The 144,179-nt window shown below is 25.2% G+C and overlaps 3 protein-coding genes and 1 long non-coding RNA gene across 8 annotated transcripts; 2 read left to right on the forward strand and 2 right to left on the reverse strand.

Annotated features, from left to right (window-relative positions):
* Positions 1 to 13,144: 13,144 nt before the first annotated feature.
* LOC145828679 (dedicator of cytokinesis protein 9-like) lies at positions 13,145 to 87,226 on the reverse strand. Of its 4 annotated transcripts, none has more exons than XM_082936445.1 (46): positions 87,060 to 87,226; positions 84,790 to 84,903; positions 84,082 to 84,171; positions 83,463 to 83,585; positions 79,015 to 79,161; positions 77,620 to 77,760; positions 77,319 to 77,472; positions 76,911 to 77,104; positions 76,281 to 76,409; positions 75,483 to 75,575; positions 71,569 to 71,697; positions 69,955 to 70,095; positions 69,583 to 69,767; positions 67,832 to 67,911; positions 67,167 to 67,387; positions 66,740 to 66,910; positions 62,242 to 62,356; positions 61,048 to 61,187; positions 46,823 to 46,993; positions 45,177 to 45,368; positions 38,934 to 39,124; positions 35,976 to 36,075; positions 30,987 to 31,124; positions 30,674 to 30,770; positions 30,265 to 30,424; positions 29,829 to 29,949; positions 28,679 to 28,820; positions 27,797 to 27,906; positions 27,363 to 27,538; positions 27,240 to 27,296; positions 26,531 to 26,655; positions 25,989 to 26,176; positions 24,137 to 24,280; positions 23,549 to 23,737; positions 23,142 to 23,255; positions 22,164 to 22,379; positions 20,626 to 20,683; positions 19,967 to 20,082; positions 19,684 to 19,806; positions 18,894 to 19,046; positions 18,643 to 18,747; positions 17,238 to 17,448; positions 15,002 to 15,192; positions 14,776 to 14,876; positions 13,878 to 14,016; positions 13,145 to 13,773 (listed from the first exon to the last, which is right to left on the reverse strand). In XM_082936445.1, exons 1-46 carry the CDS (start codon positions 87,165 to 87,167, stop codon positions 13,651 to 13,653), a joined length of 6,426 nt encoding a protein of 2,141 aa, XP_082792571.1. In that variant the 5' UTR covers positions 87,168 to 87,226; the 3' UTR covers positions 13,145 to 13,650. The 4 variants fall into 4 exon arrangements, with proteins under 4 accessions (XP_082792571.1, XP_082792584.1, XP_082792577.1 ...); XM_082936458.1 differs by having other exon boundaries at positions 24,137 to 24,277; positions 26,061 to 26,176; positions 79,015 to 79,164; XM_082936451.1 differs by having other exon boundaries at positions 26,061 to 26,176; positions 79,015 to 79,164.
* Positions 53,756 to 56,104, forward strand: LOC145828710 (uncharacterized). The gene has a single exon (XM_082936469.1). It carries the CDS (start codon positions 53,800 to 53,802, stop codon positions 55,675 to 55,677), a length of 1,878 nt encoding a protein of 625 aa, XP_082792595.1. The 5' UTR covers positions 53,756 to 53,799; the 3' UTR covers positions 55,678 to 56,104.
* A 14,240-nt stretch (positions 87,227 to 101,466) lies between the features above and the next one.
* On the forward strand, positions 101,467 to 116,893 carry LOC145829702 (uncharacterized). 2 transcript variants are annotated; one of them, XM_082937562.1, is made up of 6 exons: positions 101,467 to 101,684; positions 107,605 to 107,729; positions 108,903 to 109,038; positions 109,614 to 110,002; positions 113,260 to 113,402; positions 115,428 to 116,893. In XM_082937562.1, exons 1-6 carry the CDS (start codon positions 101,580 to 101,582, stop codon positions 115,562 to 115,564), a joined length of 1,035 nt encoding a protein of 344 aa, XP_082793688.1. In that variant the 5' UTR covers positions 101,467 to 101,579; the 3' UTR covers positions 115,565 to 116,893. The 2 variants fall into 2 exon arrangements, with proteins under 2 accessions (XP_082793688.1, XP_082793695.1); XM_082937569.1 differs by having other exon boundaries at positions 115,431 to 116,893.
* A 12,404-nt stretch (positions 116,894 to 129,297) lies between these two features.
* Positions 129,298 to 139,813, reverse strand: LOC145849242 (uncharacterized). Its single transcript, XR_014372334.1, has 3 exons — positions 139,676 to 139,813; positions 132,765 to 132,855; positions 129,298 to 129,357 (listed from the first exon to the last, which is right to left on the reverse strand). It is a non-coding gene; the product is annotated as an uncharacterized LOC145849242 (long non-coding RNA).
* Between the last annotated feature and the right edge of the window lie 4,366 nt (positions 139,814 to 144,179).

Consider the following 144,179-nt stretch of genomic DNA (forward strand, 5'->3'; position numbering starts at 1 on the left):
TAAATTTATAAGATTATATCTTTACAAAACTACTTTTGTTCTTTCAAGAGATACTTAGCCAGTTTTAAAATGGTTAAATCTCAGTAACTTATGTCCATTGTCAAAAAACTTGTACAACAAAGTAAAAATATTTGTTGTAATTTATGAAAACCAATCATGAAAGCTACAAATTTTTATACATAAATTTATTGTTTTTTGTAAGATTCTAATTTTTTAGTTCAATATCATGTTTTAATTCAGGCTTTTACAAGTTTAAAAGTACTAATAAAAATAGTTAAATCACGATAGATGTTTTTAGATGTACTACCAATATATTTTGTATTTATTAAAAGCAGTTTATTTTAACTTAGTATTTTAATAAAACTAGTTTTTGATATATTACTTTTTCTAAATGTATAATTTACGAGTTACGATAAACCTTAAAAAATTTTTTGACTTCAAATCTTTATAAATATTAACGTTTTTGTTTAAAAAAACAAAGTATTAAGTGTTTTAATTTGTTTGATCAACATTCTAGACCCAGCCGGATTCAGTTCTATTATTCAGACAAGGATCTGCGATCCGGTAGAATACTAGAAAATAAACAGTATATTAAGTCGGTAGTTAATTTGTTTTTAGTAGATAACAAAAGGAGAAGTCCTGTGCACACCGTATTGATAAGTATACACAATTGTTATGAAAATATAGTTCTATTGACAAGCAGGCTTGCCAGAAATGATTTTTTCTTTAATCTAGCTGTTCATAATACTTTTTTATACTCGTCTTAAAATTTAAATACTTCTTTTAACTGAAGGTTTATTAAATAAAGAAAATGGTTAAAAAGTACTAAAGCTTTTGAAAAAAAAAAGTTTTAAGCTTTCTAAAAAAAATGCATTACGGTGCTAGGTAAAGAGAAAATTTGAGAATGATTAAAATACATATTCTTGCAAGTTTGGCGGTATTTATACTAAGTTTAATAAATTTTATTAACTACCTTGTAAAATTGATGAATAGGTCAGATTTAAAATATGTGTTTTAATAAAAAGCTTGAGTATAAAATGTAAAAATTTAATGATTTTTCAAGCCTTGCACGTAAATAAAATAATTAAGATTCGTTTCATTATTAGCTATTGTTTTTTATAAGTACGAAAAATCGTCAAAAGTAAGCGTTGTAAACCAACCATTATAGTAAGCTGTTCTTAGACCTAGAAGAACTTTTAAACCATTTTATTTATTAATTATTCTAAACATAGAAAAGGAAGTTGTAAAGATTTTGCTGTAGACACATTAGTTTTTATAAAATTCTAAATTAAGACTGACTATATTGATTATCAAACGGTCGCTTCAGTGCATTTGCACTTAAGCCCGCTTGTTTAAGATCACAACAGCGGTTTCTCGCAACTAAGCCTGCCTGATGAGTCCTAAAAAGACGAAACCGGTCGTAGGTTGTCTCGCATGCTGTTGTTGTTGGTCGTGCGGTGAAGTTCATTGTTTATTATATATTGATTAACACAAAATTTTCTCTAACCTTTGTTGGTCGGTGCCTAGATGACTCTCGACCAAATGATGTAGTTTTTGGAGTTTAGTTATGATAGCGTAGCATATAAGAAATAACTTATTAGTACTTTTTTTAATTAGACATGGCCCAAAGAAGAAATCATAAAAGTTTATCATGTATGAACTTCACCTTTGTATAAGTGCTACAGTCATGTTAAAAGTTTTAGTTTTCTAGTTTTAGCCTACTCAATCTTAATCTTCTTAAATAACTTGAATAATTACAGTAAAACTAATACACTCACTTTTTGATACTCTCCTCTTAATAATAAAAACTGTCAACTCTTTGAAAACACTCCTTGAATGAGTCTTTTAAAAGTTCGATATTGACAAGTCCCTAATTTCTTCATAAAAGATTAAATGTTTTTTTAAAGATCATTTTTAACCCTATCATTACCAACCTGGTCATTTCGAACCTTATCATTTCAAACCTTATCATTTCAAACCCAATCTCTTCTAACCCAATCTCTGACCTAATCATATCTAACCCGATCATTTTAACCTGATCCTTTCTAACCTGATGAGTAAAAGTTTGTTTATGTTAGATTTCTTTCTTTCAGTATTTATTTAAAAAAAACTAATCTTAACATATTTTTGTTTAACTAAACTCTTGTTTTATTTAGCGGAAAACTATTATTTAAATATATAACCACTTAAACAGGCTTGTTTTTTTAATATATCAAGTCCCGAGGGTTATCAATTCTCGTCTAGTTAATCTTCTTAAAGATTTTCATTTAAGTGTATTAAATATCAAAAATTGTTTAATTACCACTTAAGCTAGAGCTTTAGTTAATATATTATTTTTGTTACAGTTATATTTAATTTACAAAAAAGGTTTACAAGCTTTTGCTCGTAATTATATTTAATTTGAATATAAGTATTTTGTTTTATTTTTAAAAAGATCTTTTTTTTCTGTGTAACTTTTTAATGCTTTCGTTGTTTTAATTAATTTTAATAAAGTAAAGACAAAAATAAGTATATAAACAAAAGTCTTAATTTAGTCGTACTTAAAACAAAAAAAGTGAATTAAATACTTTTCATATATTGTATAAACTATACTGAAAATTTAAAATAAGATGAACTAGACGAAGTTTAATTATCCTCAGACTTATCGTATTAATAAACAAGTCTGTTTAAGTGTCATTAATATTGTTTTTGCTCGAGGTTTAGTTAAAAAGTTATTAATGTAATAAAAGCTAGACGGTCAGTCGACGTTACATGCTTTTGCGGTTTGTCAAATAAATCACAGTTTTATACGTTTTAATTAGAATTTATGATTAATTTATAAATAAAACAAAATTATTCAAGTTCGCCAAATTTTGTTTTAATTCCATTTTCTAAATAGGTGTATGTAATTTGTAATCAATTGTGCAAGCTTTTTAGCTAAAAATTGAAACTAATAGACTATAAACTATTAACAGATTAGTCAACAACTAAATGTATAGTATACAACGTTTGCGCTAGACTTACAGCATAGCTTATAGACTGTATTATGAGGATTTTTGTATTCGAACATTACATTTGTAAAGGTTTAACTTAATAAAACTTCTTATTTCAACGTTAAAAATATTCTAAGTACGTGAATGACAAGAAGATCTAATTGAAATGTAGTTATAACAGCTTACTTTAAGAATCCTACAAAGCAGATTTTTTAAACGTTTTCAAAAGTTGTCAAACATGTATTTAGTAAATACGACAACCATTCTAAAATAATGGAAATTATAAAAAAGTTTTCTTGAGTTAAAAAATTCAACACACAGTATTTCAATTTTTCTCAAAGTATATTTTTTACAGAACTTAATAGTTAAATGATAAAAGTTCGAGTTTACTGGGTCGGTGCTATAGCCAATAGAAAATGGGACATTTTTTTTTAAGTCTGCGTTGCATACCTCAAAATTACATATCACACTTAAAAAATTTTGTTATTATTCTTTAGTGAATTAACTTTAATAGTCAGTGTTTTTTGATTTTATATAAACTTAATAATTTTAATGACATATTTGCCACTTTTAGCTTTTTTAGTTTTGGTCTTTAATATTTTCTTTCTAAATCAAAAAAATAGTAAAAAAGTTTAAATTCACAGAATTAATAATAAGCGGGCTAGAAATGAACTGGTTAGGTATGATAGGGCTGGAAATGATCGGGTTAGAAGTGATCGGGTTAGATTGGGTTTAAAATGATTTGGGAATATATAATCGGGTTAGAAACAATCGAGTTAAAAGTGATCGAATTAAAAATGTTTCGGGTTAGAAACTATCGGGTCACAAATGGTCGGGTTAGAAATGATTGGCTCCCAGAAAAAGCTATGATACTCAAATTTCTTCAAAAATTCAAAAATTTTAAAGCATTTGCACTAGCAAACTCTGTCATTTTCTTATTATGTATTGCGCTCATTTTAGTAAGTATTTTTTTCAACGATAAAAAAGCACTAAAAATTTTTGTCTAAGGACCTGGTTTATGAAAAAACCTTTCGTTTATCGAGTCATACACCACGGATATGGTTTAATATATTGTCTAGGGTAGGGGTGGGCAACGTACGGCCCGCGGGCCGGATCCGGCCCGCAGAGTGAAAATAACCGGCCCCCGACCGTTTTTTAAACTTTAATGGTATCCGGCCCACAAGCAAATTTATAGGCCTGCAAAGGGTCAATATTACAAAGTTTTTACAAAACAAAACTGTAAGAATTTGACTTCAACAACATGTTAAAAAATTACTTTTTAAATTAATGTCTACTAATAAATACAGCATTTAGTCCTAATATTTTGTGTTTTTCTAACTTAGTTGGAATATCTTTTTGTAAAATTACCCCAAGCAAAGTGTTTTGTTAAGTACGATATTTTACATACGTACCTTTGTTAATGATAATGTCACTTCTATTTATAGACATTATTTAAACATCTGACATGTCTCAATCTACATCTTAAGTTGTCAGACTTGAGAAAGTTTTTTGAATTTGAATGATTTAAAAAAGTGATCATCTGTATCCATAAATTTATATTCCTGTCGGATCCAAAATTTTTATTTACATTAGAATCCGACCGGATCTGTATCTCAACTTAAAATTAGTTTCCAGTCGGATTCGGATCTAAAAAGTCATTATTCGGCTTGATCCGGATACTGGATCCGGTAAATCACTAATTCGAAATACTCCGGCCCGCAAAAGACTTAATTTTTCCGGATCCGGCCTGTTGATTGAAAAATGTTGCCCACCCCTAGTCTAGGGCATGATAAAAATTGATAGTAAATAAAATAAATACTAATTTAGAATAAAACTCAAAATTCAACAGTTTTTGTAAGAAAGTTAATTCCAAAGCTTTTGTAAAGAGTTAAAGAAAAATCTAGTACTTAAACTAAAAAGATATTGTGCTTGAAATTGTATTTTTTGTTTATAACCTATTTATTTTGTAATAAAAAAACATCCTTTAAAAGCCCTCAAAAAGCTTAGTTTAAAGAATTAGTGTACAAAAAAATTCTAGGTTATCGAGTCATACACCACAGATACACTTTAATGTCTTGTCTAGAACCTGTAATAGGAGTTGGAAACTTTTCTAGTCGATGCCCATACTTACTAGAAAAAACTTTTATTGCCGTACATAAAAAAATAAATCTTGGCGGAACGCGTAAACTTGAAAAATTATTATATATAACTTTTAGGTCTTCAAACGTAAAAATATATTTAAATAATATGTACTAATGTGTATGGAAAACTATATGAATAATACCATGACCCGCTAAGCAAAAACCTCTGAATAACGACTAACATTTTAGTTTCAAAACAACTGAAACTGATTTTTTTAAATATTACCAAATGTGCATTTAATAGTGCACAAGAGTGTTAATTAAATGATCATCTTCCTTTAAGTTGAAAAAACTTTATTTTATGACTTTTAAAATAAAATTTGGCTCGCCAAGACATATTTTTTAGGATGTTCTACCCTTAAAAAGTTTTTTTTTTGGTAAACGTGGCCCTTCGACTAAGAATGTTGCTGCTCACTATTAAAGATAATAAACGAGTAAAATCACTATATCCTAATTTGATTTTAGCATTAAAGAAAATAAAATCATTACCTAATCTAGTTAAATCTCGACTTTGAAAATATTCGGATACGATTATGAAACCATCTTTTTTTAAAAAAGATTCGAATCCGGATGCAGTAAAATAATATTTTTTTTGTTCATTTTGAACTTTAAGTTACTATGCAATAAATGTTGAAAGTATCATGACTTTTAAATTCAGGCGTTAGGATATTAAAACTTTTATTTTGTATATAATTTGCCAGAAAGTTTTAATTTTACTAACGTTTGAAGTTTTATTACTGTTTTTCTAACATCTCAACTTTGTTGATGATAGCCAAAATAAACGCTAGATAAATCTGATCAAACAAGTATAGACTATATTCTCACAATAAGCTGACAATGTTTTAGACGTTGACCTGTAAACGATCTAGCTGCGTCAATTTTTGGACTTTACCCACAAGCGGTTACTTTAGTGCATATATACTTAGGTCTGCTTTGTTAAATCTCAAGAGCGGTTTCTCTCAACCATGTCTACCTGATGAGTTCTAATAAGGACGAAACCCGTAGGTTTAATCGGATGATGATATTAATGGTCGTGTGGTGAGGTTCATTTTTTACTACTTTAGGTCATTTTTTTTAACTAGTTTTATTTTTAATCCAATAATTTTAAATAAAATCATGCCGTACTTACTTGAAAAATAAATCCTTAAATTTATCAGTTATTAGAGTTTTTAAGATATTCAAAGTACATTTAATCCTTTAAGGGTTATATTGCTAATAAATTTGTAAGCTAATAAGCTTAAGCTTTCAGATGTTTAATTAACGTATTATTCTATTTTGTGTTTAAATAATGTTTTTTGCTAGCTTTTGAATATAATTTAAATATATAAGGTTGATAAACATAACAAATCTGAATAAGATGTTTTTTGGTAAGGACTATACTTAGATTTACAATAAATTGAATACTGCATCTACAATAGTACGTAGTAAGAAGTGATCTACCGGATCGGGATCTTGACTAGAAATAAAAAAAACTAAGGATCTAGTTTATTGGAAAGACTGTTTTTTCGCGATCAGCTTCTTTCAGTTTTATATTTAAATTATTGTGTTTTGACTTAAAAAACTTCTACTACAAAAATTTCTATTGCTCTTTAGCGCCTTTTTAATTTTTAACAAATCAATTAAGATTATTGTTTACGATAGTTTCAGAATAAGTTATTTATAAGCTTCTACTTGAAAAAAGAATACCTATCTGAAATATAAAAAATTTAAATGGTTTGTGTAACTAAAAAAAGAACTCATTATACTGAAAAGACTAGAAAAACTAATAGAAATTGGCTAATCACAAACTTGATTCCAAATTTAATTTTACAGATGAAGGATTGCAACTTGTTAGCTACAGCAATGAACTGCCTGAACCTTTTTACATAGTAACACAGCAGCGTAGTGTATAAATAACGCGTTGATGTCAAGTGTATTTCTGCATACAGAAGGGGTGGGTGTCAGAATGACACAGCGACAAAATGACACGGTGTGTCACTTTGGCACGGTGCGTCACTTCGACACAGAGGGTCACTTTGGCACAGCGACAAAATGACACGGTGGGTCATTCTGCCACGATGCGTCACTTTGGCACAGAGGGTCACTTTGGCACGGCGACAAAATGACACGGTGCGTCACTTTTGCACAGCGACAAAATGACACGGTGCGTCACTTTGGCACGGAGGGTCACTTTGGCACGGCGACAAAATTACACGGTGCGTCACTTTGGCACAGCGACAAAAAGACACGGTGCGTCACTTTGGCACAGAGGGTCACTTTGGCACAGCGACAAAACGACACGGTGCGTCACTTTAGCACGGAGGGTCACTTTGGCACAGCGACAAAATGACACGGTGCGTCACTATAGCATGAATTAACAAACTTATAAGCAAAACTGAACTTCTTCAATATTATAACTTTTAAATGTAAAGTTTTGATAGTAATTAGTCAAACAAAAGATTTATTATACTTTTTCCAAACTATAGTAGCTTGATAAATTTGAAACTATACATGATACATTGCTTTAAAATTTAAGTCATAATATAAAAACAAAAATATTCTTAAGTTTTATTTTTTACGTTTCACGACTTTTCATATTTATGTAATGAATAAAAATTAGTATTTTTTGTTAAACGTTTAATTAAATATTATCAGGAATTGTTATAAAAAATAACTAAGATTTATTTTTATACAGAGTTATTTCGTAGTAAAAAATAAGTCATGCGTGTTTTAACTCTAGTTTTTAACAATACAGATGCTTATGTAGTAACTAGCCATTTATATTAAATATGTATATATATTTATATTCAACAAAAGTTAATAAGTTAGGATGTCTACTTAAAACTCTGTATTGAAAATGCATAATAAACTTGTCTAAAAGCAAACATTTAAATAAACAGTCCTGCAGCCTAAATTTGTGAAAAATTTAAAAATAGTATTATGAACAGTTGAGAAAAAATTAAGAGTCTGATGCAACCATAAATGCGCATTTATATATTTATCACTTCAAAAAAATTAATCACTAGAGGCTATACATACAACATTGCTGCTGCAGCCTTTTAATTAATGCTGCAGCCTTTCTATTGAACTTAATACTATAAGTCTTTTTTATTTTTACAAAATTTTTTAGTCTAAAATATAAAAAATTAAACTTAGAGTAGGACAGATATTATAGTATTTTATTTCATATAAGGAATTAAATAGCATTTATATTTAAAACAAAATCAGTAAATAAATTTCATAAAAATACAGTAAAAGCAGGTTGTAATTTGCTTGTAAAACATTTCTGCTACTTTATATTCTTGAGTTTTAGTACAAAGTTTTAAAAAACTCGGTTTTGTCTTAACTCTGTTATGAAAATGATATTTAATTTTCTATTTTTAATCTTGCGAATAAAAAAAGGAGTTTTTTGTAAAAATAAATACATTTTATAGGATTTCTAAAAACTTTTTTCTAAAATTTTAAAACAATATTGTTTTTTAATTAGCAGTCAATTTATTTCTGATGAAAAAGTAAAAAAAAGAAAAATTATTTACTTTTGATATAAAACAGACAACATTTTGAAAGTATGGGGCAATTGGGAGTAATTGGTGAAAGCGATGTTTTATTTACCTAATTACCATGGGCAACCCGTGGTCTCCAATATCTGTATTGAGACATTGGAGACCACGAGTTGCCTGAGCTTTAGGAATATTCTAACAGAAATCAGACGCCTAATCCATTAAAAAATGGAGCGAGAAAATAATTTAGATAATTACTAATCAATTTTTTAACGAGTTTAAAATCTTGACAATATTAATTGCGATAATGTTTTATTTTGCGAAGTTTCACTATTATAATAGTAAAAAAAATTGTATTTTGTTAAAGCAACTCTACAATTGTATTACAAGTGTGTGTATTAGTGGTTTATTGAGTTTTATTTAAAGAGATGGTTGATGTAGGGAATGTTTTGCTAAAAAAACTAGTTTATTTGCGGTTATTTGTACTTATACTTTTATCTATGCATTTTTAGTGCTTAGGTGCACAATTTTATTTGCAAAAGAGCATTATGTTTCTATTTATAAGTGCACGATATATGTTGCAACTAACATAAGTCGCATAGAGGCGCAAAATTTCGATCTTTTAAGTCAAGTGCACAATGATTTTTTGAAGATGTTGCTACTAACGTAGATCGTCAGGGAACGCAGTATTTTAGTTTAAAATTGCAACCTATTAAGTCGCCAAAAGAGCGTAAGTATTAATTTCTTTAAGCATAAAAACGTAAAATAAGAACCTCTTTAGAATTTAGAATTACAACAGCAGAAAAATAGTTTTCGATAACGTCTGAGTTTTAGTTTATAAAACAAATTTTCCTCTGCATTAACATCTACTAGTTTATTGTTTTGATGTGCTGAATGATTGATCTAAAATGTAGATTGTATTTTTTAAATCAGAATGTTGCTGAAGTTTAAAAAATGTGTTCATATGAGTTTTAATCTTTCTAGTCGCAAAATGGCAAGTCATTTTCTTTTTTTTTTACTCGTTTCAAGTTCTTGTACTAAACTGTGTTTAAGTTTTTCCATTCGAAAGAAATCAAAAATAAATTCCCTTTAATTTTGGCAGTCGTATTTTGTTAAAAAAGTTGCTGCTTTTGCATCTTTGTGAACGTTGTTTGATACAAACAACTATTTGTCGTTTATTAAGCACAGCTTTTAAGCACACCTAACACCTTGCTACTGCTTAAAAATGAGTATGTTGTTTATAAGTACGACGATTGACAAGAGAAGGTATAAACATTACGTATTTCACCTTATTTTATGAAGTCACAATCAAAAATTCCTGCGGTCTTTTTTTTTTTAAAGTTAATCAATGTGATTGTTGCTTATTCTACAAAACCGGTTAGAAGACAGGAAACCGAAAAGTTTCCTAGAACAATAATATCGTTGTCCATACCAATGAAGATTGAAGTTTCACAACAAATCTTTCCCTCGCTTATTAACCACCGTGTCAGTTTGTCGCTGTGCTAAAGTGACCCTCCGTGTCATTTTGTCGCTGCGCCAAAGTGACCCTCCGTGCCAAAGTGACGCACCGTGTCGTTTTTTCGCTGTGCCAAAGTGACCCTCCGTGCCAAAGTGACGGACCGTGTCATTTTGTCGCTGTGCCAAAGTGACGCACCGTGTCGTTTTGTCGCTGTGCCAAAGTGACCCTCCGTGCCAAAGTGACGTACCGTGTCGTTTTGTCGCCGTGCTAAAGTGACCCTCCGTGCCAAAGTGACGCACCGTGTAATTTTGTCGCCGTGCCAAAGTGACCCTCCGTGCCAAGGTGACGCACCGTGTCATTTTGTCGCTATGCCAAAGTGACGCATCGTGTCATTTTGTCGCCGTGCCAAAGTGACCCTCTGTGTTAAAGTGACGCACCGTGCCAGAGTGACCTACCGTGTCATTTTGTCGCTGTGCCAAACTGACGCACCGTGCCAAGGTGACGTACCGTGTCATATTTTCGCTGTGCCAAAGTGACGCACCGTGTTTATTTGACGACCGTGTCATTTTGTCGCTGTGTCATTCTGACCCGCTCCCTACAGAAGTACTAAAAAATTTTCAATTTTAAAGCGAATAGTCCTACAGGTCGAAGTTGTTCTACGGCCTTAGCAATAATGTAGAAGAGGCTTTCAGAAGAAATTAAAAAAGCTTAGTTATTAAAGCAATAGCCTATTAATTTTGAAACAAAACTATCTTAAGATGACTATTCTAATGAATGTTTGTCGTTCTGCTCCATGTTTGAAAAAGAAACAAGGATTGCTAAATGTTTTTGGCAAATTTTCTCTAGGTTTTTAAAACTTCCTCCAGGTTTTTATAAGTACACAATTTTGGGTCTATTTTTAGTCTAAAGTAAAAAACTGTGTAAAGTAGTATAAAACATTAAAAAGATACTGTGATGCTACTTCAAATTTAAAAAAAAAATTACCAGTATGATATGTTTTTTGTGTCCAATCGAATTTTTTTTACCTAACATTTAAAAATTGTTTAAAACTCCAGGTTTTTTAGTGATTTTTGTTCAAAATTACAGGTTTTTTTCCAAATTTCACAAATTCCAGGTATTATAGCCTAAATTGTCAATTTTCAGGTTTTTTGGCAACCCTGAAGAAACAAGTACAGTTACTCACGAAAGCGAGCAACAAAATTTAGATGATTAAGAGATTGAGACAGAAATTAAGGTGTTTTTTTTTTGCTAAAAAGTTTACCTAAACAAATTTAAAAATCTAAGGTTTTATCTTAATGGAAGTAAAGCAAAAAAGATACCTACATCTCACCAGGTTTGCAAGGAAGTATCTTCGACAAAACTGTTTTTCTTAGCTTATTTATGAAGCTGGTATCGTGTACGAGCAAAATCGATTGCTTCCTAAGATAAGCATAAAAATTTAATTCTCTTACACAACTTCAAAACACTAGATTATACTTCTTTGTAGCTTAATAGCGTGGTTTTGAGTAAATGCTGTTTACTAAGTTACTTTTATATATCTAAACTGTTGTTAAAAAAATTAATGTTCATCTTTTCAATTCAAACTTCTGTATAAAAAAGTTTAATTTTAAATTTATGTTATAAAAATAAAGTTCGTTTTCTTTTACATCATAAAAGGTAGAATATTCAAACGTATCGTATTGTAACCGTCATCAATAACAATATTGATTTGTTAGGTTTTGTTATTGATAAACCTGCTCTTAAGCAAGATTTCTTAAAACGGTTATTTTAAGCTTTACAGACCTTCAGATGGAACGCCGGATTAATTTAATATACTAGTTCTTACTACAATAATGATGTTGTCAAACTGGTTATTAGTGTACATACTTTATATACAAGAGTAATAAAAACATTGTGAAATGAAAGAAATTACAATATAAGTCTTACCAATGACTTCTAAAAAGAGCCAAGTAGGCACATTTTGTTTACATGGACAGAAAATAGACTCGACGATAAAGTCTTCTATTCACATCTAAAAACAACAAAGCCCTTCTTGATTGTTCTTTATACCCTTCGCAATATCCTATCGTCAACTTGTTGTTGTGTGCGTTCTCTCCGCGTCTCCCCAAACTCGCGTCTGCAAGCTAAGTTTTAAACTTTTTCTCTTAAATTTAATTCACGCTTCTTTTTCTCATTTTCTTTTCTCAATACGAATTGTGACATCACATAAAACATTTAAATTCTTCAACTTTAACTCTTTTGAAATTATTTATTAAAACGAAACAGTAAGTGTAATGAGTGGTTCGTTACAGTATAAGTAGCCTCAAATCATATATTTAAATTTAGACGAATGTTTTGTATAGAATTTTTTTTTGTTCGCGATTAATTTTTTCTTAGTCTTCCAAATAAAAAAGTTGACAGTGACATTGTGTTTCCTTTCTAACAAAATATATTTACTAGTTATTTCTACTTAGCTAGTGGTATTATAACATCTAATTTTCATAAGTTTGTTCTCTATTGACACTACATAAAACTAAAAATATATAGGACCCTAATTTGAAAATAAAATCTTGATTCGACTGGATACTTATAAATGGATCCGGTAGATTAGTAGTAGTAATACTAAATACATAATTTTGGTTTTATATACTATTGTAACGTTCAAACATCGTGTTTAGTTCAGTGCAGTGGCCGATAAACTACAGTCAACGGGATATTCGTAAAGAAATCTCGAACCCGCGATTTTTAACAAAAAAGTTTAAATATAATAACGTATAACTTTCTTGTTCTATTTTAAAAATTACAAACATGTTTTGATTAAAATTTTAGTTAGCAAGGATTTTAGTTCAAATTCTTATTCATATAAATTACTATGCGTGTGTTTATAATGAAACAAAAGATAGCAGATAATATATACAGTATTAACCTTATGAACATATCTTATTAAAATCTTTACTGCCACAACATGTTTAATAAATAACAAAAACATAATTAAACATCTTTTGTTCAAACTTTAGGAAACAACAAAAAAAAAAGAGTAATAAAATTAAGTTTAATAAAATAAGAAGACAAGGGATTAAGATTTATTAGTAAAGGTGTTTAAAACTGCAGCATTTAGAAAAATACATATAGTCACAACAAAAAAATTAATAATAATATAATTGTTATTAAAACTTTTGAAATACTTTAGGGTTTTTCAAAATTTAAATTCTATAGAAAATAAACAATTTGTTTTCAACTTGTTATACTATTAAAGAGAAAAAAGAGTATAAACTAAAAAATATGTACAGCGTCAGGTGATAACAAAATGTACCAGATATAAATTTTTTACACAGGTATATTGAAAAATCTTATCACTGCAAAAAAGTAATTAACAAACATTCTTCATAATTTTAGTAAAGTATGATTGTAGGGTTAGAAAAGTTAAAACAGTTTAAAGAAGCGATACATATAAAGCATCTCTTTTCATTTTGCTAAAAAGTTTATTGTACTTAATTAGAAGCAGATGAAAAATACAAAATAAAAAACATTAGTTAAGTGAAAACTAAGAGAAATTAAAACAAACAGCGTTAACAAAATCTAGTCATTTTTTATGCTTGTAAAAATAATACGAAATATTCTTACGCCATTGACGAATCATCAACAGTTCCACCTAGTTGTTGCTTGTTTTTTATTGATGAAGTGATTGAAACGCAGGAAAATACTGATGTACAGTCAAGAGTTTCATCATCTTCCAATATTAACTAAAAAAATTATAACAATTTTAACAAAAATACTGTACAACTTTAAACTTTAGCAACTTAAGTGTGTTTAAAAAATAGATAACAAATGTGATAAAACTAAGCACTTGTTCGTTCATGATGGTGGAAAGCTGTTCGACAAGCATTTTGAAACTGGTATCCAAACTTTTATGGTACTCAATTTGATTAGACAAAATATTATCTTCATTTATTTGCAAGGCTTGAGCGCAAATATCGCAAAACTTTCTGCGGTTAGAGATTTGTTAGAAGTTTAGATTTCCGAATTTAAAATACAGTCAACAAAAAAAACGTTATTTCAGAATGCAACATTTTTTTTGATTTAGTCTAAAATCTAACGGTAAGTGATATAAAAAAAAAAGAGAAACACTTTAATTATATGTATATAATGAGTTTAGTCGATAAATTCTAAGCTGGGTAAGTTGTCCTAAAGTTCCTTATATAAGTCATGTCCTTAGAGTATGTTTTTAGCGTCAATTTATTTACCGTTTTCAAAAAACTATTTTTAAGAGCAAAGATAATGAGGTTATGGAAATATTTTATTTTTATCAAAACTTTAAGGAAACTGGCCCTAAAAAAACTTTAATGACTTTAGTAATAAAAACTTTTATAAAAAATTTACATCATGACACTAGTAATTTTTTTTTAAAGCACTATGAAAATTAAACAATTAAACATTTCAAATAAGAGCCAAATTCAAAAATAAACTTAGTTGTTATTTAAACATTCTGTAAACTAATTCAAATTTTTGAGATACAACACATACTACAATTTTGTCTACAAACACAATGTATTGTAATACTTAACATACTTATATTATTTTAATGTATTAAACTTAAGACCAGGACTTATTGAGAACGCACTTTTAGATTATTTCAAAGCGTGACTCAATCGGAAATGACCAAAACTTATTATTTTATAACTTTAACTATACAACTTTTTTGAATTTTTTTTTTAAGAAAAAACATAAATACTAAAAGAAATAACCTAAAGCAATTTCTGAGTTCATTTACGCTTTTCTCAGACAAATTTTCAGCTTTACTCTCATCAAGAAAAGCACGCGCATAAGCAAGAGGTCCTGCATTCACCTTTAATTATGTTTTAAAATTAAATGTAACTCTTTAACTTATTTTATATCAGTTTACGCCTTTTATAAATTTTATTAAGTTAGAAAAAATAAATAAATATATTGTATAAAAAAAGACTACAAAACCTGGCAGTTAACAGATCCTTGCAACCTGAGTTGTAGTTTTTTAATGTCAATATTATCATTGTTGACAATTTCTTCTAACTCCGCACATTTTTTACTCATTTCCTCTACAGCAACTTCTATGGGCTTTAAATCAAAACTTCTCATTTTTTTGATTTCTATCCTCTTTTTAATGTACGGAAAAGACTTTTCAGCTTAATGTGAAACATTAAATTTTTTTAATTGTTATAACATTTTTAGATTTAAAAAAATGAAAAATTCTCAACAGTTATGTTTGCTATTAAATCGACATTTATTTTTATTACATAGTTCATATGATTTCAAGCATAAGTCGGCAAACTGCGGCCCGCAAAAATGCAAATTTGGCCCGAGAAAGAATATTTCATAAAATTACACTAAATATTCAGGGGTTTGAAATAAAGAGTTTTAATGTCTTAGGTACATTTAAAAAAAAAATTATTGCAAACTATTGAATTCAAAAAAAAACAATTTTATATTTTATGAAGTTATTTGCTTTTATCATAAGATGTTAAAGTTCGAATTGAATTGTTGTGTACTTTACATTAATACAAACGTTACAAAAAAAAACTACAATATAACGTAATTATTAAAATTTGTAGAGGAAAAATTGTAGTCTAAAATTTTACTTTCTTTCTAAACAAACATAAAAAGTCACAAAACTACAAATAGGTGACCATAACATTATATATTTTAAAATTTATTGAAACTTAAGAGCTTTTTCATATGTCGACACAACTATATGAATTCGCTCCTTTTGTTAAAGCAATCGTTTTTTTTAATGTATACATAATGGCAGTTGATTCTTTTAATCATAGCCTACACACAGGGTTTTTACCATCTGCTATAGGCTGTGCTCTTTTTATCACCTCCCTAGTTATTTAAAAATAAATGTTGTTGCGCTCTAGGTCACAAACATACTAAAAAAGCTCAGTCTCATATACACCACCTTTAAAAGATTTTTTATGATTAGCATATCGTAATCTGAGTTGAGCATAAGCCCGATGTAGAGCTTCTTTTTAAGGTCAGAGTTAACTATTGCCTTGTAAACAGTTTTCTCCAAACGACAATTACCCCCTTTTTAATCATATTTGCAGCCACCAGCGCAATTACATTGATTCTAAGTTTAAATACTTTTATTTAATATTTTATGGTTATGAGGCATAAATAACCTCTTCAAATTAGCAGTACATGAATAAATAATTCGCATATTATGTCTGTTGAAGATTTTTGATAGTGGATTATTTTTGTTGAAATTTTTTCTTACTTACTAGATTTATAAATTTACTAGATTTAGAGTTACTATACTTTGTTTCAAAAATGAAAAAATTCTTGATTTGAGTAGTTTGATTTAAGTACATATGACAACTTGAAAATATTCTAAATTTAAAATTGGCTGGGAAATTTTATCTAATAGGAATAATTAATATAGTTTCAACTAGATTTATCCCATAAACTTTTACCTAAGCTACTTTTTGAATGTATGTATTTTCAGTAAAATACTCGCTGATGTTGTTTATAACATAGATACAGCTCAAAGTTTAAATGTTTTAAAGCTATAGAAATATTTTCAAAAAACTAATGCACACTAGAGTTTTAATTCAATTTTTTTGGTATTCTTGATTACTGTCATTAAACTAAAATTAAGTAACTAATTTATTGTTATTTAAGTTGACAAATATTTGAAACTTTAAGCTTATTGTTTGTTAATAAAGATCTAGTGAAGCAGGTTCGTTAAAATATAAACACTGATATAAGCATATACCAGTTCAATAAAGAAAAAAGTACTGCAAAAGTTGTTTTTAAATTTTTAATACAATTTTTGTTTAATTAATCATAAGACAGCACATGTAATTTGACTCATCCTGTTTTCTGTGCACATATAAGTAATATTAAAAAACTGACTAAATATGCAGCATTTAAGTATTTAGTTAATAATTTTTTTTAACCATTTTAAAGTATAAACTTTTATAAAATATGAAATTGAAAATCAAAAGTAGCAAGTATGGTGTGTATAAGCTTGCATTTAGTTTAATTAACAAACAGGAAATTAGACCTAGCCAATGAATGGTAAAATTTATATAAAAATTTAAATTACTTCAAAAAAGTGTTTTAGTCACTTAAGTTATATCTATATAAAATAATAAAACTCAATGCCAAAGTTATAAGAATACTAGCTATGAAATACTCAGAAAAAATATTGATTATATGATTGTTTTACTTGTGCAAATAGTCTTTTTTTTCCACTGCTCGTCTATATTGCCTCTTGTTTTACCACTGGTAGTAAATGGAGTTTCGAAGCAAAAATTAAAAATATCATGATTTTGTTCAAAGTTGTTCACTCTAAAAGCTTGTTCCTTTTCATCAAAATAAGGAGTGACAAACGTAACTTGCGCATACCCAATGTTTTCATTTAACTTTTCCCTTTCAACCTGTTTTAAATAATTTCTCAAAGAAAAAGATAGCTAGAAGTAAATTTGAAAAGATTAGTGCACAGTCCGATATTTAAAAACAAAATCTTAAAACTACGACAACTTAGGTTTACTTCTGATATACAAAGGAAAAAAACAATAACCAACTAGTAAAATGTTACTAATGAAATAGCATACTTAAACAAACTTTTTTTTAAGTTTTTAAGCTTTATTTTTAATTCTGTTTAGTAAAAATCAAAAAAGTGAAACCTTTGTATCTCTAATTTAATTTGTAGAATTTTATATACTTTTTTTATTGGAGCCTTGTTTGCATGGCTTTAATAAAAATTTATACAAATTTTGTATATAAACTTTAATAACTAAATAGGTATTTAGTTATTAAACTTTAATAACTAAATAGGTATATGTTAAATAATTTAAACACAATTTTACAATTATATTAATATTTGTTCAAGTATTTAGTTTTAAGTGTAACCTTAAAGTTCAAAGAAAACGTTAATATATTTTTGATTTATTTAAATTCAAGTTAATTTTTATCAGATTAAACAAACCTAATTGTATATAAAAAAATTGTTTGATCACATGACTAAAATATTTAGTAAAATTATATATATTTTTTTAATCACAAATAAAACTGTTTATTGAAGAACCAAATAGAACTGGTTGTTTGCTTCAATGAAACTATTGTAATATCATAATATACGTACTTGCAAACATTCTACTATTTCTTGTTTTTTGTTTGTCGTTGAGCTATAAACGATTCTAAAAGTGAAGCTTCTTGTACAAGAAGAATCTCTAAGTGCACGCAAGTACAAATAGTCTTACTTAAAAAAAAAGAAAAATGTCCCTACTTTAAGCCACACTCGGCTTTGAATACTGTTTTGCCACAGAATAATTATTTTTTAATGTCTATTTAACAAAAAAAAGTAGCAATGCTTACAATGTTATATTTTTAAAAGTTTGTAACAAAAAAAAACATTTAGCTTACATCTAACCTTTACTATTTTTTATGGAATTCGAAACATGATGGTAAAATTCAGTTAAAAAAAAACATAACTAATAAACAATTAAAGCAGCTTTATTTATGTCTAAGTTTCCTGTACTTCTTTCAAAATCATTAAATTTAAAAAACTACGATATAGTCTTTAGTAAAAGTACTATGATAAGTTGTTAAAAGTGTTATCTATATAAAACCTTTCCAGATTCTTGAATAATTTTAAAGTTTTCCGTACCGAACTCTCCTCCGTACATTTTCTGAAGTCGTTGAGAAATTTCAGATAACTGAGTTAATTTAGGTTCCTAAAAAATAAAAATTTACAAAAGATTTGATAAACTTACTAATTTTTTAAAACTTAATAGTATTATAAATATAACTTAACATTCTGAAAAATAATCTTAAAAAATAAAACAAAACAAAATTAGAGTTTTATGGTAAAATAACCAGCCTTGTATATGTACGCTTTTCCATCTTCATCGTTAAAACAGCTACCGAAAAACCCAACTCTGAAATAGGTACCCAGCATTCGTTTGTGGTTTCTGTTTACTTGAACTATTTTTCTGTAACCAGCCGACAGCCGATCATGAACTTCAGATAACTCCTAAACAATAGTGAAAATAAAGAAATATATAAGAAAGTTATACAAATCTCGTGAAAAACCAACCGAGTGTTATATAGTTGAAATAAATTTTAATTTTACTAACTGACTTTTAAATTAAGAAAAAAAGTTTCATCCGACTTCAGTCTCTACTGAGCTAGAGATAATAGAGGATGAAATAACTACTTCTACTGTGAGTTAAGGCATAAACATATTTACTGATTAGAATTATTCACACTAGTAATCTGACATTCAGAAATATTTTCTTTTTGATTAATTATAATTTATTTAAATTTTAGAACTACTGCTTTAGAATGTTTAGAGGGTTTCCCAAAGTGAGCCATGAGCTGCCAAGGGGATCCATGACTATAAAGGGGCCATAAGACCATAGTTTAAAAGTTTTACTAGATATTTTGTGAGTTCTCGAAGAACAACACAAAAAAAAGCCTTAGGTGTATCTAAGGGTAGTTTTGAAACTTACACTAGATATTAGAAAAAATACACTTCTCACAGTACATTTTTGAAGAATGTTTTTCGAGGGGGGCCATTGCGTTTTAAATTTTTTCAAAGGGCGCGTTATGAAAAAAAAATAGGAAACCCTGGTCTGGGCTTAAACTTATTTATAAATATTTTGACAAACGTGATATTTTCTGTGTTGTATGTAGTAGGGAATTATCATTTCAAATACATGCTGCAAAATTTCGTATCTTTCTGCTTTCTCAATAAGCTCAGCACATTCGTACAAAACTTCGTTGAATGAATCCTAATTTAAAAAAATATTAAAAGTTAATTTTACTGACCTAGGTGTAACAAAACAGATTAGTTTTTAAGTGGTCATAAATACACAAAAGATATTTAGTTTTGAAATAGCTGTGTTATATGAATTAGTCACATATTATTTAAAAGTACTTTAAACTACAAACCATATTATATGTATGATCATCTAAAGAAGTAACTTCAGTATTATTAGTCAGTAATTCATCTTTTTCTATGTTACTTGATATGTTTTTAAAATATGATGCACCGTAAGTTATCACTTCTGTTAAAAATTCTATTTTAATTTTGTATAACGTCTGTCTATATTCAGTTAGAAAAAATAAAATACAGGCTAGTAAAGATATATAATACAAAATCAGTTATACGTGATGCATGCTTTGTATTTAAAATGAATATTTTTTTTTATAACTCACTTAATGAACTTCTTGAACTCACTTAATTATTTATACAATTGAATCTTAAAGGTTATAATTTAATGCCAGAGAACTCAAAAACATCTTAATGTATTAAAAAACATGTACCTACAAGCTATTTTAACAAAAAATTATTTTTATAGACTAAAAAAATGACAGAAAGATCTGTTACAAAAACATATGATAAATATGTTATATAAATTGTTAATTATAAGTTTTATTATAAAAAGTTCAAAAACAAGTTATATACATATGCTGAATATCTTATTTAATTTGTTAGATAGAGTTTTATTCTAAAAAATTACCAAATAAATTATATATGTAGGTATTTCTAGAACTATTGAAAACTTAGAGAACGCTAAGGAGTATCAAATAAAAAAAAAGCAACTAACTTTTCTTTTTAAGGTGCTCAGCGATTAGAGCAGCTATATGAAGATAGCACATTGCAGCCTAAAAATATAATTATAAAGTCATAAATTTAAGGCAAAAAATGAATTTAACTCTAATTGTTTCAAAATATTTCAATAGTAAATCATTCGAATTTTTGTTAAAGTTTTTCTTATTTGATCAGTACTTAATTCATATTTAGGCATTCATATATTTTTTTTTTCAAATTTTGGAATAGTTAATCATTTCCTTTCTCTCCTTAAAAAGAGTAAAACTATAAACTAATGATTATTCAGTGACTAAAAAAAATTGCTTTAATATTGCTATAATTGTAAAATCAGATACAACAATGTATCATTAAAAACCATTAAAAAGTTTAAAAATCTTAAGTTTTAAACTTTTTAAAACTTAGTAATCTGTTAAGTTGGGAAAAGTTTTAGACAAATAATTAAAACTGTTTAAACTGTTACAATTATACATAAGTAAGTATCCTTATAAAAACTATTTTACTATATATAGATTAAGAATTTTTTTAGTTAGTTTCAGTTGACTGTTTAATGTATAAGTATATATTGTTAAAAGTATTTGATCCTATAATTTTTTCTTGTGTGTTAATGTTTTGTGAGCAAAAAAATTTGTTCTGGCTAATTTTTAAACATCTTAAAAACAATGCTTTATTTCAGTATTTAGAGAAAATCAATAATTTTTTTTGCCACAACAACAATCAACGACCCAAATGATATTCTGGGATGTCCTTGTGACGGCCGGAAAACATTACATTACTATTAAGTTAATAGTTGATTAAGTAAAAACGAGCGCCGACTATAATTTCAAATTCAAACTATCAATGTCAAAGTAGACGTTGAGTTGTGATGATCTAGCTTCATCTTATTTTCCAGACTGAAACACACAAACTAAAATCGATTCTTTGTGACAATGCGTGCCTAATTAGGACAAAACCAGGTCACAAAAGGTCGAATAGATTATTAGTGATAGTCGTTTGGTCCAGATTACTGCTTTTAGAGAGGAAAGACTTATATCATAAAAAAGTAATTTATTTTTAAAGTTCTATAATCTTTCAAGTAAAATGTATAATTTTTTGTATGCATAAAGTTTATCAAAAAAAAAGGTCACTTTTATAGTTCAAATCAAAGTTCAATATTGGTACCGAATTATAGAATATCAACGGCTTGTTTTCAACTGCAGTTGCCATAAACAAAGAGTTCTTTAAATTTAACGCTTCTAAAACTTAGTAATCATTTATTTTATGTATTTTGAACGAATCTATCATGTGTATAGAATTAGGATAAGGAGTTTGTTTAAGTTATCATGCTAAATTAAATAACACTTTGTGGTTGTAAATTCTGTTTTGAGGAATTGTCTTTGTTTGCAATACCTTACTAAAAAAGTTTGTAAACTAATTTTTAAATTAATATAAGCAAATTTAGTGTACCATACTTTAAAATATAGCTTTTATCTAAATAAATAGGTAAATTCCACTATTTATTGTTATTTTTAAATGGTTAAAGTTATAATAACTCACTTCAGAGTAGTTTTTGTGCTTAATGTGAAAGTTTGCCATTGACTGTAGCCAGGTTTTTCTCAGCTCTGGTGTATCCTGGTATGAATCTGCAAGCTTATGCTGTAGTTGGATCATTTTTTCCGCATCATGCTGGTGCTTCATCATTAAAGATGTAGATTGCAGCACAGTTCGAATTTTTCTCGTTAGTCTCAACACGTCGTTCGGAAATGAAGTATGCTAAATAAGGAGTAATGGTATTTTGCATAAAATAATATCATAGTTGCAACTGTTGAAATCATAATAGCTGATTTAAGCTAGTTGACAATAACTTTACACTCTTCTGAAAAGATGGTCGTTAAGCAAAATTCCTGATTATTTCTTTCAATATTTCAGAAATTCAAAATTTCCTGACTTTTTCGGACCATTTGCACCAAAAACAATTTTACTCGCTATGTGGGAAAAACGATATTTACATTAAGTTTTCCTGATATTTATAGATATCTATAAAATAAGTAGTCGCTAAAGCAAAATAAGCGAAGTAGAAGCTTAGAGTAATTAAAAAGTACATCAATTTCAGAAATTATTTTCTAAAGTTAGATATGCACTAATAATAAAAGGTGACTCAATTTTATGATACTAAACTGATTTTAAAGAAAGATACATTTAATGAATAAGTTGCTAATAGTAGCTTTTGAAAATAGAAAAAATAAATTATTATTTTGAAAAGTATTTTTATTGAAAAGTACAACTTAAGTAGTGAAAAATTTTTTTACTAGTTATGTAGAAATACAATTTTACAAAAATAAATGGTAATAACAATTTATTTATTTATAACAAACTTTATTTTTAATAATCAAAAATTATTGTTTAAAATTGAAACACAAAAATTTAATAGCCATAACGCACTTAAAATGTCAACCTTTATCTGTTGGTTTTCATGGCCAAAAAAAAGTTTAATGTTTTTTTACTGGTAGACTTTACAATAAATTAAACTATTACCTTCATACCCTTGTCACTATTAGCAAAAGTATTGATTATTGACAAGCTAGACTGAAATCTAGTACTTCCAATACCTACGTGTTCGCTAATAAGCTGAGAAACTGCTTTGATCATCTTTTAAAATTGATGTTATTTAGATTTTTTATTTCTTTATTAAGTATGATAGACTAAAACTTTCATATTTTTTGTAATAATAATGGTAAATTAAGTTTTATATTTTAAAAATGAAAGCATAACCATAATAAAATTAATTACTATTCAAGCAGTTGAATATAAACACTTCAGAAAAAAAATTACAGATGAAACTTTATTAAACTAAGTTTAAAAACTTAATCTTGAAGTTTTCAAAATCTATTTTGACTTAAAAATAACCATAGATGCAAAATAAAGGTTTAAACGTTATTTACCTGCAAGTAACTTCTGTTAAAGTCTCTACAGAAGCTAGATGACTGTTCGTAGTTCTTCCGCATGATTAAATAAAGCAAGGAACAAGCCTCACTCCTAGTGCTATGTAGTAACGAATCACAACATCTCATTGTGTAATACACAAATTTAAAACAAGCATCATGCGATCCTTTGAATAGAATATGGGGAAACTGTTTTGATGATTTTTATTAAGTTAAAACCAATAAAAACAAGTTATTAGACCACTTATTACCAACTAACTTATTAAATAAGTTTATATAAACATGTACAAACCTGTATTTTATTTTTTAGTTGTACTAAATATTCTTATTCAATTAAATAATGAAATTACTAGATTACAACTTTAATAAATAACATTTAGTGAGATAAAATAAAAAATAAATAAATTAGATCTATCTAAAGAAAATAAAGTTTTTGCAAAAATCTTGTTAATAAGAGTAAAAAATCGGAAACGTATGAAAATGCAATTTTTGATATACAAACTGAATTTTAAGGCAAAGATTAAAAATAGATATCATAACAAAAGGTTTCTTACAAATTGATGAATTATTATAACATTTAAAACATACTTTCCCAAGCACGAGTCTTAATGATGCAAACACGTGTTTTAGAGTATTCTCTGATTGGTTTACTTGTAAAAAAATTAAAAGAACTTCAATAATTTTTTCCATCACTTTGTTTTCATTTGTCGAATTGGAATGAGCAAGCTGCTTCTATTTGAAAACAAGCTATATAAACTTGTAACACACAGTTTGTTAGAAAAATAAACCGAATTCACTAATTAAAAAAAACTTAAGTAAAATAAATTATTTTATTTTGGTTAAGCTTGTTTTTAACTGTGTGTTTATTATAAAAGTTTTCATATAGCGTAGTCTTAGATTTATTTTAAAATGCTATAACATAACTTTAATACTTATACAAAAAGCAAAACAATATTTTAAGCTTTGTTTAAACACATTTTAGTCAAAATTACAATTTGAAAAGTAGCAGCTTATTAAAAAGTAAATAAATGATCTCACATAGTAAAAATTTCTCATAAACAACTAATTTAGAACTCAATCACGTAAAATTTAAGCAGTGAATTATCTACAATAAAATAGTGAACTTTAAGTATTTATTTAAAATAAAAAAATATAAACGTATTTAATCATCATAAATATATAAAACTCAATCTTAGTTTCTTTAGATTAGACTTTAAAATATTTTTAATAACAGCTAAAGCTAAAACACTTTTTCGATTATACCACAGATCAAATACTGTATTTTTTTAATCGATTTGTTTTCTACTTGTATACTTAAATTTTATAACAGTTTTTTTCAAAACTATTTTTGCTCTAAAAAAAGCTAATTTTACCTTTTATTAATATAGTTTTTCCTCCGTCTAGATTTTTAATAGTTCACTCAAAGTTAAAATAAAATTATAGAAGTGCAAACAAAAATAAATTGTGTGGTTAGTACTATTTCTTGAAGATTTATTTATAAATATTCGAAATCTTATTTCTAAGTTTTTCATGCAAATGTCTACTAAGAACGCTTACAACACAAAGTTAAAAAACACTTCAAATAAATTTTTTTTTATTAATTTTTGTTTTGAAATAAAATATATATACTTATATCATTCCCCGTCCAAACAAACAAAAATAAGTTAATAATCTGAACAAGTGCCAATATTAGGGTGCATCTGTTGCCCCGACCTTAGAGTTTCGCTGAGTAAATTTTTTTAACGTTGGGAAACCACATGAATAGAAAGCACATAAAAAAATTAGCTTCCTAGCTTTAAATCTGTTGGAGCTAATTACTAATTTTTGCTTTATATCGGTATAGTTAAAAAGGGGAAAAAGACTATTTCACTTAAAATTCATTTTCTCCTACGTTTTTTTAGATAATTACCTGAAACGGTTAGGAAATGTTCCTTGCCATATTTAGAAAATTCTGCATTAAAAAAGTTTAAAAGAAAAAAAATAATAATAAAAAAGTAAAAAAAAATAATCAAATTTTTTTCGTTATTTTTGCATAATTTTTTTTAAATTTTGTTTATACAGAATTTTATAAATATGACAAGGAACTTTTCCTAACCGTTTCAGGTAATTATCTAAAAAAACGTAGGAGAAAATAAACTTTTATTGAAATAGTCTTTTTTCCTTTTATCAAATATACCGGTATAAAGCAAAATTTTCAAAAGTATTTTGCTCCAACAGGCTTAAAGCTAGGAAGCAAATTTTTTTGTGCTGCCTACTTATTTGATTTCCCAACGTTAAAAAATCTTACTCAGCGAAATTCCAAAATTTTCATTTTTGAGAGGCAACAGATGCACCCTAGCCAATATATGTGAATAGTTTGTTTAATGACATAGATTTAAACTTAATACAAAACACATAAGCATAGAATAAAATTTCTTTAATTTAAGAAGCTCAGGAAAACCTTGTTAGTAGCACCATTTTTATACTTGCTATCATAGTGATGATATTTCACATCTTTGCTCATATATTTAACCTTAAAATATCGAGTGTAATCAGCAATCACATCCAGTGCGATCATTGCAATTTGATTGGAAAGTTTTCTTTGTAATTGAGAGTATTTTTGAACCTCTTCATCATTCAAAGTTGCACCTGAATATAAATTTACCAATGTGCTTTCTTGAACTTCAAAACTTTATACAAGTATATATGAAAATGAATTTTATTTATTGTTATCCTAAAAACTCTAAGCAAAATCATAACTAAACAAACTAATTTTTTAGGAGAGGATTAAAAAAATAAAATATAATAAATAACAAGTAGTGTTGTAAAATATATTAGAAAAATTACTATGTCTCATACTAAATGTAATAAAAAAAACAGTTTGCAATTTAATTTCGAAACAACAATGTATAAAAAAAAACCTTTTTTAATTAGAAGTAGTATAATAATAAAAGTATTTACAAATCTACGAAATATAATAGTAATTTAACATGAATAACAAACTAGGTAAGTATTCGCTTCCAAGGAGATTTATGTTTTTATTAATATGACCAAGGCTAATCATTGAGTTTCTCATCATTAGACTTTTTGATTTACCGAGTGTCCCATTTTCTACTGGGTTTTTTGATCTGTTAATGTTCTTAATTTAGATAATTTTAATAGAACTAACTCATGCTAGTAAGTTTTAATATACAAATCATTGAACTAATTGAAACACTGAATTGTATGAACTTTTTTAACAGATGTAAACATGTATAACACCAACAACAATTAGTGAAAGTTGACACAGTGGACTAACTGGAAATAGGAAAAGTATCAAAGTGTTTAAATCCTTTATAAATTATATTGTTAAATATCCCTCTACTTCTTTAAAAAAGCACTTCAAAATATTGTTTTAAAATATATAATACTGTATCAAACATGATTTTATAGCTTATCATATTATTAGTTTTGCATAAAATATACAATTTCCAAAACTGAAGAAAGAGCTAAAGATAAGACCGCTGTTTTAAAAACACAAGTTCTCTTGTGTGCCCTAAGAAACTTAAATTTTCTTTAACAAGTTTTAATTTTATAATAAAATAAATATTACAATAAACAGTTTCTTTTAGATAACTCTAGCTCAAAGACTAAAAAAATCTTTTGAGTTGTCATAAATAATAAAAATATATAATTTTTTTAATGTAAAAGAAAATATACTTGTTAAACTTACTTAAGATTTTGACTTATGTGCTTCTTTCCTACATATCTAAAATGATGTATCGAAAGCCTGAAAAATAAAAGTTAAAAAAGCACTATTAATAAAAAATTAAAAGTAGAAAATGCGTAAACTTACTGGAGTACATCAAAGAACTCTAGAATTTCATTAGATGTAGAATCTTTCCAGAATCCGACCAATGCGTCGCTATGTAAATGCTCAATTATTTGCAGGTAGCAAAGTAACAAAGATCTTGTTTCTAATATGTCACACTTTTCAGAAGTTTCGATCATGGTTAGAGAGCTTTCAAAACTCTAAAATTACAGCAAAAAGTTCGAAAAAGTTTAGCATTTTTTAAAACTTTTTTATTCTTATCTAATTATAAATACTTCTAAATTAGAAAACTGTTAACGGTATACAATTTTAAAAATTACATATAAATATACCGAAAAAAGTACTAAGCAAAATTTTAAAATCAGTCGGTATACTTAAATAAAAAACTAAGTTAACTATTTTTAAATTAAACAATTATCTTCAATAAGTTAGTTTACAAGAGAAAGTTGATGACTTACTTTATTGTCAGCAATGTTTAATTTTTCAAGTGAGTTAGAGTTTTCAATGTTAGCTACCATGGCTACAGAACTTCTTAATCCTCCTCTTTGAAGTGAAGATTGTGGATTAGCTTTAAAATTTAGTTGTAAAAAACAATTAAATTCAAGCTATATTTATACAAAAAGAGCTTAAAAAAATAAAAAATATAAATATAATACAGTATTTATAATAAAAGCAAGATACCTGGTAACTAAACTACATTTAAATTTTTATTTATGTTAAGCTTTGTAAGTATGTATTTTAAGAATATTTAGTTTAATAAATGAACGTCCTTTAAAGTTATAGGGGGATTAAAGAGTTGAACAGGCATCTTATAAGTAAATTAAAACCGAAAATAATCAAATATATAATTCATTTAAAAAATTTGGTTATACTACAACTTTCAAGCAAAAATTTTCAAAAAATACTATTTATTTAAAGATTTGAATTAAATTTTCCCTTTTCATTACTAAATGAAATTTTTTTTTTATACACTTAACTTATTTAATATAATAAGTTTCAGAGAAAGTAAACAATAAAATAATCTGCTCTAGATAAGTTTGTACAAAAAATGTAAACCAACTTAACACTAAATACTTGATAAATGCTTGTTTGTTCTAATCTAAAATGTCGTGCTCGAGTAATTTTTGTCAATTATCGTAAACTAAAATGGTAAGGCTGTCACCTAGTGTAGCAGTAAAATATAACTCTTCACATACCCAAAAAATTGGACGAATTTAAATCAATTAATTATAATTCAAGCCAGGTTGTGGAGTTATTTAAACAACGGTAAAACAGTAAAATAAATTTCTTCGTTAATATATATATAGTATTTAGGTTATAAAGATTGTAAAACTGCTAACCAATAGCGTTCATGACGGCGTTGTCAGGTTTTTTAATTCTTAAACTTCCACCAGATGAACTAAGATGTGTAAGATTCGGAGAAATTCCTTTGTTATCAACAGTTTTTAACGAGAGCTGATCTACTTCGCGAGAAACATTTGACTGAAAAATTTATAAAATCCTTATATGCTTAAAAATCAATTAATATTGATATTATAAATGAGGAATCATTTAAACCTGATTTTTTTAAAGTATGCAGCTCTGCGCAGTTTTTTAAAGTTGAAGTATGACTATTTTAAACCGTCATACGTTTAATAAATAATATTAAATATTGAGTTTACTTTAATAAGAAAACTAAAACGAATGAAATAATTTAAATGCAGCTATTTGTCTAGCTGATGGAAGTATCAATTAACTTGTTTACATGTATAAAAATAATTAATATATGTTTTTCTTTAAACAGAAAAAGTTGTAACTGAAAAAGCTGAAAAATTTAATTGACATTTCTTGTATTTGTTTGAAATAAAACTTAAAATATTTCTGTAAACGTTGAAAGTATTCTTGTTTTTCAAAAAAAAACAATCAGTAATAGTTCAAACATACTTAATAATTTTTTGAATAAAAAAACTATTAAGGATTATACTACATTATTATACAAGGTTGCCAAAGGTATGCTGAAATAATTATTCGAAATTCCAGGTTACCTAAAGTTTTTACCTAAATTGTCAAATTTCAGAGTTTTTAAGGATTGCAGGTTTTTTGGCAAGCGCTGTTTTTTAGTCTATTTCAAGAGAAACAAAGAGTTTTATTATAACTTATTAAAAAGTAAACAATAGCTGCTAAAACTGAAAAAATAAAAACTTAGTAAAGAAGTTTAATCAATTTAGTTTATTAATTAACGAAATATAGTGGTAAAACAAAATTATAAAACAGGCTATTTTTCTGCTCGTTACTAGTAGGTTGACAGAAATGTTTAAATACGGTTTTATTTTTTAATCAAAAGGATACATCCAACTTATTTTTAGTATATTTCTGCTAGTATTGAAAAAGGTCTCTTAATTTAACTATTGAAAATATCAACAAAACATCTTAGCCTTGGTTAAAAACATAAGCATTAATTTTTTAAAGTAGTAAAAATCAGCTTGTAAATAATCTTAAGCTAAGACAAACTTTATTATAAGTTTTTCCAGTGACCGCTGTAGACTTCAATAAAAAGGAGTTGTCAAGAATGATACGCAAAAACGGTAAATACAAAGATGCTATTCTCTCCTTTGATTTCTTTGTTTGATACCTATTATTAAATATTTTAAGTTAGTTAGAAAATTACTAGTTATTTAATATTTTCTGAGCAACTGCTTATTAATATTTCAAGTCAAAAAGTCTAAGTAAACTATAAAATGCAACTTCGTAAAATTTAATTTTCAAGTATTTTATTTAACTGTTTAAAACGGATTGGCATACAAGTGCTATAGCCAAAGAAAATATATCATTCTATAAAATCCTTACTTAAATCAAGTTGAAGAATACATCTTCAACACAACTTTTTAGTACTAATTTTAAATCGCACTAAATATACTTTTGTTAATGTTAATAATGATAAACTGACCTATCATCAAATACTTGTTTAGCAATGATATCTCTAAAAGTTTTTATGGCAATCCATCTAATATCAGAGCAGCAATGAAGAGCTGCAGATAAATGTTTTAGTAACAATCCAACTAGAAAATGCGTTTTACAAAACTGTTCGTCTAATGAGTAGCTGTAGTCTGCAATTTACATAAAGTTTTATAATGCTTCATCATACACTACTTAAATTTAATTTGAACTTCCCTTTATAGTTGCAGAAAAATTAAACTACATATTCATCTTAATAATTTTTTATATAAGTGCAACTTACATTGTATTTAAGTTTTGGCTTTTTGCAAAACATTGTAAAATTTTCAAAGTTTGTATTTAAGTTAACAAACAGTAAAAATTTTAACTACAACCGCTAAATATCATTAATTAAAACTCACCGCTTTTGTATTTGCAAGGCAAGGGAAGATTTAATTGAATAAAGTGCTCATGAGAACAAACTGATTTAATAAATGCAAACTTTAGCTCGAACAAAACCTGTTATTTAGCTCATATAAAAATATAACATAACTAATATTTTTATTTTCAAATGTTATTTTAGTTTTATTTTATTTTTTCTATAAAATAAATTCTATCTAAATATTTTAATTTAGTTTACGGCGTGACAAAACCTTTATAGTAATTAAGTAAATAATTTCCAAACTATGCTTATTTATTACTAATAAAGTAAAAACTAAACAACAATAATCTTACCCTGCCATCGTCATGTTTGAAAAACTGAAGATAAATGTTGATTAGTTTAAAAACAAATCCTCTGTCGTGGTAAGTGAATAACTGCTTAATAAAGTTTGCTAAACTCGTATTAGCTTGACTTGTTTCTGATATTTTGCTCTGTTTATAAAAAACGTTCAAGCACTTTTTTTTTACAAGGTTGTCACTCTTTAAAAAATAAATACTAGCCGAAGTAACTGAAGATATCTTAGACTAGTTTTGCTTAAAAACAGAGCGCATCCTCTGTAAAATAATGCGCAAATTTAGTAAAATTAAAAACGTCAATGCAAAACTTCCATAAAAATTTTAGCTTAAATTTAGAATGCGCCATATTAATACCCTTTAACAGAACAATATTAAGTAACTACAAACACTTAAAGCTATTTTATGTTAATAGTTAATGAAAACAACACAATTGTTAACATTGTAAACAAAATTCACTCGGTGAAATTTCCTATTAAAATTGGTGGAAATAAAAAATTCTAAAGAAAATCATGAAAAAATCTATATTTACAAAATGCAAAAAACATTAAAAATATTTATGTAAAAGCAAAACAGTACAAACACTTTAAATAAAAAAAAACATTTCAAACTGTAACTTTGTTTAAGAAATTTAAAATTAAAAACAGAACTGTGATGAGACACAATCTGGCTAGTTAAACATTTATGGAAAAGCTAGGCTAGTTTTTGAAACATTTATATCTTTTTACTTCTTTTCGTTTATTTTCAAATCATTGTGTTTTTTGATTTTACTATGATAATGTAAATTATTCAAACATATTATCGGAGTATAAAAACTTCTTATCGGAGTATAAAAGACTTAGAGTGTAGTTCTAAATTACTACACATGACATTTTGTTAATCTTTTTTAGCTAAAAACGATTTTGCAGTGAGGTAATAAATACCGAACAAACTATCATAAAATTTTGATAACGTGAAAAAGAGGTTTTGAAAACTACATTAATACTTTTTTTATAACTATATGGGCAATAACTTTTGATTAAATCTATATTTAGATTACGTGACATATAAGTCTTCATTAGCACGTATTTGATTTTTCATAGTTTTAAATGCAGTAGTTTTGTTAATCAAAAAAGATTTTTACTTTGACTAGAACTCTATTCCCATAAATTTTCCGCACCCCAAAACAAAAATACCACGCGTCACCACTGATTAAAACTAACTATTTTTTTAAACGTTAAAGTTTAGATCAAAAAAAAAAACATTGTGTATAAAATTTTATTAAATTTTTTCCTGCATAAAACTAGTATATAGAAATGTATGATCTAAAATCTTTTTAGTCGCAATGCTATCAATTTCAAAATGAAAACTAAAAGTATAAGGTTTTTCAAATGATCATTATGAGAAGTTTGAGTGTCATGGTCATTTTAAATATCAATAAGTATTATTTACCCTAAAAAATTACAAACTACTTTAAGTTAGTATAACAAATTATTCTTGAAGCTATTAATTGTATTTGTACCTAAATTTTTTAAGTAGTTTATAAAATATAAAAAAAACTGAATAATAAAACAAAAAATTTATTTTTAGACAATAAAATTTTATACAAAAAAGATACAAAGTGATAGTGACTAAAACTTAAATAGTGGCTGGAAGTATACTTTATTGAGTTAAAATGCCCATAAAATTATGACGCACGTGTATAGTTACAGTAAGTCTAAATTAAAAGAAAACTTTATACTGTATTTTTCTGTGTACCTTTAAATACACTTTATTTAAATTCAACACTTTAAAAATTCCAATGAACTTTTTTAGCTTTTTTTTTAGTATATTGGACTAAAAAGATACTAGGAATTATAAAATAGTTTGTAAAGTGAGTCAAACTGATAACCAAAAATATAACAAATATATTTCAGCTATGCATACAAAAACAGCTGTGAAAAGTTTGCTTTAAGAAAAAAGCCTACTAGCGGCATACTAAAACATTTTTTTGAATTCGTGAAATTTTATTTTAGTCATCATAAGATGCACTTTGGATAAAGGCTTTAGTGAGAAGTTTTATATTTGTTTTTTTTTAAACTTGAACATTGTAAACATCATCAATAAATTTTAATCAAAGCAGATAAATATATTTGAAAATCTACCACCAAAAAGCACAAAAACAAAAACTTTGTACACCTTAAGTGAAGTTAACCCAAATTACACTTTTTTACAAATTTATTTTATCTCTGAAAGTTCGAAAAAGATCTAATTTTTGTGTAACACTTATTACACAAACTTATGTAGTAAAGTAAATGTGGATTTAGTTTGGTCAGTAAAAATGTTATTACAAACTTATTTCGATATTTATAACAAAGCCTATTTTTAATTACTTTGTTTTGAAGTATTTATACGTCAATTAATAAATATAACTATAGGTTGAAGTTAAAACAATATAGGTTGATAAGGTAGTTTTACCTGCACATATTTTTTCTTTAAAAAAATTAATAATGTACAAAAGAGTTGTAATTTTTCAATACCAACATTTTTAACACAAACTTAAATCAGGGTTGCCAAAGATTTTTGTAAATTTCTTCCAGACTTTTAAAAAACAAGATTTTGGTCGATTTTTAGTATAAAATTAATCTTAAGGTAAACAAACTGTCTTACATAATAATAAAAAATTAAAAGATACTGCAAAACTGCTTTAAATGTTTTTAAAAAATGATAACTATATAAACTTTTATTATGTATATGATATATTTTTCGCATCTAATCTAAATTTTCTTAATTTAAATGTAACAATAGTTTAGAATTCCAAGCTTTTTAGTGATATTTGTTCAAAGTTCTAAATTCTAAAAAAAAATTGTCCAAAATTTTAGAAATTTATTAAGTTCCAGGTTTTTCAAGAATTCCAGGTTTTTGGCAACCCTGTTAAACGTAAAAAACTTAAGCATTTATAAGTTTTCATTTATCTTGAAAAAAAACATTGTATAACTAGTTAATACAATTAAATTTTTTAACATATATTACAACTTAATCATCTAAAAAAAAGCTTTACTTTTTTTTTCTTATATTTATTGATTGAAAACAGAAAATTAAGCGAAATACTCTAGAAAATAAGCGTATTTCTTATTATCTTCAAATCAAACACAACATACAAACATAAATATTTTTCGTTACTTTATCAATGAAGTTAATACATTGGCTATGAATAAAATAAAAATTGTATTTTTTTTTTGAATAAGTCCATTGTTTGCTATACAGCTGCTTTACATATCATCTATAAAACTTTTTCATAAATAAAAGATGTTGTTTGTTTTGTTAGTACATTTTATTCATTAACTTTGTCTGTACTTAAAGCAAGCTTAAACAGAAACTAAAAACTAAGACATATTTTAACAAGCTTGATTATAATCTTTTACTTAAGGCACATTTTTGTTTGAATTTTTACAAATATCCTTTTTATAAAAAAAATTAACCGTGAAAGAATTTTAAATTATATGTCGTCTGAAACTTTACTTAAGCTGTATCGTATGTCTATGAAGTATAGCTAGACAGTTTTAACTGAATATTTATGACCGAGTATTTAAATTTACTAAACGATTAATTGAGGCTAGTAAACTACACAATATAAAAATCGTCTCAATCATGATGTAATTTGACTTACTAATATTCAGCGGTTTCTTTAATTCCAAAGAGTAAGTTTAGTAACAGAGTAAAACTATTTTAGTCTTAAATGCTGCGTGGTAAAAAACAAGTTTTCACTGAAAGAACAAGAACTTTTTGTTCTTAGATACACACACATAACTTTAGGAAAACTTTTAAAACCACACTTAAACAGCAGTGCTTTTAAGGTGTAAACTTAACTAATAGTAAACATGATATATATAATTTAATGATTATAAGTTATGTAAGATCTTTCTAAAACGATCTAATTTGGCTTTTAAAATAAATCAAAATAATATTTTAATACTTAAATATGTTTCGTTATATACTAAAGACAAGTGTATTTAGTAGTATTTACAAAGTTTTAAAGAATTTTTGGTGTCTTAAATAAAATAGTTATATTTTTAGATTAAACATAGTTTTTCGAAAATTAAAGAAGAAGGATAATACATTAAGCTATATTGTATAAATGACTGAAATGATACAAATTAGCATACGTAAATTTTAAATACATTTTGTAGAAGTTATGATTTTCCTTTTTTTTTGTGTACTTTGTGTAGTGATTTTTTTTCTGATTAATATCTGAGGCAAATAAGTTACTTCAGTATTACCAATATTGAACTAACCATTTAATTACTAAATAAAACTTTAAAATATTAAATTGAATAGAAATTGACAGAATGTATAGATTTTACATTTATATTTCTTGAGCAGCAAACAACTAGTCTAAAATAATTGTCTGTAAAAGGCTACTGATAAATCGTTAAAATGTTTTGAATAAGGAACACAGCACATAAACGGTCAGTAAAATCAAAAATAACTTAGGTGAACAAAGCGATTGGCAAAAAGATAGAATGATAAGTTTAAAAGCTCATTTGGAAAATGTAAACAAAAGCGATATCTTTATAACATTTAATTTTTTAAGGCAACTAGTTTGCATAAAAAATTAACCGGAATTTTTGAGAAATATTTTCACAGCTCGCTAATATTTAAGATTTAAAATCTAAAAACAGTTAACTATGTTCTGATATATGTTAAGTTATTGAGTATATTCTAAAACATAACATGTTTAAAGCCATAAAAACTAATATGTTTTGAGAGATCATTAACTAATTTTTGTTTTTACATTCAAGAGAACTTTTGATATGAAAAGTTTATTTTAGTGTTAAAATTACTCAAATGAAAGTTATCTGCGAAATGAGAACGATAATCAATAAAAGTCACATTTAAGTGTTTATACAAACTTCAAATGATAATAACTACGAAACTTGAAAAGCATTTATTTATTATATACTTACTTATTTAAATACAATCAAGAACTTTGATTTTGAAAGAAAAAGTTTAAAAATTTAAAATTCAAACCTGCCATTTTTTTATAATTTGCTTGGTAATATTTCCAACAAGCTCCTTAATAACATGATTGAAAGAAATCGGAAATCTTGTCGACCGAGCCTCATTGCACCTAGGTTTATTTTACACTAATATAGTTATACTTTTTTTTTGTTTAATTTTAAATAAAAACTTTATGTTTTCTAAGTATAATGGAGACTATTTTTGGTGCATAAGTTTGACTAATATAGTACTTAAACTTAATAGTTCTGAACTTGTTTATATCCATAAACTTTTTTACGTTTAAAGAAGAATTTTAAATATTACAATAAGTCTGTACAATTGTTTTTGCTCTTAACAGAAAGCTATAAAGTTATTTGAATGATATTTAAAGCATAAAGTTATACTGTAATTTTTAAACATGTACTAAGACTTATCATAAAATTGCAAATTGAAAACATGCAACTAGAAATTAAACTAATGAAACAAAATGTAAAATATCATTCATATCACAACGAAGAACTTATTATATCAAATAGTTATATAACTAACAGCCATAAGAAAAAGGGGAACGGGTCAGAAAAGCACGGCGTCACTTTAGTACAGAGTGACACTTTAGCACGTAGTGAAACTTTAGCAGGCGTATAAATAGCACGGAGTGACATTTTAGCACATAATTTATTTTGCTTTTTTTTTATGCTTAAATAATATTTGTACTATAATGTTTAAAAATCTAAAAACGAACTGTGCAACATGTTAACTAAAAGTTAACAAGCTTTAAACGAGTTAAAAGTTTAAGCTTTAATTTAAACTAAAAGAAAAGTTAATTTAAAAAATTTAACAAATTATTTTACTTTATAATTTAAAATGAGAGTATTTTGATACTTTTACTTTAAAGTTTTCGAAACAAAAATATTTTTATAAAGCTAGCTATATATACAAGCTCTGAGATTCTTAAAAAAGGTTGGAATTGAATTTAATACGTTTAAACATTAAGCATAAATTTTAAACAAAACGTGAGATATATAAAGGTTAAAAACTTACTTATTTCATGTTTAAAATACATATAGCTTTGAACATCATAACACAAAAAAAAAATTAAGTTTCTATTATTTCTACATGCACGCATCTCGCAATTTTTTTTATGCTTATCTATGTGTTATAAAAATTATATATAGACTACTACAAGGGTAAATAAACCTAATTCAACATTTTTTCTACCCGTTTAGGTTTTTTTAATTTTAATGTTTTAAAACTTTAAGAAACAGCTTAATGTAAAGTGCTCCTATTAAAAACTTTATTTATAATATTTTTAAGACGATACATTCAAAAGTGTATGAACTAATTTTTACATTTATTTGTTTGTTAACTTAATAGTTATAAAATAAATAAACATTATTTAAATAAACACTTTGAAATATTTAAAATTATTCCGTGCAAAAATGCCATTCCATGCTAAAGTGACAACCCGTGCTAAAGTGATGCTGTGCTTTTCTGACACTTCCCAAATAAAAATATTAGAAATAAAGATAGTGATAAAATATAATTGATATATTAACGACTGCTTTTGCAATTATCACTAAGCTTAAACTTTTAAACCAGACTTTTAAGTAATACTTAAAACTAAAAACTAGTGCTTAAAATTATTTTTTAATACTACTAAACATAAAACAACCTAAGGAAAAACCAAAGAACAACGATCACAATAAAAATAACAGGTATTGAGAAAATGCATGTGTATACTTCAAAACTAGCAAATGTATAAAAATTATACAAACATTTTGATGAAGTAAAAAGATAATTTACTGTCGTTAAGTTTAAAGATTAATAAGTATACCTAGAAAAACAACACTTAAAATGAAGTAATGGGAAGTTTAAAAAAATGTCGTAATGTTATATACATAAAATTGAGTAGTTTTAACAAGTATTCGATTGTGCTTTAACTTTCACTAATTTAAACTCCAAACTTTTATAAAGCTTAGTTTACTTTTTTTGTTTTTGATTAAACTAAATTTTATAAAAGTTGAATTTAAAAATTATTAAAATTTACACACATATATAAATTTATATCAAATTTACACGTGAGTAGACAGGAGAGATTTGGTTTGAACTGTTTGTTTTAATACTCACATTGTTTAATGTAATTTAATCTTGGTTAATTTCGCGTAGTTGCATAATTTAATTATATAGTTTCACTTCCTATAATAATCCTTACCAGTTTTTAAAATTGATTTTTTTACTACATATGCCTTTATATTTGTGTTGCAAGTTAAACAAAAACTAATATTTTTTAAGATGTTTTTAAAACAACAGAAGTCAAAAAAGACGTAAACTTGTACAAGTAATAAAGTGTACTAATGGTGCTACCCCAAAATCAAACACATTACCGACAAAATGCTTTATATAACTTAAGTATTCGAACAATAAAATAAAGAAAAATTTAAGAATTACAAATAGTGTTTACTTAAAACATTTTGATTGTAAATTTTCTTTTCTAAACCGATTATTTTTTAATTGTTTAAGTTAGCACTTATTTCTTTGGAAATATTTTAGCCAATCTTATATATTTCTATCAAAATTCGACTTCAATAAGACAAAAGTGTATTCAAAAAATACCAAAGTTAAAAAAATTTGTTAAACATAAAAAACGAGTTTATAAAAAAAGCTGCATTTATTGTTTATCATAGGCTGCGTTTTATACATTTATACAAATATAGAACGCTGTAAAACAGTAGTTAAAAGACTAAATTTTCTAAAAATTCTATAACACAGTTGAGAAATAACTAAATTTTATATATTTTCAAAAAACTACAAAAGTTTTTAAACACCTAAAATAGTTTCTACATTTCAATTTACTGTTTAAATAAATTTACATTGTATCCACAGATTTGTTTGAAAGCTTAAGAAGCTTTAAAATACTTGAAAATAAAATTATTTTAATATACTTTTTAATTAAAAGTTCTTTTAAATTAGTAGTAATATAAAACGAACTTGTTTGTGAATTTCAAATGCTGAGCGATGCTTTTTAAGATAATATTAAAAAAGTACTGCGAATGAAGCAACAGAAGATTTTTAGTGTGTTGGTCGTTGTTGTCGGTCAATATATAAGACATACAGGAAACTAGTTCTTCATGAACCGTTTTTTCACCATTTAATCCCCATTGCAATGTTACGAAATCTTCCTATTACGTAAAATACATGTAAAGTTATTTGATTTTCTGTGTTAAGAATGTAGAAGAGTTCAAGAGTTTATATTTGCAAAAATAAAAATAGTACTAATATAACAGCTCTGAGATAAACTTAGTTTTTAAAGTATACAGAAATTCTATAAAAACATTAGTTCGTACGAATTTTTTACAGTCAGTTAAATGTTATAACTTTAAATAACAAAAAGCTTTAAAATTTACAAAACTTTGTGAACTAAATACCATTTTAGATTACATGTTATATGATGATTTAAAATAAAAATCATTAGTTCATATATCTTTAAATGTATATTTATCTTTAATTTTTTAAAATTAAACCAAACTATAGAAAACTACAAAAAAAAAAATATATATACATAGACAGACCCTTATGCCATTGTAATGCATCCCTGATATTAAGTCTGGAATATCAAAATGAAACTGTACGGCCAGTCATAATCAGCAAATTGCTAATTGCAAATCACTTAAAATTATGTATAAAACTGCATTGTCATGATGCAACTAAAGAAAAAGAAAAACTAATTTATTTCTTTTGTGACTGGCTTGCAGTTACTTCAGTGATGTTAGTCTACAAATCCTGTATTTGGGTTTTGAGTAAAAAAAACTCAGTTTACTTATAGCTAGTTTGACTTGAGCTTGTTGCTTGTTGGAACTAAAGTTCTGTATTTGGATTTGAGTGGAGAAATCAGTTCACTTATAGCTAGTTTGATTTGAATTTCTTGCTTGTTGTAACATAAATTCTGTATTTGGCTTTGAGTAAGTGAAATCAGTTCACTTATAGCTCATTTGATTTGAACTTGTTGGAACACAAGTCCTGTATTAGGATTTAAAGAGTTATATTGGAACTCAGCAGTTAGTTTTCAGTTCAAAATAAAATAGCATTTTTAACTGCTAATTTCTACAATTCAATTAGGCTGAATTTAAACTATTCACTGCTAAGTTTTTATATTTGACTAATTTGCTGACTTATACAATCCAATTAGGGCTGACACTTAATTTAACTATTTACTGCTAAGTTTTTATATTCGACTAATTTGCTAGTTTTATAGACTTATATTTATTTTAATGTTTAATAAATTCATTTATTAATTGACTCAAAAGTATACCTAAAATGGACCCTAATTATTAACCTCCCTCTAGTCTAAATGTAAAGAACCTATCCTCTAGAAAACCTTCCCCACGGTTTAGCATGGCCACTTATGTGGCCACTACTCCGGGGCACTCCCCCGTATATTACACCGTTAACTTTTTTATTTTTTGGTAGCTAAAATTAATTACAGCAATAAACTAGCAAACTTTGACAATTAAAAAAAAAGATAAATGCGTTTAGTCCTAACTTAATATAAGCATACAGTGCAATTATTTTTTATTAACGCCACGATTATTGAAAAATAATGATGACGTTATACGGTTTATTTCTCTATGATCAGCTTTTCCTAGCTTACTTTAGATAAGGGTTTCAAAAAGCGAGTAATAATCTGTGTGCATTTAAATGAAGGATAGGCAAACTAGAGATAGGATTCAGCTAGTCATACATAAGTCTTCGACCGACAATTTTTTTAAGCTAAGATACTTGCACTTCAAAAAATATCTTTACAATTTTTTAGGTATATATTTACTTGATTATGAGTAAAAATTATTACTAATTTCATGCTTATTTTCTTATAGTTTCTACGTACCATAAGTACATACAGCGGCAAGTGAAATATTTTGTAAATGAAAACTGAGCTGTTACTTATAAAAGACTACGGACCTCTGTTTTAAATGAAACAAAAGTTTTTGCAAAACACTTGTAAATCGATAACTACTATACACAACTTTAGTGTTTGAAAAGATTAATAAAGCAATGAAATCTTTCAAAAAGCTTACCTAATATAATTCAGTAATGTATTTAAATTAGTGTAGTTATTAGACGAAGTTAGGACATTTAAGTATATACTAGTATTTTGAAATTTATAAGTACATACATCAACACATCACGATCGTTGATATAGCAATAATTTCCCGACGCTAGAAATAATTTTGTTCAAATAATTTGGAAAATAATGATGAAATTATTTGACGTCGTCATGTTAACAACTAAAAATATGTAAAAAATGTTGCACAGATATCAAACTTTTGTGTTGGTGCTCGCAGCACAAAATAACAAAAATGAATCGAGTCGCTTATAATAAAAATGGAGGTTGCAAAAACAGAAGCATTAATTTTCGAGCAGAAAATAGACAAATAAGGAGAAAAACAAACACCGAAAAAAGATGTACCTACTTTAAAGTTAGTTATTCTGCTTTTATGTCAATATGTAGTATAAACAAGCATTTATCAATATTATAGTGGACTACAATGAAAATCTTTAAATTGAACAATAACCTCAATAAAGATTTGCAATATCGGTGAAAGTTATTAAGAAGCTTTTATTTTCAGTTTTAAGAAAAGACTTCACGAAATACAATAAATAAAGCTACTAGTTTTGTTAAAAAGTTCATTGTAATTTTAAAATAGTTTCGTTAAGTACCATATAAACTGGTTTTATTGGTACAATTAAATAAAACTTTAATACATCCGAACAAAACTCAACAGGGTTCAGTTTGCAAACAACAAAATCATAAAAACGAAACAAAAAGTCTATTGAAGGCTATGAAACCAAGTGGAGGGTGCTTGCAAAGTGGACCGAGGGGAAAGTCAAGGGAAAGAAGAAAAGATGAGAAGAAAAGGAACGAACAGCGCAAAGAAGAAAGGAAACGGGAAAGAAAAAGACAAATTGCTAACAAGGGACGGGATAATTTAAGAGAAAAACTTCAGTTTAACGTCAAGGTATTAATAATTTTTCATCAAATTTTATTCTGACTTTATCTGTTTATAATTAACCAAACACAGTAAATCTTTGTACAAAGCTCTGAAAATATTTACAATTTAAAAGCATTAATGAAAAAAAAAATATTATAAATATTAACTTAAATTGGAAACAAAATGGCTTTACAGTTTAAATAAAGATTTAAAAAAATCGTTTAGAAAATTATTCACACATTAACTAGATAATATACAATTTTACATTAATCAAAGCTAAGTTTAGGTATAATCTTAAGTTAGTATTTATTAGATGGTAAGTATTTTTTACAGATTAAAATAAATAAAGATAAGAGATGACCAGATGTCTGGTTTCTTAATGTTTTTTTCTGTTGGATTTTAGATTTTAAACATAAAAACTAATAAAATATATTACCCTTGCAAAAACGTGCATAGAAAACCCTTTTATTTATTTAAAAAGTTTCAGAGTTATGAAAAAAAATTTTTAAATAAATTTAGTTTCAGTTAATACTGTCCTTTTTTAGGTCCCAATATAAAGTGAACAAGAAACTAAGGATTAAAACTAAATAACAGTTCTCAAAAAAATAAGTTTTTATCACTACTTAGATATAGTTGAAAAAAAATCGCTTTCAACTTTATTTACTAGAATCTTAGGCTTTTATAAATTTTTAAGTTTTATACAATAATTAAGTGCAAAACTGGTCAAAAAAATCAAAATTAAATTCTTAGTCACTTTTACTAGTATTAAACCTACCTTGTGAGGTTTACAAACATTTATAATTTTTTTCTTGTTATTTCCGAGGTTGTAAATATAATAAATAAATAACTAAAAATTCAACTAACACCTTACTGGCATATATTTTCCTTAAACAAATCAATAAAATTATGTAAATTGATGTATCAAAAGTATTTTTGCTTCCTTCTTTTTATAACACCCCAACATTTTTTTTTGGAAATTTAGTTGAATTTATAATTCTTAAACTTATAACCTATGCACAATTTACTTAATATTTTAAAACAAAGTTTATTGAGGTTAAAAATCAATAAACCGATTAGTCATCTAATATATCATCATTTTTAATTATTAGCTAGAAATTAATAACAGTAAGAAACCAGTAACAAAACTTTGTTAGTAGTGTAAATTAGAATAAGTTCTTTAAAAAACAACTATTTTTGTACATAATTTTTTCATAAGAATGATGTCATTACAAGTTTTGTGAAACTAACGTGCAAATGACAACAGCATGCGAAAATTATGTATTTTTGTGTTAGATATAATTATTTTTAATTTCAAGTAAAAACTTAATTTAAACGTTATAGATTCAAAATTGACTTTAAAACCAATAGTATAATATTTTACTGTAAGTTACTTAACTAAGCTATAAATTAATGACAATATACTAACAACTATGTAATAAAATTACAGTTCGTGCTATAAAACATTGTTAAAAATAGTTATAAAAACAATTAAACTCAAAATTTCAAAAGTATGCTAAGTTTGTTTTAACTTTTAAATTATGTATGTTGATCTTCACAGACTGCATAGCTGTTCATATTTAAGGGGGCATTGGTTTAATTATCTTTGATATATAACCGAAGTATTCACTCATAAATCAAACGTTTTGATTTTCGACAGTCTTTGCTTGTTTTGATTTAATTATTTATTAAGTTATCTGTGACAACGTATGGTAGCTTAATTGTAAAAAACGATAAACCGTTTGTAGATTAACGAATGTAGAGTTTTTCGGTTGCGACTGACTAAATGGCAAGTTTCAATAAAACAAATCCCGAATCTCAGTCTACCGTAAGCTTGTGGTCTTATAATCAAAGTGGTATGATCAAAACTTTGTATTCAAAATTTATTATTTTACAGTTTTCTTAATTTCTTATCTACTGAGTTCAGTAATCCGCCCTTTTTGATAAGATCCAGATCGGGAACATTTTCATCTGTTATATGAAAATTTTCACCCTTGATTTTTACAGTCATGAAAAGCAATATTTAAGGATAAATATTTTTTGATCAATCTATAAAACTTCCAATTTATAACGTAATATTATCATTAAGATTAAATACGTTAAATGTAAATATTTTTTTATTGTTGACGCATAATTTTAAAGTTTTTTTGTTAGCAAATGAGCAAGACTAAAAAAAGACAACAGTCATGCAGGGAAGAAAGAAAAGGTAGAGTAAGAGGCAAGCGATCAAGAAGAAGTTGTAGCAGAGGAAGAAGTGGAACAAGCATGACTAGGACCAAAAATGAAGCAAGTAGAGAAAGGCAAATAATACCTATGGATATTGACTAGGATAAATTTAACTAAATAAAGTCAACAAATTGTGGAAAAAGAAAACGTGTTTGTTTCAAGAATAATTTTAGCAAAACTTACATTTAAATCAATTTAAAAACATATCTTATATTTTCAATTTTGATTGACCGCTTAAAACAATTTTAACACATAAAAAAAGCTTTTTTTTTTTGGTTTTGAGATATCAGTAAGTAGGTTTTAATTAGAATAAAAAACAGAATAGAAACTTGAAATTAATTATTCTTTCATTTCATATAATATATTTTCTTCTCAAAGATTATTTTGATATTTAAACTAAAAATTGAAATTATAAAGTGTACGTCGTGAAAGAGTTTTTTTTTATTTAATATGTTTTTATAACTTACATAAAACTTCAATACAACAAGCCGCATCAATTTTAGTATTTCGAATTAGTTTCTGTACATTAATGTAGACTTCACATTTTTATTTAAAATTTTTAATGCAAAAAGTATTCAAGTTGTATATCACATTGGCTTTTTTATAGAAAGTTGTATAGTAATTTTTGTCTTGGATGTTATATTTCAAAATAGTTTTAATGGTAAATTTAAATAATAAGTAAAAATTTTGTTGTTTTATTTAAACTTGGTTTAGAATGTTATGTATTTTGTTAATAAAGTAGAGCGTCATTTATGTCATAATTTAGTAATCTATTATTTGAGTTTAAAATTACTCTTCAATAATAAAATTGAAATCTAAGAGTAAAAATAATATCATGTCTATCATCAAATATAAAGTATAAGTACCAAAATTGGATTCTAAATAAGTAATAAACACAGTCTGATGAAAACTTAATGTTTTAGGTGCAAAAAATATGTAAGCTGTGGTTTTTGTTTATACCATAAGTACAAAATATAATTATTAAGTATTTGAATTTCTAAATCATTTTCTAAAAACCAACTTTTATATATGTCTTTAAAAGACTTGAATGGTTGCAATGATTACATTGTGATGTAATTATAACGAGAACGTGCATACATAACTTTTGAGCGTCAGTAGAAAAGTTGTCCTTGACAATTAGCAACCTAAGTAATTGGTTGATTATGATGGGTAAAAATCTCATCATTTCAGTTTCTTTTAGTGCAAGTAATCCCTAAAAATTAAATAAAGTAATTAAATTATAAATATGATGTTAACTTACTTTCTTCAAAAATAAAATTGATCAGAAATTTTACTAAGTAAAATTAAAACTACGATGAATGAGCATAAAAGAGCGCTAAGTACGTGACAGTTTGTAAATCAATTTTCAATTAAAAACTTCTGAACATGTAATGGATAATAGACAATATTTTTTGGGATAAAATATTTAAACATAGTTTTTCATTTTATTTTTCATTGTTAAAGGTTTTTTGTAAATTTCTTCAAAGAATTTCAGAAATTCTTCGAGATTTAAAAAAAATTATTTGCCCAATTTTAGTATAAATTAAAATTAAATTTAAAAAAATTATTTAAATAGTATAACAACATTGAAAAGATACTGTAAAGCTACTTTGAATGTAATTTTTAATGGAAAAATAATAATGATACGAAATATCGTTATCTTTATGATAATTTTTGTATCTAATCAAAATTTCGATATTTTACATGTAAAAACAGATAAAAGTTTCGGGTTTTTCTAAATTTTTTGGTGATTTTTGTTCGAAATTCAAAATTTTTTTTTTCAAATTTCTCTAATTCCAGGTTTTCTAAATTTCTTCTAGGTTTTTGAAAGTACACTTTTTTTTGGTCTATTTTCACTTTAAAGTTAAGTTTAAGGTTAAAAACTTCGTTGAACAGTATAACAACATTGAAAAGATACTGTAAAGCTACTTTAAATGTTATATTAACCAAAAAAAATTTTGATGATGCAAATTTTGTTCAAAATTCAAGTTTTTTTTTTCGAAATTTCTCAAATTCATGTTTTTTCCAGGACTCCAGGATTTTGGCAACCCTGCAGGTACAAATAAGTAGTTTATAAAAACATTCTTTAAAAAATCGACAAATTGGTTTTTTTTATTATGTTTAATAAAAGTATTTTGAAAACATAGAACCATTTGACTGTTTTCTGAAATAATCTTTAAAAGATATAATAATATATAATATATACTATAATATAAAATAGATATAATAGATATAATATAGATATAATATAATATGTTTTGGTTTTAAGAAACTATAGATATATTTATAGATATAAGATATAAGTATACAAATTTTTCTAGCCACAAATAAACAAATATTTACTTTGATACACTTAACGACATAAATTGTTTAAAGTTTAATAGCCGAAAACAATTCTTAGGTTTTTTTTAAGTATAAAAATAAAAGGTTCAAGTTTTAAACGTAAAAAAGACTTACTAAATAACTTTATATTTGAAAAAACTAATCTAAATTTGTATAATTGCGGTGAAGTAAATCTAGTATTTCTATAAATATTAACTTACACGGTTTTTGCAATACTCAAAAGCTTTTTTAGTAAAAGTAAAGAGGAAAAGCTTTGCAGCTTAATATTAAACATAGGCACTTTATAAATAAAAATCAAGTATTTTTTTATATTTAACATCTTACCTTGACATGTCTTGTAACATCAGACTGTGATATAGATCCAGAGTGAAACCTGTCACAAGCATGGAAAAAGTTGTGTAGATGATGATGTGATGTATATATAGAGGAAACTAGTTGCAAGTTCAAGTGAAACACTTCCTTGCCTCCATCTACCCATCTTGCTTCATTACTGTTCTGTTAAAAAAGAAATTTCATACAAAAAAAAATTTCCATCTAGTATTAATATTTAAAAATATTATTTTGTAACTAAGTATTTATTTTTTCGTAAAAGTTTTGAATCGTTGAACCTTGTATTATTATTTAACTTCAAAGTATTAAAAAACACTCTTCACTAAAATTCTAATAACCTGTATAATAATATTGCTTTTTAGTAGTTTACAATATTACTGTTAGTAGTAATTCAACTTGAACAACCATAATTTTTTAGAGATATATATTCAACAAAAAGTTTTGGTAAATAAAACACTTAAAAAAAACATGCTTTCGTAGTAGTTATTGTTTTGTAGAGAATAAGAACAAGTTTGACAGATTTATCGATTAAGTACTTCCTACTTTGGCAATTTTAACACGCTACCCATACGACTATATCATGAAAGAATGCAGTTTCAAAAAGCACTTTAAGTTCCAAATAAAATACGAGTAGAAAAATTTGTTTAAAACATAAAAACTTTTTTTTATCAACTGCTAAAAAAATTACTCAGTTTAGAATATAAAATTTATCTATAATTATACACGCGTAAATTGAAATTATCGAAAAAATTTTTATCATTTCTAAACATTAGGCAAACAAATATTCTTTTTTTTCTTTTGTTTTAGAAATGACACTTTTAAGAAGCAAAATATTCTTACACAACATCATCTCTTTCTAATAAATATTTTTACTTTTTTTATAACAAACGAAAAGTTTAAAAAGTCTTTCTAGCAACGACAGTACGTTTAAAGTTAATAATTTACTAAAATAAAACTAAATAAGAAAACTTTTGTTATAAAAACTAATTTTAATAACTATAGTTTTAATCAAATCAAAATATGTTGATAAAATCAGTACTCAATACTTGACATTGTGCGGCAGAATTTACAACTTACCTACCAGTCTCTCTCAACTTAATTATAATGCCAAAAGAAAAGTAGCAATAAAATAATTGCAACTAGCTAAAGTTATTTAATTCTATTTTTATTTTATTTTATCAAAAAAATATGTACATATATAAAAATAAATAATAGCACATTCAAAATATTTTTTAAATTTTTAGTTGATCTTAAAAATTTGTTAAATGACAAAAAAAAACTAATAACTATGTCTAGAAATATGATTTTGTTTTGATACACTAATAAACTGTACATAATATTAATATACTAGGTTTAATTACAATATTTACTACTAGTAAGTCGACACTAAGAAAACCATTTTATTTCGATCTACTTAATTTAATATTTATAGACAGATCACAAAGCTAATCTGTAACAAATAAAATACGAATTTAGGAAAAGTTAATTTTTTGTTAAGTGTTTTACTTAACTATTATATCAGCTATTACTCGTATCTAAATTTTGGACATTAAAATAAATAATATAGTTTAGACTTTCTTACTAGTAAATGTCTAATTGAAACAAGTAAAGGATACAATCGTATATACTAATAGTATATCCCTAAAAAAATATATATAAAAAATAATTCAAATTTTTGTGCTTTTTAAGTATGATGTTTTTATTATACAGTGCATAAAATTAAAACATTTATTCAGTTTTTGTAAAAAAAATCTATAGCTTCTAATTTATGTCACCGTAACAAAAACTAAAATTCAAAACATTTAGATAATATTTTTATCAGTTTTTTTAAATTGAAAGTGTGTTGCTATAATAGCAAAATAACTTTGAAGGAAAGTAGTTAAATTTATATTTTTTTACTAGTGTAGTAAAAAAGTTAAAGATATTATAACCTAGTTTTACTTAAGTTATACAGACGAAAAAAAACATGCAAATATTTTATAAAATTTTAAACAAGCAACTAAAGAAGAAAGTATTAACTTAAACATATAATAAACTTTAAAATTGCATTATATTTAAAAGCATGATAAGCAACTAAAATGTCAAAGTTTGTAAATGATATTTTTGTATTATTTGTTTGTTATTAAACTAGCTTTTCGCAGCTATTTCTATATAAATAACCTTTTTTAATTTCTTTGAACTTCACTACTTGTTATTTAAAAAACAAAAGATCTATGAAAATCTAATTCACATAAACGACATATTAAAAATAAGTATAAACGTTTTAAATGATTTTTACTACGCTGCATAACAGTGTTAATACACATTAATAAGTTTTAAAAATTCTAATAACCTTACATTAATAGGAAAAGTATAATGAAACGTTTTGTAAATACATTTTAGTTTTGTTAGTCTTGAAAACAACAGCATTTAAACCATTATGTAACTACACTAAAAACAAAACATACAACTTTACATATGCATTTATAACATTGCAATATTAAAATTGTTGCTAATCACAACAGCACGTAAATATAAATAATTTTAAAATATTTCAAGAAATAAAAATTTTAGTAAATTCACAAACTTTTAATCTTAAGTATAGAATTACTATATACACTCTATCGCAGTATATATAGAAGCATAAAATAGTTAAACTAATTTTAAAATCAATTGGGAAATATTAGCAAGAATGAAAAATAAATACAGTTTGAAAATGGGTGTAAATTATGTAACGCGGAAAAATTGAAATATATTTTGGTTTTAACAAAATGACCAGTGAACTAGTTTTAATTTTTGTGCTAGTTATAGTGCAGATTCTCAGTCATTTTATATAACAATATGATAAAACATTAGTTAAATTGCACATGAAATCAAGCAAAAAACTATAAGCATATATGTTTATTCATTTCAAAATTTTACTAAAGACCATCCATGTTGTAAAGTTTTCAATAGGAAGACATTAAAAGTGTCCCATTTTGTATGCCAAACATGAAGCAATTAATAATAGAACACAATCGTAAACTATAAAACATGCAAGAGAAAATAAGCAAAAGTGTGGCTGCAAAAAAAAAAAACAAGAATGTCCGGTCAATGGCAAATTTCTAACATAATGTTTAATTTAGATCAAAAATATGAAAATGACACCAAGTCTTATGTTGGCTCAACACGATTACCATTCAAATATTGCTACACAAAGCATAAGTACAGTTTTAAACATAAAAAAACAAGGCAATGCTAAAACTCTATCGCAGTATATATAGAAGCTTGATAACAATAAAACTAACTTTAAAATTAATTGGGAAATATCAGCAAGAATGAAAATACATTTTAAAAAATGAGTGTAAATTATGTTACGCGGAAAAGTTGAAATTTTAAATGTTGAAAATTCGGAATTTAAAAAAATAAAATGAAATTAACTACTAAGTTATTGTTTGCATTACCGAAAATTATTTATTTAAAAACTGTGTTGATAATGTTGTAAAAAATGTAATAGTTATGCTATTATTACGTAATATCTAACTTTATAGCACTTATAATATTGTTTCCATTCAGTAAAATACCTTGCTGAATGAAGCGTTTAGAGCGCCAAAACAGCTGTCCAAGGCAAAAGTTTATTCTGTTATATTAAACATATATTTAATAAATGTATAATTTTAGTACACTAAAAGTTGTTTGAAACAAATCAATTAAAGAACTGAGTATAAAATATTTTTATATAAGGATATAGGAAAAATTAATTTTCTTTTTCAATTAAAATAAATTCATTATAAAACTTTTTCTATTCAAGCAATTTTTGAGGCGTTTTTAAACAACACTATGTCCTAAGCTAGTTACTTTCAAAAGGGATATATACTAAAACTAAAAAAGGTTTATAGGTACAAGAGTTAAGATTGAAAAAAGCTCGAGAAACCCAAGAGAAAAAATTCTTGCCGGTTAAAATGAGAGAAAATTTAAAGAAGCTTTAAAATGGTTTTAACATAAAGTATATGTAGAAAGTAAACTCAGTAGTAATTAGACTAAATGCAGATTCAGACAGATTTTAGAGGAAAAGTATATGTAAAAAACAAGATTTATATTATTGAAAAAAAGCTAATACGTGCCATTAAATAAGTCACAGGTTTAAAAACTATTGCTTTAGCAAACTATTCTTTTAAATACAGTAAAACAATTAATACATTTTATTGACAGTCATTAAACAGTAGCTAAAAAATTAAAATTCTAATTAAAGTTTTGAAAAAGTTAATTGAGGTTTTATCAAGATTGCAACACTATTTTTAAAGCTATATAATATTTTTTAGTTCAATCGCTTTAAACATAGTAATAAAAATCTACGACTAAAGACTATACATTATTAAGACTAAAATACTACGATTAAACAAATCGTACTTTCGTTACAAACTGTTTAAAAAAAAATTATAAATTCTAGCAGCTAATATAGTAGTTATAAAAGTTTCTGTTAGAAATAATTCTTTTAATAAAGAGATTAGACAAGTCAAGTTTAAAACCTAGTCTTAAAGTCTTTTTAGTCTACTTTTAATAAAAAACAACTAAATTATAACTTTTCTATCAGTAAGTGTTACAGGTAATCATTTAAATACACAAATTTAACTTTTTAAGCTTATTATGTAGAAAAAGAATCAAAAAATAAAAATATTCTCTTGCTAACACGAAGTAATCTTTTTCCAACGAATATTTATAGAACATATTGCATACCAGGCAGGCATTTGGCACAGGTGAAATTAATTTAATTGATATTTATTACTTCCTAAGGAGGATAAAAACAAAACTATTGTTTTCTTTTTTCATATAACGAATTTTGTTGTTGGTAAACTTTTTTTTATATTTACCGGTTTTGAGTCTATTTTGAGATTAAATTGATTATTTGTATATTTAGCAAGCTATAAAAAACCAAGATTTTCTGTTTAGTACCACTCATTCTCACCAATACAATCTAAGTCTAACTATTAAACATGATAAGAATACTTGAGAAATAGCAGCTTTCAGATTAATAAAATGTAATGTTTATGTGTTAAAACTACATGCTTATACATAAATATGGTAATAAAACTAACCAAAGCGGTTAGTAAAAATCTAAGGTAAAAGTATTAAAATATTATTATTTTTAAACTAATTACAGGTTTTTTAGCAATAATTATGAGTAAAACATTTGAAGTAATTACAGATTTACTAATTTGAATAATTATAGAACTTAAAAAAAAAACTATGATAATAATTAGCTTATGATTTTAAAGAAAACAATAACATGTCAACTTACATACCTATAATTGAATAGTTTGGTTTTGGTACTGGTTTTAATTAAAAAGTTTAAACATAACTGACTCATTTTCAAAAAAAAAGTTTATTTATTAATTTCGTTTAGCTCTCTTCAGAATAACATTGCTAAAAACTATGAATATTGTAGAGTAATTTTAGTTATATATAATGAATTTGAAAAGTCTAACAAAAAATAGTTACGTCATAAAGAATAAAAGTCTGTTTAGAAAAAGTTTGAAAAATAGAATAGAGCTATACTGAACTAACTTAAAGTAATTTATAAGACAAAATTGCTAAAACAAAAACATTTAAAATAGTATAAATTTTTACCTTAAACTAAATTAAATAAAAAGCACATTAAAAATACGACAATAACAACAACGAAAAATAATACTACTAAAGACCCTATTTGTAAAAGAGATTTTTACAATTTAAAACTTTACAAATAGGGTCTTTAGTAGTATTATTTTTCGTTGTTGTTATTGTCGTATTTTTAATGTGCTTTTTATTTAATTTAGTTTAAGGTAAAAATTTATACTATTTTAAATGTTTTTGTTTTAGCAATTTTGTCTTATAAATTACTTTAAGTTAGTTCAGTATAGCTCTATTCTATTTTTCAAACTTTTTCTAAACAGACTTTTATTCTTTATGACGTAACTATTTTTTGTTAGACTTTTCAAATTCATTATATATAACTAAAATTACTCTACAATATTCATAGTTTTTAGCAATGTTATTCTGAAGAGAGCTAAACGAAATTAATAAATAAACTTTTTTTTTGAAAATGAGTCAGTTATGTTTAAACTTTTTAATACCTATAATTAAACGACATACAAGAATAGATTTCTAAGATTTTTTTTATAATACTAGGTTTCGCCAAAAGGGCTAGAGATATATAAATAAATGACATTATAGACTAAAAGTTGAAATAAAAAATAGAAAACAAAACAGAATGATATTATGTGTATATTTAAACTTAAACTTTAAAAGCTATGCTTAGTAAAATTTACTTACTTATTACTTTACTTTTTTTACTAAAATTTAATACAAATACATGCATAAGCTTATTTAGCGTGTTTTATAAAGCTTAAGATTAACTATTGCATATAATTTAGATTAGCTTTGTTTTGTTTCAATTTCTATAGTTTTTGCAAGTTTTAGCCCGTAGTGTTATATATTTTAACAAATTTATTATGCAATTTCTTCTCGTATGCAATTTTAATTATTTTTTCAGAGTTAATATAACTGATGAGCTGTTTTGGTGAAAATGAGTATTATAATAAGTTCTGAAAAACTAACTCTTCCTAAACTAATTAAGAATCAAATGTGACAGTTTTACTATATATAATTTATTCTTATTATAAAAATCTATTAAACTTTCAATTTATATTAATACTAAAAATCTATTTTTTATTCTAACGGATACTATTCAGTATTAGAAATATCAAGTGTTCTGTAAACCTTTATTAAAAAATAGATTAAAAGTAATAAAGTATAACAATTAGAGATCGATGGATTGAAAATAGTACCACTTAGAAATAATTTTATAAAACTATTATTCATAAATTATTCTAGTTTTTTTTACAACTAAAAAAATGCTGTGTCATTATTTAACTTAATAACAAGAACATAATTCTAAAATCTAAAATTAATAACTTTTTTACAGAAGTTTATTATATACTAACAATACATAAGCAATTTCTAATCAAAATAAAATGAAACTTGGTTGTTTAGCAATTTTAAGCATTATATCGACAGTTTTAGTCCTTATTGAAGCGTCAGAAATTGTAAAGACTATCGAACATGAAATAGTTTCAAATGTTGATGATGAAATTATTGAATTAAAAGACTCTGTAATCAATACCACAGGACTGAATGAGCAACAAAAAAGAGCTGCGGTCACTATAAAAGAACCAAAAACTTACATACAACTCACAAAAGAAGGAGTAGAAATAATCAATGAACCGGCACCATCGCTAATCAATACGCACACGACCTCCAATGTTGAAGTTGAATGTGAGTCAGTAATAGAGGAATGCTCTTCTACTGAAGCTTTAAGCAAATGTTCAACAGCGAATATTTGTGATACTTCTTGTAATTCAGGGATCGGTGCTATGATGAAACTTATTGGTGAAATTAAAATGGGTTCTACAGGAGCAGACGGACCTCCAGGCATAGATGGTAGACCAGGTTTACCTGGACCTCCTGGGCCTGCAGGTTACCCTGGTAACAATGGAAAACCAGGACAGCCTGGTAAGAATGGTATAGGTATATCAGGTCCTTGCGGACCAAGAGGCTACAAAGGCGAACCTGGTGTCTCTATAAAAGGGGAGCCAGGTGAGTGCTCATGTAACTTGGAGCGAAAAGAAGGTATTACCACTATTCGCGGCGAAATTGGTGCTAAAGGGGAAAGAGGTGAGCCTGGACTTCCGGGAGTAGCTGGTATATCAGTAGCAGGTAAAAAAGGAGAAACTGGTATAGATGGTCAACCAGGAAAAAAGGGTGAGCCTGGAGTTGGAGTAACCGTTACTGGACCAGAAGGTAAAAAAGGAGACAAGGGAGAATCGGTCAAAGGAAGTAAAGGTGAAAAAGGCGAAGACTGTGATGTAGCAACGTGCATTGCACCACAAGGTCCAATAGGACTAAAAGGTGAACCTGGTGAATCCGTGAAAGGGGAAGCTGGTCAAAACGGAGAAGTAGGACCTCGAGGCCCGGTTGGACCACCAGGTAAAGATGCTGTAGTTCCAGAAGGATTAATTGAATCTGGTCCACCAGGACAAAGAGGACCTCAAGGAAGAAGAGGTCCAGCTGGACCTAGAGGTCCACCTGGATTTACTACTAGAGGTCCACCCGGACCTGCAGGACCACCAGGACCGCCAGGGAAACCAGGAAGCTCAGCAGCTATCACAAACCCACCAGAAGTTCACATTGGAAACGACGGAGATAATTTCCAACCGCAGGAAGAAGGTGGAAACAAAAAAATGAAAAGCGACGAAGAAGGAAATAAAAAAGTTGGTTGTTGCTACTTGGGTTCAGTAGCTTTTATGGCGGGGCTAACTCACAGTGTTACTGGAAGTACTCAAACTTTAATATTTGATCACGTGATCACAAATGAGGCTTCTGGCTACAGAAAAACTACAGGAACTTTTATAGCACCTGCTTCAGGGGTATATGCATTCCATTTGCACGTGCAGTTTTGCAGGAGGTCACAGGACTCGACATTGCAAATTGTCAAAAACCAGCAACCAGTAGTACAGAGCGCAAATGCAGATACGACATTGGACACAATTAGTGGACATGCAAGTGCAGTATTGCAGCTAGAAATAGGTGACTCAGTGTGGGTTCGGCTTGTCAATGGAATTGTCACAGGAAGTCCCCAACCTCATCTAACAACTTTTAGCGGTCACTCAGTAAGAATTGATGAACTTCCCGATATTGACCGTGCCCTTCAAATGTCTTCATATCACCGAAAACCTTATGGATCAAGCTCTTACTCACTGTATAAACAACAGGCAAACCGATTGTCAGAGAAAGCTGCAATGCGAGCAAGAAAGAGACACACGCGAGCAACTAGATTGAGACACAAAGGTTGAACAGTACTAAAAAATCATACAAGTATAAAGTTTATTAAAAATATTTTTCTTAAAATCGTCTATAGGTCACCGTTAGATACGTTTTACAGATAACTAAATACTTACAATACCAATAAAAACTTTAAAAAGATCGATACTAGCAACGACTAAGTAAGCATTAAAGAATATCTATATGACATAAAAATTTTAGTTCCACCGTTTTTGACCGAGTTTTATTTTTTGGAATTTAAAGACTAGCAAGTTTTAAAACAATACTTTAATATTTTTAATTGCTGCCAATTAGTATCTTTTTATCAGTTTTTTGGACCATTTTTATCAAATTGTTATGTTGCTGATAACATTTTTATGTTGTGTCTTATTTTTGCCTGCTAGTTGTTTTAAGTAACTATTTTTTGTTTAAACAGTGAAAATAAAATATTCTAACTAACTTTTATGATAAATAGTTTATAAAAATGCTTGTAATAAAACCAGTACTACATAAATAAAGTGTTTTAGAAAAAGCAACAAAATTTTTAAATAATTAATAGTTTTTCTACTTAAGTTCTTAAATACACAAATTATATACCATATAAATACTTAATTAATACAGAAAAAACTGTAATTACTTTTTATCATGTTGCATTAAAAATACAAAAGTTTCATGGATTTTTATAAATATACTGAAATTTTTTTACTAATATTTACATAATACAAGAGTTTCACCAAAAACTCTTAAAAAATTTTAGACCAAAAAATTCAAACAATTTTTTTTTCATTTAGTTCAATTTTAGTTGCTTTATTATAAAAATATGAAATAACATTGTACATTTCCATGTAATCTTTCAAACTGAGATTTTACCTACCTAAGCAAACTTGCTTAAATCGATATGTTCATACAATTGTTTGTAAAACTAGTCAAAATTTATTTCTTTTCCATGGTTACTTCGTAAAGAAAATAAATTTAGTAAAATTGTTCAAAAGAATATCGATTGTTATTACTTCAAGAAAATGTTTGATTTAAATTTACCAAGTCATTAAGTATGTTCAAAATGATGTTTTGCCATATTAACCAAATTGATTTTGAAACAAACTTAAGATTAATATATACCATGTGTCAAAATGTTTTCCTACCTTACAGAGTTTGATAAGTGAAATAAAATAAAATTCTATAAGATATAGCTATTAAATGTTAGGTCCAGTCAAAGACTGCTGAAACAGTTGAAAAATTAAAAAGTTCTTTTTTATATAAACAGTATCAAACATGGAATATATATCTTTTATGGCCTGACAAAACCGAAAAATAAACATTGAATTTGTGCAGTTAATGTACAAAAATTGGTTAGTAATATATTAACTATAAGTTTAAAAGGTTAAATTTTAAGGGACAAACTATTCTATACAACAATTTAACTCTTTCTAATAGTTTTCAAATACAACATTACGAAAATAAGTATAATAAGTATTAACTAAGTTATACTTAAAGAAAAAATAAATATAAACTACAAATACATAAAAATTACTATGACTTATAACAATCGTGCTTTAAACAAATAAAAATCGATAAAACATTATTTCTTGTTTGTAGATGAATTTACAACACCAAAACAACAACAACAACAACAAAAAAACATTTAAAATAAAATTATAATTAAATGTTCAAAATCATGTACTGTAGAGTTTAAACATATTTCTTATTAATATAACGTTTTTAAAAACTTATTTAGTTACCTACTTTGGTTATTAAAGACAAAGACAAGTATAACATTTTGTACATATAACTTATTTATTTTTTGAATTGAAGAACAACAAATAAAGACTAGATCAACAAAAAAAATATTTAATAACACTATTTGCGATTTTTTACTTATAACAAATAAAATTATTGTGCAAAAACTGTCAATGAGAATAAAACTTGTTCTTATTTATTAAACCGTTGAAAGTATGAAATAATTCACAAGTGCATTGTTAGTAAAAAACGCATGTAAATAATAAAACATTGAGATAATTTTGCATGCTAAAGTCTAAATATGAAATTTAAACACGCTCTTTAGTAAGGAATACTCTACATGAAAAAAATTTATAATTTAATGCAACACTATCATTAACCACTGAAACATATAAATTCATACAAACTAGTGTGAACAAAGCTCGGAAAAAAAACCTATATAACCATTTATAACTGGCTATATTCCGTAAAATTTTGATACTTGATCAATTGCCCTAGGTGAAAATGCTAAATTCATGTTGAATTTAAAACTCTTTATGTTTATGAACGTAAATTTTTTTTGTTAATTTAAGACTTTAACTTAAACTTGATTTAAATAACAAAAATTTTGCCTAGTAACACATAATTAAGAATTAGAATTTTAATGTTATGAATTAAAAAAGTATTTGTTAAACACAGAATAAATTTTATGTACAATAAATTTCTACAATAAATTTTGCTTATTCTAAGAAGTTAGACTTTTGTAAATTTATCGTATTAAAAAGGTATGATTGTAAACACATATTTTATTGCTGAGATTTTTTGTAAACTACAAATATCAAAAAACATATTTGTGAAAAGAATAATTTTTCATCAATAATTCATCATCTTTAAAGTATAACATATGCTGATAACGTCTTAATATTAAAAAATATATATAGTTCTTGTAAAAGTTTGACTATCAATAATTTAAAAAAAAAACAAAGTAAGTTTATATTTTTTGTTGCAAGGTGTAAAGCTTTTTTAATTTAAATATCATTGTTGTAAGAAGATTACTCAAATCAGAAACTAAGAAAAATGATACAAAATAAAATCAGAAATATCATCAATTTTTTTTAACAGAAAAAATTTAACAAAATTTTTTGTCCTTCAGTAAGTAAAATGTATTTAAAAAGCAAATCCAGTTTTGAAGTTACGCATGATATATTTCGTAAGCTTCAAAGCAATCATTTACTTTTTTTAGCCTGAAAGGATCAAACGAAACCTAACATATGTATACACAGTCTAAAGATTAATAAATAATAAAAGTAAGAGAAGATAAATTATGTTCACAATTTAGTTTATATTTTATATCATAACAGTACACTTTATAATGGTTATAATAACAGATTCTTTTAAACAAAGGCTTTAAAACTCATAGTCAGGAAACAAATTTATGATGGAAGTTATAGAAATAGCAAGTTTAAGTTTTGTAAACTAGTTGCAGCTTTGTTAAATAAAAAGTTGGCAGTTAAACTTAAAATGCCGCAAATGTTAAAAAACAGTTGTTATTAGCATGTATAACGTTACTGTACTTATTAAAAAACAATAACATTTTTGTTGTTTTGTATTAGTGCAAAACAAGATTAAATGTTAAAGTTTATGTTGTATTATGCATCAGACAAAAATATAAATTGCTATAGTTACAAGGAAATATAAGTTAAATAAACACTACAGCAAACAGTTTTAATTGTGTCTAGTTTGTTCTAGACATGTAAATTGTTTACACTGTACTTGCTTAATGAGATGCGCAACTTTAATTTTTTTTTTTGTAACAAATCTCAACGAAGCAAAAACAAATCACCCGTGAATAACGAGAATAAAACTCAAAAATCTCAAAATAAAAGTAATAAGTTAATTAATGGATATAGAAACCTGAACTTTGTTATAACTTGTAAGCTTAAACCGATTTGACTCATTAACTAGTAAATAAGAACTAAAGAAAATAAGTTAATCCGCAGGAAATAATCATTTCAAAGATTACAATATAGAACAAAACAACCATTTATCTTAACTTTTTAATATTTTTACTACGAATTGATCAGTTAAAGAAAATTACTTCTGCATATGGTAAATTTTTGTACAGAACTTTTTTTCTACAAAAAAATAAATAATAACAGTTTTCATCTTTTAGAGAAACTCCATTTTATTTAAACTACTTTCGTTAATGAAAAGATATTATTTACTACCTGTAGCGTTTTGTTTTTAAAAGCGTGTTGAACTGATTTTTCAGCCAAAGCTACGAACAAAAAAAACGGTTTCCTGTACAAAATGTTTCACTTAACATTAAAGTAGCTAACAATAAATAATTTACATCACACAAAGGCAAAACTTTCTTAAATAATTCATTTGCAATCTGTACTATTTTTGAAAAAGATTCAAAATTTCGACTTATTAAAATGCTAAACAAAAAGCTTCTCAAATGTTTTAAAAAGTTACTTTTCTGCCGAAAATAAATTAAGAAGTTATTTTTTAAATAATAAACTTTGTCAAATTAAGTTTCGATGTTTTGATAACATACATAACATTTGACACTAACACAAACATTACCATTAAATCTTATATTTAAGAAATAATTTCCATCTAAAAAAAATGACTATTTCATTAAAAAATCAAAAATATTGTTAAAATAAATTTTAATATTTTTTTAGTTCACCATGCATTGCATACTTATTGATTAAGCCTTGAAACATTTTTTTTTTAGGAATCAGTATGTAAATAATAAACGGCAAGGTAAATATATTAACCATAGTGACAAAAAAGGTTATTTGGGTAAATAACAATAAAAAAATTAAATGATGTGCAACCACAGTAACTACACTTAAAATTGGCTGCTATCGTTTGTAAGAAAACTTATAAGTTCAAAAATTAATAAAACTTTTTGTCATTACATTTAAGGTTAAAAATAGTAACATAAGATTTTTTATGACTGAGTATATATAAGACTCTATGATACAACAAAATGTAAATTTAAAGTTCATTAAGTTATCCATAGAATTTAGCTGAATATGTTTGAAATTCAAATAAAAACTTTCTGTAACTTTAATATGTTTCATGGCAATTCAAATTCTTAAAAAAATGTTTAAAGGGCAACAACTCAAAAAGTACTACATATTTGAATAAAATAAAAAAGGGGTTGTAGATCTTATTAGTAACATGATAATAGTAATAAAATTAAATCATAAATATTTATAAATTAAGGAAGAATTTTAGAGTTACTAAAAACTACTGTACTTTAAAACTTATTTAGCTACATCTCAAAAAATAGTTAAAATTTTGCAAAATATAAAAAAAGTTCTTAAGTATAGATTTGACCTACGGACGCATCTTTTTATATTTTAAATAACTGTTCAATTTCTTAATTTGATAATTGTTGAGTTATCTTTCCCATTAACAACCCAGTTGAAGTGTGTTGATTCGTTGACACACAGAAACATATGTTGGTAGAATAAAGGAAGATTACTGTATAATTTGTTTTTATTTATATTTTAAATATATATCAATTTTTGAGTTGCGGCTCTTAAAATTTTCTTTAAGAATTTTACTATCGGAATTTGAATAGTCTTGCACCAACTTTAGTAGATATAAAACATTAGAATTAAAAAATTTTTTTTTATTGAAATTTTTTTGAAAATAGGTATAACAACCTTGCCGCTGCCGCTTTGTATAAATTGTTGCTCGTCCAAAGTTAAATACTTGATAGGTAAATTCACAGACACTTTTAACTTTTTAGTACCTTCGATCATATGTCCTTCTTTTGTAAGCAAAGGCATCCAGGCATATCCAACTATTTATCATGAATTTTAGAAAAATCAAAAACAAAATTGTCAACAATTTTGAGCAGCAAAATATTCGTAATCTTAAATTTTCTATTATAGTTTATATTATAGTTTAATAATAAATAAGTTTTGAAACCTTGTTCATAAAAGTAAATTTAATCAACAAACCATGCTTAATAAGTATATGTTTAAATGTTTTATTCAAACGCATTTGAACAATGAGCTTTTTATAAGATATGTAAGTCTTTTATGATAATCTAACTATCACTAAAAACAAAAACAAATAAATAGAATAAGCAACAAACTTAAATAAATACGTCTACTTATCTTGTTTTAAGTGCAGCAGTTTACTTTTCAGCTTAGTTTTTTTAAAGAACGACATTGTAAACAAGTATTATAATAGTAAAGTATATTAAAAAAGTTAAAGACGTAAACTTTCAACAAATACTTTTTAAACGAAAAAATTGTTAAGTAGAAGAACTAATTGCTAGCTATAAAGTTAAATTGTTTATAATTTCCTAAAATAACTTTTTCAACCCGAGTTTTAAAGTAAATATTCAAACTTATACGAATTAATTAAATTTCTTGAAGAAAAAAACTAAAAACATAGCAAGTTGGTAACTATAAATTTTTATCGTTTTCAATTTAAAATAAAAATTTATGGTTTGAAATATTTTATTTCCCTCTTTCTAAGTCCAGTTAAAACTTATTTCTACACATTCTTGATCATTTTCTACTAACTTTATTCAACAAAATCTTGCTTTTACAATGTTTTTCGAGAAAACCAATTTAAAATCATAATAAAAATATTTAAGCTAGGTAGTATATCAAAAAAAAAACAGTAGTTCAGTCAAAAAATAAGTTAATTTAGTTGCTTATGAAAAAAATATTCTAAGTATTACATTGAATTTTATAAGTTACACTCAGTAATTTCATCAGTTAAACTAGTCAATACTTATAAATTAACATAAAGTTTTAGTTTAGTATACTCTTAAAATGAGTCAAGGTTTAAAATATGTGTAGTTATGATGGAATACTTATAGTAAATTAATTTAAATATACCTTCAAGAGCAGTTGACATGTCTTTTTTTTTTGGATTATGATCAACCATGATATGAAAAAACTTAAACAAGAGATGATGACCATGATGTATTTGTGCTGGAAGTTCCAATTTCCACTAAGGTAAAATTGTGTTTCAAAAATATTTTTATACTCAAAGTTGCTATGAAATTCATTCTAGTAAAACTATATTAGGATGAAAGAACACTGTTTAAAAGTATATTCAATAACCAATTAACTATTTATATTCTGTTTTACGAACATATTTATTGCAAAGTTTTTTTTTTGTGCTTAAATAGAAAATAATGAACATTAAAAATCGTAATAAATGTTATCAGGACCAATTACATAAACTACACAAGTTAATTTTATATTTAAAATTATGACTAGACTAAATTGTTAGCTTTCAAAAAAAAAATTGAACAACTACAAAACAACGGTAAAAGGTTTATTATTTTCTTATTTATTAAAGAAACCAATGTTTTTTGTGATAAAAAATTACCTAAATTAAATACTTTTGTAATAAATATTACAAATATAACAACAAAAATTGGATTGTTTATCTTAACTTTTTAGCTTTTACGAACAAAAATATTAATATATTAATTTAAATATTTATTGATTAGATTAGTATAAAAATTTTCCATAAATACTTTCAATACAAAACGCATTTTTAATCTAAAGTAAAACTTTTTAAACAATTACAAAAATTATATTTAAGCTTATAAAATAATTTCAAATCATATTTTGATAGAATACAACAAATATTATTTTATTTTATACGTTACAATTCGAAAGTATTTAAAAACTAATATGTTTCAATCAAAAAAACAACTAAAAAAAATATTTAATATTTTTAGATATCAAGAAACTACTTTTTGCATTAAAAAAGCCGACTGAAATTTTAAAAATCGTATGGATAAGATATGTATGTACTTTAAACTACTAGATATATACATACCTAATAATAGATACATTCAAAAGTTACTGAAAAATAGTTATTATGTTTTTTTATATAGGTAAATTTACGTTTTTGAATAATTTTATTTTAAACTAAGTTTTATAAATATGTTTTTTTTAATAAATGACATTGTTAAATCATATTAATTGTTTTTTAAAGATTGAATAAACTACTTGATTTTTACCTATACTAGAGACTTATTCATTATTTGTCGTTGTTTTTTTTTTAACTATTCAAAAAAAAAGATAATATTCATATTTATATAACGCTATAAAAAAAAAATCTTATGTAAAGTAGAAGCTTTTTTAGCTTTAACAACAACTAAATTCATAAAAAACTACAGCTTAGAGGTTGAAATTTGAGCTTTTAAACATTAGAATTGCAACATATACCGGTTTTTAATTATAAGTTAAAACGATAAGTAAACTCAATGTGTATAAAGAATTACTTCTTCTAAATATTTACTTATAGTTTGTTAATTACAAATTAGATTTTATAAACTAAACTGTTTTGTTCAGAAAACAAGTATTTAGTTAGTTTTTTTTATTGTGTGAACTGAAAGGAATTCTTCAAGTAATTTGTTACTATTTTTGAAATTACGTCACAATTGTGACGTCAATTATCAAATAAAGGAAAACTTTATACAAAAGAGAATGCTTATCATTTTACCCTTTATTTGAGCTAGTTTATTTCGTTACCATTGAAAGTATTGATAAATTCATGACGTAGATAACTGTATTATAAACTGTATAGTGTTTTTGTATTTTAAATTTAAAATTGTTTACATATAATGCGTCGATTGAATTCTACTAAAATATATAGGTTTCAACTTAATAGCATAATTATAACCAAAATTTCAAAAGCTAAACTTATTTGTCTTAATACCAAGATACTTATTATTTGGATTTTAAATTGTATTTGAGTAAAAATAATACACTGTTAATAGTGTTATTTATACAGCTTGTCAACATAAAAATAATAATTAACAACATTTTAATATTTTATTTTTGATAAATAAGGAAAAGTTTGCAGTGTCTAAAAATAAAAATAAAATTAAATAACATTTATTATCTAGATATAAATAAAAATGATATAACATTAAACTAATTACCATACATAAATACTTGTTTTAAGTGTTTAGTACGTAAAAGTATAATTTTACTTACAACGTTTCTCTGTTCATTAAAACATAAAGAATCTTTAAACAATGGAACATACTATAGAAAAAAAATATGCAGGAAAAATAATTAGAATATGTATTTATACACTAAGTACTCCATCTAGATATGTATACAGATATATTAATATAGTAATATATTTAGTTTTTACTAAGGTAAGACAGCATAAAAAATTGGTTAAAAAACTATTTAAAAAACTGTCTCAGTTATTTAGTCAAAAACACTAAGCAAGATATATTTTGTTTATTCAAAAAGTTTTCAATTCTACTTATTCAATTAGAATGACAGCATATAGTATTTATTAACTTCTTTTTTTTAACAAAATTGTTATATATTTTTTAAGTGTAAACTAGTTTTGTAATTTAAATTTTTTTTATTTTGCTAAGTTAAAAAATAAGTCTTACAACATCATCAAAAATTACTTGGAAAAAATATAAAACATAACACTTTACTTATACAACAATTGACCAATTGCAATAAGTTAAGGGCTACATAATTAATCAATTTAACCAATCATAAGATAAAATAGTTTTCCGAAACAATATTTTCAAACACTATAATTAAATAATTAGAATCAATAGCTTTAAAAAAGTAAACTTTTATGTAGACTAGAACTTTTTTTCTCAAAAATGTTAAGTTTAAATTATCTATTTAAATAGTTTCTTAGGTTAATATTACCACTAAATTTTAAGACTGACGTGATATAAGAGCAAGTCAGTAAATTCAGCTTTTTGTAATTAAGTTCAAAATATATTTACGATAACAAAATTATTTTATAGTTCTATATTATTTGACAAGAAATTGTAAACTTTTGGGATATTAATCTAACTTGTATTTATACAAGTGTTCGATTTTTTTTTTGTATCAAAAGAAAAAACTTAAACCAAATATGCAACTATGAAGTAGTACAAAAACCCTTTTAAAAATATACAAAAAAAAAATTCTAGTGCTTTCTATCACTATTCACGTCAAACTAACTATTTACTTGTTAATTTCAGGTGGCAAAGAAATTCAACTTAAAATTACTTTTAGTATTTACTTCAATTAAATTTATTTTTAGTAATTCAATTAAAACAGCTGTTTTTAATTTCAATATATAATATGTTATTAAAATAACTACAAAACTTGATACTAACACTTATGTTGATTAGGCTGCTATTAATGAGAGAACTTTCATCATTTTAATTTAAGAATTTTTAAAACTATTCAAACATTTTAGAATTTTTTACACAAACACTACTTATGGCTATGATGGTGGATTAAAACAAATAAAAAAAATTCATATACAATCTCTTTATTTAAAACTTGTTAAACATTTTTAGGCTTTAGCATATCAAACTATAAATTGTAACTTTATTTTTACAGAACATATGAAACCAGCTTATATTAATAAATTAAAGTTCTTGAAACAAATTGAAGATGCTCCCTTGAAACTCGTCAAGTTTATTTCAATCTAAGACTATTTACTAAGCTTTTCTTTATTTCTTAGATTTATGCTACATACAACAGCTTTATACAATGAATACAGTAAGTTTTTTGATAGAAAGTTATATGTATATAACTGTATAAAAAACAGCTCTTTTTAAGTATGTTCGTTTTAGCAAACAGCCGTCCTTGGCTGTTTAAAAAATATAAAGTATATCTGATTCATGTGTTACTTTTACGGTAAAAACAAAATACGTAAAGTAATTTACAATTCAAAAATATTGGAACTAAAAGTAACTTATTCTAATTTATCAAAATTTACAAGTTGAATCTAACTTTAGACCATAACTTAGAATTGGTGCTAAATAAGTTTAACTGAAGGAAATCTATCATTTTAGAAGTTAAATGATTTTTTTGTTTAAATATTTTATTCCAGATTAACAAAAATAAGAAAATTAGGGCAGTTTTCACCTTATAGAACTTCAAATTTTACAATTTTATAATCACTTAACACAAGCTTGTTTTTTTTTTGATTATTCTCTGTAGTAGACAGTATTAATTTATCTTTACTGACATAATGCGGTCATTTTATTTTGAAACTACCATTTGCTGAATAGGCAAATATTTTTAGAGTCTGCTTTTTGAACTTTTAAGTTCCTTAAAAAAACTGAAAAGAATGTAAACTATTAAGGCAATATAATTAAATTAATCACCGTTAAATATGTTAAAACTGCTTACTATTTAAAATTCATATAAAAAACTAAGCAAAAAGATGAAAAGAATAAGTTTCTGAAACTCATTTAAAAACTTTATTGATAGTTAGAAAAATAAAAAATAAAAACTTAGCAAGTTCGATAGTTTTTTTACATAACAAAAAATTTTTTTTTAATTTAAAATTTTTAAACATTGTTTTCTAACATTTCAAAAAACAACCAACTTCTTCGTAAAACTCAGGACGGTCGTTATGATAAAGAACTGAAGTAGACACCTTATTAGTAAAAGGACCATTTCCTGGTGGTCCCGGTCTTTTATAAAAAGAAGAAAGTCCTGGTTTGTTTGGAGTAGTATCAGTGTTGCGAAACTCACAAACTATAAGTAAATTGCGGGCCTATATAAAAATCAAAACAATAATGGTAATATATTTAATAATAAAACATAATACTTTAAAGTTTATATATATATAATAAACTTAACTTAAAAAAAATGTATACATTACAATTTACACAGTATACACAATCAATCTTATATAAAGACTGATCTTATATGAGAAACTAACTTTTTTTTTTGATTATGTTCAAAAAAATTATTTAAAATTTTAATTTTTTTTTTTTAATAATTTATTAATATAAAAACAGTGTCCAAACTTTGGAAAACAGTTTAGCAGCTTGTTCATAAAGCAAAAGTTTAGGATAAATGTAAAGGTGGTTGACATATTCATCACATGTTATCTGCATTAAAGCTTCTTTTTTTAAAGGAAACTCATCAACTTCAAAAGATGGGGCTGGTGATTGTAAAATAACCTCACTTTTTTGTTTCTGCTTATGATGAAATGGTTTCACTGGCACTAATGATGATGTCAAAATATCTGTTATTGTTTTTAGTAGCATGGTTTTTCTGAATTTAACTTTTAAATATATTTTAAATATAGTTTTTAAAAATTAATCTAACATTAGCTTAGAAAAATATTTAAATGATAGTTTATAGTACTTTTTTTTAATTTCTGAGCATATTTTCAGCTAAATTAAACTTCAGATATTTAGTTTATATCAAAAATATTTCACTAATCTGACTTTTCTCAAGATCTAAGTGATCTTTCTATATTAAGAAAAGTTTTAAAAAAATTTCAACTTGAAGCCCTAACATAAAAAACCAAACATAATCTTAGTAGAGAATTAAATCTTGTAATTTCTGCTAATAAAAAAAGCTGAGACCTTCTCTATGGCCGTAATATACCAAATTAATTATCAAACCAATAAAATAATAGAACCAACTATTCTCATAAAAAATAAAGTTTTAAAAAAATGCATACTTGGTAAATCTGTAGGAACAACATCGATTGAAACTTCAAAATTACAGTCTAAGTATTCCAGCTTGTTGCTTTTATCCAACCTTAAGATTAAATGTTTTTTGTGATCTGATTATATAGAACTTTGATTTTAAGCCACAATACTTTTAATATTATTTTACTAAATTAATTTAAAATATAAAGGCACATTAACCTGCTTAACTTTTTTTATTAAAATCAGGTCATAAGGTGCTAAGATATACGGTAGGTGAGAACATAATTAAACTACATCAATTATCAATAATTTAAAACTTTTTAACAACTATTTATTTCGGAATTTGTAACATTTAGAGTAGGAAAAAAATGTTTAAGAACAAAAAAGATGTTTCGTAATTCTAATGTAAAAATTTTCAACACAAGTTAGGACTGCATGACAAGTTAACAAGTTATTCTTGGAATTAAGTTAATTTACTTAGGAATTCTAACTGTATGATGTAGCGTAACACTGTCCGCTAGCCGTTGCTACTGAGCATAGTAAGCAAACTTATTTAAGCGATAAGCAGCAACAAAACGCTATTTTATTTTTAGATGTGTTCGTGTAATGTTTCTAAACAAAATATTGTAGACTTTAGTAGTATTTAAATAAGCACTAAGGGTACATTTTCATTTATTATATTTTTTTATTTTTTTTTTTTATTTAATACATTCATTTTAGGGTTAATAAAAATTCTAGTAATTGTATTTTGCGTTAAAAACATTGAATTAGTTGAAATTTTAAACAATTATTATTAAATATTTTATAAAATTATCGAAAAACTTGATATTTAGTATTTATATCTAATATATATTAGGGTATATCATATTTATTTACATTAATATAGTTATACTCTAATTAGTCTTTTAGAAAACATGTAGTTAAATCTATTTCGACCCCTATAGAAAACAGCTTAGTTCTCGAACGGGATTACTGATTTTAAATAGTCTCGTCTTTTATCTAAATACTTAGTAGAGTTAACAAATTTATGAAACTGCTTAGTATTATTTTTGTATTTAATTTATTGCAGCATTTAAACTGCTAAAAATTGACATTTTCAAATATTTAGTAAACTAAAGTCTATTAAAACCAAATGCTTATTAAGTGATTTAACAATTTACTAATCTGATGAAAAACGCATTCTCAAGTTTTTAAGAAATTAAGAAAAATAAAAGCATTTGAACTTACGAAAATTGATACTTTGACAATTTAAAAAAAATTATTTGGCCTGATTTAGCCTGACTTGTATGAAACCTGTAATTATTCTTAATGTTATCATCATATTTGATTTGGTGTGTTTAATTTTTATATACAACAAATTAACTATTCTAAAAATTTTACTCAAATACTAAGAAAATTGTTGTAAGTTTTTAACAACTGGATAGTTTAAATTTAACCCAAAAAGTAGAAAACGCGTAAATTTGAATTTTTTTTTGATCCTAAGTTAGATAGATAAGTTATCCAAAGACTACTCAAGACATTATTTATAAAAACAGCTGTCTTTAAAAAACATATAAACCTTAGTAAGTTAACAAAAACATACTTAGCTATAAAACTTAAAGTATAAGATTTAAAGATAAGAACTGTTTAAAAAACTCAAAGTACTAAAAAAACCATAATAATGTTATAAAATTATATTTAAACAAGATATTTATTTTGATAAATTTATGAAATATGTAGAGGAGTTATTCTAGTCAATTATATAGAATAAGAGTCATCACAGCTACAAAAAACAACAAACTTTTTAAAGCTAGCAAGGTAGTTGAGCATGTGTTCATCTGACAACTTTGCACCCTCTTGCTTGTAAACATATGGAAAGTGCGGTTCCTGTTTGCCTTCGTTGAATGCTAAAGGACGTGCAGACCAAGCAAAGGGCATTCTGTAGTAACCAAGTCGCTGACACACCGGCTTGACTTGTTTTAATGTCTTAAACGAGGCATATACATTAAATTTTTTTAATACAAAAATAAGGCTAAAAATATAAAGGCTTGTTTCTATTGATCACATATGTATAAAATATATAATTTTCCCTAACTCAAATAGTAAGCACAAAAAAATAAGTAGTTATTAACAGACTATTTAAATTTTATTTGTTAAATATAAAACGGGTTACTTTTAGGGCAAGTTTAGAATTGTCTTGTTCACCCCTTGTCATGTAAGGTGTTGAATAATTTTTTATTAATCCTTGCAGGACTTTTTCAATTCTAGCCACCAAGTATATTTCATTGCTTGTGTTTGTTATTGTAAATATTCCCTGAAAAAGATTACACTTTTACATGCAAAACTTTAATACTATTTTTGCATCAAAAAAAACTTAAAAAAAAACAACGGCGAAAGTCAAAACCTGGACTTTTATGTGCCATGAGACAAGCTCAAGTTAGCATAAAGCTTTAATCATAGCACTTAAATCATCAGACCACAAGCCTACGGTAGACTGAGACCAAGGTGTTGTCATTAAAACTCGTCGATCAGTCTAAACCGAAGAAGCTAGCAGTCGTTAATCTAGAAACGGTTTATGATGTTTTACCATGAAAATTTAAAATTAAATGTTTTCAAAAAGTAAATGAAATATATTTAGGTCATAGACGTTATTAGCTTAAAGTATTTAACCTATTGTTATTTTAACTTTTCGATCGTAGACAAAAAATTAAAAGTTGATTCATTAATATTTTACAAAAAAAAATCAACAATCCTTTATAAAACAAATCAGATATTTTTATATATCTTCTCTTCTATTTTAAAATGAATGAAAACTGATTTAATACTGTAACTGATTGTATCAATCAATTTTTTTAATGAAAAACACTAAAACTTATTCAAAATTCAATAGCAAAGATAATAATTTTTAGTTGTTACCATAGTTGCAACTATTTGAAGCAACAAAAAAACGAACTAAATCACTATATACTATCGTGAGTAAATACTACTCCAAATCATCAAAATCTGAGTTAACGAATTAAAAAAAAATCAGAGTTTGTAGCGTAATTTACTTTTACCAAAGGCTCACTAAACTACATAGTTTTGTGTAGTCATAATTTCGAACTTAAGTGTATGTGAATACAGCTGCAAAACATTTAGAAAATTAACTTTAATAAACTATAACAAATTAATCAAACTCAAACAGTTGAACTTTTTTTAATGTAATTTCAAGTCGTGATAATTGTTTGTCAACATTAAATAACAGCTATTTTTAAACACATGTTTTTCATAAGTTTACGTAAAACTTCTTTGTTTAACTAGACTTAAACATTGTGTTATAAAATTCAAGGCTAAGCTTTTAACAACTTGAAGAATAACTTCTTTTTTAAACTTGTTTAACTTATTTGTAAAACATGAACAATCTGTTAAGATAATGAAATAAGATTCAATAAGCGACACAATTCTTTATCCCCTTAGCTCACTTTAAGTAAAATAAATTCTTTAGTAGCATGGAATTGACAAAATAATAAATGTTCTAGCACAGAATTAAACACAACTTGAAAAATTTTTAATAAAAAATCTTATTTAAAAAGTACATATGTATTTCCTATTAATAATTTCCTACAATGAATAAAAAAACCTTAAATTTATTTACCTAAGTTACATATAAATCTTACTTTTTTAATACAAAAAAAAAGTTCTTTTATCTGAAGTTGTTACCTTATACTTTTGACTTAAACTTAAAATGTTGGTATTTACATTTACAACAAAACGAATATATAAACTGTATTGTATAAACTTTAAAAACCTGCTTAGGCTGAGCTATCCAGTTGAATTCATTAAAGTGTAACTTAGGTTCATCAACATTACTTCTCTCACCAGACTCAATGTTCATTGGAGTTTGAAAAGTCATACTTTCTGGTATCATTTTCTTTACCTATAATATAAGTTTATTTAAGACGGTAGTAAAATTGATGTTTTTGTCAACGTTTTTATTTGCACTTTTATAGTTAATATACGAATATAAGTTATTGTAAAAATAATGACTAAGTCTGTACATTAGAAAAAAATATATTCTTTTTTTTTACTTATAAAACAGTAAACGTTTTGAAAGTACTTGCAGTCGGCAGACTCAGTTGGTGCAGCTGCGGTGCAGCTAGTGTGTTTTTTTAGTAACATTTATGTTGTGTTAAAAAAATAAAAAACGTAGCTTTTTCTTTATCTTAAACTCTGAGTATATTTTATCTTATCATTTATTTGTAATAAATTGTTATAGTATCACTTTTAATTTTACTCTATAATGTTTGTTGTAAAGTCTATATTATTTAATAATAAAATTATTTTAATTTGAGTAAATAAAACGTTTATTTCATTATCAATTAACTAAGATGATGGCACGTAAACCTTTATTCTTCTGCTTCCTTATATATTACCCAAAATACTTTAAAACAGGGTTCGTGCGCGAATTTTTTTTCATTTAGCCTGACTGAGACCAATTTAGCCTGACATTTTTTAAAAGAAAGGAAAATCCCCTTTAGAAGTCATTTTAGGTATTGAGGGGGTCTTGATTAGTACTATTGTAGTCTTCGATTTCAACCAGCTTTATCTCAAACATTTTGAGCTTTAAAAATCTGCTGAAAGCAACATATAGCTTAGTTACAACTCAATAAAATAAGACTAAGTTGTAAAAAAGGTGATTGACCCAAATGCCCTATACCCTTAACATAACAAATTCAGTGATAAGTTTTAAAATACGTGTTATATCTAATCTATTACTAGTGTAAAAATTTAATATATATTACTTAACACAATTTTTCAATTTAATTAAGCACAAAGTAAAAACATTATAAACAGAAGATTTATGATAAAACAACGTGTATTGTCATTTTTTATTAAAGTTTAAAATGAAATGCTTACAAGAGTATTAAAAATAAGTAAAAAAAAAAAATTTATAGTATTTTGGCTAGTACTTAAAATTGATACATAATTCAGGGTTGCCACACACTCAGGGAACTCAGGGAATCTCAGGGAATTTTCAAACTGTAGAAAATCTCAGGGAAACTCAGGGAATCTCAGGGAAACTCAGGGAATTTTGGCATTTTTCTTTTAACTCAGGGAAACTCAGGGAAGTTTTGATTTTTTCTCTAAATTTCAGGGAAGTTTTTGAAAATCTCAGGGAAATTTTTTTCTAGATCTAGAATGAGGTTTAGTTAATCCAGTTTCAATATTTTGTTCAAAAGTAGTAATTTTTATTATTGAAGTGGTTATTTAGAATTTTTTTAGCCTTGCGGCTAGTTCTTCAATATTCTTAGTATTAACATTGTAGTTTTTTTAAGTTTTAAATTTATATTTACTTAAGTAAAATCAAACAGTTTAGAGAAATGAAAGTTGTTGTTAACTATTCATTGAAAAGTTCTAATAAACTTTTTATTTTTAGTTACTTATGTAGTTTAAAAAACACTATGTTGTACTATTAGTTCTTATTTTTTAAATAATAAAGTTATTTGTTATTTGTTTACATCTACTTGTTTTCAGTAAAAAAAAATAAAATGAATACAGATTAGGGTTGTATTACTTTTGTTAAAAAATAGAGGTTAAATTTTTGTTTATAAATAATAATTTCAAAAGTAGTAGCAGTTTTTGCAGGTTTTTTTACAAGAATGTTAAGATTTTAAGTTTTATTTACTGCCTTCAGAACAGTTGCTAGGAAAGACATACAAGTCATAATGAAGTTATTATGTATGCATTTAAGTGAGTTCTTCATGTGAAATTATTATTATAGTATAATTAAATTTTGTCAATTAAAATGTCAAACAAATTAAACTTTATTCTTTTATGTAGAAAGTTAACTAACAAGTTTACACAAAGTTGAACAAAAATTTAGTTTTTAATTTTTAATTGGTTTAAACCTTTTAAGATTGAGTTTTTGAAAACAGTTTTTTTCATAAATTTAATGCAGAAGCATACGCATACAACCTTCCTTTTATTATTAAAGAAGAAAAATGAGAATGAGGTATTAATATTTTGTGTTAGAAGAGAAATTTTTTTTTTAAGATTTGAAAAATACTCAGGGAAACTCAGGGAAATTTAAGGTTACTCAGGGAAATTTTTGGTCACTCAGGGAAGATTTTTTGGCTCAAAGAGTGGCAACCCTGATAATTATAAATCCTAAACTCTAAATAAATATAGTGATTGTTGATGTCATATCAGATTTAAAAGGCTTATACTTAAACTAAAAAAAAACCTTAAATATTTTGTTCTTGTATAGAAAAATGAATTGTACCTAAAATTTGTACTCCCACAAAACTTAGTACTTATATCTTAAAGCTAAGTTTTAGTGTTGTGAATATCTCTAATAACTTTAAACAAACAGTAAAATATATGAATAAATTGCTAAGAGTTTTAACTTAAAAAGTATTTGGTAAAAAGCCTTTGAATTAGAAATTAAAACAGTTTAACCAACTAAGCTCTGAAAAGTATAGCTGATGTAAACAAATTCAAACAAACAGCTAAGTTGTTGAACTAAACTGTAATGTTTAAACTGCATTTTTTTATGAATTTTCATAATTATGACGTATATAATCTACTCAAAACAAATATTGAATGTTCTTAAAAAATTTTTAGAGATTCAACAAAAGGTTTTAAGCATTTACTTTTACAAACACTGACTGATTTTGAATTAAATAACTAAATCTTTATTAAGAAATAAATTTATATCTCAATTTGATCATAAAAAGATTTCTAATTTTTTTTAATCAATAATTTTCAAGCATTTGGAATGAGAAAAACTGAGATTCTCAAGTTTTTAAAATAAAAAACTGATTTAGCCTGACGTTTTCCAACTTTTTTCAAAAAAACTGATTTAGCCTGACGCGCACGAACCCTGCTAAAAACTAGTAGGAGATTACAAGGTCTTTGTTAAAAGACCTAAAAATTACTTTTTAATTAAAATCCTATCGTATCTTACAGTTCTTGAACAACTGGTCTAAAACTTTCTTAGTCTTAGCTTAACATGAAACAATCGTATAGTTTTACTTTTAGTTTTCGAGTAAACTTTTTTTCATAAAATTTATAAACGACATTTTTATTATAAAACTCTTTTTTTATAGTTTTTTTATCAATACAATAAGATTTTTTTGTACATGTTTATAACACATTAAAATTTTAGGTCAACTGCTTAAAATATTAATGAAAAGGTTTGTAGTTAATTTTTAAACTTCCGAGAAAAATGGTAATAAAATATTTGCAGTCCAAATGGAGACTTTTTACAAAAACAACTATAGTTAAAAAGTAAATTAAAAACTATATACTTTTTTTTAAACTGAATAATAATTAATACTTTACGCTTTTATAAAAATGTCAATTTTAATTTTTGTAAAAAGATGCATTTACCCCCTCTACGTCCTTAATTTATATACATAAGCCATACAGTTTAAACTTTTTTTTTTACTTTTTTTTGAATTCCTAAGGTTAGTCTAAAAATTTTGGAAATTTAAAGAAAAATATTCTATGATACAAATTGATTAAATTGAAACAATCAAGATAAAATTATTGAAAACTATTTTCATCAAATATTTTACAAACAAACGTTTTCAAAGATTGAATACTTGTGTGCTTTATTTCAAAATAAAATCAAATAAAAAAACTTTAACTAGCCTAATACTTTTGAATACCTCATTGCTAAACTAAAATTTTATAAAAGTTAACTTTAATAGAACTTACTATATGATGATTCAGATCTACATGAAAGTCAGCTGAAATTTTTCTTTTTTGTGTAACATCATAAAGAGCTAGGGTCACAAAGAAGGGTTCTAACTAAAAAAAAGTTAAAAGTTATTTGTAAAAGATAGTTGCAATCACAAACTAAAATAAAAATACTGTTTTAAATAAGTTTAAAGTTTTTGTAATCAAAATTACAGATAGTATAGTATATAAGCCAATAAGGGGTCCAAGCTTGTTTTTGTACAAGTTAGGTACACTTTGTTTGAATTTATTTTAGATAATACATAGTAAACAGACTATTTATATTCGAAGTAACTTTTAAAATAGAAATTCAAAGGTATAAAATAAAACAGGTATCGTGTGGAAGGTGAGAAAAAACTTTGTTTCCCTACAAGTTATATCATCCTTAAATTTTAAGTTATTTTACCTAAGATTTTATAGCTGTTTGTATTTTTTCTGCTTAACGTACAAAAAAATGGGTAAGTTTCAAGAGCAATCCTACTTTTTTTGAAATAATTTGCTTTCAAGTTTGTTTAGTTTTCTGTTCAATATTTCTCAAATCCGCGACGTAAATACTAAGTTTCTAAATGTGAATAAAGTAAACAATTTTTAAATTATCTTAAATATTTTATTAAGAATTAAATAAATTAAACTAAATATATAAAATATGTTTCAAAATCTTTACAACGAGGTTATTTTAAACCATAATACTTAAATCTATCCTTTAAACCTTAATTAATGAAAAAAAAACTTCAAATGTAGACAATTAAAACTTTTTTTTAAATAACATAAACAAACGTTAGTCACAGGTTCATCAAACCCTTCCGGAACGACACCTCTTAACGCAAAATTAAAACTTCGACAAATGACCATAACTTTCTTGCTCTTAGCTTGTTGCATACAGCTTCCTTTGGACAACATATTCTTCTGTAATTATTCAATAAGTAGTTTTAGTAACTTTAATTACTTATAGTTACTGTGAAAATTAAAACATATTTTAGTGGATAGTGATGGCATATACATATAAAGCTAGCATAAATACAAACCATAAACTTTTAAAATCAAATACAAAAAAAGAAAATACAACATAAATGGGCAGAATATGAACCAACCATAAATATATGTGAAAACGTATAGCCTAAAATTAGAGAGTAACTGCACGAACTTATTAATATTAATGTTATGATGTATTTAATCAAACTATTTAACTTACTTTAGTCAAATTTATACTTTTTATATATGGTTCCAAACACCTAAACTAAAATTTCAATTAGTCTAAAATATACTTAGTCATTCATACTCAATTACAAAAAAAAACTTATTTATAAAATATTAAAGTATTTAATCTTTTACAATTGATTCATGTAAAAACATAAAAATTATAAAAATAATTAGCAAAACAGTTAAACAATAAATTAAATTAATTACCTGTTTGTTATTAAAACTATGGTGAAAGTCTGGAAATAATCTATAAACATCGCACCGATTTAACTGACGTGCCATCATGTTTTTGTGATCTGTTTCCTTTGCATACTTCATTAACTGTGGGTGCATTGTTGATGCACTTACTTCTAAACTTTCTTCTCTGTTTTTTACTGTTTGTTGAGTAGTATCTCCCCTTACTAAAAAAAAACCTCTTTATTTTCACAAATGTAAGAGCAAAACATGTTTAATCATATTTGATAAAACTTTTTAACATACACTATTTAATCATACATATGATTTTTACCTTCAAAAATCATAAATGTATTCAACTTTTTGTTAAAAATTTAAATAATCATATTTGCTTCTTTTAAAGTAAACTATATTAGAATACAATTTTCAATTTAAACTAACAACTTTTGTCTTTTTTAACAGCTTCATAATGCCTCTGTAGAGCATAGTTGATTGTGTGTACCCATTTACTTGCCTCGACGTCTGTTTCTGCAGCTAAAAATGTAGTATTGTCGCTTGTCTTTACTTCTAACCCTGGTTTTCTTGTGCGGGAACTCTGTAATGGTCTTAGCTGCTTAGTAGTTTTTTTTATCATAATAAGAAAAAACTGAGATATTGGTTTAAATTACAACAACAACAATTAGGTTTTCATCTTATATTTTAAGTTACGCATTATCAGTTAAAATACTTTTTTGTTACTAACCATAACAACAGCAACGCAGGTTTCTAAATATATAGCACCCTTTGGATTTCTCCGTGCCCAATTTTTTTCGTCTTTGTAATAGTTAAGAATATGAGAGCAATCAGCAAACTCTTGCAGCACAAAAAACCGTCTTTTGAAATTCTAAAAAATATAATTTGGTATTTATTACAGTCAAACTATTTTTTACAAGAAATGAATACTTGACCATAATATATATACAGTTCAAAACAACTCTATAAATAAATAAACAAAAAAACAGATAGTTAAAGTCAATTACATTTATTTTTCAAAAAACTAACTTCAATCAAGGTAAAATAAACTTTTTAATTTTTTTTACCAAGTAATATAAAACTATACATTTCAAAACTATACATGAGATACAATTACTAGGAAAAGAAAGAATTTATGTTAATCAGCACTTTTAATTTTTAAACTTTAATTTTGTTCACATTATTCTTCTTTTTTTTATATAAATTGTCTATTTGAATTAAAGTGTTTACTTAAGTACCTAAAAATATAAACTAGGAAGGTGAAAGGTTACTACCTTAATAATAACTTAAATAACTAATAACTTTTAACATTTTATCTTTTAAGTTAATATATTTCAAGATTACCATTGGAGAAAACGTATTTATAATAAGAATTAAAAGAACCAAACTGACACGATAAAAGTTTAACCATCATCTTGACAAGTTTATTTCTTTTACCTTTTGTTACAGTAACCTTTTGCGTTACTTCACATGTTAAACATAGCTCAAAAAAGTTTTGAAATATAAGAGAAAAGGAAGTGTTGTGCTATAATATAATATATAATAGTAAATATATAATGCCGAAATAATTGAGAAACTTATTGAAAGTCTTCCAGATCAGCAATAAATTAAGTACTAGCAACAAGACACAAAAGAGCAGACCGCAGTATCTGCCTCTATAAGTCTAGTTTCCACTGCCACGACTATTACAACAACCCAAGAAACTCCTTAAGGTGTACCCCTCGCTATGGCTTTAGTTTAAACCATATTTACTTTTAATGAAACATTACTCATTTATTTAAACTTAAACTATGTTGGGTATTTTTTAAAGAACCTAATAAAAACTAAATTTGCTAACTTCAAATAATTAGAATCAGGTTTAGTTTACTATACTACAAACCGAAGAGAATTTATTATTTAACTAGTAAACAACTAAAATTTATATTCTAAAAACTTATAAAACTTACTTATTAAAAATACCAAATAAGCAAAGAATGATTCAAGTGATGATGTAGAAAACTTTAGTTTCTAAAGTGTTTAAAGAAGCTAACTTTTTAATGGAAAATATAAAAGTATATAAAAAAAGTTCCCTTTAGTATGCAAATTTAAAATAAAAATACAAATATACAACTTATTTTAATCAAACCCGATTAGAAATGGACGTTTGTAGACCAGTTTGCAGATAAACAGGTGACAAATATAGCCACCCTGTGTGAAGAACAACATCATTGTGCTTTATATCTTTATGTGATTCTTGAACATCCAACTCTCCAATGTCTTCGTCTATTTCAAACTTCTGTCAAGGATTTCAGCATATATATACTAAATGATGTCGCTTTCATAAGTTAAATTAAACTACTGTAAATTTACCTTATGTTATTTAACTGAAGTATTAAACTTCTTAAATACTCTATTTAAATGTTTAACATAAGTCACAAGATGTTAGTTTGGAAATCTAAAATTTTACTATTTACTACTTATTCAAGGCGACATCCTGGACATACAAGCTTGTCCTGGACAAGAAGTTGAACTGTATCTGTGGTGTGTATCTTATAACCGAAAGATTTTTTCGTACACCAGGTCCTTGTCAGTAAAATTAAACTTGTAACAATTTGTGTATTTGAAAACTAACCAGTTCCATATGGACTTGTGTCTATTTTGCTTTTGACTCTTTTGCGCATTAAGTAGTTTTTGCACAAATATATATGGTTTAAGCACTAGATTTTGTTAGCTTACGTAATGTAAAACAAATAAAAATTACTGAATACTCATTAACAAAACCTAACTCTGATTGTTATTTATAATTTTTCAGACATCTGAATATAAATAAAAACGATTACATTATTCAAGATACTATTTTATTGCAAAAACAACGCTTTTCAATTTATCAACTTTATTGAGCAATGCTTTCAAAATTTAACTAATTTACTTTCTAAAACAAAATAAATACTCCAAAACTAATCAGTCAAACAAAACATAAGTAAACTTAAGAAAAAGTCAATAAAAATTACATCAAATTCATAATAAAAACTAAAAAAGAAAATTATAACAAAAAAGGACTATTTAAAACCGAAGTGTAATTGTAAATCCTTTATCAGGACCTAGTTGATAATTAAGTTATGGTTTAAGTTTTCTTATCATAATTGCCTCAACTGATAATAAACTAATTTGTTTTTTACTAAATTTAATAACATCAAAACATTTAAAAATATTATCGTAATTTTGACAAAATCTACAATGTTCAATAATGTGATAAATACTGCACTTTTTGTAGGCCTAGTGTGTTCTTTAATTCTGACAAACAGTTGTCGCTCCGTTTCTAAAATATATTGAGTATCCAGATTACCTGGACAGAAACCAGGCAACTTCTGTAAAAATTATTGATTCGATCTTTCAATGAGAAACAGTTTCCTATATTTGTTGTTCCTAAGGCTACTTTAATATCAATACCAGTTGTCTCAAATGTTTTTGTTATATTTCTGCTGATTTTTTCTCATTTTTTTTTAGTAATGTACAGTTAAATACTGTTGTTTCTAAGTTTTTATTTTAGATAAAACTTCAATTTTTTATAATTTCTTAATTTCATTAAATATAAACTATATTGGGTAACCGTTTTTTAAAATAAGATCCTTTTTCTACTTACTTCTTTGTTCTTTAGTTCTTTTGATACTAGTCTTCTGTTTCTGATGAGTAACTACCTTATCAAGTTTTTTTTTTCATGATTGCGGGGTGCAAGAGTTAGAATTTAGTGAAATGTTTGTATTTGATAGTTTCCTGTAAATTGAGGCAGTAAATCTGTTTTCTTCTAATTTTATATTCATGTCAAGAAAGGGAAGTTGGTTCGATGTACTGTATTCCATTGTAAATATAAGATTATAATGAAGACTATTCAATTTTTGATTGAATTTACTTACCTTAATGTCATTGGAAAGTATAGTAAAAGTGTCGTCTACTTTTATAGAATATATTTTAAGTTCATATTCTCTCAGAGGATCTGTTTTATACTTACTAACAAACCAGTTGGCTAAAAAGGGAGCCAGTGGTGATCCCATGGATAGTCCATAAACTTGTTGGAAAACTTCACCGTTGAAAATTAATATGCTCTGAGAACAAGTTTTGAAATTGTATATTCTTAAACATTGTTTTTGATATGTTTGATTCAACTTTCTTACTAACTAAAATTGCCTCAAGCTTATTTAAATCAGAAGTACTTAACTGGAGGAATTTCAACTTATTTAAATAAACTCATTTCTTTAAAATTTAATTATATTGTTGCAACATTTACTTAAAGTCATTTGTTTCTTTTTTTTAACTGATTTTTATGGATTATATTACGTATCATATTTAAGTTATTTGTACGTTTTTTTTATTCAGTTTTAAATTTGTTATGGTATTCTACTCTGAAATAAATTTACTTGTTTACTTGATAAAATACATTCTCTTTGTATCTAATATTTTCAAAACAAAAATAAAAACTTCAACTGCAAAACTACATTTTTGAAAGTAAAAACCAACTATGTTTTAGCCATGTGTACATTTTCAAAATCTAATTTTCTTTATGCAAGTTTATACAACAACTTAATTATTAGTGGTCTGTTTTTAAAAATTATTTTATAATTGTATAGTATCAACACATGGTTTCATGATATTAATATACTGTAATCTACTTTGTCCTTCCGTCATACTATTGTATTATTTTGCAGCTGTAGTTTTGAATTTGTAAATTACTAAGCTTTTTTAAAACGAGTTAATTTAAAATTAATTGACTTAAAACTTAAAATATTTACAAAACCTTATTTAAAAACATGCATACTTTGTACGACTCAATAACCGAAAGGTTCCTTTATACACAAGGTCCTTAGACCAAACTTTTTGAGCGCTTTTTTTATCGGTCAATACACAATATATACTAATAATTAGAAAACAGTTATTAACAGAGATCATCAAATGCAACTTAAAAACTTTAAACGTGAATGAAAAAATAGATCATGTTTGACGAAGTATAAATATTACAAATTATAGAGCTTTTTTAAACAATGCTTAGACATAAACCATATAATAAAATATTGAAATATAAAAAAAACTAAATTCTACTCATTGCTCAAAATTTATACAATTAGATTCTCTTATAATTTTAATGTTTTAAAATTTAAAGTTAGACAGTTTTGAGTATAACTTATATCCTAATTGTATTTCAATTTAATATAAATGCACAAATAATTTTTTAATAAAGATATAAAAACATAAGTTTATAAAATTTTTGTTTTTATTAAAATAACTCATTTTTTCAAAAAGTTCACATTTTGATTAATTGTTACAGTATATATTTAACAACCTTACAAACAACAATATAAAACATGTTTAAATCAAAAGTTTATGATTTAAAATTATATTAACTTAAGAAAATGATACAGGGTCGCTAAAGGTTTTTTGTAAATTACTTCCAGGTGATTTTAATTTCTTCCAGGTTTTAAAAAACAAGTTTTTAAATCCACTTTTAGAATAAAATTAAACTTCAGTTTTAAAAAACTGTCTTATATAGTACAACAACATTGAAAAGATACTGTAAAGCTACTTTAAATGTGTTAAAAAAATAAAATAATAATGATACCAAACATTTTTAGCCTTTATGATAGATTTTTCGTATCTATTCGAAATTTTGTTACTTTATATGTAAAGATTCTTTAAAATTCCATGTTTTTCAGTACTTTTCGTTCGAAATTCCAAGTTATTTTTTCAATATTTCTTTAATTCCAGGGTTTTTTAGCCTAAATTTTCAAATTCCAGGTTTTTCCAAGATTTCTGGTTTTTTGGAAACCCTGAATATTAGTCATTTTAAGTAAAAAAATATAAAAAAAATCTTAATTCTAATCAATATCAAATATTAAAGAAGTATGCAAAATATTTAAAGTTAATAAAATAAGCCTTAATTTAATTTGTGAAAAACATAAGTATTTTACAAAGCAAGCATAGAAAAAACCGAAAAATCGAAGTTATGTCATAGTCATACAAACTATAAAAATATTTTTATTTTCTAAATTATAAAAATAATATGAATTATGTTCATGGTATATTATTCGAGTTATTAATTTGTTTGATGATTTGTAAATAAAGCAGAGCAAAATATAATTGAAATTAAAATACACTTGTGAACGCATGTTTTAAGTTTAATATTTGTCGATTAATTTATCGCAAGAAAAGACATTAAACTATAAATAAATACATATAATTGAATTTTTTATACAAAAACTTAAAATTTAATTAAAACATAAATTTATAATATTCTATAAAATGTTGAGATATTTTTTCAGAGAGCACAAAGTATTTTTATAAACTTGTCTACACAACAGAGAATAAAGATATACATTAAAATATTTTATATATTTAAATGTCTAAAACAAGTGTATTTTTTGCTAAAAATTATATTTAAGCAAAAGTACATACTTGAATTCTTAATAAAATATTAATGTTTTTTTACATATTTTAAAGCATTTATTTAGTAGAATTTCTTGAAAATTTTATGTAGTAAAAACCTCAAAATATTTTTATATCAAAGCAAAACAATTTTATACAAACTACTAAAAGTAAAAAAACCTGTTCAGGAAGTGTTTCAATAATGTTACAATTTTCCTTAACAGGAAGATCTTGGTAACCTGAGGCATATTCCTTGTATTTGTTTACTACAATTGACTTATTTCTTTTATATAACTGTATACTCTGTTAAATATTTTTTATTATTTATGTATTGTATAATTATTACATATATTAAACATGCATGACTAAATATCCTAATGGGTTTTTATTGTTGCTCTACTTGAAAAAAACTTTTTTTTTAAGAATTTCTTCATATTAAAGTAATTTAAAGATAAATATACAAAGCAATAATTAATTGACTTAAAACTTTTTTACAACAGCAATAAGTTTTATTAAAATTTATAAGTCTAAGAAATTAAAACAGAATTAGGAGCAGATACCATTTGAATGACTTAGTTGATACTTTAATAAAAAAATTATTAAATCTAAATGTCTAAAATAAAAGAATTTATAAAAAAAACTACTAGTTTCTTTGAATATAGTCTTAAAAGAATTGCTGTTAGAAATTTGAGCAAAAAAAAGTATTTTAAATTTTTAAACAAGTGTTTCCCAAAACGTATTTTAAACCTTTTTTTTTTTTTTTTTGTATTTACTAAAGTAGTTAAAAAATTAGTTTTACCTGCTCGACCATAAGAGAACTAATTCCAACAAGAGCATGCTCAGGAACTGTATCGAACTCTGTTCGGCATTTTTTTGGTTGCTCAATAACCTACAAAAGTGTTGTTTGAATAAGGTACTTAACACAAATTTTTAAACTTAGTACCAAATCAAATTTACATTATATAAAATTTATTTTTCATTATTAAACGTGCTCCTTGAAGACTTGTACCTATAATACTTTTTTGTGCAAGGTAAGAATATAAACAACAAAATGTTGCATCAAATTGACTAAGCTTGATAAGAGATTGATAATAGTTACATTTGAGTTATAAAATAAAATTTAAAATTTGTACTAAATAAACTTATTTAAATCTTAAAATCAATTAATCTAGTTTTGTAAAAATTAACACAAAATAAAAAATATAACACCTTTTAAAGATCTAAAAGATAATAATAAAAAGTTAGTACACTACAAAAATAAAAATAAAAAAGTTTTTGTAGATTGATAACATAGAAATGATAGTTAACATAAATACTTGTTTAATTTCTTATATAATTAAATGACATAAACATACAAAATATAGAGTTTGTATTGTGAATAGTAACTAAAACTTAGTAAATTATTTTACCAAAAGCATTTTATGTAAACTAATTGAAACACATTTTAATTAAATCTTTAAGCTAAAATAATTAGAACAAAAATATTAGTTTAAAAACTGAAAGAAACCTCAAAAACTTCTTTTGGAAATAAAACTAGTTTTTGTAATGGATCCTTTTTTATTTTGTCAGAATTCTTTTCAATAAATTCCTCATAATTGACTGGAATGGTAGGACTTGATTCCTTTTTAGTTGTTCAAACAAAAATAATTAATAATTAAATTAATTAAAACAACTTGTTATATAAAAGTTTAGTACAAAAATATAGTACAGTAGATTTATTGATTAGGTAAGCACTTTGAACCATGGCAAAAGGAAGTACCATAAAATTTTAAGACAAATGTTACCCTTTTTCATCAAATAATAGCTAGTATCTACTTGTTTTTTTACAAAAAATACAATATGTTTTAGTTTATTATAGAGTTGCTACATTTTTAAAATCATACTTAATGTGTTATTATTCCACTAAAAACATAAGATCAAACTTTCATTCTTTAAAATTAATTTGCTCAATAATTAGAATATCACAACCTTTTAGAGTCCATTCATTTAGAAATTAAGTGCAAACATTAATGATACAGTTACTGTGTGTACAAATCACAAAGTTTACTAAAAAAGAAACAAACTATATTAAAATTATTAAAATTTTCTAATATTTAACAGATAATAAACAAATTTACTACTTTAAAATATCAATGCAAATAAACAGATTATAAATTTCAAGTCCAATTTTTAAAATTATATTTTAATTAAAATTCAATTAAAACTCAGAAAGCTTGTTTAAAATGAAATTATTATTATTTAACAAACATTACAATAAACTTTTTTTTTTTAGGTACTTAATATTGAAACAGTTTGTACTTACATGTCTCCCATTTGTTTAATTACAAAAATAAGTATTAGTCAAATAAAAATACTAATTACAAAGCACAATAGTAATTTGTATACATTATTAAGTGATACAGAAAAATACTTTTAAGTTTAAGTCTAAAATAGTCTACAAAGGGTCTTTGCATCAAGGTTGGAATTCTTTTGCATAAAAAAATTGACTGAGTTAGCTTGAGGTTATAAAAATTTAAAAAAAAATGTGTCTCTTACTCTATTTATAAACCTTATATTATAGGGTTGCAACTTCTTAAATCAAAAAAAATAGTCCTGAGTAACGTTAAACATGAGTCATGCTGAGTTTTTTTCAAATACATATAAAAAAATTTTAAAAATTTTAAATCAACAAAAATTAGTTTTTCAACAAAATTGACTGTAAAACAACAAATATAGAAACTAATCTCATTAAAAATCATTAAAAATCTGTCTGATATTTTCAAAAATCTTCAAAATATTTTGAGTTTTTTTAATTACTTTCAGTCAACTTTAGTTTATATAATTGTTTCAAAAAACCCTAAACTATGAGTAATGATGAATCATCCTGAATTTTTTAAAAAGTCAAAATATCCTCAGTTATCCTGAGTGTCAAACAACCCTTACATTACCAATAACTTATATAATCTTGATCACTAAAAGTTTGACCAAAAAAATATTTTTATTATTTAAATTAGTATTGTTGAAACTAAATATATCTTTAATTTTCTAATAATAAGGGCAAAATAAACTTTATGACAACATAAACAAAAAAAAATGTTTTTCTTTTTTGTTTTTTCTTCTTACATAAAACTTTTATCTTTAAATTTTTCAAATTTTTTTGCAACAGAATTTTCAAAATACTGCCAGGAACATTTACTGGAAGTTTGAGGTTATTATCTCAAATAATGTAGGAGGAGATAGAATTATAGTGATTTCTAGTTATTTGCCGTTTTAGTTTCTACCTCCCATACCTATTGTACTCTGCAACTTTGCCCGTCTATATCTCAAAAACTATTTTGCATTATGAAAATCTGTAAAAAACAGCTTGTAGCTTAGTTAAAACTAAACAAAATAAGATCAAATTGTTAAAAAAAAGTGATCTACTCCCCACTTTGCCCTTAAGTGTTATAACAAATATAAAGGCTACTGTTAAAGTAGAACTAGTTGCAAAGTTAAAATTAAGCATAATAATCTATATAAACTTAAAAAGGCTAACATTAATTTATTTGCTCCAATATAAACTAAATAATAATAATAAAACTGAATAAAAACTCAATCATATTGAGTTTTTAGCAAAAACTAGCATGTTTTTTTAATGTTTAAACCAGATTGAATTTTCAAAAAAAACCATTTTAAAGTATAAACAAGCATGAGTATGTGAAAACACTGTTACTTGTTTTTCACTGAAAAGATAATTTAAAAAATAAAAACTTAAGTTAAATTTAAATGCCGTAACAGAATATAATAAAACTAACTAACTGATTGAAATGTAGCAGGTGTGATGCTCATTCGACTTGAAACTGTGGATTCAGCTATAATACTTGTTTTTCTTTTTAATCCTTGAGCAAAGCGCCTAGTTTCAGACATTTTATTACACTTTTTTAATTAGTTAACGCACTTTGATTTATTGTTATTATTATTATTAAAAAACTGTTATTTATTATAAATGAACTAATACATAAGTTTTTTTCAAAAACATTGCAATTTAAATATAGAAATTTAAGTTAATAATAACAAATTAAACAGTATCCTTCTTTTATTACACTGACATATGTTTCTGTGTGTTAAAAAAGTTAACGCACTTCAATGGAGCTCTGTAAAAAAAATTTTTGTAAGGAAAGAATAGAAGCTTAAGTAGGTATATACATGTGTCCATTAAAAATATAAATAATTGCTATAGATTTTATAGGTTAATAACAGATAAAACACTTAATGCTAAATCTAACTGTTATAAAACTATATAATATTTGTAATTATTAAGTCTAAATTAAATAAACTAAAGTAAAATACAAAATAAGATAACATGTCATAATATAAACTACTTACATGAAAATGAAGGAAGTACTAATTATTATCTACTAGTACTACTCACTGGTTACTAATCATTGAAAAAAATGTATCTAATAATTATGTCACAATATATATGAACATAACGACTAGCTAGTTAATTTATACTACAAAATTAGATATCTTATTTTTATGTTTGGAAAAGTAGTAGATTGCTAATTTAAAAGAGTAATATGTAATTAATATTGAATAAAAAGTAAAAACAACAAACATTAAATATTGGGTTAAGTTAAACAATAGTAAAGGCAATAAAAGCCACTGGAACTTGGTATAATGTATACTTTACTTAGTGAATGTTTATAATGGATAAATCTAAATTATAACAAAATTAAAGTTAGACACAATTAGAAAGTAGATTGAATTAAAAACTAAGCACTAAAATCAAACTTGTTATTAAGCTTACAAAGTCCTAACCAATAATTTAGTTACAGCACCATACATAAAACTACCATGACTTAAACTACATGCATATTGTACAATAAGTAAAATAATAAAGTATTTTTTGTTCTTGAAAGAAGCAGTCGGGTATCTAAATTAAAGATCTTATACAAATGTTTCAAATATTTAGTAATTAAACTATGTTATTAATTACAAGTTTGTGTTTAATATGAAAGTTAAAATGTTAATTATAAACAACAAGGTGGTTATATGCTAAGTATAAGCCTCAGAAATTTAAGTTATTGATTGATTTTTTTCATATTTATTTATGTACCATTTGTAACTAAGTATGTATATGTTACTCTTTTCTTTTCTTTTTATTACAAGAATGTTTAACAAACTACACTGAACTTCATTTTCAAATGATAAATGTTAAATAAATTTAAATATATTTGGTTACTAAAACAGTTTATAAAATAAGTCTAAATTGTGACGCATGAATAAAAGACTCCAACAAATACAAATTTTAGAGTTTGGGAAGTAAAACTTAAGTAAAGATATGTTAATTAGTAGATAGTTGATAGTTTTGCTTTAATATCTAATGTTATTTGTGTATATTACTTAGGTCTTTTTTTCTCAATTAGTAGTGATTCCAGGCTGTAGAGTTTGCTTCGTTTTGTTTTGTGTCAAAACTTAATTCCGACTAATGGCATTTCACCGCTCTAAAATAAATTTGAGAACAGATCTATGGAGTCTCAAAAAGGCTCTAAGAAATTTTGAGACTCCGTAGATCTGTTCTTAAATTTATTTAAGAGCAGTGAAACGCTGTTAGTCGAAATAAAGTTTTGACACAAAAACTATGTGGTATATATTCCGATAAGCTTAGCTTATCAGGATCTCCAGGATTTAACGCTTTTTAATGTTACATATTATAAGTACATTATATATATTAAAGTACATATTATTAATTTTTTTGGTTTACATCCTTAAAAAAATTGAGCAAAAGTTTGTTTACTAATATTTCCACTTACACTCTTTTACTTATCCACTACTCAAAAAAAAATTAAAGTTTCTGGTTGAATGAGCACAGTTATTCAAGGCTTTATCTATAAAATGTTTATTTCTATAAAATCCCCTAAAAACTATCTTATCCATTAATAAATTTAAATAAAACTGGTTACATGACAGATAAAGAATGCTGAACTTCAGGTTATAAACTAGAAATTTAAATTACTAAAACTCTACAATTGAAACAGTGACAAATCAAATAAGATGACGTTTTTAACATAATTGACAGAAAATTTGTATGACGCAAATCTATCGGTTGTAAGAGAAAAAGAGTAAAGTTCTATAAACTTGAATCGTTAAAAGTTAAGTCTTTGCAATTTAAAATAAAAAAAAAAAGAAGTTATAAAACAGCATGACTTAATAAAATTTTATAAACAACGGCTCTGCTTGAAAAAAGTGTAAAGAGAAAATTACAGACCAAAATTGGTAGACTGAATAGACTAAACTATTTAAAATTTGAACATATGATTTTACAATATTATAAACTTTATTTTTTTGTTTACGAGAAAAAAAAAGAATTTATACGATTTTTACTATAAAATAAACAATCTATTCTATTCATATACATACTTAGCTTTATATATTTATATTGATACGTATTATTATTATCTATACAACTGATTTTTATGCAAGATACGTTAGTTTTAACAATGAAAACCACATTTATTTAAATTTTCTAAACTTTTTCAAATTTATATTGTAAGAAATAAAACTACTTACTGCAGTTTTTCATTTCAGTATTCATAAAAAAAAAATTAATAATTACCTTTGTTAGTCTCTAATTACCCTTACCATACTACAGTTTTACATGTTAGTAAACTTTAATAACTTTTACTGCCTTATAATTTTTGTTTCTCAAAAAAGTATCGATTTAAAAGCCAAAATTCAAGGTTTACTTATACTGTTTTTATCTGCTTTTATTTTTGTTTCTATATTTGATTTAGTTTTCGTTATTCACCAAGCAATTTAAGTAAAATCGAAAATTCATTTTTGTTTTACTTTATTCACTACTGTAATTTTTTTTTTCTGGTAAATGTGGCTATGACGAGAAGCAATAATAAATAAATGTGCTTTTAATGGGAACTAGTCAAAAGTCACGAAAAAACTTTTACACGAAGGGTAAATTTTACACGAGAGAAAAAAAACATTAATTCAAAAAAATTACTGACCACAAATAAGGAATAAGGGTAACAGCTAATGGTGGTAGCAAAAGAAAATGATAAAACTAAGAAAAAACCAACTAAGGTAAGAGTTAAAGGGGTTATAGCGATAGTTAAACAAAAATAAAAAACTTAATAAAAAAAGTTTACCAGCCAAGGGTAAGGGTTACGGCTTTAGGGGTCGTAAAAGTTGAAAAAAAGTTTGAAACGGCACAAAAGTATCTTCCTGCAAAAGTGACCCTTCGTGCAAAAGTATCATCGTGCACAACAAAGTGTTCTTTCGTGCATTTTTGACGCCTACCCGTTTTTATATGTACTTTTATCTTTTTATTCTGGACAAGACGTCAAAAGTTATCCGTGGTATGCGACTCGATAACTGTAAGATTCTTCGTGCACCAGGTTCTTGGACCGAGTATTTTGGGCGTCTTTTTTGTCGTTTAATAAACTATATTATAAGGAGCTGCAATTAAAACTATAAAATTAAATTCAGTATTTTTGTTATTTATTATTCTTTTTATTACATAGATTTGTAAAACAAACATAATTTTTTATTGAGACGTAAATTATAAATAACAACAACAAAAAAGTAAAAGTCAAGCAAAATCACTGAGCTTAAGAGTTTTTTTATAAAGTTTATTTTTTTAAATTTGTGACAGATTAAAATGGAATTTTTCATTTAAAAGGTCAGATCTTTGTGAATGCTAGACCACTGTTTTAGAAAGTATGCAAAAAAATGTGCGTAGATATCTAAATGATTACCTAAATCAATTTGGAATTTAACTAAATGAATTTAATAAAAATATTAGAAAAAATCACTTACTAAAAAGAAAAAGAAAAAATATGTTTTATAACTAAAAAAGACTTTAAAGATTTAAAAAAAGATTTTACATCTAAAATATGGTAAATTTTTAAGATTACCATAACGTTAACAAAATATGTCTCTTAATGCAATTTTTATTTGTTTAAGAACACGTTTTAATTTTTCTATACCGTTTAGGTTGATAAAACAGCATGTCTACCGATTATTTTATTTTTATTAAAAAAATTAAAAAGAAAGTAATATTTGTATAAAACTTGATATAAACATTCTATATATATTAAAATTCTGTAAGCTGTTACAACAAAACATAGTTAAAATGTTAACCTAATTTTTTTAACGAGGTAAAAAAAAGTAAACTGTTGATAATTAAAGTCTGATAACGTTTGTTTTATAAGGATTTTTTTATTTATTTAAAACTTTTTAACGTATACAGTCTTGGCTTGGTTTCATTAAAATTTAGTATATGAAAATGTTTAAATTTATTTATTTTATACAAAGTTCCTTAGTAAGGAATTAAAATAGGTAAGGAATCCTTACGTATTTTAATTATCAGTCATATGCAAGTAGGATCAACTATGGCACATAAATTTTGATGATAAAAATACGTTGTAACACTAATTTTAATAGTAAATTAGATTATACTTAGTTACAGGGGCGTGCTTTGATTGGTTTCCTGTTTCCTGTGAACCTCCTGAAAAAAAAAGAAAGGAAAAAAGAAAAAAAGATTCCTAGAATATCACTAAGAACGTTGTAAATTGACTTTGTTTAGATTATTTGATAAACTTTAAATAATGAATGTTAAGTTTATAAAACTAAAAGATTATAAGTTACAAGGTTGAACTTGGCTCGAATGATTTTTTCTGCAATTTTTTTTTTTAAAGCAACTTTAAAACCAATTATTTCCATTTTCTTTAATGCTAACTTTGAAAATTTTATATTCTAAAGAACGTTCTTTTGCTTTGCTTTTCACAATAATTTTCATCGAATTGGGGTTTTACTTTTGTTTGGGGCCCCTTTAGAAATTTAAAAATTTAACGTTTTTTTGCATTTTTTCACTTTGCAACGTTTTTCTCTAAAAATGTTTTTTTATTTATTATTATTAACATGCCTATTAGATTGAGTTTTAAGACGTTATTAATTTTTTGTTATAACATATGCTTAAATAAATTTTTCAGAAAAGTTCCAAATTTGCACGATTTTGGTTTTTTCTACATGGTTTTATAGCAAAGTTAATTACTTTTTTTGATAAGTTTTATTTTTAACAGACTTATATACTAAAGTTTTTTAACGTTATTATATTTTTTCCAAACTTATTATTACTTTTCAAACATATGACTCGTTAAAGTTTTACCTAAATTCTCAGCATTTGATCAAGAAATCCCTCAAATTACGTAAATAAAAATTTAGGTAAAACTTGTATGGGTCATATATTTAAAAAATATAAATAAGTTTGGAAGAAATATAGTAACGTTATAAAACTTAACTATATAAGTCTGTTAAAATTAAAACTTATTAAAAAATAATTTACTCTTGCTATAAAACCATGTAAAAAAATCCAAAACCGTAAAAGTTTGGAATTTTTCAGAAAAATTTATTAAGCATATGTTATAAAAAAAAATTAAAAAAAAAAAAAAAACGTCTTAAAACTCAGTCTAATAAGTATGTTAATAATAAAAAAAATAAAAGGTCTTTTGGCGAAAACCGTTACAAAGTGAAAAAATGCAAAAATACATTAACATTTTAAAGGGGCCCCACTACAAACGTAAAACCCCAATTCGATGAAAACTATTGTGTAAAGCTACGCAAAAGAACGTTGTTTAGAATAAAAAGAAAGTTCTAAGTTAGCATTAAAGAAATTAAAAGTAATTGGTTTTAAAGTTTGGTTTAAAAAAAATGCAAAAAATTCTATTCCAGCCAAGGTAACGTTCGTTTATAAGTTTCCGTAACAAAAAATGCTCGTTTTTTCCCAGCTGAAATAGATTTAATATAAAATTTTAATTGTGACGTGATAATAGGTAAATGTTTTAAGTAGCATTTTTTCTGGGATACTTTTTACTAAGATGCTTTAGTTCCCATTATAAACTGTTACTTAGTGTAAATAACTTTTAATTAAGTATTGTTTTTCAAGTAGTAAGTACAATCTTACTTGAAAAATGTCCAATATAATCACTAAAGTGTTATTTTACTTTTTTATTTGTATTTAATAACGTTGTGTGAAACTTTTGAACCTTTAAAAGTTCAATTCAGAGAGTTTTCAAAACTGTTATTAGACCACTACACCACCTGGTAATTTATTCTATTATCATTTAATGGTAATATAATATTTTTGTTTAAGTTATTTTATTTTTGTATATGTGTTGGCAACAAAGTTGATTCTTGATTTTATGAAATTTTTAACTCAGAGAGATTTCAAAACCATCATTAGAATCCCTGCACCATCAGGCAAACATTTAATTATAATTTAAAGATATTTTAATTTATTTGTATAATTCTAAACATTTTTTTAATTGAAATTTCAGTTTTTATTTATGTTGCTTTTTTTTTTGTATATGTGTTGGCCACAAAGTTGGTGGTTGATTTTTTCAAACTTTCAACTCAGAGAGATTTTAAAACCATCATTAGAATTCCTGCTTTATCAGGCAGACATTTAATTAAAATTTAAATATATTTTTATTGTATAAGTCTGAACAACAATTATAGTGAAATTTCAATTTTTAGCTAAGTTGTTTATTTTTTGTTTATGTGTTGGCCACAAAGTTGATTCTTGATTTTTTTAAATTTTTAACTCAGAGAGGTTTGAAAACCATCATTAGGATCCTTGCATTACCAGGCAGACATTTAATCATAATTTAAAGAAATTTTAATCTAATTGTATAATTCTAAATATTTTTTTAAATGAAATTTCATTTTTTTTAGATTAAATTACATGAAAAAAATATTTTTATTATAAAAACATTTATTAGTGTAAAGAGTTTTAATTTTAAAAGAAATATTTGTAAGAACTTCATCTATACTAACATTTAAGTCAAAATTTGTAAGTTCATAACTTTTTTCTGGTTCTTTTAGTTTTAATTTATCTAAATTTAGTACAGTGTAATACATGAAAAATTTTTTTTTCTATAACTACTTATATGTTTTTTTTTATTTCTAAGCAAAAAAAAAACATTTAAAACACAGAGTTTTTCGCTTAAAAATTGCGTACTTAACTGGCAGTTAATACCTAAGAAATGCGTACTTGAGCTGCAAATTAAGAATAAAATAGAAAACTGTGAAGCCCTTTTGAAAAAAGTCTAGACCAGACATGTTAAAAAGCTCTGCTTTGTTTACTCGAGCGTGAAATTACTAACTTAAAACAAACCAAAGTTTATACGCTTCATTGCTGAATTACCATAGTAACTATTAGCATTTTACCAACTCTGGTCTAGACACGCCCCTGCTTAGTTACTTAGTTTTGAATATACTTTATTAATAAATTACTTCTATGTGTAGATTTTGAAAATTTGAGAGACCTTGTAAGAAATAAAATCGTCTAATTGTATTTAAGTGTATAACTCAATGACCGAATAACATTTTTAAAGACTAGGACTAGGTCCTTAGACCACAATTTTGAGCATAGGAATTCAGCTTTTAAGCCGTTAACACTACTTACTTTACAGTTTTTATGCACTGTAAAAGGCTTCTTTAGTTAGATTAACTTAGGGAATTTTGAACTAATGAATAATACTTTTTCAATCTCCCAATAAAAATCTGCACCTTTACACTATTACATCTTCTATTTAGGTAGGTACAGGGTTGCCACTTGGTCAGGAAAAGTCAGGAAAAATTTAGAAAAGTGACAAAAGTCAGGAAAAAATGGGGGGTTTTGAAAAAAAGTCAGGAAATTTGATAAAATTAAAAAAAAAGTCAGATTTTGTCAGTTTAAATTAACAAAATTCCTTGTTTTCCAAAGCCTTCAAATGGTAAAAATTAATTAAAAGTCCTTTAAAGTCAGAAAAAAATTCCAAAATTTTCCTAGAAATTTACAAAAATATTTAATTTTATTTGCAATGCCTTCATCTGGTATAAATTAGTAAAATATCCTTTGTAAAACTGCAAAAATTTTCTTTTAACATATTGAACAAGTATCCTACTTGAACAAGCAGATTTTGTAAGCTTTTTAGTATTGATGATCTGAAGCAAGGACACTTCCATAGTGAAACTGTGATATATACACAAAAGTTTATCTAGCATAATTTTAGAATCAAAGTGTTTTTTGTTTAAGTTAATAATTGAGTTCTTTATAACTAAGCAGTTAGTTTAGTATTTTATCTAACAAGTTAATGTGTATACTTAACCTCTTTATAGTTTTTCAAAGTTGTTTAAATTTATAAAATAAGTTATAAGAGAGGTATATGCCAAGATAGTTTACTTATTAATTAAATTTTTGTAGAGTAACTTAAGTTTTTAAAGTAAATATGAGTATATTATTTGTTACAAATTTTATACTAATCATGGGGTAGTTTCGAATCTCAGCCTTCCCAATTTATTCAAGATTGAATTGAATGATCAAGCTTCCCTGAAACCTGCCCTTGATCTTGGTTGTGCATCAACCAGTTTGCTTTTAAATTCAAGGAAAAAAGACCTAGTTGAGAAACAAAAGATCTTAAATTTTAATAAAGAATGTAGAGTTGTTATAAAATCCGATGAAAGTCTCCAGAGCAGAATGGCTATTGGAACTAAATTTGTTAAAAATATATCATGCCTAAATCCTCATAACCTAGATAAATTAGGAGTCACAGTTCTGGTTAAGCGTTTTGTCAATATTGTGCACTCCTTAACGAAACAAAAAATGTGCTCCAAGATGGTTTAAGTGATGTACTGTTGTTTTTAACCTGTATTAAAATTAGATTGAAAACTTTATATAATTTCAAGTGTTAGATTATGTATTTTAGAATAAGTTTAATTTAAGAGTTTGATTTAAAAAAGTCAGGAAAATTTTAGTAAAAAGTCAGGAAAAAGTCAGAAAATTTTTCTCAGCTTGATCAGTGGCAACCATGTAGGTATCAAACATGAAGTAAGGGACACTTTTGCATTTTTTAAAATTTTGAATCTATTTTTAAATTTTAATTTTTTGTTTAATTATTAACACTGAAAAACATAAAGTATTTGGAAAATCATGAAGCTTAAATCTTGAAGCAAGTATCTGCAACAATAAATATATCAACAGTCTAATTTTTATTTTAAAAATGTAGTCTTTGTTCTAATATTTTCAATTAGTTTTTATTTATATTTAATTCAATCACAGTTTCAAAATTTTGACAATCTAATTACTGTTTTTATTTCGATCATAAACAAATGACTAATGCTAAAAGCTCTAGTTTAGTTATTACACTTACAAATATAGGTAGAAGTCAAAAATGCCTGAAGGAAAACTTTTTCTACAAAGGTTAAATTTTGCACAAAGACACTTGCACAGATTGAAACATTTTTTTATGAATTTATTTGCTTTTATTTTACTATGACTATAACATTGCAATCTGTTTGGGCTAAGGTTTCTAGGCTAAGATTAAGCAAAAACGAGCATATTCAGTTCTCCTGAGTAATTTTTTCATTTAAAATAGAGTAGTTGTAGATAAATCTATGTTGTACACACTTGTAACAAATGCGCTTAAACTTCTACAATAACTATTTATTTTAAATAAAATACATATCAAAAGACTCCTAATGGTCTGCAGTTTCTAATTTTGTTTCTGTTTTTATCATAAAAACTTTAAAAAACTTTTATTTTAAGTCAAAGTTTGACATTTTTTCACGGTGTGCACAACTACTCAAAGTTGAAAGGGCCTCAACTAAAAAAGTAATGCATATTTGTTAAATATAAAAAATACATATATAGGTACTATTAATATCTACAAGCCATTTTTTTTAATTTTGCAAAACATTAAATATTTTTTGAGATATGATTTAAATAAAGTAAAAAAATAGGAATTTTTAGTAATTTTAAAATATCTTAAAAATATTTAAAATTTTGCAAAAAATAAAAAGTGGCTTGTAGGTTTTAATAAGATCTCCATATATTTTTTTTACTTTTTTCAAATTTATATAACTTTTTGAGATATAATGTTTTAAATATTTTTTCAAGAGTTTGAATTGTCGGAATTTGAATTGTCATGTAACTTTTTCACGAGAATAAAAAAATGAAATGTAAAAAAGTTAAAGACAAATTAATAAAAGTATTAAAAAGGTACCGACCAAGGGTTAGGGTTTATAGTTATAGAAAAATAAATTTAAAAAACAAAAATTAAAAAGAATGTTTAATAAAAAAAAAGTTACTGACCAAGGGTAAGGGTTAAGGGTAACAGTGAAAGTAAAAAAAAAAAAAAAATTTAACCCCTGCAAAAATGTCTCCATGCAAAACTGTCAGCTCGTGCAAAAGTGTCTTTGTACAAATGTATCTTTGTGCAATTTTGTGATCCTGTGCAATTTTGTATGCTCGTGCAGATTTGACAACTACCCACACTACCTATACTTAAACTATTTGATTTCCATGTGAATTCAAGATAATCAACAGTTACTTTTTTAAATTAAGTAGTGCAAGCTCAAAAACAAAATATTGATTTCAAAACATAACTTACAAAATATATCTTAATTAATTACACTAACTTTTTTATTCTATTAAAAAATTGACTTAAATATAGTTTTATTTTTTAGTCCAACTAAGTGACTTTTTAAAAAACAATTGCAAATGTCATGAGGTGAAAGTTTATAATAGATAGCATAGATTTTTACAAACAATTTATGATCCCAAATAAAGTCCAAATATATGTCAGGTTATGAAATGGTGAGAGGAATTCCATTCATCTATGACCTATGTAGTTGTTAAATGAGAAAAAATATGAATAAAAATATGTAGTTTACTTGAAAATAGTAGTCCTAAGCACTTAAATTTTTTTCTATATTTTATGTAAATAGGGTTGCCACAAGGTCAGGAAATCAGGAAAAGTCAGGAAAAATTAAAAAAATACAAAAGTCAGGAAATTTGACAAAGAAACAAAAAGTCAGATTTTGTCAGTTTAAATTTACAAAATTCCTGAAATTCCAAAGCCTTCAAATGGTAAAAATTTAATTAAAAATCCTTTAAAGTCAGACTGAAATTGCAAAATTTTCCTAGAAATTTCCAAAATTATTAATTTCTAATGCCTTCATCTGGTATAACTTAATAAAATATCCCTTAAAAACTGCAGAACTTTTCTATTAACATATTGAACAACTACCCTACTTGAACAAGCAATTTTTATAAGTTTTTTAGTATTGATGATTTGTTGCAAGGACACTTCCATAATGAAACTGTAATATATCACAAAAGTTTATCTAGCATAATTTTGGAATCAAAGTGTTTTTTGTTGAAGTAAATAATTAAGTTCTTTATAATTAAGTAGTTAGTTTAGTATTTCATGTAACAAGTTGATGTGTATACTTTACCTCTATATAGTTTTTTCAAAATTTAAATTTTTGAAATAAGTTATAAGAGAGAGGGGACCAGATGAAGGAAACCATATCTTCATTAGATGAATAGGTTGATGTGCTAATAAACAAACGGAGAAAATAAATTTTAGTACATATAATAAAAAAAAACAGTGTTTGATTAAGTTCTTTGTTTTAAGATTTTAATTTTAAAAGTTTGTTATTGTTTTAAGATTTTAGTTGTGAAAGTTCTTTATTAATTTAAGGTTTTTATTGTAAAAGTTCCTTATATGTCGTTTTGCTTATTTAGTTACATTTATGTGAGAAATGCTTAAAAACTGTGTCTTTTTTCAGACAAGCTGTGTTTGTAAGGTAATAATACTAGTATTTTGCTGATAGAGCTGTTTATTGCAAGTATATCAATCATACACAGATGGTTCAAGTGATGTAATAGAAGTTTAATGATCGAATTCAGCAAAAAAAACTGTTGTTTTAACCTGTATTAAAGTTTGATTGAAAGCTTTATATAGTTTCAAGTATTAGATTATGTATTTTAGAATAAGTTTTAATTAAGAGTTTAAATTAGAAAAGTCAGGAAACTTTTAGTAAAATGTCAGGAAATTTTTCTCAGGCCCCCAGGGGGGTGGTACCACCTTACCAGGGGGGTAGTACCACTTTGGGAAACCCTGTTCTAGATTCTGAATGAGATTTTATTCAATTTAGTTTCAATCAATATTTTGTTATTTTATTTGACCAATTTTGTTCAAGACCTTTATTTTTGATGATTTTGAAATGCTTATTTAAAATTTTTAAGCCTTGTGGCTACCTTTTAACTACTCTTAAAATAAACATTGTAGTTTTTGTTTTAAATCTGAAGTTAATATTTATAATGAATTGAATTTATAAGTAACAGAAAAAATTTCGAGATATAAGAATTCAACTTTGCATTATAAAGTTTGATTAAGCTTTCTATTTTTATTTAAATTTAAAGTTTGGTAAGATTATTAGTGTTTTATTATATGTACATAGTTCATAGATAAAGTTGTTTGCAATAAGATTTTTAAGGAGTTTTTAAGGATTTAAAAAACTAAAGTTGACTCAGGGTAGTTCAAGGTCACTTGGGATAGTTTTTTAATCAAAGACTGGCCACTCCGTATATTTTGAAATACAAAAAACTGTAAGGAACACCATGCAACAAATAAAGCTAAAACTGTATGAAAAAAAAAAAAAGAAAAATAACAAATAAGCTGTAAAATAACTAAGTATTGTTGCTACAATAATTGTTAGATGTCTAGAATTTAAGAAAACTAAACCTTTACATTATGTAGTTTAATGATTGAGTCATAATTATGAAAATTTATTCAAAAATACACCATTTAATCTTTGTAGTTTAATTGAAGAACTCTGCTGTTTATAATTTTAATCCAGAAATTTTTAAAGTAAATGGTATTTTCAATGAGAAAACACGTCTAAACTTGTATACTTTTATAGCAGAGGATTATAAAAGATCTCTTTATTCACTATTAAGGACATAGGGGAAGGGTATAACACTTTTTTCAAAATTTGATCTTATTTTATATAGTTTTTACGAAGCTACAAGATGATTTTTACAGATTTAAAAAATTCAAAATAATATTTGAAATATAGTCTGTCAAAGTCAGAGGCAACAATAGGATCCTTATAGAAGGCGCAAACTAAAACGGCAAATAACTAAAAATCACTAAAAATTTATTTCCTCCTATGATTTTTGAGATCACTGCCTCAAATTTTCAGGAAATTTTCCTTGCAATATTTAGAAAATTCTGTCTGAAAAAAATTAAAAAAAATAAGAATTTTATAATATTAAATAACCTGTTTTTTTTGTATATTTTTTATACAATTTTTAATTTTTAATATTTTTAGAATTCCCTTAACAAACACTGATGCATTGGTTATTGAAGGGGATTCTTTGACAAATATGCATGAAAAAAAAGAATATGTTGTGACTCCAAACAAAAGCTTTTATTTAAGATATAAAGATATAAATTGTGAGGCTACGACTTTAAAGTTGAATTCATAAATGACTTAATTATATTCTAAGAGAAAAAAGTGAAAATAATTTTTTTTGGGGTTAAATATATTTTTTGAGTGATAAATATGAAAAATAAAAGTTTTTAAGTTTTTATTTTAGATTGTTAATGAATCCAACTAGTATATGCAAACTTGTCAAGATGACTAAATTATTTGCTGTACTCCCCACCCCACATAAGGACCTTATTGTATTCTTTGTTTTTGACTGGCTACATCTTAAAAATTGTTTTGAATATAGAAAAGCTTTCAAAAGCAACTTATACTGTGAGTGAATTTTCCGTATTTGTGAACTGTAAAAACCATACAAAGCAAGATCTAATTGTAAAAAAAGTAGTTTTTAAGTACATCCCCTAAAAGTTACTAAAAATCAAAACCTTTCAAAATCAGTTGTTACAACATAAAATAAAGGAAAAGTAAATAATGTTTTTTTATTTTTTCTTTATTTTAAACTTATTTACAATAGATTAGTAGCTTAAAGTATTTCAATTACTATACATAAATGTTATTCAAATTGCATAATTTTATTTCTAGTCATTAAATAAAATTTGTTTAGCATGGTTTTAAGAAGGGCTAAATTGCATTTTACAATTCTCATATGTTTTCTTTTTTGATTTAATCAATTTTTATTGAGTTTAATGTTATGTAAATTAGAACCTTAAAAGTTGTTCAAAGTACAGAAAAATTAAAATTAATTAAAATTAAAGATTTAAAATTTAAGATTGTTTATTGATTAAATTTTAAATCTTATATTTTAAATCTTAAATTTTAATTAATTTTAAGTTTTGTACAAGAAAGTTTTATTATCAAAAATTGCCTTAACTAAACTAAGTTGCTATGGAGTTCAGTTTATAAATTGCAGTATGTAATTTTGCAGTTGTATTTATTAATCTTATGTTTAATTAAGTTGTTTTCAAAAGCATTTATTCTTTTCAAACACAATCTTTTAGTTAAATCCTTCGAAAATTTATTCTGCTGATTAGCTTAGTTCACCACATGTTTTCACCAACCAGTGAACAAAATCCGGATGTTTTTCTTGTTGAATCCATTATTGACAAAAAAAACGAAAAAGGAGTAGTCAAATACCTAGTCAAATGGAAGGTTGTTTAGAGTATTTATATTTAAATACTTTATCTGATTTAATGCTATCTTTGGTTTAAAGATGCTTAATTTCCTTTTGTTTTGAGTTTAATAATTAAAGTAAAAAACATGAACTTTTACTAGACACTAGAATTTATTAAGTTAAAAGAAATAAACTTATAACAAAGTTACCACACACTCAAATCAATTCCGGCTAGTTTGGAAGTTTTACCTTAGTTTCCGCTTTATTTATTAGTTTAAAATCTGCCTTTAACTCTTAAAATAATATATTTTCTTCAAAGTACATAATCCATAAATATTATCATGATTTTTTTCTTTAAGGCCATTAGGGGGGGGGGGTCCAAGACTTTTTTTACAAAAATTAACTTTAGCTTTTATATGAAAGCATTAAGTACAAACTACAAGCCAGTTTTTATAGAATTCAAAAATATCTTTTAGCTTTTGAGATATTTTATTTTTAGTAAAAAGTTTCCGATACAAACGTATGAATTGCAAATTTTTTGGGGTTAATTTTCTCGAAAATTTTAAAAATTACTTAAAATATATCTCCTCCTTCATTTTTTAAGCAATTTCTTCAAATTTTTTTATATAAAACAACAGAAAAAATAACTAAAAGATAAAATAAAATACTGAATGAGGGTAAGGGTTAGGGTTAACAGTGATAGTAAAAAAATATAAAATAAACATTACAATTAAAAAAAACCAAAAAATAAAAATAAATAAAAATAAGTTAAAAAAAAGCTATTGACCGATGGTAAGGGTTAGGGGTAACAGTGATAGTAAAAATTAAAAAAAAAAACAACTTATAAAAAGAAAAAATAATTAATAACAAAAAAAACTTGTAACAAACCGAAGGTAAGGGGTAGGTGTCAGAAAAGCACAGCTTCACTTTAGCACGGGGTGACACTTTAGCACGGGGTGACATTTTAGCACGGGGTGACACTCTAGCACGGGGTGACATTTTAGCACGGGGTGACATTTTAGCACGGCGTCACTTTAGCACAGGGTGCAGGGTTGCCACTTGGTCAGGAAAAGTCAGGAAATCAGGAAAAGTCTGGAAAAATTCTAAAAAATGTCAAAAGTCAGTAAAAGTCAGGAAAAAATGGGGGATTTTGAAAAAATGTCAGGAAAAGTCAGAAATTTGATAAAATTTAAAAATAAGAGTCAGATTTTGTCAGTTTAAATTTCAGAATTCCTTGTTTTCCAAAGCCTTCAAAATGTAAAAATTAATTAAAAGTCCTTTAAAGTCAGAAAAAAATTCCAAAATTTTCCTAGAGATTTACAAAAATACTTAATTTTATTTCCAATGCCTTTATCTGGTATAAATTAGTAAAATATCCTTTATAAAACTGCAAAAATTTTCTAACATATTGAACAAGTAGCTTACTTGAACAAGCAGATTTTCTAAGCTTTTTAGTATTGATGATCTGTAGCAAGGACACTTTAATATTGAAACTGTGATATATACACAAAAGTTTATCTAGCATAATTTTAGAATCAAAGTGTTTTTTGTTTAAGTTAATAATTGAGTTCTTTATAACTAATCAGTTAGATTAGTATTTTATGTAACTTTACCTCTTTATAATTTTTAAATTTAGTGAAATAATAAATTTATAAAATAAGTTATAAGAGAGGTATATGTCAAGATTAAGTTTACTTATTGTTTGTATTTTTGTAGAGAAACTGAAGTTTTTAAAGTATATAAGAGTATATTTATTTGTTACAAATTTTATACTAAATGATAAGATGAAATATTTTATACAACAGATATATAGTTTAGTTTTAAGGTTTCAATTGTAAAGTTTTATTGTTGCTTTAAGATTTTAGTTGTGAAAGTTAATTATTAATTCAAGGTTTTAATTGTAAAAGTTCCTTATATGTCATTTGTTTATCTAGATACATTTATGCTAGGAAATGCTAAAAAATTGTGTCTTTTTTCAGACAAGCTGTGTTTATAAGGTAATAATACAAGAATTTTGCTGATACAGCTGTTTATTACAAACATCAAATGGATGGTTTAAGTGATGTACTGGAAGTTTGATGATAGAATTTAGCAATAAAAACTGTCGTTTTAAACCTGTATTAAAATAAGATTGAAAGCTTTATTTCAAGTGTTAGATTATGTATTTTAGAATAGGTTTAATTGAAGAGTTCGATTTAGAAAAGTCAGGAAAATTTTGGTAAAAAGTCAGGAAAAAGTCAGGAAAAGTCAGGAAATTTTTCTCAGCTTGATCAGTGGCAACCATGAGGGTGACACTTTAGCAAGGCGTTACTTTAGCACGGGTAGACACTTTAGCACGGGGTCACTTTAGCACGGACTGTCACTTTAACACGGAGTGTAACTTTATCACTGATTGATTCTTTTGCACAAAATGATTCTTAAGCACGGAGTGACACTTAAGCGCCATCAATAGTTTTAAGTAATTTAATCAAATATGTGTAAAATTTTAATTTAATAAAACGTTTAAAATTAAATTTATTTAACCAGCATGCTGTTGATTATGCAATTTAGGCACTTTAAAGTGTGATTTCAAGAAAGAGTGTGTCTTCCAAAACTATTTTTAATAAAACTATTATCTAAGTAAGGAGTAAATTGTAAGACAAAGTTTGGCAGTCATTTTGAATAGTATTTAGAAAATCATTCGTAGGTAGCAAATTGTTAGAAAACATCTTTAGTGGCCTGTATTTTTTAAGAAAACTATAATTAATAAAAAAAATAAGTACTGAAAAACAAGAAGTTGGTAAATTAAATGGTAACTAGTTTTATAAATCCTTAATTAATTAAATGTTCTTATACTGTATTCTTTTTTACTTTGTTAATAAAATAATAATACTTTACTTACATTTTATTTAATTATTTTGCTTGGCTGACATGGTTAAAAATAACTTTATTTATGTAAAACAATAATAAAAAATTTATGCATAGCACTAAGTTTTATTATAAAAACGAACACAAACGAAATTTACAAATATATACATTTAATCTATATCAAAATTGTATTGAATACAGCGTAGGTATTCGAGTATGTTATTATTCTCATTAAAATTTGACACCAGATAGACAGACGCTCATCTGCTTGTCTGAACCTTATTCTTTTGGGATCTGGTTTTATCCCTGCCAGAAGGTGTTCTAGTCCCATATCCCGAGAATTCTGAGTCGTTTTCAGAATATTTATAAAACTCCACAGATTGGGATGGTTTCCATTTAATACTGCGTACAAAGCTCGATGCGCTGCGTCTGCAATATTGTTCGTTCGATCACTTTTTGTAAGTACTCGTTCGTACTGACTCAACAAAGGAATTGGAAACAATGGCTCACCTCTAGCACCTTTAAGTTTGATTTTTTTTTAAATCTAAAGTTTATGTACATTTCAAAATATAAACTCATAATTTAAATTCAAAAAGTTACGCTTAAATTTTAAATAAATGTAGCAATTAAACACTAACAAATGAAATATTTAATTTTAATATTTACAATTTTATTCTAACAAGTTAAAAAACAAATTTAAATAGGCAATAAATTAAAGTGTACTAAACATTAACACAAACATTTGAATGTACTTAACCTTCAACATAGTAGTGTCGAAACCACTCCAGAACTGTCACTATACTAGTTCTTCAGAAATGTTAGCAATTAAAGCTTCTAAACCATCAACAATTTTCTTTGTGGGTAAAAATGCTAATGACAGAATCATTTTTGAATCTCTTGCAAAATAGAATCTGTTTGAAACCTAAAAAAATGTAAGCTACTTATTTGAATAATTAAAATAGTTGTGTTAATTTTTAAAGTGATAACATATGCGCTTATAGTTTATATTTGTTGGTAAAATGACTTAAAACCTATCATATCTATTTGAAATTTTTTAGACTTTACATTTAAATTATGTTCAAACTTTTTTTTATTAAAAAGCTTAAAATAAATAAGTACTGCAACGGCTTTGCGTCGATTAGTGGGGAAAATTACTTTTCTTTTTATTGGGTTCATTTTATTGTAATGTTTTGGCAGTAACTTGTTGTCGTTGTTATGAGCTCATTTTAGCTGTGCTTTTGCACAGTTAACTTGACGCCATTATTATGTTGCTCAGTTGTTTAAGAATTTAGTTTAAACAAAAATTTTGTGTTTTGTTTCTTAGATTCGGTAATTCGATTAGTTGGCATTCATGTTGTTTAGTTTTTTATCGTCTTTATGTTTCGCAGTTTATTAATTGTAAATACACCATTTCCTTGACTCGATTAAATTTAAATAATTAACTGTTTTCTAAATCCTTTTTAATAAACAATAGTTCGTTTAGCACCTATAAAATATTAAGTTAATAGTAAAAGTTTAATTCGGATTTGATACATCGACTTTATTAACATGTCAACTTAATTTAAAAGTAACGTAAGAAACTATCTACCACCTATCTTATAATAACGCGTTAAGTCAGTTAAACGCTAAACCCGCATATATAAAAGTAACAGTATCGGCAGATGGTAAAATGCAAACATGAGTACAAACACTTTTGAAACAATCGGCTTAAAATAATCAAATAAAAATTTTACTGATCAAACTTCAAATTATGCTATTTCTTAAAATTTAAAAGAATAGAAAACCTAAATAGACAAAGAAAATTGTAAAATAGTTTTATTTACTTTTGTTTCAGTCTATATATAAATCTTACACATTTACACATTTATTTAACGTATTTACTAATATACTAGTATTTATTAATATTTATACTTAACCCACTGAAATTAATTTAGGCTATAATCTCATTAAATAACGTTAAAAAAAATCCTTGAGCTCGTACATGTTGCTAGGTTCAAACAAGTAGTTTTACGTTTTAAATAAGATAGTAAATAAATAAATACGTTAGTTAAAATATCTTAATAAAATGATTTGATAGAATGCTTAAAATTACTTTTATATTGTTAATATTAAGTTGAGGTTTGCCATGGAGTAACTAGTGTAATTTTATATTAAATACGAAATTTTAGTTGAAGCTTTAACTTAAAGCATATTAAAAGCTTGTAGTATAGTATTATGTTGCATAGTTTATTTTTATATTTTTCAACATAACATATAAGCATAAAAAAATGTGTCATTCCATGCTAAAATGACGCCGTGCGAAAGTGACTCCGTGCTAAAGTGTCACCCCGTGCTAAAGTGTCACCTGTGCTAAAATGTCACCCGTGCTAAGGTGTCACTCCGTGCTAAAGTGTCACACCGTGCTAAAGTGCCACACCGTGCCAAAGTGTCACACACTGTGCTAAAGTGCCACCCTGTGCTAAAGTGTCACACCGTGCTTTTCTGACCCGTTCCTGAGGGTAAGGGTTGGAGGTAATAGTGAAAGTGATATAAAAAAACTAAAATAAAAAAAAACAAATATATATTAAAAAAAATAAAAAAAAATAAAAAATTCAACCCGTACAAAGTTGTCTGCTCGTGGAAAAATTTCCCCTCTTGCAAAAGTGTCTTTGTGCAAAAGTATTTTTGTGCAATTTAGTCCCCTCGTGCTAATTTGACACCTACCCAGTCTAAGTACCTCAGGCTAAAACTTTTGCTTTAAGAGTGGCAAACCATATTTTAAGTATTTTTTTAACAAATTTCTGACGTTTTTGAAAATGATATAAGAATTGGTATCCCATAACTTGTTTAAGATCACTCTAACAGCTTATACTGTATGTTTAGATGTATATACTGTTTGTTAATACAAATAATTTATTCACTGACTTTTTTATTGTTGTTCAAGTATAAGTTTTAAAAGCTACTTCAATTATTTTGAAACTTTATTAAAACTAATATATTTTTTTGATTTTAAGCAAAAATTTTTCTGTGTAAAACAAAATCTTGTTTAAAAAAACACATTTTACTTGTTTATTATTGAGCTTTATTTGTTATTTATTATAAAAGCTCAAATTAAAAAACTACTTTTTTTAGGGGTATGGTACAAAAGATAACACGTGGGAGCCTCAAGCAAATATTTTTTGTGATGGTCTAATCAAAGCTTACGAAGAAAAGCAAAATACAAAATTTTCAAAATCTGCATCAAAATTGAAAAAAGGGTTTTAAAAGCTTTTAAAACTGTTATTCGTTTGTCTTAAAATATAAAATAATTTTGTCACTCTTCAAAGTTACTGTAGTTGGTGTTGGAGTAAAAAATATTACTAATAAAGTTAAAATATTAAATAATAATGTAAACCAATTTGAGCTTGTTTAAAACTTATTTTATAAAATTAAAGTTTATAATTAAAATTCGATCTAAGGTAGTTTTTATTGATAATACCTTCAATTCAAATAGGGTTAGATGCAATGTTTAGTTAATTGACTTTTTATTTTTTAATTGTATTATCTAACAAGTGTTCTACCGGTTCCAAATGCTAGATTTGGCAATAGCTTACCAAGATTAGAATCAAACCAGATTATAATTAAAAAAATGATTTTACTCCAGTTAGGGCTGGATCTTGATTTGAAAAAATTGATTTATTTAGATCCAGTTGGACCTGAATTTTGATGTAAAATCATATCCTTTAAAGTTCAATTTAAAATAGGCTTGACATGATCTGGAACTTTAGTCTAAATTCAGGTTTAATCCAAATTAGATATGACCACTTTTACAAAACAATATACAGAAAGAACCGAATACAAATCTTTTTTCAATTTAAAACTTTGTTAAATCAATATATTGGCAAGCTATGGCCAGTAGAAAACTATATATTACTCCAAATATAAAGTATATACTTAATGCAGCTTTAAAGATATATCTAAAAAAAATCTTAAAGTATGCTGCCAGCGGTTAAATTATTGTAAACTTAGGCTAGTTATTGGTGACACAAGCTTAAACACAGATATCCTTGTTATACTATCATTACACATAAATTAAAACTAACATATAGGATAAAATATTACTTTTAATTCTAATTGAATATAATGATACCTTGCACAAAACTTACTGGTATATTTTTTTATATACATCTTTGATTCTTTTTTTTCTGAGACTGGAAAAATTACTAGACTTAGAGAGGAAATTGTAAATATTTAAAAATGTGTGTTAAGTACTATATAACTAACCTAGGTTTTTAATCTAAAATTTAAATATAATTTATTGAATTGTTGAATTTTGTTTGTTATTATTAGCTTTTGGAAAATTAGATTTATGTAAGCACACTGTAGATAATAAAAATATATTTTTTTATTTATTTAAAATGGTTTTACACTCATGAAAAATTTAAATATAGAAAAAGAAATTTAAGAAAAAAAGAATTTGTCATCCCTCAAATTAGAAAGGACAAAATGGGTTTGCGTAAGAGATTAAACACAACATTAGTAGAACTAAATGACGAAGAACTGTTAGAAGAAGATGAAGAACTTCAGGTGACTATTTGATTATCAAGTTTCACAAGGCATCTACTTTTTGTAAAGATTATATTTATAGTTTGTTTTTAAAATTTTTTTAGCTGAATTGAAGTATTTTATTAATTTAATCGATCTGTAATAAAGTTCTAAAAATAAATTTTACTACTTGTAAATATTAAGTTTGACTTATAATTATTTCTGTACGTTATAAAAGATATATTTTAAGATATATTTAAGTTTTTAGATTCATTTCTTTTATAATACAGTAAAAATTAATGTATGAGAATTCATTCGAAACTTTAAAACACATTTACCAACTTATAAAAATGATAATACTATTTATTTTACCTCCAAAACCGAAAATAATCAAAAACATTATTTTTTTATCTAACACAATTTGATAAAAAAAATTTATTTAGATTAATAAATGTATTCTGTTTTCGAAACATCTAAAAACTACTTTTAGTACTTTAATTAAATGTAAGTTTGAGTTTAAGAATAAAAACTTAAAAACTAGCTGTACTGACAAAAATCATATATGAAAAGTTTATAGCCTTACTAATTAAATGCTGTTAATTTTCTTTCACTCATAGGTTGTATTAGCTACTAGCCAATCCCTTGCTGATATAGAAAAGGAAATTAAGGAAGAAATTGAATTCTCAGATTCCAAAAAACCAATAAAGGGAAATATTTTACCGAAGCAAAGTATTAAAATATTTGAAAATACGAATGATCTAGTAGACCCTCAAAATAAATTTCCAAATTTAACCAGTATTGTTGCTTCAGAAAATACTTCAGATGTATCTGGAACATTTTTAAACAGTAAAAAAGTCTCTAATGATTCTTTAGATCCTAGTCAAAATTGTCTGAGTTTAGTAGATAAATTAAGTCAAAAAAACAACTCTAGTTGTAATCTATCAGAAAATTCGAATACTCAAAAAGTTTCTGATGATTTGTATGTTGCCTCTCCACAGAAAAAAAGGTTGGTTTCTCCTGACAATTGAAAACCTTTATTGGTTTTACTCATTATCTTAGCAATAATTATTTTTAGTTATTTATTTTATTGCATATTATTGTTGTATGTAATCAATTAAACTCAATAAATAAATTTTTAAATAAAATTTTCAGTTATTTTTTGTTGTACACCTGTTTTTTTATTTTTTAATTTCCTTAACTTCTTGACAAGATTTATATATAATTCTGAAATTGGTCTAGGACACAGTAAATTGTTATTACTTGTGATTTTTTCCTGCATCAGTAGTTACAAAAAATCAGAAGATGGTTTAAAAAGTCTACAAGTTTATTGCATACTTTAGTTCAAATCGATTTCGGACAACAGTCCTTCTTCAGTAAACTTTAAATTAACAGAACTAATGTTAATGCAAGCATAAACCTAAAAATTAAAAATAAATTCAAGTATACTAAGTTTAGCTCAGACATATGAGTATAATTAGATAGCATGTTATGTTAGTTAAATTTGGTGTTATAGTGCTCGATGCTCCGGCTAGTTTTTATTAGATTGTAAGTTAGTTTGATTATTTAAGTAGCATTACCGCATATATTCAATATTTTTATACTAACTAAGACAGTTTCTTAACTTAAGCTTTATTTAATACTAAAAATAGACAAAAAACTTGTACTTTCGAAAACCTGTAAGATAGTAAGAAAACCTGAAAATAATGTTATAAAAATCTATGGCAATCCTAATAGTTGTTTGATACCTGTGAAAGGCTTTTTTTTGGGACTTAAAACGGACTTAAAACTAAGTTGTTTTGTTTTTTGATTCAAACAAAAAGCTATCTCGGTAACTCGTTCTGAGGTCAGATTTCAGCTCAAAAACGGTAACTTAAAGGTTTAAAATATTTGAAAAGTGCAGTTGGAATATCAGTAAGGTACGAACTTCTAGAGGTAAGCACTGAATATCAAAAATAAGAGGGATCAAAAAATTTTGAATATGTTATTATGATATTTTATTAAACGAATGAAGTTAAGTGAATGAAAACATGATCTATAATAACTAAAGCGAGTTAAACCCAATACATTTATACAAAAATCAAATAATTGTGAAATAAGCTAGAGTAGACCATAACTTCATAATAAAAGTTAGGTATAAACCAGGGGCGTGTCTAGACATTTTTCAAAGTTCACAATTTTTTTGTTCTTAATTTGCCGCTTAAGTACGCATTTCTTAGATATGCACTGCCAGTTAAGTATGCATTGTGCGTACTACGAAAAATTTAGCCGAAAAACTCTGTATTTAAAATATTTTTTTTCTGCTTAGAAATAAAAAAAAATATGTAAGTTGTAATACAAAAATATTATATTTTTTATTTATTATTGTATTAAATTTACATAAATTAAAACTAAATGAACCAGAAAAAAGTTATAAACTTACAAATTGTATATCAAAATTTATTACTTTATTTCTTCAACTGTTACAGACATAACTAACTTACTATATAAAAAGTTAACCTTTTTATCAGAAAACAATTTTATAAAATAATTAAAACTAGAATAAATTTTTATAAAGAAAATTTCAATTTTGATTTAAATGTTAGTATAAATGGAGTTCTTACAAATTTTTCTTTTAAGTTTTAAGCTTTTTACATTTATATATCTATTTATAGTAAAAATATTTTTTTCAATTAATTTAATCAATAAAATTTTAAATTTCACTAATTATACAATAACATTTACAAAAATAAAACAACTTAGTTAAAAATTGAAATTCACTTTAAAAAAATGTTTAGACTTATACATTTAAATTGAAATATATTTAAATTATAATTAAATGTTTGCCTGATGGTGCAGGGATTCTAATGATGGTTTTGAAATCTCTCATTTCAATTTTGAAATCATCTGAAAGTTAAAAGTTTCATAAAATCAAGCAACTTTGTGGCCAACACATATTCAAAAATAAAACAACTCAAATTAAAATATTAAAATACCATTAAATGATAAAAGAATAAATTGCCAAGTGGTGTAATGGTCTAAAGATGATTTTGAAAACTATCTGAATTAAACTTTTCAAGGTTTAATAGCTTCACACAACATTGTTATATACAATCAACGAAGTAAAATAAAACTATAATGATTATATTGGTAATTTTTTCAGTTTTATTGTACTTACTACTTGAAAAACAATATTTAATCAAAAGTTATTTACACTAAGTAACAATTTATAATTGGAACTAAGAGCATTTTAGTAAAAAGTATCCCAGAAAAAATGCTACTTAAAACATTTACCTATTATCACTTCACAATTAAAATTTTTATTTTAAATCTATTTCAGCTGGGCAAAAACGAGCATTTTTTGTTAATGAAACTTATAATCTTTTAGTGTTATAAACTCAACGTTCATTATTTAAAGTTTATCAAATAACCAAAACAAAGTTGAAGTCAGCAGATACTGATGGCTCAGTATCTGCAAGACCTGTTAACTTATTTTTTTGTCTTAAGCCCTTCTTAGTCTTAATCATTCTAATGGTATAGTAATCACTTAAATAGTAGCTTAAATTAAAAACAACCGGTAATAAGTTACACAGCACAGTTTAATAAACAATATTTAATAACAAATGTGATTTAAAAAATACGTATTAACTCAAGTAAAATTATACCAAAATTTGATAAAGCTAAAGAATAATTCAATAATTTCTTTAATAAGCAACAAAGTTTAATCTTTAATTTGGTACTTCTTTTAAAGCAACAAATTTACAAAAGTTCAAACACTCAACTGCAATCCACTCAGAGTTCCAATTCAATAAGGTAAATTCGCTGTCATCCACCAGAGTTCATCAATAACTGACCATTGCTACAACAAGAATAGCATTTTGTATTAAAAATTCGTCGTAAAGCAAACGTCATAGTGCTTGAATAAATTTAAACTTGTCAGTGTTTACAACTAGTTATTTTGTAAACTTATTAACTATCATCACAACGCAGGGCAGATAGCGATTACAAAGTCAATAAACAACGTTTATAGTTATATTCTAAGAATCTTTTTTTCATTTTTTTTTTCAGGGGGTTCACAGGAAACTGGAAACCAGTCAAAACACGCCCCTGGTATAAACTATTATACATTAAAAAAAGGTTAAATATGTTTTAAAAATTGTAAGGTACGTCTCTCACATAAGATATCTAATTTGCTTAGGTTTAAGTTACGTGTACCTTGTCGATAACTCTACTGTATTTTTACTTTTGTTATGTACAACTGTACTAAATTAGTTTTAAATTATTCAGAATAAAACTAGAAAAGAAACCAGCAGAAGATCAGTCTCTAAATTCAACTAATTGTTTTTCACCTCGCAAGACAGCATCTAGAGATAACATAAATGATGAGTATAGAAAATTGTATGGATCGCCCAATATTGTCAATCTTTCAAGTTTGCTTTGTTATTTAACATTTTAATATACATTTTAAATCCATATTAGTACTGTTTCTATACTTATAAAATAATTTTAATATACACGTGTGAAGTTCAATCACTTTTTTTTTGTGATTGTTTTCAAAACAAAGAGGAAGCTATTTGTTTTTTTTTTTTAATTAAAATATACTTAGATATACAAATGATAAAAATTAGAGGTTCTCGATAAGTTACTTGTGTATAGTGACAAATATAAGGGCAGAAAAAGACTATATCAAAAATATATCACCTACAATTTTTGAGCAATTTTTTATAAATTTTCACAGTCTAATCATTAATAAACCATGAAAATATTGTAGAAAATAGTTTTAAAAGTTCTACGTAAATATATTTCTTTACGAAAATAAGCAGTATTTTGTTTTAGCAATAAATTTGAATACATTTCCGACAAAGGATAAAATAAAATTTTAGTAAATGTTTCATAATAATTATAAATTGAGTAATAAACAATTTCTGCTACGTTTATATCAAAAACTTTTACAAAATTGATTATTTTTTTTATAAATTATAATTTTTTCTTTTAAAATTATCAAATAGCATGTACTTCAAACTCCAAATAACGGTCTATGTTATTTTTTTTAAATGTACCCCTATCGCCTTAAATTGATGCAAAACATCATACCAAATTTATTTGAATTTAGGTTTTTTTCTAATATGCTTACGTAAGTTTTCAAAATTTGTAGTGGGATCTTCTTCATAATTAAAATTGTTTTAATCATAGCTACTCAAATTTTTGTTTTAATTAATAACTTCTGTCATCAAACTTTAGAATAATTTCTCTAACTTAAGATTTTAGAATTCTGAACGATAAAAAATAAGTGTGTTTTGTATAAGGTTATAGCAGAAAGTTAAAAAAAAAACACTAAAAAATAAAAGAACTACTTAGTTATTTTAAATTGTTTTAAGGTAATAAGTTTGCTTGAATTTAAAAAATTGAAATAACTGACAAATAGTATAACTTATTAAAATTTTTCAGAAATAAAAAATCATTTCATCAAAATTTTGGTTAAACATTTTTATACAGCACAGTGGCTGGTAACCAGTAACTGACTTTTTGATAACTAGATTAAACCAAAGTTAAACACTGTTGATACAACATTGCAAAACAAAAAACTATAAATTACTAGTTTTAAAACATCGTTGAAATTTATAAACTTAAATTATGTATTGTGTAGCATATTTTTACAAAATTTGTAATTATATTTTAACTTGCTATATTTTCTGTGTTTTAAGAATACTTCAACTAAGTTCTTCTATGTATTTAAATAAGTTAATTAAAAAATAATTTAGCTGCGTATATGTTTGTTTATACATTATAAGTTATAAGTAAAATAAAAAATTGTAAAATAGTGTCTAATGTAGACTAATTGATAGATTAGACTCTTTATTAGAATAAATAAAAGTTAATGTAATTTTTATTCAAAACAACTGTTGTTTTACGCAAATACTTTATTGGCTTACGACGTTTCGCTGCTCATAAAATTTTAATAGCTTACAGCGTCTATTACATAAAAATAAGTATGCAAAGTTATGTGTTTACGTGTTAGATATAGTTAATATTATCAAATTTTTGTAAAAAAAAAAAGTCGCAAATCAATAAACTATTTCTGTACAAAAACATTTGTTTTAAATTTCCAATGGTCTCTGCTTGTTTGGATCTCTAGAATTTAAAACTTTCTTACGTTATGTTTTAAAGTTTTTATTCTAAATTTACAGAATTATTTTACAAAATACATGTTAAACAAGCGCTTTTATATTTTGATACCCATGTTTATTTTTTCCTAAAATTGTTAGTTCTTTTATTTGCTTGTCAAGTCTATTTTTACACATAAGCTTCTGTTGACAACTTTTTCACTAAGTATTAAAATAAAAGGTCTTTTAATTTGTTATAATTTTTAAATTATTTAGTGCATGCATTTGTTTTTTGTATACTATTTAAATGGAAGTTTTTGAATTTAAATTTCCTACTAGTTTTTAAAATAGCAGGTGTAAGAGGCAATCGACCTAACCAAGTGTTCACAGATATGCCAGTTATAATAAACGGTGAAAATAAAGTACTTCATTTTGTTGAAGACGTTTGTTGGGATCCTCCGATCGATTTGACTGTAGAAGAAGATTAGTTAAATACTTATATGCTCCATTTTCAAAGTTCCATGTACTGTTAAAATGTTTATGTTACCGTTAGCACATTATTACTCTTTGATAGAATGGTAAAAACATCATCAAAAAACAAATTTAGTTAGATAGTTACAGAATAAGGTTTTAAGCAGCAATCTATAACTAAAAACTTACAAAAATGTAAACTAAAAAGTATAAAAACTTTCATTTTCTATTACATTTAATGTAAATTGAAATATTTCGAAGAAAAAAAAACTAATTTTATTTCGTTTAAAAAAGTTGATCTAATTTTACAATCGTAGATGATAAAAATAATTATTTCTTAAAATACAATTATTTATATTAAGTTAATTAAAAAAAATATTGTATGTTAAAGATATCATTGTCATTTGTATAAAAGATATCAGGTGACCATTAAACCTTTAGTCCTGAACAAAATCTGAAAAGTCATAAAGTTTGATGTTTCTCAAATTTTTTTGAAAAAAAACATGGAATTTTGAACAAAAAATCATTGAAAATACTGAAATATTCAACAGTTAGTCTTTTTTAATCAATTAAAATCCAGGGCTAACATTTTTTCAATGTTTACCATTTTAATTAAACAGAGTTTTTCAAGCTCATTTTCATAATCGGCCCTTTGGTAGAAACTTTAAAAATAATCCGTCCCATTTTTTAATCATTTTTACAAGCGCAAGAATTTCAGTGTAAGTTTAAAACCTCCTGTAAACTGTCTACCAGGCGTTTTTTTACTATTCATCACAAATATAAAAATAACTAGTGAAAGTTAATTAAAAAAAAATCTTTAATTGCCAAAAATTCAAAATCGCAATTAAGTATATATTTACAAATAACAACTATAAGTTAAGTACTTTAATATTCTGATGGACAAACACCTAAATAAAACTAACACTTTGTTTAAAAAAGATAATTGAAGATTTTTTCTAGCTTTTTTGTTTAAACTTGACATTTTTATAAAAGTTAGTTAAAAAGTTACTAAATTTGATGTATTCTAAAAACAATATTTTTGTTAAGTAAAAGAAATATTACATAAAAAAAAATATTCGAAAAACCAAATACACTTGTTATTATATAGTTTTATCAAACAAAAGCGATTGATACCAACAAATAAAGCTGCTGATCTAGTCTACTGATTAGTAGTAACTGTTGCATAAAATATTAGTAAAATATAATAAAAAAATATTTATTAAATAGTTCTACTAGTACTATTTCTTTATTTAAAAAAAATAATTTTTGTGTTTATTTTACTGATTGTTAACGCTAAAATATTAATTTAATTTATATAAATAACTTAATAAATTGATCAGAAAGCATTTCGTATTTTTTAAATAAACAAACGTAAACTTTAAAATATCCTTAAATTTATATAAACTCTACATTTATAGTTTTTATGTACATCAGTGGCTATGGCTTTAGAACAATCTGAAGACAAGGGTTTTGATAAACTTAATTCAAAAAATCAATACATGTTTCAAAAGAACAAAACACATAAAATAGCACCATATTATTTTTTCAGTAATTTTTAATATTTTGCAAAAAACTGACAGAAAAACTTAGAAAAAAACATTTTTTAATCATAAGTCCTGAATTTTGATACAAAAATCAGTTACCTGTTAAAAAAAAAACTACTATACGAGTGTACAATTATATATAGACTTTTGTGTAATCCTTTTTATAATAGTTTAATCAGGGTTGCCACAAGGTCAAGAAAAACTAGAAAAATGGGGTTTTTTGAAATAAATCAGTAAATTCATGAAATTTGACAAAGTTTGAAAAAACGTCAGATTTTGTCTCTTTAAATAAAACTTACAAAATTCCTTATTTTTAAAGCTTTCAAATGATTGAAAACTAATTAAAAACCCTCTATAAGTCAGACTAAATTGCCAAATTTTTTATAGAAATTTACAAATTTTGCAATGCCTTCATCTGTTGAAAATGAGTAAAATATCCTTTATAAAACTGCAAAGTTTTTCTATTAATGTATTGAGTAGAAGAACAGTCAAATATGCAAAAAAGGTCGTTTCTGCACGAGAGTTAAAACTAAAATTTAAAAAGCACTTAAAAGAAAAACAAGTTATCTACCGAGGGTTAGGGGTAACAGTTACAGTAAAAATAAAAAACAAGTAATAGCAAATAAAAATAACTAAAAAAAAATTATTTAAAAATTAAAAAAAAAAGAAGAAAAATAAGTTACTGACCGAGGGTAGGGATTAGGGGTAAACGTGAAAGCAAACAATTAAAAAAAAAATCTGCAAAAGTGACTCTTTGTGCAAAAGTATCCCTTCGGGGATATTTGATTCCCACCATTTAACAGATACCTTATTTAAACAAGCACTTTTTCCATGCTTATTAGTATTGGTGATCTGTTGCAAGGACACTTACATAGTGAAATTGTGATATGTACACAAAAGTTTATCTTGCAGAATTTTTGGTACAAATTGTTTTTGTTTAAGAAAATAATTAAGTTCTTTTTAATGTACCGGACATGACGTTGAAAGGTAACCGTGGTGTGCTACTCAATAACCGAAAAGTTTTTTTTGTGCACCAGGTCCTAGAACCAAGTATTTTGAGCGAACTTTTTTGTCGTTCAATAAACTATTTAAAAAATGTTGAGGCACAAAGTTTAGTATATTATGTAACAACAAGTTTATGTGTATACTTTACCTCTTAATAATTTTTCTAAAGTTGTTTAAATTTGAAAATTAGTTATAAGAGAGGTATATGCCATGGTTAAGTAACTTATTTGTATTTTTCGTAGAATAACTAAAGTTTTTAAGATCAATAAGACTATATTTGTTTGTAATAATTATTTACTTTTGAGAAAAAATACTACCAAGTTTCACCGCAGAGCGGATTTTCAAATTATAGATCTATAGTAAAATAATAATGGTAAAAATGACAAATAATTAAAAACTGGTTTTAATTGAGTTTTTTGTTGACAAAAAAATCAATTTAGAATTATATTAATGTTAAGAATCTTTAATTTAAAAACTATTAAATTATAATCCATACACCAAATACAATTGAACCATGGTATAAAGGGGGTATTGATAACTAATTGATTTAACATTTTGTTTGTTTTGAACTCAATCATTATATTTATTTTTATAAATTTATACTAAATGATAAGAGGAAATATAAGATTGAAAGCTTTGTATAGTTACAAGTTTATGATTATACATTTTAGAATAAGTTTAAGTTAAGATTTTGATTAAAAAAAGTCAGGAAAATTTAAATAAAAAGTCAAGAAATTTTTTTCAGGTTGATCTTTGTCAACCATGTTTAATTCTTTATTCTAATTAGGAAATTTTGGAAATTATAGTCTAAAAAAGACTTCGATTGTTTGTATTTGATACTTTTGTAACGCTTCAACAAAATAATCTAGTGTTTAAGACTTGATTTTTACAAATCATTGATAAGTAGGAGACAAATAAAAGGTTTTAATATTTATGATTTTATGTAATTTATGAATTAGTTGTTTTATTTGCATAAAATCTTTTACTGACTCTTATACTTTTAATATTACAAAGCTCTAAAACTTTAAACATTTTGATTTTTAACTATTCTTGTTCGAGTTTTGTTATGTAATTATTAGATTTTATTTCAGTAATGTTTAAACATTAATAGTTTTTATGAGCTTTTTGGATTTTTCGTCAAAATTTACGAGTATCCAATGTTTATCCAATTTAATGTAAACTACTTAAAGTTATATATTTTTCTACTTGAATTCTTACTTATTACTTATATAAATCATTAAACTTTACTTTTTTATAACATTAATAGTTTTTATGAGCTTTTTGGATTTTTTGTCAAAATTTACGAGTATCCAATGTTTATCCAATTTAATGTAAACTACTTAAAGTTATATATTTTTCTACTTGAATTCTTACTTATTACTTATATAAATCATTAAACTTTACTTTTTTATTATTTTAATGAATTGTAAATGCATTATTTAATGATGTTTTATTCTTAAACTTTATTCTTAAAGAAATAATACTTTTCTCGATTGTTTATATTAAAATTCTCGATATAAACATAATTTATTTTATAACGAGTATGAAAATTAATAAAATAAAAAATGTTGATTAAGTTTGAGTAGTTTTAAAAGGTTAGAAAAAAAACTATAAGTTTCGCATATTAAGCTTTATAATTTCTCTTATTCAAATTAAATTGTAAATAGACAAGTTTGAATTTAAGATCAGGTATAAGAAGAATTATGCATTTTTTGATGATTATAATAATATTTAAAATGTAATATTTTTCAACAAAAATACAGATGTTTTGTGATGGTTTTAAATTTTTACTGTCTATAAGTAAAGTAGCAAGCTCGAAAAAAGAGGGTCTGTCTTTTTATGGTTTTCCTTTTATTGGTACTCTTAGTTGCAGCAAAGCGTAAGCAATAGAAATTATTCAATTTTACTACGCTTGACGATTTTTTGAAACTTTTTTGTTCAATTATTTTAGTTTGAATTTATAAAAGTTAACTTTATAAACACCATTATGGTCTCGTTTGACATAAAAACTTTGTTTACAAATGTTCTACTTGATGAAGTGTTAAACATTTCTTTAGATCAGCTGTGCAACTCTGACGCCTCCTTTCCTAAGATATGTTCGCAATGATGTGTTATGTATGGTCATGAAGAATGTACAATTTAGTTTTAATAATCTCATGTTTCATCAAATTGACGGCGTAGCGATGGGAAGCCCTTTAGGCCCTATTCTTGCTAACATTTTTATCGGTTATTATGAACCTAGTCTTCTTTCATTAGATAATAGTAAGCCAATTGCGTATTATAGGTATGTCGATAATTTTTTTGCTATTTTCTCTTCTAAAAAATGTCAATAATTTTTTTATTTTGCTAGATAAGATGCACAAATGCATAGTTTTTACCGTTGAAGAAGAAGTTTCCGGAAAAATTCACTTCTTAGACATTAATAATACTAGAATTAGCAACAACACCTTTTTTACTTTTGTGTCAGAAAAGAAAATTTTAGTCTACACTTCATTTCCTGGAATTCGTTGTGCCCAACTAAACAAAAGTTGAAGATCATACAATGCATAACCAACACAGCTATTTAAATTTGCACGGCTGACTGTTTAGAATTAGACAATATTAAGTTTTTTTTTCTTATCAGGTTACCCAAAAACAGTCATCAAGAAGACAATTAAGGCAACTCAGTTCAAAATGAACCGCTTACCCTCTTTCGGCCCACACCCTTGCCCAGTCTACCTCCACCTTCCTTAAATGGGTGAACACTCAATAAGACTGGCGAAGCAAGCTTGTTGTGTATAACACCAACCGCCTGCTTAACAGAACTGTGAAAGATGCCATACCAACCCATGATTTAAGTAATGTCGTATGCATATTTAAATATCATTGCGGAAATGACTACGTAGGTCGAACATCTCAACATATCTACGTCGCGTCAGGCGAGAGCAACATGTCAAGAAAAAGTTAAAAAGTTTATTTTCAATGACTACATCAAGCCAAAAGGTGAAAAACCATCTATCCATGATCACCTTCTCAAAAACCCTAGTTTGGCTGAGAACTACTTGGGATATGTTCAATATTCTACCCAGAGCGAGAAACTCCTACCATCTCTCAGTTCTAGAATCTTTGTTTATTAGAACTCGCGAGCCAAAAATTTGCAAACAAAGAGATTTTTACAATTTTTAACTTTATAAATAGCGGGTTTTTAGTATTATTGTTGTCGCTTTTTGTTGTATTTTGTAATGTACTTTTTATTTGATTTAGTTACAAGCAAAATTTCTACTATCTTAAATGTTTTTGTTTTAGAAATTTTGTTTTATAAATAACTTCGAGTAAGCAAAGTATAATTCAAACCTTTTAAACAGACTTTTAATACTATATGACGTAACTATTTTTTGCTAGACCTTTAAATTCATTGTATATAACTAAATTTACACTATATTATTATCAGTTTTTAGCAAGATTATTTTGATGATGCGCTAAATGAAATTATTTAATAAACCTTTTTTAAATGAATAACTTATGTTTAGATTTTATTAGTTAAATTTATAAACTGTTTAATTTTATACTCACATGATGACATTATCCACTTCTTTATATAATTTGTTAAACTATTGGTTCATGCAAATTCCATAAAGCTTTAAACTTTGTGGGTTACCTTCCTAATAATATACAGTAGAAAATAGTGTTTACTTTTTTTATGTAGAACAACTTTAAATTACTACTTTGCATGAGGTTAGAGTCAGGTTTAGCAATAAGGCTTATGTGGCTTTTACTATGCAACTGTTTTTATTGAATTAACATTTATGTAAACATAACATTTAAAAACTATATATATATATGAATATAGAAAATAAGGTGATTATTTAAACCTAATCACTTTCTACTGAGCCCACTTGAAGGGCTTTTAAATGTATATGCAATTATATATGCAATACAATATATGTGCAATACAACATATATGCAATTTAAATCGTTGTAGTTTTATCTCTTATGTATGTCGCTGTATTTAATTATCGATCAGTGCTTTGAACTTAATAACAAGTTTTTATATACCATTTGCAACTTAATATCAATAAATTTTCCATTTTGTTTTTTATATTTTATTACACAACGCTTTTCAAAACCATACAAGTTTCATTGTCAAATGATAATATTGTCAAATTGAAAAATATTTTGTTAAGTGAACAGCTTAAAAAATAACTTTAAATTATGACGTATGAATAAATTCAAATAAATACAAAAATTAGAGATTTAGCATTTAAAACTAAAGGTATGTTTATTAATAGATTGTTAATAATATTGTTTTTCCATTTAATGCTACTTGCGTAGTTAAATTAGGTCGCTCTTCCTCAATCAATATTGATTCCAGGCTGTAGAGTTCGCTTTGCTTACATCGTTTTAAAACTTTAAACAAAACTTTAATATATTAGTTAAACAAAAAATCAATCAAATAAAAACTAACAAAATTAAAAGTAAAAACTAGATTATAGAACTAGGTTCTAACCGGAATTAGAATATAAATATCAAAAAAAGTTTTGTTTATATTAATAAGTGTTTTTTTTTTGTTAAAAATAGAATTTAACTAATTGTACCTGTTGTATTATTTTGTTGGTTTCATTTTAGTCAAAAGCTTGTATCTCCTTTTTCTTCTAAAAAAGTAAGAAGAAAATTCTTCTGACAGTGCTTTTTCACAAGTCTGGGTTAGATAAAGAGAAAAAAAAGAGCAGGAGCAACATAAGAGCTAATTAGAGTAAAACGCGTGCAAATAGTGAAGTAACTAAGATTAAGTTTAGACAAATATAACATAACAATATATAAAATATTTCTACCACAGAAGTTTTTATGTCAAAACTTTATTCCGACTAACAGCGTTTTACTGCTCTCAAATAAATTTAAGAACAGATCTACGGAGTCTTTAAAATATTAACACAAATTAAAAAAAAAGCATGTATAATTATGAATAGTGTTTATGTGAGTAGTAACTATAAACGAACTTTATGGTTTAAAAACAAACTTTGGAATAAAAATATAAAATTGTCTACAAAAAATACAAATCTAATAAAAGCACACACTAACCTTAAAAAAGCTCTAAGAATAGGCAAGTGTTCAAAAATAAAAATTGAATTAAGTTGTGCAGAAATGTTACGTCATAATAAATTTAACAAATTAATCAATAATCTATGCAGCTTAGAAACATGAAGTATTAAATTTGTAAGTGTTTGTGATTGTAAGTGTGAATGTTGTGAAATAAATAAGTGCATAAGTAGACAGAGTTATTTAAAGTATAATCGTCGGTTGTGGGGACAAATATACGATAAATCTTGCCGCTTGTTCAGAAGTAGGTATTTATCTTCAGCTGCAATTACTGCTCTTTCTGTATTGCAAGTTGAAATTTTTTAATTATAAATAAAAAACAAAGCACGCGTTTATCGGATTATGTCTGGAGCTTTTTTCACAGGTACGGTAAAAGGCCAAACATGGAGTGGAGTATTGTTTCAAAGATCAAACATGCATCCAAAGGAGTAAGTAGAATTTTCCCAACTTGCAATACAGAAAGAGCAGTAATTGCAGCAGATGATAAAAACCTACTTCTAAACAAGCGGCAAGATTTATCGTATACCTGTCCCCACAACCGACGATTCTACTTTAATTAACTTTGTCTACTTATGCACTTATTTATTTCACAACATTAACATTTACAATCACAAACACTTGCAAATTTAATTCTTCATGTTTTTAAGCTGCATTAATTATTGATTAATTTGTTAAATTTATTATGACGTAACATTTCTGCACAACTTGATTTAATTTTCATTTTTGAACACTTGCCTATTCTTAGAGCTTTTTTAAGGTTAGTGCGTGCTTTTATTAGATTTGTATTTTTTGTAGACAATTTTATGTTTTTATTCCAAAGTTTGTTTTTAAACCATAAAGTTCGTTTATAGTTACTACTCACATAAATACTATACATAATTATACATGCTTTTTTTCTAATGTGTGTTAATATTTTATAGACTCCGTAGATCTGTTCTTAAATTTATTTGAGAGCAGTGAAACGCCGTTAGTCGGAATAAAGTCTTGACACAAAAACATCTGTGGTATATATTCCGATAAGCTTAGCTTATCAGGATCTCCAGGATTTAACGCCTTTTAACGTTACATCTTAAATTACTTTTATACTTTTAAAATCCTTAGAATTTTAGAATCCTTTTATCTACTAAACATTTACAAGCTATTAAAAATCGAAATAAAATAAAACATCAGTTTAATTTGCCTTATTTTGATTCTTAAAACAAAGATATTTACGATATAAAAAAATGCATTGAGCACAAGAATTTTATAATAGCTACTACTTTTAATTTTCTATTTAGTAGTTTTAATTTTCTTTAAAATGTTTTATAATTTAAAATTCAACTGGTTTGCACGGCCTCAATTTCACATAAGTCGTCAATTTTACACGGAGTCATATTTTACAAGTAGTTACTTTTGACCGAGTGGTCATTTTTGCATAAAGTTTCATTTTTGCACGGTAGATATAATGCAATTGATAAAATTAATTATTCACTTATACTAAAATTTTAAAATAAGCCTAACCCAACCATGCATGTTTTTTTATGGAACTTATTTTAGATTAAAATGAAGCTAATATTATACTAATCTAAATACACAAAAGTTTTTTTAGAAATAAGTTAACCAAAAGATAAGGTTATCATGTACGAAAGGTCCGTTCGCACTATGTAAACAAATTTTACTACTTTTTATAGATGTTCTTTTTTAATATCAGGTGCAAAAGTTACATTTAATTATTACTAGATGTATGGTTTAGTGTCTTTTTTCCCAAAGGAAATTGTTGAACTTTTATAACCTTTAAGTATTCAACGTTTCTTTGTATAGATTTGTAAAATTATTTACCGGAACAAAGTTATAATTGTTTAAAATAAAACAGAAGACCACATTTAAGGTTTTTATTAATAACTAGCATGAACTTCAACTTTACTTTAAAAACCATTATTTTTTGTTACTAAAAAACATTGTTAGCATGTTATTAAATAGAACAATAACTTAGTCAATCTTCGTATATTACTCTTTAAATAATTACTTATATATACTATTTATAATCAGTTAAATATTATGATTTTGACCACATAGGGATTATGGTTTACTTAATTAATTAACATTAATGTTTATAAATACTTAAGGAGTTACTTTATTACTATCTTATAGACTTAAAAGCAAACTTAGATTAATTAATATAAAACAGACAGTTTTAGTAAGCGAATTTATTCTAAAAAAAGTATCACAGTAAAATAAAATAAGCAGCACTAAATTCAAAAAGTACAAACTACTTTTATAAGCCACTTAAAAGTAAATAAAACTCCAAAACAACTTAAGTTAGAGTAATAAGTTTTGGTCCTAATATAACAACTCTCTCTATAATATCAAAATAACTAAGTGCTAGAAGAGTTAAATCAGAATCTGAGTAAAAAAATTGTTGTTAATAGAATAATTAAATGTAATGAAGTCTATGTAAACGAAACAAAATCAATCGCATGTGTTTACATTTCAGTTAAAAGATATAAAATAAGTTTTTAATTTGATTTTATTATCATAACAATTTAAAAAAGTCAGTTTGTTTGAACTTTTATATGTAGATTTATTTTATATTTTTAACAAGATAATAAAACACTTTCTAATGACTAATAATCGGTATAAATGTTCATTATATTTTAAAATTAACATCTATACTACAAATTAAAATTAAGAGAATATCTAAGCATTACAGAATTACGAACACAATGAAATTTTTTCAAAAAACGTGAAGAAAAACTGTTTAAAAAAAAAAGTAAAATAGTAGTTATTCAAAATTACAGTTGTTCGAAATTCCTTTTAAGAATTTTAAAATATTAATTTTGTCATCAAAATTTGAAACTAATGTAATAATTCGCTCATCTGCTTCTTTGTACTTGGCTTTTTTGGTTGTAGATTTGAAATCTGATATAGCATGTTTAAGTCTAAGGTCTAAGTATACTTGTAGTATATTTTACATCCACACCATTCACCATAATTAAATTCAAGCTTAAAAAATAATAAATTCTACTTTGTACAAACTTGGCAAATAGAGTGGTTGTATTTTATCATAACTCACACAACTTGATCCCAAACCAATTTGAAAAAAAAAACTACACTTTTTGATGTACTGAAAGTGTGTTTAAAAAATTAAATCATAAAGTAAATGTAAGATAATTTTATGAAATATTAAAACTTCAAAATTACTTTATAAAACAATTAAAAGAAAACTAAAATATCTAGTTGAAAACTTTAATATAAAACAACAAAACCAATTTTAAGTATAATTTATTGAACTACACAGCCATAACAGAACTTTCTATACAATGCACAATAAAAATTTCATCAGACGGATTTTCTCCTTGCTAAATTTATCTAATTGTCTCAACTATTTTTTTCTGTGCAAAAGTATCTTCGTGCAATTTTGTCCCCATGTGCAATTTTGTAGGCTCATACAATTTTAATACCTACCCATGTAAAGTTATTTATTTATTTTTAAATACTTGTTCTATTTCATATAGAAGTTTAGTATAGTTTTAATTTAATTTAAGTTTACATCAATAAATGTTTATTCTTTATTAAGGGTTATTTTTATTAAAATAAATGTCTAGTTTTATTTTTAACATATATATTTTAAAATTTATATTATTTTTGAAATATGATAACTTAATTTCAATCAAAAAAAAGCTAAGTATATTAAAAATAAATTAAAATAAAATTAATTTAAACCTAATTAAATTCAAATGAATTACTCCAATACATATTTATTATTATTATTTTTATAAAATATAAATGTTTAATTATATTTTTTATTTAGTTATTTTAAGTTAGTATTTTTTTGTGCAAAATTGACCCTCGGTGCAAAACTGTCACTCGTGCAAAATTGTAACTCGTGCCAAATTGAGCTTCCGTGCAATTTTTTCCCTCGTGCAATTTTGTGTCCGCGTGCAAACTAGTCTTCGTGCAAAAGTATCTTCGTTTAATTTTGTACACTCGCGCAACTTTGTTCTCGTGCAATTTAGTCCCCGTAACCTCGTGCAATTTCGTCTTTGCGCAATTTAGACCCGTTCTCAATTAGGTAGCTGTCCTAATGTTCATATTTATTGTGACGTAATTATTAGATATATGTTGTTCAATTATTAGCAACGGTAAAAAAAAAACTAATTAGTTATTCCTTCCATTCATGTAAATGGTTTTTATTATGATTTGTTGTGTATTTTAGTTTACTTTACTTAATTTAGACTTAATAGTTACAAATATTATATAGTTTTATAACAGTCGAATTTAACATTAATTTAAGTGGTTTACCTATTATTAAATATTAACCTCTAAAAATCTGTAGAAATTATTTTTATTTTAAGAACACATGTATACACCTACTTTAGCATCTATTCTTTCATTACAGTATTTATTTTTTTACAGAACCCAGTTGAAGTGTATTAATCCGTTAACACACAGAAACATATGTTAATACAATAAAGAAAAATTACTGTATAATTTGTTTTGTTATAAAAAGTTATAATTCAATTTATTATTTGAACATCAATCATTAAACTTGTTTTCTTTAAAATTCATAATTAAATAAACAATAATTAATATAAACTAAATTTTTCCTTTAAAGTAAATTTTTTTAAACCAAAAGTTATGAAAGTTGACAACAACAAATTTTAATTTTGGTTGTAGTGCAAACATTTTAAAATAAATGTAAATGGGTTTTTTAATAAGCTTTTAGTTTATAAGTTAAAATCAAAAATATGACAACTTACAAGTTTTAATTAAAAAGAAAAAATATGTAACTAAAGTAAAACTTAAATTTAAGCAGAAATCTATTGAAATTTTAAATCTTAATAAAAAAAAAAAGTATTTTTTTCTAAATAATCAAATTTGGTATTTGATTGGGCTTAAATGTTTGCAAAAGTGACGTTTCGTGCTAAAATAACGCTGTGCTAAACTGTCACTCCTTGGTTTTGTTTACATATGATAAGTGATGATACTGATCTTAATTATTTTTATTAAATAGTTATAACAAGTATTCAAATTGTATGAAAGCATGTAATAACTAAACTAGTATCAGGACCAGTTAAAACCTATTGTTTAAAATTTTTGTAAATTTTGTTTTAAGAAATATTTATAAGACAAACATTCTAGAAGGGCTTTAGAGCAAAATAAGAAAAAATATTGATTTGAATTTTAAATTTTGTTTAGTGTTAATTAAAAATGTATACATATATACATTTACAAAAAATTAACAGAGTAAGTAAAAGTACCAATTAAAATACCTAAAGCTTGTATTATTTTCTTATGTTTCAGATTTTATTTTTGATAGTTAATTTAAAGTATATAAAGAGTTTGTTTACAAAAATCAATAACATAACAATATTTATATATTTAGTATCCAAAACTGTTCTAAAATGGAATTTTCAAGTTGTATAGTTATTATTTACAAAATCTAGTATGTTGTGAGTTTAGTAACTACATAGCTTCTGTAACACTAGTACTACCTAATTATTGTAGCAAAATATTTTTTTACAAAATTTACTTATTTATAGACATCTGTATTTTTAGTTGTTAAAAATATTTAATGTACCATAAGCGAAGTATATTTAAATACTTTATACAAAAAATGCAAAGAAATTAACTTGTTTAAAACACTATATGCTACTAAAGAAAGTAAAAAATATTTTAGTTTTACAAAAGAAAAATCTAAATGTTTATTTATTCTTTTTAAACTGTTTTGAAAGTGAAAAAAAGTTTTAAGATAATACTCAAAGAACAAAAGCACTAAACGTTTACACTCTACTAAATAAAAATCAGTTTTCTATTCAAAATCATCAAATGTATATTTGTATTTTTGCCAGTAAACGTTACTCTGATAGCAAATTGGTACATAAAAAATTAAGCTTAAAACACGTGTAAAGTATTGACTGTTTTATCTGAAACATGTGCATACTTATATAAATCAAAACAGGTTTTTATAAATGTTTACAATAAATTTTAATTAAAATAAAGTTACTCTTCTAATACCCATAAAAACTCTGGTGGTTTACGTTCTGTTTTGTTGTAACTAGAATCTCCGCATAACACTTTTATACTATTTTTTTCGTAGTTTTGTTTGTTTTGGCAATCAACAAATTGAAACACCTGACTTTTTGTTCCGACTGGGGTACTTATACTTTCATTAAACCTTGACCTATTACTTGACTGTCGTAACCCTATTGCAGAAGTATTAAGTAAAATATACAGAAGAAAACTTAAAAACATATTTAAAAAGTAAAAACCAGGTTAATAAAATGATTACATGTAAATAATTATTAGACATTTTAAGCATTAAAAGTACGTGTAAATAATTAAAACAAAAGTTTCCCATGACTTCAATTGTATATAAACACAATTTTATAACTTACTTAAAACTTTTTTATAATGTCGCATTATTCTTCTGAAATTTGAACCTGTAATTTACTTTTAATTTGTTTAATAAGAAACATGGTTGACTAAAAAAATCATAAAACGAAAAATTGTATTTTAAAGTTGAACAATATAAAGTCAACCATGTTTTAAAATGCTGTAAAAGAAGTAGGTATACAAGCAAAATAAACACAACAACATAAACTAAAACAACAAACTCTATTTGATATCGCAATCTTGATAATCCGTTCAGCGGTGAACCTAAGTGACTGCCAGAATTTGTAATAAATACATCTTAAAAACAACAAAAAAAAAGTTCCTTGTAACATCGTTAGAAAAATATTATGATTATCAGAACTGATTAAAACGAGCTTAAAGAGTAAAATCTCAAATTAGGCTCACAATGTCTTAGTTAGACGTTGGGCTGTGAATGATTTGACTGCGTCAATTTATCGGACTTTACCTACAAACGGTTGCTTCAGTGCTTTGGACTTTATCCCGCTTAGTTAAAACGTTTGTTAATATAAATGTAAATTCAAATAAAATCAACTGCATACTAAAAGCTACATAACCCTGTCGCTAACTCTGACTCTAACCGCATGCAAAAGTGACGTTCGTGCAAAAATTACATTTGTGCAAAAGTGACGAGTCGAGCAAGTTTGACGCTTCGTGCAAAAGTGACACTCCGTGCAGAAGTGACGACTCGTGAAAAAATGGCTCTTGTGCAAAAGTGAAGCCTTATGATAAATTTCTTCGTGTAAAAATGTTATCGTGCAAACGTGACGCTAGTGCAAAAGTGAACCGTTTAGTTTAAAATAATTGCAATGCAAGTTAAAAAAGATAGTACAGTAACTTCTCGCATCTTTACGCACTTGTGACGTTACGCACTTTCGTTTATTTACGCATTTTACAATTCTAAAAAATTCAAAAAGTAATTTTTTTTTTTTAAATTTTTCACAAAATAGGTTTATTGTATATTTTTAATATAAAATAAATATGCTTTAAAATGCTAGCTTACCTCTCTTTATTTTTAGACTTTGTAAACTTATGTTCCTTGACTTATTGATAAACATTTAGTTAATACATCTTTAATACAATGCAAAACAAGTTTATCCTTATGTGGGCAAAAATCAAATCAAAAAATGTTTTAGTAACATAAACCATTTTTATTAAATATTTTTCTTATATTTTATATATTTTTGTTCTAAAGAAGAATTCCAGATCAGCACCAAATGCATATTTTTGTAAAAGACTATAGAAACAAATTTCAATATAGACACCACACCATTTCTTAATTGTAAACAAATGCTTAATTATAAATCGAATTTGCTAAGTAGAATAGAATATAGATGTTAAGTATCAAATAAGTCACATATAAATAAAGATAAAGCAAAAATCTACTTATTATTAAAATTAGTAAAATTTTTCTACAAGTATTATTATTTTACATAAATTTAAAACCTTTTTTTTAATGTATGTATAGTTTTATCTTTTGTTTTCATATTTATAAATAAATTAAACAAATTGTTAAAAGTAAGAAAATCCCCAGTCTGCTTTTAACTAGAAGCATTATCAAAAAACAACCATTATAGTAAGTATATTTGGTACCTCTCGTATCTTTACGATATCTCATATCTTTACGCATTTTTTCTGTGAACACAATGTGCGTAAATAAGCGAGAGGTTACTGTAAACCAGTTTTCTTCACTATTTTTAATTTTCTTGCCGGTTATTACCAATTGTCGAAAAATAACAATTTTCTAGATTTCTGCTTTAAATAGTACAAGACCAAAAACAATAAAAAAGGTTTTTTAGTTAAAAACTTATATTGTAATAGTTTCAGAAACCATCAGACAGTTAGCTAAAGAAAATAAAAATATTTATTTTAAGGCAAAAAATTATAACCCAATATCATATAAAGAGCGACAGCGAGGAAAGCGGAGAACATATCGTTGATTTATAGGGTTAAACGGTTAGAAGTAGTTATACAAGATATGTGTACTTAAAAAAAGTACAAAATTTGGCGGTAAATAAACAAACTTATGAATTTATAAGAAACAAAAGAATACAAATAAAAAATGATTTGTAATTTTCAATATTTTACTAGGTACACTATATCAGGGGTAGCTGTCAAATTTGAACAAGCGTACAAATTGAACAAAGATACTTTTGTATGAAGACACTTTTGCATGAAGGGACAAAATTGCACGAAGGGTCACTTTTGCACAAGGGGACCTTTTGGCTGGTTTCAATTTTTTTTATTATTACTGTTACCCCTAACCCTTACCCTCGGTCGGTAACTTCATTCTTTTTATTAATTAATTTATGTTCTTTTTATAAAATTATTGTTATTTTTTTTCATATTATCACTGTTACCCCTAACCCTTACCCTCGGTCGGTAGCTTTTTATTCTTTTTAAGTAATTTATTTCTAATTATTAATTTCTTTTATAATGATTTTTATTAGTTTTTATTTTGCATTTATTTTTACTATCACTTTTACCTCTAACCGTTACCCTCGGTCAGTAACTTTTTTTTTTACTCTCATACAAAATTGTAACCCGTGCAAAATTGTCCCCTCGTGTAAAAGTATCTTCGTGCAGTTTAGTAACCTCTTGCAACTTTGTCTTCGTGCAATTTAGACCTGTTCCCCTATATTAGAGGTTGGTCGCTTTTTATAAGTAAGGAACAAACATTACTAGAGTTGTTAAAATGCTTGCGGGCCGTAATATACAGTTTTATTAATAAAAAAAATAATAAAAATACTATATTGAACCAAAAATGTGAAAAAATATGCAAGCAATAGTAATTAGATTGAAAGCCAACTTATTGTTTTCAAAAATAAAAACAGTTTTTAATTCTTCTAAACCAAAATTTTATTTTTAGTTAAAAGTACATCGTTGGCTGCAGAATTTTGCTTTGCCGACACCTGTACTTTTCTAAACGATCAAATTTTAGCTCGTTTTGTTACTTATATTGGTATAACTTGATGACGCAAAAAGCCTAAAGATTTTTTAAAGGTAGTGTTTCTTTTTTTGATTAAAACATGTTTTGTAAAAGTAAAGTTATTTATAGCCTTGTATTCGTTCGAAAGCTAGTACAACGAATATATCACAACAGTTATAGCATTTATTTAAGTATACAATATTTAATTTAAATCTGTTAGAATGATAAATTAATGCTGTATAAATACAAAAATATAGATAAACTACAAACCCTGAGAGTTTATAAAAGACGAAATAACTGTTTCTTCTTCGGCTATTCTTATCCAAGCTAAGTCTTTAACTCTAACTAATCTTGATGTTGTCTGTTAAAGACTAAACTTTTAGCAAGTCTAACGTTTATACATTTATCGAAAAACTGTTATGAACTTTTTATAACTCTATACATGACACAAATGGTTAGTACAATAAGTTCAGTAGGTCTTTTTATGGATGGTTTTTATGGCTGACCTAGCTGCAGCAGTTTATTTTTGCAAAAAGTTTAACAACTACTAAAAGTTTTCAACTTATGTTTATGGTGACCTCATAAAAAGACTTTGGGAAAATTTTCTTTCTCTAAAACAAAAATAGTAGATGATACAATAAAAAACATTAAAGGCATAAATATAACAGTTATTTTTTTTAATCTAATCAAGTTATTAGAATGTAAAAAATTACCATATCTATAGTAGATAGTTTTAAATAGTTAAAGCTTTAAAACACTAGATAACATAATGTTTTTTAATAAAAAAAAAGTAAATAAATAATTAAAAAATTAATTAACTTCATTACTTCTTTGTTGTTTAGTTAATAAAAAAATCTTTTTTGATTAGTTGTCTAAATGCTAATATTAAATATTTTTACAACTCTCTATGTTTAATACGATTGAATAGCATAAGCAAAGTAACTGTTTTATAACTTCAATTGTAGCCTTTTTTTTACCTTTAGTATTTTTAAATAGTTTCAATGCTATCATCAAATTTTTAACAAACAACTGAATATTTTGCATAAAAAGGTAAATATTTATTAAACAACTTGTTTATGTAAGATAATTTGAAACTGCCAGTTAAAAATGCTAGTGCCAGTTTATGAAATAAAATTTAAAGTTATATTTAGTCTTTTAATGAATATTTTTGAATGTTGCACATAAATTTGAATAAAAAAAATTAAATAGGCATATATAAGTTTAAGTAAAATTCCTTAGCATTAAACGAAAAAACAAATCATTATTTGTTTTTGCTGTGTATAATTTTAAAAATAAAACACATCTATAGACAAGCCGACGGTGTCGCGATGTGCAGTCCCTTGGGCCCTGTGTTAGCAAATATATTTGTTGGCTATTTTGAGTCCATTTTATTTACGAATATAGAAAAACTTCTTAATTACTTTATATATGTTGACAATATTTTTCTTTCTTACAAGACAGACTACAATGTGGATGATTTGTTTGACCAAATCTCCAACTTACATCCTTCACTTAAGTTCACTCGTGAGCATGAAGCTGATGGCTCTTTACCTTTCCTTGATGTCTTAGTTCAACGAACAACAACCTCTTTAAACACATCCATTTATAGAAAACCAACTTTCGTAGGCCAATGTATTCCTAGGCAGTCTTTTTGTCATACCTCACAAAAAACCAACTTAATATCGTGCTTAGTTTTTCGAGCACATAAAATATGTTTTAAGGTGAAACTAAGTGAAGAAATCAATAACATTAAAAGTATTTTTGGCTCCTTAGGTTACCCTTTAGAAGTTATAGAAAAAAACAATTAGTAGGACTATTTCGAAGCTTGTCAGCCCTAAAATACACCGCCCAAATAAACGTGTAGTATATTTAAGACTTTCATATTTAGGAAAGGAAGCTAAGCTTTTTGAAAACCAAGTTTTATAAACCGTAGGTAACACTTTTTGGGCAGTTAATTTAAGAATTACTTATTCCACCAGAAAACCTCTTAACGGAATTGTTAAAGATCTCACTCCTGATCCAGAAAAATGCAACATAATCTATAAATACAAATGCCACTGTGATAGTGAGTATATTGGGAGAACTTCGCAACGATTCCACATAAAAAGGGACCAACACGTGACCAACGCCTTAAGAAACTGTATGATCTCAGGGACTAATAAGCCAGTAAAAAGCCAATCAGCAATAGGTGAACATTTGTTAAATAATTTAGAATGCGCAAAAAACTATAACGATAATATGTTTTCAATTGTTTGTAAAGGACGTAACATGTATCATTTAAGTGTTTTAGAATCTATATTTATAAAAACTAATAAGCCAAGTTTATGCAAACAAAAAACTGTTTATAACTCTAATTTGTTTAAATTGTTTTAAATTAGCTCTTAAGTTTTGTTTTTGTTGTTTAATTTTATTTTAAAGAAAGTTTAAATAAGTCGGTTTCCTCTTATTAAAATTGCTATTAATGCTTTAAATTTCTAGTACTTAAGCTCTATACTTTAAATTTTGTTAAACAACTTTATAATAGTATCGCATAGTACATGTAATTTTATTTACATATTATGACGCATAATCTTACAATTTTATAAATTTTACTACTTTACAAAAATCTATTTAGTTATCTACAAGAACTATTGAAAAGGGTAGATTGAAAAATTTTTAGATCACAAAAAATAAAATAAACTTCAAAATGAATTGTTGTCTCAAATTTTTATATAAAGTTGGTACCGAAAAGAAGTTATTTAGTAAAAATAAAACAGGCTTCATTGAACAAACGGGTAGGTCTTTTTATGTGTACTATTTTATGTGTATCAATTCTGCCCATAATTTGATGTGATGTCATTAACACTATGGGTAGTATTTACATGTTGCTGCAATTAAGTTGCTGCAATTAAATGAAAAATAAAATACTGTCCAGGCCTTATATAAATATTATGGATAGTTTTTGTAGTTTTTGAATTTATAAACAAACAAATAAAAAATAACTTGAATACACATAAACCAATAGTTTGATTTATTTGTACATTTATTTAAATTATATTTTGTAAGCTAACAGAAGTATAGGCTAGACTTATTAAAAGATTATGGATATTTTTTTCATTTAAGATTTGATAAAGAAAAAAACTTGAAAACACTTAAACCAATTGTTTGATATAAAAGTATATTTATGTAATTTATATGTTTTATATTAACAGAGGTAATGGCTAGGCATATTATAAATATTTTGAAAAAAAAAAAAATTTAAGATTTTATAAACAAAAAAAAAAATAATTGAACACAGATAAACCAATTGTTTGATTTATAGTTGTATAAATGTAATTTATATTTAGTAAACTTAAAAAAGTAGTGGTTTGCTCTTATGTGTACTATTTTATGGGCACTATTTTATGTGTAGAATTGCTTCAATCAATTATGCCCATAGTTTTATATGACTTCATATAAATTATGGGTAGTATTTAGATGTTGCTGTAATTAAATAAAAATAAAATACTGTCCAGGCCTTATATAAATATTATGGATAGTTTTTGTAGTTTTAAATTTATAAACAAACAAATAAAAAAAAACTTGAATGCACATAAACCAATAGTTTGATTTATTTGTACATTTATTTAAATTGTATTTTGTAAACTAACAGAAGTAGTGGCTAGACTTATTAAAATATTATGGTTAGATTTTTTATTTAAGATTTAATAAAAAAAAACTTGAATACACTTAAACCAATTGTTTGATTTAAAAGTATATTTATGTAATTTGTATTTTTTATACTACCAGAAGTAATGGCTTGGCATATTATAAATATTTTGGATATTTCTTTAAGATTTTATAAACAAAATTAAAATTTAACACACACAAACCAATTGTTTGATTTATAGTTGTATATATGTAATTTATATTGAGTAAACTTATAGAAGTAGTGGTTTGGCCTTATGTGAACTATTTTATGGGCACTATTTTATGTGTAGAATTGCTTCAATGAATTAACTTATGTGATTTCATTTAAATTATGGGTAGTATTTAGATATTGCTGCAATTAAGTAAAAATAAAATACTGTCTACTTTTAAATCAAACAATTGGTTTAAGTGTTTTCAAGCTTTTTATTTTATTAAATCTTAAATAAAAAAACTATCCATAATCTTTTAATAAGTCTATCCACTACTTCTGTTAGTTTACAAAATACAGTTTAAATAAATGTACAAATAAATCAAACTATTGGTTTATGTGTATCAGGTTTTTTTTATTTGTTTGTTTGTAAATTTAAAACTACAAAAATTATCCATAATATTTATATAAGGCTTACAAATTATTTAATTTTTCATTTAGTTGCAGCAACATTTAAATACTACCCATAATTTAAATGTAATCATATAAAACTATGGGCATAATTGATTGAAGCAATTCTACACATAAAATAGTGCCCATAAAATAGTACACATAAGAGCAAACCACTATTTTTATAAGTTACTAAATATATATTACATATATACACCTATAAATCAAACAATTGGTTTATGTGTGTTCAACTTTTTTTTTTGTTTATAAAGTCTTAAATAAATAAAAATTTCAAAATATTTATAATATGCCTAGCCATTGCTTCTGTTAATTTAAAAAATATAAATTAGATAAGTATAATTTTATATCAAACAATTGGTTTAAGTCTATTCAAGGTTTTTTTTCTTTATTAAAACTTAAATGAAAAAAATATCCATAATCTTTTAATAAGTCTAGCATATACTTCTGTTAGCTTACAAAATATAATTTAAATAAATGTACAAATAAATCAAACTATTGGTTTATGTGTATTCAAGTTATTTTTTATTTGTTTGTTTATAAATTCAAAAACTACAAAAACTATCCATAATATTTATATAAGGCCTGGACTGGACAGTATTTTATTTTTCATTTAATTGCAGCAACTTAATTGCAGCAACATGTAAATACTACCCATAATGTTAATGACATCACATCAAATTATGGGCAGAATTGATTGCAGCAATTCTACACATAAAAAGTGCCCATAAATAGTATACATAAAAAGTCCTACCGTAAAAATCCACAAATAAAATTCACACAAAAATACGTCATGTGAAACAAAACTATTCAATTAGAAATTACCCATAAAGAGTCCAACCGCGCGCCGGTGGTTCTTTTATAGATAACTTTGTGCTGCAACTAGTATACCGACCAAACAAGGCTTATTTTTAGTACATATATTAAGTTTATCAGTAGTTTTACTTTTTAGTGGAAAACTTATTGCAAGTATAAAATCTAACATTAACTCTATTGGTTGAAAGAAAATTTAAGCTTAAAAAACAAACATTAAATTTTATCGATTTAAACAAAATCCATTTAGTATTTTTAGAAATTATTTTTATAAATGTTGGTAGCTCAATAATACTTTTATCAATATATATTTACAATTTTAAAGAAGCTTTAGAGTGTTTAAATAAACAGTTTTGAAGGATATTGACTGATGAATTTAAACTAAAATAAAACCTAGATCTCAGTTACCGGGTAAAATTATCAAGGAGGTATGATAAACGCTAGTTGTTAACAGTGAATATTACAAGTTTTTCAAAAATAAACAATAAGTTGTTGGGGGAGTTTATAACTTTTCATATGCTAATAAAATTTTTATTTATGCTTCTCTAAATTGTTACAGTTTTCAACTAACTAAATATAACTTGGGCAATTCTTATTAGTAGAACACAAAGCTAGAAAGAGTTAATATTTGTAAGCTTGTATATAGTAACAAAGTTGTCAAAAGAGTAATATAAGACAAAAATCACTAACAAAAACTAATTAAAATTACTTACAAATAAATAATCAACTTATAATAAACACATAACATAACGACAAAAACACGACCTTTAAAGTATAAGATATTACGAAAATAAATGTATAGTACAGTTAAAACCTTATTGCTTACATAAACAGGTTTTCTTAATAAACTTCAAATAGGTTTAAGTTAAACTAAATCATAAATATAATTAAAACTTTAAGTATTTTTAAACTATAGCCATTTGCACACGTGTACTAAGGAAAACTATTTTATGTAAGCAAAAAAGTTTTGATTTTACTGTTTTTTATTATTTTTGTAATACCTTATACTTAATATATCGTTTCATTATAATTATGTTAAAGTGTAGTTTTATCATAGACCAGTTATTTGTTTGTTAGTAGTTCTAACTAATTTTAGATGTTGCTAATTGTTTTTGTATTTTATTACTGTTGTGATTATTTTATCATTACTTGGTTACTATATAGGTTTTAAAAAATCTTAACTCTTATTAGCTATGTACTCTACTGAAGAGAATTGCTTAAAATATATTTATTTTGTAAAATAGTGTGTGTTGCTTTTCTTATTGTATAGTTAATAGTCAGTAATGTTTTATTATTTCAGTTTAATAAACAATTACAAATAAGAACAACAATTTGAATTATTTTTTTTTAATTCTAAAACATTGTAAAAATCTATAAAATAACGAATGTTAAATAACTTTTTTAACAAAGGTATAAATTATTGAAATAAATATAGTAACTCGATTAACAGCCACATGTTGGACGTCTCTGAGATAATTAAATACGGTTTAATATCTAATTGTGTAAAATTTAAATCTGTTAGTTGTACTCCGCTTAGGTTAGAAAAGTAAATTAAAAAAGCAGAAATAAAAATAAGTTTTCTAAAAAAAGCTTAAACCATGATCTTTATTCTAAAAAGGACTTAAATTAGTGACTTTACTTATTTATTTAAACTTCATCTGTTTAAAGTAGACTATAATATACATTTAGATATAGTGTTATTTTAGAATTAACGTTTAAGTAAGATTAGTTTTAAGTTTATTTTAAATATATTACTAGTATCTTACATTTCTGCAGGTTAAGAATTTGTATGGACAATAAAAGTTGTCTGTGATAAACGATAGAAAGAGCATAGACAGACCAAGAAAATGGGTTTGTTATATTTTTGAGAAAATAACTGAAAAGATTTTATGACGTAACAAATAAGCTTTAAAAATTTAAAGTACAATTATTAACTTTATTTTTTAAATAAAATCTTAAATACTATCAAAGCGCGTACGACTCGATAACCTAAAGATTTTTTCGTAAACCAGAACCTTGGACCAAGCATTTGTAGCGCTTTTTTAGTCGTTTCATAACAATATATCAATCTATATTAATCTACCTGGCATTCATTATTTGTCAAGAATTCCTTTTGTTGCTTCACTTGCTGTACCCCCTGTTTAAGCTCTTCGAGGTTTTTAGTTTTCAATTTTTTCACTTTTTTTAACTCACATAAATTTTTATTTTTTTCTTCCATTTCATTGCATAAATTATTAAGCAGGTTTTCAGAAGCAATTACTTTCTCCGATACCTTGTATTTTTTTCGCATTGCACGATCGTTAGCCTCTATTGCAAAACTTTTTTCTTTAACTATTTTGCTTGCAGTTTGTTTCATTTGCCGCATTATTGAAACGCTTTGCTCGTGACTGCTTGCCGAATGCTTGAAATTTTTTTAACAAAAGTAGAAAAAGGTTACGTTTTTAATATTATTTAAATTGTCTAATGAAGCTTAAACTAAAAAAAGTTAATACATAAACGAATTATACATATCCTTAATCAAAAAACCATATACATTTTGAGTTAAAAAGCGTAGTTACAATGTAAATCTTGAATTACTTTATTTTTCTCTATAAATTGTTGTTCGCAAGTTTTTTGTTTATGTATTTGAATTTCTAAATCATGAAAAACTTTATCAGAATCTTCTAAGTCTTTTATCAAATCTAATAAACAGCTGTTATTCTTTGCACTTTCTTCCAAAGCTCTGTATTTATTGAAAGGTTAATAGTTTGAAAAACAAAAAAAAAACTTTAGCCAGTATGTTTTTTTTATGCAGCAAAATATTCTTCCAATATAGACAATTATACTTGAACAGCTTTTTTCCGGTGCATAACTTATTTAGAAAATATAACAAAACACATTTCATTTTTTCCTTAAATTTATTTGAGATCTTTCGTAGTAAGTCTTATCAAAAATCTTACTAAACTGAATTCAAATTGAAATAAGATTATACTGTAGTTGAAGTTTTAAAATACAAAGTGACGTAATAATCGAATGTAAAAACTAACTAAGTGCTTATACTGTAGAACTTTGCTATAATAACAAAACTCTTAGATTAAAATCAAACTAAAATAAACCCGCAACAAAATGAAAATAAAACTACACTTTAAAAATTAAATAAATAAATAAAATTTTACGAGATATTAGTTACTTTAAAATTACTTAATATAATGATTTAAAAAGGTCAGTTTAATTTAGTAAGATACAATTTTTGATGAGACTTACTACAAAAGATCTCAAATAAATTTAAGGAAAAAATGAAATGTGTTTTGTTATATTTTCTAAATAAGTTATGCACCGGAAAAAAGCTGTTCAAGTATAGTTGTCTATATTTAAAGAATATTTTGCTGCATAAAAAAAATACTAACAAAAGTTTTTTTTTTGTTTAAAGTTAGGCTTCTTAAATCCTCATATTAAGTAATTCTAATCTATTAAGTTTAATCTAACGAGTTTTATTACTACAGCAAAGTTCTTAGTTAGTTCTTACATTCGATTATTACGTCATTTTATATTTTAAAACTTTAAATACAGTATAATTTTATTTCTATTTCTAATCAGTTTAATTTAGTAAGACACAATTTTTGATAAGACTTATTACGAAAGATCTCAATTAAATTTAAGGAGAAAATGAAATGTATTTTGCTATATTTTCTAAGCAACTATACTTTAAAAGTATATTTCAGTAAACACTTTTTGACTAGATTTTTTATTCATTCATTGAAATATTTTGTTTGTTAAAAGTATTACTATATTCTAAATTTAAGATACTTTGTATAAATAAACAAAAACCTTCAAAGGTGGTCATGCTATTGTAGCAAGTTCAATTAAATTATTAATAAATTTTAAAAACCAGATCTTTAAAAAACTTAATATTTCTTTTAAAAAGTTGTCAAAGTTACATTAAAAACAAACTTTGTAAACGAGTCCTTTAGATTTTTTTTCATTTCATCGTTATTGTTTTGTATGTTAAGGACTGCACGAAGACTAATTTTTTTATTTTTAACTTCGTCATTAATTTCTTCTAAAGCTCCGTGTAGACTTTGTCTCTATAAACATAAAAATAATGTACTAGAAGCGTGACCAGCAATAAATATAAGTAATATTTGATAGTTTTTATTTTATAATGCTTTATTTAGAATATAAGTATTGCTACTTGTTTTAAGATAATAATATAGCTATAATTGAGCTTAGATACTTTATTAAAACTATTTAAGAGGTTAGTTATTTTATATAAGTGTTTTTTTTCTTCTAAAATAGTCTATAAAATTAAGTAATGTAGGTTCAATACAAATCTTAATAAATTACTCTTCATATATGAAAACAGTTATCTAAAGTTAGTTTTTAAACTGTTAATGATTTTTTTCATATATTTAAAGAATTAAAAAATATCAGTTTTTTAGTTAGGTAGAATAATTAAACGTTTTATCAGTAAAGTTTTTTTTGAAAATTCATTATATAAACGGCTAGTAAATACAATGAGATAAAAAGCAATGTATAGAATTAAGCCGTTTTACTTTGTTTAGTTGTTTTTTCCGAATAAAAAATATTTAAGAATTTTTTTTGATAGTATGTAAACTAAGCGACTTTAGATATTCACAAATGTATTGTTTGTAAATATTATTTGCCTAACTATAGCTTTTATCATGTTAAAATACAAACTTATTTTAGTAGAAAAAACTATAAATACATATAAAGTTCTTGAACAAAGATATTTGATAAAATATCAGTATTATCGACCATAAAAGTGCTTTTTTTTGTTAGTTCATACTTCATAATGTTTTGTTTTGTTGGTGTTATGTTAAATCAATCCCAATGATATTTCTTATATAGCTGATGAATTAAGTTTAAACATATCTTTATGTCCAAAATTAAGCTTTTGGTTAATAAAGACATTAGTTAAGTAGTTCAAAAAAACAGTTTTTTATGATTTTACTTTTAAAGTGAAGTATTATAAAACTTACATATATTTATTGCAATAATTTTCTCAATTAGAAACATACTTTTGTACAATAAAAATATTTTATAACTTTTTGTTTTTATAAAATATAATCTTTACCTATTTTCTACAAAATTTTTTATAAAAAAAATCAAATTATGTTTATAAACTAATTCAGACAAGCTTTTTATTACTTTTATTACGTTATATCTAAAAAAAAAGTTTTTGTGACTAGTGTAAGCATTCACATTAAAAAAAACTAACAACTTAAATCATTAAGCTTTTTCAAACTCTACTTTAACAGACAACATGTTTGAATCTTTATGCTACTGTTTGTTACCTAATACTTTTCAAAGTAAACAAAAAAGGTATACATAGAATTATCCATATGAATATTTTTATTTAACTTACTTTTTCAAAATTTAAAATGTGGTCTTTAACTAGTTCCTTATTCCTGTTCTGTAAGGCATCAAATCTGTGAGCGGGAAATAATGTTTCAAAATTTCTTTTTTCTTTTGATATCTCACCCAATAAGTATTTATTTCTATTTAAAAGTTCGCCTTTAATCCTTTTAAGTCTGAAAAATTTTGAGTGATTTAAAAGCAGCTTATAGTAAGTTTTCGGTATAAAGCAAAACTTTATTTAAAATAACTTTCTCGGGAGGCATTTGGTTGTTGCTAGATAAATTTATAAAAAATATTGTTGGGCCGCAGTTACAGTTTTAGTTTTTACTCTCTTGTACACACACGAAATATCTAGTGTACATTTCTAAGTTTTCTTTGCTGGCCAAACGTGCATGTTAGCGGGCTTCAGGTTTTACCACCATTGGCTGCATCCCATTTAAATAAACAGCATGCTCGCGGGCCGCACTTTTACCTTTCGCGGGTCGCAGTATTCCGACATCTATATATACAATAAATTTACAGAATATTATTTTTTTTATTTTTTTTTATTAAGGTAGTATAAAATAAAAGTATTTATTTCTTCTTATATAAATACACGTCGTGCTGCAAGCAATAACCATATCTTACATTTAGATCATGGACATTGCAAATCGACGTTGATCAACAATTATTAAAAAGTTTAATCAGTAAATTTGTAAACTAAAAACTAACATTACAATTTTTTTTTACTCATTTTCGACATATTTTCAAACTATAAATTAAAGTTTAAAAAGTAGAGTATGAGTTCTAACTAATTTCTCTATTTTAACAGACACTGAAAACGTTAAAGAGCTTTTTTAGAGTCAACAAAAAAAACGAATTTATTTACAAAGTAAAAAAATTACAAATAAATTTATACCAACTACAATAAAGTAAACAAGCGTATCAGCTAAAAATATCCAAAAAAGCTCTTGTGAATTTTTTTAATTATGATCGATAATAAAACAAATGTTTAAGCACTGCTTTGGTTTATTACCTGGTTTCGGTGAGCTGTAGCTGACCTTGTCAAATAAATTCTAAACAGTAAATAACATTTAGACATTGGCAGTAATGTGAATCTGAACTCATTGATGCGTAAAAAAAAATTAATAAACATTAACTATTCAAATTTTAATGAAAAATGCATAATTAGGTGAACTAAATATTGGTATTAATTAATAAATAAAAATAAATTAAATTAAAAAAAAAAA

Source organism: Thalia democratica, chromosome 1 (genome assembly GCF_965202585.1).
Source record: "Thalia democratica chromosome 1, ktThaDemo2.hap1.1, whole genome shotgun sequence".
In the NCBI taxonomy this organism is placed as follows: domain Eukaryota; kingdom Metazoa; phylum Chordata; class Thaliacea; order Salpida; family Salpidae; genus Thalia; species Thalia democratica.

What these genes read in the sequence shown, in the direction of transcription:
- LOC145828710 (XM_082936469.1), top strand. Translation starts at nt 53,800, where the DNA reads ATGAAACTTGGTTGTTTAGCAATTTTAAGCATTATATCGACAGTTTTA.
- LOC145828679 (XM_082936437.1), bottom strand. Translation starts at nt 87,167, where the DNA reads ATGTCTGAAACTAGGCGCTTTGCTCAAGGATTAAAAAGAAAAACAAGT. An exon ending in TTATTCAAGAATCTGGAAAG is followed by an intron (nt 17,449 to 18,642) that starts GTTTTATATAGA and finishes TATTTAAAACAG; the next exon opens with GTTGAAAGGGAAAAGTTAAA. An exon ending in AAGGATCTGTTAACTGCCAG is followed by an intron (nt 14,877 to 15,001) that starts GTTTTGTAGTCT and finishes ACATAATTAAAG; the next exon opens with GTGAATGCAGGACCTCTTGC.
- LOC145829702 (XM_082937562.1), top strand. Translation starts at nt 101,580, where the DNA reads ATGTTTTCACCAACCAGTGAACAAAATCCGGATGTTTTTCTTGTTGAA. An exon ending in AAGAAGATGAAGAACTTCAG is followed by an intron (nt 109,039 to 109,613) that starts GTGACTATTTGA and finishes TTTCACTCATAG; the next exon opens with GTTGTATTAGCTACTAGCCA. An exon ending in CAATATTGTCAATCTTTCAA is followed by an intron (nt 113,403 to 115,427) that starts GTTTGCTTTGTT and finishes TTTTTAAAATAG; the next exon opens with CAGGTGTAAGAGGCAATCGA.